The sequence below is a fragment of the Ictalurus furcatus genome, chromosome 9 (assembly GCF_023375685.1).
Source record: "Ictalurus furcatus strain D&B chromosome 9, Billie_1.0, whole genome shotgun sequence".
Lineage (NCBI taxonomy): Eukaryota > Metazoa > Chordata > Actinopteri > Siluriformes > Ictaluridae > Ictalurus > Ictalurus furcatus.
This window is the reverse complement of record NC_071263.1, coordinates 3,411,302-3,555,480: the sequence shown is the minus strand read 5'-3', so window position 1 is coordinate 3,555,480 and position 144,179 is coordinate 3,411,302. Positions and strand designations below refer to the sequence as shown.

Genomic DNA, 144,179 nt, shown 5'->3' with positions numbered 1-144,179 from the left:
ATCAGTAAAGACAAACATGTTATTTCCCGAGTCGAGAAGCAATGAAATGTTTATTGTTAATTATCATTTTGATTCGAATTATAATTACAGACTGGAGGTAAACGCAGGAGTTTATGCAGACCGCTTCATTTTCTGAGTGATTGCGACCCGCATCGGTCTAATCAACGCCTTTGTTTAATTAGTAGTCGGATATTAATTTGATTCCCAGTAAGGTTCATTATTAATAAAAGTTAAATTCCTGTAATTTGAGCTATTTAGAGGCTTTAAGTGGACGTCGTCATCGTTCCACGGCTGCTCAGCGAGCGTGTGGATTTCTCCGATCCGTTTGTATCGGTGTGTTAATTCACAGCACTTTAACACAGCGACACGACCGGATGATTAGTCACATCGCCGCTTCGGTTTACAGCAGAACCTATCAAGAGGACGACGTTAAATGCAAAATAAAAGCAAAACGTCTGGAATTTGGTTCTTTTGATGATTAAAGGAGAACCTTGTTTGTTATTTTTCTAAATTTTTAGTTTTAGAAAATTTTATGGTTTTAAAAAACGGTGTATGAGATTCAAGTGATGTTCCCAGAGCCTTAGGTTGTTAGAACACCATTTTAGCAGAACCGTTCCTTCTTCCAGTGTTCTCAGATCAAGAAGATTCAAAAAGCTTGCCCTAATGTTCTCGCTGCCCCAATGTTCCACATGTTCCATGTTCCCAGAGCCCCAAGTTGCAAGGACACTATTTTAGTAGAACCCTTCCTTCTTCCAGTGTTCTCAGACCAAGAACATTCGAGATTGCCTTAATGTTCTCGCTGGCCCAATGTTCTCATTGTCCTATGTTCCACATGTTCCCAGAGCCCCAAGTTGTTAGGACACTATTTTAGTAGAACTGTTCTTTCTTCCAGTGTTCTCAGATCAAGAAGATTCAAAAAGCTTGCCCTAATGTTCTCGCTGCCCCAATGTTCCACGTTCCCAGAGCCCCAAGTTGTTAGGACACTATTTTAGTTAAACCGTTCTTTCTTCCAGTGTTCTCAGATCAAGAAGATTCAAGATTGCCTTAATGATGTTCTCGCTGGCCCAATGTTCTCATTGTCCTATGTTCCACATGTTCCATATTCCACAGGTTCCATGTTCCCAGAGCCCTACATTGTTAGCACACTATTTTAGTAGAACTGTTCTTTCTTCCAGTGTTCTCAGACCAAGAACATTCAAGATTGCCTTAATGATGTTCTCGCTGGCCCAATGTTCTCATTGCCCTATGTTCCACATGTTCCATATTCCCAGAGCCCCAAGTTGCTAGGACACTATTTTAGTAGAACTGTTCTTTCTTCCAGTGTTCTCAGATCAAGAAGATTGCCCTAATGTTCTAGCTGCTCCAGTGTTCTCATTGTCCCATGTTCCACATGTTCCATGTTCTCAGAGCCCTACTTTCTCTATTGTACTAGAATCATTTCATTCCCCAAGGTACAATCTATATAAACGTAACAGTGGTCCCATCCCAATCAGTTAGAAACCTTCACCCCATCCTCTAGTTCCTTTAACTCTTAGGTTCTGTTGCATTACCCTGAAGGATCTTGTTCTAACCAGTGTGTCTTTTATATTTTTATACATTTATTAATTTCCTCCTGATTTGAAACGGCTGCAGACATCATTAAATCCTTCCTTTGTTTTCCTTTTATTGATTCAGAATTTAACAATCTGTCCAAATTGCCCATATTTCCGTCTCGCTCCGTTTCTCTCGCCCGCAAGGCTGACCGCGGACGCACTGAGAACGGAGAGAAATTCAATATCTTAACATTTTAAAATAAAATCGAGTGAACGAGCGGTGCTTCGTCTTTTGTTTTTACTGTCGGTCAGATAACGCCGCTCGCTCTTAACACTCTGTTAGCGAACACCCGCTAATCCAAGAACATCATCCTCAAGCCATATTAAACAAACATCTTGGCTTTTACTGGATAACACAGAGAACTGTTGCTTGTTTTTTTTCATGCTCGACGTCCACATCGACTGAACCTCGTGATCTTTGTGTTATCTCTCATTTCCTGTTAATAGCCTCGCTTTGTCTCCTCAGGGGTCATTACTGTGTGTATCAATAACGTTAGACCAGAAGTAAATCAATGTGTTTTAAATGGCTCTTTGAAGTGAATCCTACAGATTGATTGGCAACCAAGAACTCATTGAAAGTTCTTCTTCTCACATCTACACTACAAGCCTCGTAGCATGCGGAGCGTTTCTAGGTGGCGGGACGAAGCGAATCAGTTCACCTAAACATGTTCAAAAAATGCTTAAGCACAAAAGAGTCACAGTGCTAACATGACAGAGGCACAAAGTTGAGGAGATGGTGGAGCTCGTAATGGAAGAAAAGCTCCATCTGCTCCTCTGACGTTGCCAACCGAACAACGGTTGCCAGATGACCAAGCTGATTTAATCAACTCATTTCACTCCATGATCGCTGTTAAACCACGCATGGCCAGAGATTTTGCTGTAATTTCTGGAACTTAGGTGTAATGTCTGAAAATCGGTTCTTCAGTTCTGCAGCTCAGTGATGCGAGAAAGTAAATCTGATGTTTTGGCTTTTAGCAAGAAGCATGTTCATTAGGCAAATCACTGTCTCCTTCTCCAGGCCTGGAGACCTCTTACCTCATGGTCTGAATAGAAGTACGGAAATTATTTTTCTACCAGAAAGACTCATTCCTGTTCTTTCCATCCCTTATTTCACTCCAAGCCCTAACCATTCTTCAATTCTTCATATTTACCAACAATCACAGAGATGGAGAGAAGATAGATTTTTTACGTTCGCTTTGATTACTCTCCCTAATACACACACACACACACACACACACGTAAATTCTGTTTCCCCACCCAAGTTGTTTAGCTACTTACTCTGTCTGTGCTCCACATGGTGTTCTGGTTTCGGTACCTAGTTCTTGGTTTGCTCGGGTTTATGAATCTTTGTCTACATTTTATTTAAAAAAAGAAAACCCTGCATTTCCACCTGCCTCCTTGTTGTTCAAACTACATGTTTAACGGTTTTATTTATTTATTTATTTATTTATTTATTTTTACTAGATGTGCATGTTGCAACATATTCAGCTAAATTGGTCAATAACTGCTTAATATTAGTGAGTGAGTGACGTTCGGGTTCTAGTTTAGTATTTAGGGACGGATTAAGAGTCTTAGGGATAACCCTAATGCTAAACCAGAACAATTCTAACTCCTAAAAAGCTTCAACCCTAAAAGGGGCGGGCACACTACACTTTTCGTTCCGTTGACTTCCAATCATATGCATGCTGGAGACCGGAAACGCAAACTCATGCGAAAAAGTTTCGCATTTCGCTGCATTCCAAAGTTCAAGTTTGGTGAACTCTGACCTGCGAATTCGTATCACACGAAGACGTGCGACATCTTCAGAAAATCCAAGATGGAGGTAGCACTGATTATAGCGACGTGCCGTCCTGTTTTATACAACAGCTTTAAAAGAAAAGAAAAATCAACATCAAAAGTGAAGTGCCCTGGATTGCAGTGTCACTGCATACAGGAACAGATGGTAGATTTTAACACTGAAACAAAAATGAAAAATAAATTTTTAAGCCAGCACCTTGGCCTGTGATGTCATATCCGGTTGCCGCCCATATTCACAGCAGTCTCCGAAGAAATTTCACTAACTCCAATACTTAACACAGAGATTTAAGATTAATCCTACGAGAGCACCAATTCCAAACTGCAAACTCAAACCCTAAATCTTAAATCCTAATCCCAAAAGGTCAACCCTAAACCTAACATTAATCTCCAAACCTAAACCCTAGGTCATTAAATAATCTCTGACTCTAAAACTCGGCCTTAAACCATAAATTACAACCCGAAGCTCAAAGATTAAGTTATATCTACTGAATGGAAATGCTAATCCCCAGCGCTGAACTCCAAACCTTCACTCTAATTCTTAAAATTCAACTTCAAGCCTGAACATCTAATCCTGAACCTTAACTTTAAACCTCAAATAGTAATCTACCTCAATCCTAAACTCTAAAATCGAATTCCTAAACTTTATAATAGTGCATGTGTGCTCGTCATGACACGCCTCCAAAAGCCTACATGCTAAACCTAAACACTGTTTTAAAGTGTTTAAATCTAACCTTGTTCTGTCATCCTAATTTCCGTGACCTCTGTATCACCCTCAAGTTAAACGCCAAATTATAACCTTGAACCCTAATTTCTAAACGCTGAACCTCTAGAACTACACTCTAAACCCTAAACTATAACTATACAGTTATAACTAACTCCTGAACTCTTTTGGACTCTTAACCATAAGAATAAAACATTAAACCCTAAATTCCAGTCCTAAACTCCGTTTCATCCCATCATACCTCATCTCACTTTGCTGCACTCTAAAATTACTGAGCATTTCTTCGTTTATCCCTTCTTTTTTCTCTCTCCACTGCGGTCTTCCCACTGAGATTTATATTGCTGATGCTAATGAGCAAATAAAACCCGCTGCATAAAACTTCTTCATGCCCCACTTAGAGAGAAACATGTTTAAACTGAGCCAGGTGTCCGGTATATAAAGTTTCCCCACTGCTTGAAGAGGCTTTTAGCCTCGAACGTGTTATGCAGTTAAAACTATCTCCAAAAGTACTTTATAATATCGCAAGCCTTTATTTATTTATTATTTTTATTTTAATCTAAATATATCTTCTAATGGTTTCATCAGCAGGCCGGCTTTTCCTGTATTTACCGTAACGGACGCAAGAAAAAGGCTGAGAAACATTGAGTGGGTTTAACATGTGCTCGTAAACCAGATGAACAGGTAAGGGGTGTAAACATCAGGAGAAATACCCAGTATACAGTACATGCTAAAGCGGCTAATGCGGTTTTGCTAATAGCATATCGGCTATTAGCAACTAAAAACCATACTATTAGACTGATCGTTCTTTGTCGTATGTGAATTATTAACAGGTTAACATCGTAACGCATACATACATTAGCGGTGATTGCTTATCTGATATAGAAATGCGTTTATGCTAGTTATTTATGCTAATTCTTTATGCTAGTTGTGCTCTAGCTACTATTTCCAGTACATGACACGCCCAGACCCACGAACATGTATCTAGTAATGCTTTCAGCGAGAAGTAGCCTATCTTCTTATCCTAAAACGGCAAGATAACGTTCTGTACAAACGTTCTGAAAACGTCTCGTGAGAACGCTAATCGAACTCTAACATTCTTATAAAAGTTTTGCGTCAGGTTTTTACGTTCCCAGACATTTTAGAGTAGGAAAACATGATTCAAACACATACAAAATGTTTTGTCTTGACGTTCTGAAACGGTTTTTAACTTTATTAGAACGCACACAGCTTCACCACTTTTTTTCCTCCACTGTTGAAGCTCTTTACAAATTCAGTGCAAAATGTGAGGCAGTCGTGTCGCGTTACAAATGTTTGGAGTTCACGAAAAACACCTCTAGCGTCAGCGTGTTAGCCATATCGCTCATATGCTCAGGACAGGACAGGGATATGGCATCCTGAACTAACGATCACTAACGATACTACCAGGAGATATGCTCTAGCCATGTACTGGCTGTGTTTAAAAAAAATATTCTTGAGCGAAGTCCACAATAGAAGAAATGAAGAAATAACAAAATGAAGAAGATTTTTAAAAATGTTGTGTTCGTGTTTTTGATTTAGTCATTTAGAACTCGCAGGCATCTTGGTGACGAAGCATCAATGGACTTTCATTGCCCTCAGTCACGGATTTTCCCTCCATTACCCAGCTACATTATGACAAAAATATTCATTCAAATCAGAATAAATTTCTGGTTCCTCAGAAGGGGTTTTTTCCAAAAGGAAAACAGGGCAACATCAGATTTTTCTTCAGAGGTGCAAACACACGTAAAGGGGGGGGTTTACCCGAAGTCGGAATTATAAAAATAAGTAAATAAATACGTTCTCAGGCCTCGATAACATCCTCAAAACATTTTTATGAAATGCTGCGGTGAGCATGCGCTTCCTTTGTCGTCACGTAACAAAATGTGTGGCCTTGATGACATCCTCAAAACATCCTCTGAATGTCGCGGTTAAACCCTTACATCTTATTTAACCTTATAAGAACATTATTTGAAACGAGACAACATCCTTTAAAACATTCTTTGAACGTTAGATTAAAAACGTTTCGTTTAAAACGTTAATAGAACTGGTAGGTAACGTTAGCCAAAGCTGTGAGAACGTTCCGTGCTAGCTGGGAAGATAGAGTCATTCGTTTTGTGTTCAATATAATGCAGTCAACACTACATTTAAAAAGATACACACCCCATGCTATGCCTTTATTTAATTCACATACTGTTAGCATGTGCGAAGAAGCTAATGCTAACTGATCGCTATTAGCAACAGCTACTCTGATAGCTTTTTAATGAACACAGTAACACGTACTAAATGATCTGTGATCTGTGCATATTTGATATAGAACATGATTGATGCTAGTTATATACACACTGTATGCTAGTTATTTATGCTAGTTGTGCTGTAACTCTATCGTCATTTCACTTGTGTGGGTTTCAAGCGTCCTAAAGCTGTTCTTCGCCAGCTCATACGTACTGACAAATGAGCGTTCGGTTCCAAAGTGTCTATTCATGGTGTTTTAGAAACTTTATACGTATTAATGAAATCTTTTTCAGCCTATACTCTTTGTGATTCCCTCTCGGCGATATTGATACAAATTCCTATTTAATTCCACTTTCAGAAACTTCCAGAGAGAGAGTGAGAAAGAAAGAAAGAAAGAGAGGAATTAATTTGGCGCTTGGCACGCTGCTTAAACCCCAAAACATTCATGCAACCGCAAAACCAATTAAGCCGAGCTTCTAATGACTGGATCTATTAAGGATCTGTAATGATTGAATGAATTCCCTTCGTTCAGCTAAACGAATGCCTCTTATTTACCAAAGACTAAATCCTTTTTCATTTCTTTTTTGTTTTGTTTTTCTTTTCTCCAAAGCACTTAAAGGATGAGTAGATGGCTAATGGAGGATGGCGTCTTCCGAGTATTTTGGGGTTTTTTTTTGCTTTAATCTTCGGGGAACTAAATAAATAACTACGTAACTAACCATTTTACATAAATGAACTCCTCGAATGCTTGGCAAATAGCAATTTTTTATTTTCTTTTGGAAAAAAAAAAATATATTTCTAAATGCAGTGTTGCAGTGCATTATGAATGATTTCCTGCCTTCCTGTGACAGCAGCTCGTATGTTTAAAACGTCAAATGGGACGATGGAACCCATTACAACAAATAAAAGAAAGTAGCCAAGCATTAAGTTTTTGTCTGATAAACAATCAGTCTTCACCCAAAGATATATATATCCAAAAGCAAATCAGCTCTCGCTCGGTCCCGGACCGGGACCCTACATGAAAACTGAGGAAAAACGATGACTGATTAATTCGCTTTTCAGAACGTGCGCTCCATTTTATTTCAGCTGATCTATTCCACAGCGCTGCTGGATTCTGGATTGTGATTGTTCAGAAGGTGTCGATTCATTTTCTAGAGCTGCGGTTCGGACAGCACTGCAAGTTTACGTTAATATTAATGCGCTCGTTCGAATACGGTTACCGCTTCTATCGTAACAACCCATTCACCGGGACGTGTAGAGTAGACGTTCCACTGATGATAAACGGATTAAAAAGCGCCGATATGGTGACGTTTTCTTCCCAAGAAGGAGATGTAACGTTAAGTTTTCTGACACCTTCAGGACAGAGTTCTCCCAGGTTACTCTCTCTGCACAGCTTCATGTAGCGTCCATGTGGGTTTCCTCCTGGTTCTCCAGTTTCCACCCGCTATCCAAAAACGTGCCAGTAGGTGGAGTTACGCTAAACTGATTGTAAACGCTGCCGTGGATGTATTCCAGTGTTCCCTGAACAGGATCCCGAGTGTGTCCCGACATCTCCTGCATCCTCATGCGTTTTCTAAATAGAGAGTGAAAATCATGGAAGGTCGGCCCATGTGTCAGGTTTTATTTTCCATAAAACCAGCACATTAATTCAGAATGGACCGAGCGAGAGAATAAAATGTGTAGGAGGCAGATGAGTAAACTGTTTCAGGTGTTTGGGTTTTTTTTGTAAACCATCTGTTTTGGCCGTGAAAGTTAGAATATTCTTCACCGTTTACCCATCTGCCCCGGCGTGGATCAAAGCCAGAGACGTCCATGTTGCAAATTGACAACAACGCACCAAAAAAAAAATAATAATAAAAAAATCTATTTTAGCGCCCATTTACTCTCGGTGCATCTGCGACATGTTTCCTGCGGTCCCTCACAATTAGCCCCAAAGCGCTCGTCCCTTCTGCCGTGATCCGATTTAGCATATGCTGCTAAAGTTTGAGGCAGAGAGAATAGAAATATGTCCAAAAGACTGAGATCGCTCCGTTTATTTATTTATTTATTTTAGTCCAGACTGTAGAGCAGAAGAAAAGGTCTGAGCTGAGGACCTACTGTTCAAACTGCAATAAAAGTCTGGCAGGGTTTCACATCACGGCGTTGCTGGGATTAAAAAATAATAATAAAGTTGACAGGAAGCACGACGGCGCTAATCAGGAAGTCCAGACCAAATTCGTAACCAGGGAAACTGGAAATCTGGACAGACCTTTTTTTTTTTTCCCCTCTTCAGGCTTTTTCACTGGATGCTTTATGTCTGTGGAATACTAATCACATTTATTCTATCTCTCTCCTGGTGTGTGTGTGTGTGTGTGTGTGTGTGTGTGTGTGTGTGTGTGTGTGTGTGTGTGTGAGAGAGAGAGAGAGAGAGAGAGAGATGGATTGCATTCAACATAAAGCTCAACTGACCAGCTAGTTTGAAAACGTCAGCTATTCAAAGTTTCAAATAACACCTCACTTTTTTAAAAAGCACTTAAAAATGGACAAAAGCTCATCCGGCACTGATTACGGTCTAGTATAATTAATGAGGTGAATAATCCCGGATGATGAAAAGGAATGGAGGGATTAGGAAGCGAGAACGTCAGAGATGGAAGTGGAAACGTGCATAACTCCAGGCGGGATTTCTTCTCGCCGTATAGAACATCCTCGATTTTTTTTTCCCCCACCACCGTGTGATTAAATATCATCAAGCAGGTGCAGCAGAACTGCAATGTGACACACACACACCTGATAATGGCGCCCATAAACCCCAGCGTGAGGACGTTTTATCTGTGATGATTGCTCCGGTGTGTGTAGGAGCCCTGGGGACGGATCGTGGATGTCAGCAGGACGTCAGATGACTTTCCTGACCTTCATCATCCTCCCATCATCTTCTCTTCTCATCTGAAACCCCTCGAGTAATGGATGTCAACAACTCACACACACACACACACACACACACACACACACACACACCAGTGCACATCTATAGATGAAGAATCCTTCATTTTCTAAACGGTGTGTACAAAAACGATTAAGGTTTATGCTCGTAGCTTCAGGTGCATTCTCAGTCCATGATTTACAGTTCGTCGGTAAAAAGGAGGTTAAAAAAATAAAAAATAAATAAATAATACGAGCAAATAAAATGAGCAAAATAAGTTGTGGGTTTAAGACTTAATATCACTTTAGTAAAGCTAGTTTTATATTAAAATGAGGCAAAAAAAAAACCTACGAAATGTTAATTTTTGTTGTTTCGTATGTGAAAATTGGAGCGTGTGAAACCCTACAGTTAATTAGAAACGCGCTCAATCGAAATCCTCGTTCTGAACGTTACAATCCTTCCAGTTCTCTTTACTTAGTAAAATACTTTACAAGCTAAAAAGATGTCAAGTAAAGTTGGTAAAATACAGCCTGTAACGAGAGCCAAGGAGGACATACTCGTATCGTACTCGAACGTAAACGTACTGAACCCGAACTGCAGAAATAATCTCCCGCTTTAGGCCGCGTCAACGTTAATCCGGATTAATATGAAAACGGATCTTTCTCCTCTACGTTTTTGGAGGTCTTGTCCAGCGAACACTGAGCTATCCAGTTGGGACGGCGTTTGTGGAAAAGTTTTAAAAACGTCGTTTTCGCTTTGTGGTGTGGACGGAGATATTCAAAAACGTATTTTTAAATCACGTGACGCAGTCATGTGTCCCATTGAACTCAAAACAAACAAGATGGTGGACAACGTTGTACTGCAGTTGTTGTGCCCGATATCCAGTTTGATAGCGGTGTTTAAGATAAAAGAGACTTAGTAGAGTCTTCAGAAAATGCAGTTTAGAGATCTAGCCGGATTAACGTGGATGAAGACTTAATGGGACTTTTCATTCAGTGATATCGTAAGATAAGGTAAGGACACTAACCCCGCCCTTCACCCCGCCCCCAACCTTCAACTTCACAACTTTTCATGAGACATGCGTTGTACAAATTTTCTAAGATTACTACTACGACTATTACTACTACTGCTCCTACCATTACTACTGCTACTATTACTACTACCACCACCACCACCACCACCACTACCGCTACTGTACTACTATGAAAACTACTACTACCACCAATACTACTCCTACCATTACTACTTCTATTGTAGTACTACAAAAACTACTACTCCTACCATTACTACTGCTACTATTACTACTACCACCACCACCACCACCACTACCGCTACTGTACTACTATGAAAACTACTACTACCACCAATACTACTCCTACCATTACTACTTCTATTGTAGTACTACAAAAACTACTACTTCTACTGTACTACTACAAAAACTACTACTACCACCACCATTACTACTTCTACTGTACTACTACAAAAACTACTACTACCACCACCATTACTACTCCTACCATTATTACCGCTACTATTACCACCATTAATACTTCTACTGTACTACTACTGCTCCTTCCATTACTACTATGACGATTACTACTGCTACTATTCCTACCATTACTACTACTACCACCACCACGACCACCACTTCTACTGTACTACTACCACCATTACTATGACTGCTACTATTACTACTACTTCTAATACTATTCCAACCATTACTATTCCTACTTGTACTACTACTACTGCCATTACTACTCATTTTGCAGGATTGATGTTTATCCCAATAAAAATGTACGATACAAACACAATTGAACGAAACAAATACGAATGCGTATAGAACAGACAACAGTCCGGATAACAAAAAAAAGTTTCATTTGTATATCATCTGAAACACTTCTACTGTACAACTCCACCTTTAAACTTTAGGCCACGCCTCCTTCCCGAGTCTGACGCTGGTATGGCGTGACACCGAATTGTCCCGAAGCTACGATTGTGACCCCGTTTGAGATTCAGACACGCAGTTATTCATCACGATGCTAATCCTGTGGCTTTAAATATCCATCACTCCTTAGCTACATGAACTTCGAAGCACACTTCCTGGATGGCTCGCTGACTACCTTTAGAGAAAGCAGAACTCTGTGTTGGTTAAAACTATTCACTTTTTCTTTCTCACCATGAAAACGCTCGCAATTAGACGGCGTTACCTTTTCGGAGTTTTTGATCTGGAGGCGATTCATTAAGAGTGTCTGGTTCGGTGTTCCTCTTATTTCAACATTCGCTTCATTTAAACAAACAGATACGCTCTCTTGTCCAGACTAATTAGATGGAAAGTAAATCTCCTCTACGGAGGATCAGTTTCAAACCAATTATTCTTTTCGCTCCCTCGTTCATTTCGGCTCTCGGCGGCGGATTATTTTACCGTCTCAGGTTCTGGGCCACGTTACAAGGGCAGCAAACACCGGATCAGCATTTTAACAGCTCTCACCTAGAGAGAGGCGGTGAGCGGGATATTAAGTAGTTTGAGAATTAATTCAGTATCAGGATGAAGGAAGTTCCTGTAATGTTTCATCTGAAGGACGTCTTATAAAGTAACAGGATGTGTGAAGTCGAGAAGTTTGGAAGACGTCGAGCTTGAATTTGGTGTACGCGTGTTAGCATGCCAGCTACACTGTTCGTGTGTGTGTGTTTACGTATTTCATAAAATCACATGTTACAATCCTTTTGGTTTATATCTAAAAACAAGTTCAACTCAGGCTTATTCAGATATTAATTTAAAACTGTAACTACAAGTTGGATTAAATAAACTTCAGTATCCAAGTAAGAATTATTACGCATTCAAAATACCATTCTATTCATCTGTTTATTTTCTAGCTGATGTATCTTCTTATATTTTGCGATATTTGGGTAATTATTGCGTTGCTCATTTTATAGCATTTTTTAAAAAAAAATATTCTTTCACACAGTTTTATTTGTAAAAAAAAAAAAAAAAAAAAAAAAAATTATACATAAATTAATAAACAACTGTCCTACTGAAAAGGGTATTTGACTTACAAGATCATTTAAAGGAGAGTACTACGGCTGCTGATTTATAGCCTTTATCTAGTTCAGCGCTGTATAAGAGAAAATTAATAAAATCAATTATTATTATTATAATAAACACGTATATAAATAACTACTCCCCTGACCTCACAGTAAGATTCCTCTGAAAGGTATCCTTCTAAAACGCTATTTATATCCTTTAATACATTTATACGACATGCCGAGCCTCCGACTTTATTTTCTATTCCACAAAGACAACCGTCCTGCAGCGTGTGTCTATTTGACTGGCTTTAAATTGCCGTCTCAGCCGTGTCCGGGGCGATTTTAATGCTTGTTTAGTTTAATAAAACTCAGGTTCTCCGCTCTGAGGGAATGTTTGCTGAAGGCGAGGCACTTTATTCCGCCCGCTCTGCACATACAGCAGCAACCCGCTGAGACGAGCGAAATGTTAATGACTAGAACTTGCATTATTCTCATGTCATGAGATTGCAGACGCAGGCATAGACAGCTAGAACCGTGACGCCGGGCCTTCGTAAGACGTTCATAAGCAGCGCATAAAATACCGGAGGAGACAACGCTGAACGATGTCCGAGAGGGTTTGTGTCAAACCTTGTAAAGGTGACGTCAATGCTCAGGGAAGATTCGAGAGCACTCTTACAAATAAAAGGTTCCAATTAGAACCAGAAATGGCTTTTCAGCCTGATACCATAGGGAGAACCCTTTTAAGTTGCATAAAGAACCTTTTACTCTCAAGTTCTTGAGAGAACCATCCATTTAATCTATCGAACCATCTATCTAATCACAAATGGTTCTTCATAGAAGAAGAAAAAAATAAGCTAAAAGAAATAACACTTACTTAGTGCTTTAAGGAACCAAAGTAAGGTTCTTAAGAGCGGTACCAGGAGAACCTTTTCCAGTCCCACAAAGCATGATACCTTGAACCAATACACTGCTCTGAAGAACCTACAATGAAACAAAGAACTTATTTAATCTCCAAAGAACCATACAGCTCAACTCAAGCACCCGATACAATGAAAAATGGCTCTTGACCAGAAGAAAGATCTTTACAAATCCTGAACCCCTGAAGAACCTTTATTTTTAAGAGTGAATGATGAAGTAGACTGATAGAAAAAAGGTTCACCAGGTTCCTTTGTACAGTTAAGATGGAGAACACATTCCACAAAGGTTCTAGATTTTTAGTAACATTTCTTTACCAAAATCTGTTTTATGCCATTAACAAGTGTAAACATTGTTAATACATTGTCTTTATATGAAATAAAGAACATTAAACGTAACAGTAAACGCATATTGCTACTGTAATGACAATCCCTTAGGACAATGCTAGCATGTTTAACATCCTCCATAGCCAGTAACTAACATTACCGTGCTAACTTAATAGCTTTACTATTTCAGTGTAGTGAATAGTTAATAATGAGATGTCTGAATTTCTGGGATATTGTCTAGATCCAGCAAACAACGTAGCACCTAATTAATGAACATAATTCATTTTATTTAGTCTTTAAATTACTGTAATGACAACTCTTCTGTGCAACACTAACATGCTAGCTACATTTAGTACCCAATTTTATGGCACTATAAGCTAAGTAACTATGTTCAGCTAGCATAGTCATTCTAATGCTAGCTAGCTGTTTTTAATTGCAGAAAAATGCAAAAGCCACATCTCGAAAGATTTGTCTGCTAACACATAGGACAACTTATTTATGGTGCTATCAGCCAGTTAGCTATTTAGCCACCCATTTTAACTCCAGCTACTTTATAGCAAGATATACTTGCTACTTTATAGCAAGATAATACAAGCTAGCTAGATTTACTGAACAGCTACTCAAGTAATGATTAAAAACTTAGCGCTGGAATACAGGGGTTACGCGAGTTGAGTTTAATAACATTTCGTCAGCTCGGAACTAAATGAGAAAACGAGACATTTATTCATACCTCAGAGCTGTGTGAAATGTTTTCTTGGAGGAACGGACCTGCGTGTTTGGAGTGGTTGGTAATAAATATGTTGTTTCTCATGCCCGTGAACGATCACGAAAAATCGCAGTAAATTAAAGGACATGATTAATATTTTTTGTAGGTCACCGAAAGCCAGAAAGACTGAGAAGAGAAGTTCAAGCAGCAGGTCGAGCTGTAATAAATGTCCATCTTCCATCATTTCCTCCTCCTCGCCCTCATTATTAATGCTGACGGAGCGGATTGGAGAGTCGGCTGGAGAAGGAATACACTGCGTGCTGAACCTCGACCAACTTTTTGGCAAATCTGAACGCTTAAATGGTGAGACTAAGCATGTAAAATGAGAAATTGTCATTTCGGATAACACTGCAGAGCCAAACATGGAATTACTGCATGTTAAGATCTTAACATATACAAAAAAAAATCTAAAATCATAGCCATAAATGTTTCTCAGAGTTGGACAGGAAGTCTAGTTACTGTTCTGACTCCGGAGACTCCTTCCATCAATGTTAAATAAAACATTCCATAGAAAACATAATATTTTTTTAAGTCCGTATATGTGGAGAGTCCGCTGTACCACGTAAAAGCGATATCGTATCAGAACGAGCGCATTTATATAAACCTGTGATTTGGTGATATAGAAAAAGAAATAAAATCAGTGTGGTGTGTAATATCAATTGAAAAAAAAAAAAAAAAGACAATCCTGATATTAAAAGGATTAAGCTTAAAGGGATTCCTATATAGATTTATCACACCAAAACAACAACAACAAAAAACCCATGGTAAATTGATTGCTTTAAAAAGGTTCATCATCCAACATTATTCCTTAAAACGATTTCCTTCCAAAGGGCTCAGTCAGATTATGATTAGGAAAGCACAAATCCCAAATGTACCTTTAAAATCATCACAGAAAAATAAAAACAGGAACAAGACAGAGGGGACATGGTAAGTCCTTAACAACCCGTGTTCTTCCCACACAATAGTATATCCAGGAGAACGCTGACGACCAGAAACGGCAGCGCTACGAGTCCGCCTACACTTCAACTCCCCGTGAACTCGATAACATCATGTTTATAGGTTTTAAACTCCTCTCAAATGGACGATTCGGATTATACAGGTTTGGGTGTATTCGTTTCATGATGCTAAGCAACTGGGAAAATCACTAGTAGCTTACTCAGTGAAGCTAACAGTTTATCTAGCTAGGATGAGTTTTATGCAAACAATGTAAAGGGAGACCAACACTGGAAATCAGAGAGAAACGTCAGGAATGTCAACATTTCTCTCAAATGTGCTGGTAAATTACAGAAGAAAAGGTCCCCGTACAACTACAATTACATTGTGATTACACTTCGCATCAAGCGCTAATTTCCGAGCGCTCCACCGTACAAGAAATGAGACGGAAACATCCAGAACATCAACATTTCTCTCAGATCTGTTGGTAAATTGTTAAAAATAATTTAAAAAAAAAAAAGACAGAATCTTTGTGACTAAAGTTACATTGTAATTACACTTAGCATTAAGCGCTAACTTCTGAGAGTTCGGTCATACCGAAAATGAGGCAGAAACTTCCAGAATATCAACATGGACTAGTGCTCCATGTGATCATATTCATTTTTTTTTTTTTTTTTTTTAAAAGAACACTGATGAAGTCCACTAAAACACACTGTCCTTTAGCTGTAAAGCTAATATTCATTTCACCTTCTTATTTTCCACATACACTATTACAGGTTATTACAGATGCTGAACGGTAGCAGCGGTGCTCCTGAATCTCGATGTACTCAGTAAAAGTAGAACACAACCAGTGGTTTACCCGCATCGTTTTCTTTCTTTCTTTTTTTTTTTCCTTCACCCTGACTGAACTGCACTTCCTTCTAAAAGCAAGGCTACAAATAAAGCATATTGAAAATAAGATCGACTGTCTTGCTGCGCCACTGCTGCAGTAATTACACCCACTTCAAGTGTTTCTTTTATCCACCGTTTCAAGAATCACTCTCTGATCCGAGGCACTGCCATGAGGCTAATGGACACCATTATAGATACAGTGTAATTTAAATGTAGACAAAGGCAAATTATGATTTGATTGAATTCTTTATTGGTCGTTTTATTGGTTACTGCTCGACAGGCATTATCCTGTTACTTATTAACGTTTTGATTTCTTTATATTTGAAGGCATTTTCACTTTATAGTATTTCCTTAGATTTCCTTTATTATACTCTTTACATATAATAAAAGCTAGCATGTTGATTTGCATGCAAAGTTTGTATTTATGGCTTCTGATTAAAACGAATCAAATTTATTGTTATGCGAGTGGATTTTAAAATTTTATTATTATGGGGGGGAAAAAAAAAAGAAAAAAAAAAAAAAGTAATACATTTGTAAGCAATGATAACCGGATGTTTTGTGAGCAAATAATAAATAAATAAATAAAATTGCCCACAGGTGCTAGGTTCATAAACACTGCCAACTCTGCTCTGTTCGCAGAAATTTATTTCCAAATCCCCAGTATATCGTGTCTTCATCTCGGAGATGATCCGTATAAACAATACTGATTGAAACGGAGTCCCAGAGTCCCTTTCTTCCACTCAGGAATCCTCCTGATGGCAGGTGTTAAAAATTCAGGTAATAAAGGTCAGGACACAGAGTCTTCATATTTATTGAGTGCTGACAGAAGATCAATACGACGGTCCAGTGGAACCGAGTGTGATACAACACTTCCAAAAGCAGTTTATTCATGTGCACAGGGAAAAAGAGGGAAAAGTAGAAGAAGAACGATGCATTTCTGGACCGCTCGCAGGACCACAGGTCCTTTCTAACGCCGAGACATGAACGGTTATTCTCCCGTTAAACATAATCCGACTTAAATCCATCATTCTAAAAATAGCCGGGATAAAAATAACAAGATTCGAGTCAGCGTGAGTGCAAACATGACGACATTGTTGGACTGTTGACTCCAGGGCTAGGCGGTCATTTGAGATAACGTTACAGAGAATTTTTTAGCTAGCTACAAGTAACTAGAAGTATTAGTTATGTAGCAACCCAAAATGAGGCAAATTAATGTTAAGTATATTTATAATTATACAATCTACTCTTTAAAATACTCATTTGTTACAAAAAAAGGTAACTTTCCTCTTTAGGTAATGTTAGCTAGCATACTTTTTTGGTCAGCAGGCTAACACTGCAAACTACAAAAAGGTTTTTGTCTACACAATTGAAATTATAGAAGTATAATTTCAAAAGTTCCACCGAAAAATGTGAACTAAAACTTACATTTCCTGCAATTCCAGTCGAGTTCTTTTACTCCAGAGTTTTTCTGGTTGACGTCTCGACATGCGCAGTGGAAAATTACAGAAAATGAGTTTTAACAGAACAACGTTCCTGTTCCCTTTCAGGTCCGCATCCCCGACATACTGCATCATGCCGAGTCTCAATTCGCCTACTTACAGTATACTATGTGCTAAAAGTATGTACTCTTTTTGCGAAGAAAAAAGTACATACTTTTGAGTGTGTAGCAAAACTCTTCACAATCCTTTGCACAAGGAGTTGTAGGCAACAATAGCTGGGGGGGAAGGGAAAAAGATCCACGGATCCACACTGGAAGTAGTAGAACATCCGGGTACCATTGGGATACTCGTTTCAACATACTATGAATCGAGACACACCCGTTCTAATCTCATACTGTTCAGGACCGACAGCAGGTGAATTGAGACACAGCACATCTCTCAGAATCTTTGAGACTTTGATTTTGTACAAAGACTGATTAATTGTAGCTGTAAATTACCACACTGTGGTCTGTTAGAGAAAACTTTCGTTTTTTTTTTTTTTTAAATCACGGTTCCACTTCTAGTAAAAATAATCAGCTGTGTGATTTTGACCTGAATAGAACAGGCTACTAATTGGTTCCTCATGGTCATTACGAGTCTCAATCTCTTTCTCTCACCCTGTCTGTCTATCTCTCTGTGTCTCTCTCTCCTTCAGTGCATGTGCGGTGGAGGAGTTAGCGTGGTGTGTGGAGCACGTGAGAGCAGTTTTGGCGTCTCGTCAAAGTTTTCTGCGAGTTTGTCTTTTTGCTCATCTTTCATTTATATTATTGACTAAGTTATGTGAGCATCGGTGGCAGGTGAAAGTTGAGAACGGGTGAGAGTGAGTGGGCGTCAGGTGTGTGCCGGAGAATGGAGAAGAGGCGGAGGAGGTTCTGCTAGTGGCTGGAGAGCAAATCGGGTGTGAGAACATCTACTCTACCTCCTGAATGAACAAAGCGGTGGTGGTCTTCCTAAAAAAGGAAAAGATTGGCAGTACCACACCAAAATCCAGAGCTGAAAAAGGTCAGTGAGGAACACAATACCACCACCGAAACAAACAGCACCCAGTGATAACACCGACACCCGTGCCGATGCCAACACTAAAACGAACACCGAAGATTAATTGCAAACCCCATACCGCTTTGGGCGATAGAGCTAGCAGTGACCCCGGCCCTCATGTCCACACTGAGGATGATCATAACTCCCTACAACAACAGCAGAAGAACCCACAGGCACTGAACACCACTAATGAAAACAATAAACCTGAGCTGGAAACAACGAGAGGAGATGGACAAGGTGCTAAAATAGTCCAAACAAACAGCCACAGCACAATGTTGTGACACAGGAGAACCAGGGCCCAGAGTGCAGCGCAGAAGCTACAGGAGAAGAACCGCTCACAGACATGGAGGAGATAGAGGTCAACTCAGATCAACCAAATACCTTTAACCTTTCAGAACAACTTTACACCACAGAACAGATAAACCGGGTTTTTAGAACGGACTAAAGGAAAGAGGAAAATTTTACTGGCAAACTTCTTCCTGGACAAAAATAAATAAAATGTATCAAATCTGCACAACACACAACAAAAAAAAGAAAACCTGAACGTACCGTCACCACGGAGACGGTTCAGACTGAGAAAATGGACATCAGCTGTAAGAAAGGCTTTACAATAAAACAGCACTGTGGACTTTTATACTGATTTACAGTAAGACTGAAGGGGTTTGATGGGGTTCTTTTTTTTTTTTTTTTTTTTTAACTGTAAATATACCACACTGATGCATTAGAGGAGGCTTAAAAGTCTGTGTGTGTGTGTTCTCAGCGGCGCAGAAATAAAAGTCTCAGCAGAAGAACCGTGTGTTCTGATTGGCCGACCCCTCGATGAGCACTTCCTGGGCATGGAGCCAGGCCGATATAAACCCTGCGGCCACTGAACAGACTTTGTCCTAATGACTGGAGGTGAAACGATTACAGAGGGACGACAGCAGGAGGCAGCTGATGTTCCTTCCGAGTTCCCTGACGAGGGTTAGCGTTAGTGTGGACGGTTCCATGAGAGCAACAACATTCAATTCACTTCCGTTCTACTCAGTTCATTTCACTGTAACTCCATTTCATTTCGAGCTTTATTGGCACGACGGCGTTTCATTACAGTACAGCTCGGTGCTCCAGAAGTTATGGAGCTTCTGTAATGATGATGGTTTTTATCTCTTGATCTTAGAGGTCAAAAGTTGGTTGGCATGAACGTATACATATTGGTTTTCTGCCATTTATATTATTGGGTGTAGGGGTTTAATAAGCAGCTTTCTGTTTTTTCTCGTCATTACACCATCATTGTATTTCAAGTAAACAAATCTTGTCTTGTTTTCTTCTTCTTTCTCTTTTCACTGCAGTGTTTATTTCAGCGTGTCGGTGTTGAGCACTGATTGTGTGTGTGTGTGTGTGTGTGTGTGTGTGTGTGTGTGTGTGTGTATATATATGTAGTGATTTCCTGCCCCATTTGTGGTGTAAGACTCATTCACAGTGCACAATATGGAGGAGAAATCGATAAACCCCACGCTCTCAGAGCAAACTAAACACTCATGCATGTGTTCCTGCTGTGAGACTGGAATGCTGTGGAGAATTCATTGTGAGGTTTTTTTTTCCTCCTTCTTTCTGCTTGTTCAGGATTGTGTGTTAACTGTGTAGTGCGACGGCACTCGCGTCGTTTGCTCGTGTGCTTGTTAGCGAAACCGATCGGCACTCGTGGCTTATTTATTTGTTTGCAAAATGTGATTTGCGTGTTTGTTTAAATTCGTCTCCACGGGAGAAAACGAACCTCCGAGCTCCTAGCGACGACTCAGTGGGGAACTGCGTAATTCAGCGTTCAGAACAGAACATTCAGAACATTTGCTGTTACACACACACACACACACACACACACACACACACACACACACACACATACTTCATCTGTGATGTAGGGAGAAGAAAAACAAGTCAGACTAAAGTCTAATAAAGAAAAACAAGAAAAATGGGGGGGGGGGGGACCCCAACCAATTCCAGAATCAAAATATCGGGGGGGAAAAAAAAAAAAAAAAACCTTAAAATAAATAAAAACACTAAATTAAAATAAATAAACAAATAAATAGAAGAGTAACACATTAAGACCAAAAAAAAAAAAAAAAATCCAGAATGAATAAAACCTTAAATATGTATATTATACATGCTTATAAAACAAACAAAAAAATTATATTTAACAAATTTATTAAATAAGTTATACACTGTTTTCATGTTAGTTAATTTAATATTTGTGATCTTTTCAATTTATATATTTGCTATATATTATTTCAGTTAAAAATCAATAAACAAAATTCTATAGGCTAGAGAAATTTGCATTTTTACATGAATTTTAATAATAATAAATTTTTTCCCCCCAAAAGATTGAAAGCAGGATTGAAAAAAAAAAAAAAAAAAAAAAAAAAGGTATATAAAAAAAAAAGAAAGTGTGAATACGAATAAAACACCTGTAGGCCTCCGATTTTAATAATTCTTTTAAATACATATTTTTATATCATGTTTTTGAAACGTATTGTGTGTTCATATAGAAAGTTTCATGTTTCAGAAATCGGTATTATTAATTTTCTAATTTGAGTGAAAATGTAAACAGGTCACTGCTCCACTTTACATTTCAGGTGATTTATTTGAGCTTCAGTGTGTGTGTTTATTAAATCCATACATCACACTGCCGATGTGTCGCTGTTCATCAGCGCTGTTATTCTTCCATCACAACACACACACACACACACACACACACACACACTGTCTCACTTTTCCCTAAAACATTGACACTAGCTGTGTGTGATGAAACGGTTCCTCATCTGAAGATCCAGAATTTAAAATGCATTTCTGAGAAACGTCTATAAAAAATAAATAAATAAAAATTTTAAAATTCCATCTTGAAGATATCCATCATCCGTTCCCCAGTGTACTTTTCCTAGGCGGCCGTGTCCTAAATGATTTTCCCAGGACAGGAGATTCCTCCTCAGCTAAGGTTCGAAAAGGGTCTTCTCTCTCCTTCCTTATGAAGAGAGATGGTTTCATCACGGCCATTTATCTTCCGTTCTTTCCCCAGGTTCTCGACGTTAGCGGTGAGAAAGTGTGTTCTCAACCTCCGCTCAAATGGGTCACTCAGCCCTGACGCTGGTACTGTACGAGCTATTTTTAAAAAGAAACAAAGGCCTTTTTCCAGATCCATCAGACTTTTCCCTTTCTACCTCACAGAAAAAAGAAGCACTTTTTAAAAAAAAAAAAAAAAAACCCCCCCACACACACCACCCAATAAACTCATGCATTCTTAAAAATGAACAAAAGTAAAGCCTTCAGTTCCTCCTTTGGGTCTAGGTGCTGAATTAGTAAAAGGGGCTTGAACACGGAAATATCCTGAGTCTCTGGACACGTCTCAGCATCTTGAGGTCAAAAAAGTCGGAATACAAAGTGAATCTGAGGAGAAACTAAACTCGGTGTTTAGCCTTTTCCCCTTAAAAACCAGTGGCTTTTGATATCTAGAGCTTTTCCTTAAGAAGTGTTTATAAACTTTCTGTATAAAACCACATCCAAATTCGGTTAAAATGTAGCTAAGAACGTTATGCTATGTGGGCGGTGTCCATACGTTCCCCAGGCTTTAGGTTTCCAATGTCCCATGTTTTCAGGGCCCATTGTTCCAAGGACCTTATATTCTAAGGCCTAATATTCCCACTGCTTTATGTTTCCAGAGCCCTAGGTTACTTGGACACTATGATTGAGGACATTATGTTACTAGGAACTTTTGTTTATAGGACCCTTGTTCATAACTTCCTATATTCGTAGGGTTCCATGCTGAAAAGGTCGTATTTCTCAAGACCCCTACATCATGGTCTCGTGTTCCCAGAATCTTATTTTCCCAGGGATTTATATCCTTTAGGACCCATGTTTCTGGTACTCTATGTTTACAAGGCTCTACTGTATGTTGCAGGGTTCTATGCCCCTAGGGCCTTATGTTCACAAGTTGTACATTTCCAAGACCCTATGTTTCTAGGGCTCTATATTTCCAGTGGGGTATGTTCACAAGGTCCTATAGTCAACCTGTGTTTCAGGGGACCTATTTTTCCAGGGACCTGCAATATGTTCCCAGTGATCCATGTTCCCACCACCATATGTTAATATTCGAGGACCCTATGTTTTTAAGGCTCTATATTTCAAGGGCTCTAGGTTTCTAGGATCATATTTTGCCAAGGCTATATGTTCCTAGGTGTCTAAAATTCACAAGTTCCTACGTTTCAAGGACTTTAAATTCCTACAATTTAGCGTTTCACAATTGTTTAATTTGGTCTGCAATATCCAAATCACTTAATGAGACCTCATTATTTTCATATTTAAATTTTCATTGCCATTAAAGTCCACAATTCGATTCTGTAGTTTAGAACAATGCTTAGAAAGCAATCTAGCTGAATTATGAAGCATAAGCACACTTCTCCACACTCAAGAGTGCATGTTTGAGCGTTTACCTCAATACCTGGCACGAAGCTCAGGGGAAAAACACGGCACCCTGGCGAGAAGGGCTTCAAATTGAATACTGTTTTTAAATGCAGTACACGGCCGGGTTTCAATACAAGGTCAACAAGAACAACCTCACATTATCAAAAAAAGTGGAAAGGGTATAACTCTGACTGAAACTGAGGTGTTCTCATCAAAACAACTGGCCTGTAGCCGACAAAAAAAAAAAAAAAGGAAAAAAGTTTATAACCGTGAGAGAGCTGCTAGCTCTGCTAGTTATGTGTTCATAAGGCATTATACATATTGTCAATCATTCAAAAAAAAAAAATTCCTAGCTTTATGAATTATAGGGACTGTTCATAACACATCACCAATACTAGGAAACGCAGCCACATTTTGAATCCTGCATTGTGAGACCCGTCTTATTTGTGTGTAGTTCGTTAATCATACCAGAGACATTATCAGGAAACTGTACTACAGAACTTAAATACACAAACAAACAAACAAAAAAAAATTCATGTTTTACCAAAAATGTAGTGCTTTTGATCTATACACACATGCGGTATAGATTTGGGAGTGATACCATACTACAAATCTTTATGACTTCCACACAAAACCTTTTTTTAATAGGACCTTTGTTTCTGGTACCCTATGTTTACAAGGCCCTATACTTCTACAAAACCATACTACAAAATGTTACAGCTTTCACAAACCCATAATACAAAGCTGCCCAAAATATTTACTGTTTTACATCTATAACTATAGCATAGTTTTGGGATTGCAATCATACGACAAAACGTGACATCTAAGAAGTTTACATCTTTACAACTTCCTAATTTGTTTTTTGTTTGTTTGTTTTTTGTAAATTTGGTGCTTTTAATCTATATATAACTAAAAAATAGATTTGGGAGTGATACCATAATACAAAACTTTACGACTGCTACACAAAACCTTTGTTTATAGGACCTTTGTTTCTGGTACTCTATGTTTACAAGGCCCGATGATGCAGGGTTCTGTGATCTTCCGTCGATAAGTTTGTACATTTCCGTCATATGTTCCTAGGGCTCTATGTTTCCAGGACCCTATGTTCAATGCTACAAAACTTTACGACAACTTTTACACAACCATAATACAAAATGTTACAGCTTCTACAAACCGATACTATAAAGCAATATAATTTCTACAAAACCATGCTACAAAGCTTTACAAAAATGTACAGTTTTAAATCTATAACTATGGCAAAGTTTTGGGATTGCTACCATACAGCAAAACTTGACATCTAATAAGTTTACATTTTTACAACTTCTTATTTATTTATTTATTTATTTATTTACTTACTTATTTGTAAATTTGATGCTTTTAATATATATAGAACTAAAGAATAGTTTTGGGATTGATACCATGCTACAATACTTTATAACCTTACATAACGACAAAAAATTTAAATGACAGTTTAATTTGAGATGATTTTTTTTTTCTTTAAATTAAATCTTTCATAACAACGGAAGATGAATAATTCTCTTTAAAATGTTACAACAGAAAAATCTCCATTTTTGTCAATTATTTTAATTTTTGTGTGCATGTTTACATTGTTCAACATGCAATCCAGCAAGGTCATTAGCTACTCTGGGACGACTTTGATTTTCTACATAAAGTCGATTATTTTCCACGTTTTGGTAAAAATGTATAGCTTCAGTAGGTCAGTGTTGATCTGTTGAACATTAAAAAGTCAGTTCTGTTAAAAAATAAATAAATAAATAAAAGTTCTCACTGGGGAACATTGGAGAAAGATGGAATGGCGTTATAACTGTGGTGGAAAAAAAAAATCAAATCTGCTGGGGTGAAATGTGACAGAAAAACATGAAACGCTTACAAAAAGAACACCTCATGGCAGATTTAATCAGAACACACAGTTCAGAGACATGACACAAAAGTCTGACAATCTTGTAACGCCGTGGCCTTTTCTTCTCAGTGTTTTTGAAGAAATGAAAAATTGCACTCGGTTCATGAAGAAATGGCACCGGGGACACTTTAAAACGTGTAGCTCGGTTTACTTAAATCGTTTAACACTTTGTATTCTCTTAAACTTATTAAATTTTTTTTTGTGCCAGTGTCAGCGGTCGCACCGTGTGTAATCTCCATCCGTAAGTGCTTCCTGTGCCCTCACACACTCCTCTTCCCTCTTAACTAGTTGTGTGATGAATGTGTGTCTTGTGGCTGAGCCAAAGTGCAATCTATCTCACTCCAGGAGTTCAAATGCCAGCGGTTTAGAAGAAAAGTTTCTGCACGAGTAAACACCACTTTATGACCCAGTTTATCTGTAGATGAGGTGAAATAATTTGTGTGTAAATCTACAATACGAAACATTTCTGCCGTGTGAGTGAGAGTCCAGCAGCAAGAACTGCTTTTATATTGTATCTTACTATTATTGGTCATTTGAGATCTTATGCGTGTTCATACATTCAAAAAACAAACAAGAACAAAAAACACAAGGGCATTGTATGGTTATCTACCCAGCGAATATTAGCTAACTTATTATTATTCGCTAACAATTACCCAGTGATGCCGGGCTTTAACTCCAGATCAAACTTCACGAAATAAACTTAAATCTATGTATTTCTTTAAGATTCAAGACGAAGTTATTTTGCTGCTTCATGATTTTAGCGACTTGTTTTATAGTAAAGTTGATATATAAAACCGTAATAAAATGTTACACATTTATAACAAATGTGATCGATGTTCGAGTGCTACAGTAAAGTGCTTTCAGATACAGTAGTAGAGATGTTTCTCCGAGTTTCATGCGAGTGGTGAACGAAAGTGTAAAACACATTTAAAAGGTTGTTTTGGTTTAAGTTCAAAGAAAAAAACTAAAAGTTACAGCTTCTACAAACCTGTACAATAACACATTACAGCTTCTACGTAACCATACGACAAAGCTTTACAAACCTGTACCACATTACAGCTTCTACATAACCATACGACAAAGCTTTACAAAAGAACTTTACAAACCTGTACGACAAAACATTACAGCTTCTAGATAACCATATGACAAAGCTTTACAAAATATTACCACAAAATTCTATAACGACAGTATAAGATTTTTGTTTAAAACTTCCTTATTTGTCGAAACTACAGAAATGAAGGGAATTTGAAATATAGATCCTCCATCAAACTGTTTTAAGCACTATAAAGTACAGGTCCACGTTTCTGAGCGCATCATATTTTCACAGAAATTTCAATAACACACACATCAGTGTTTGGAGAGGTCTCGGTGGTTTTTTTGTACAGAGTGTGTATAAATGAGATGCTCGGTGCTGAGAGGGCGCTCCTCAGGATTAGCTCACTTTATCTCCCACAAACAGCCACAGAGTCCTTCCCGTTGGTCAAGCAGCTCGAGGCAACTTTTAAGATTAATGTCTTTTTGGGCCAAACTAGTCAGGGTGAAAATGTATTACAGTGCACTTTGTGCTGTTATACTCTCTGTTGTTTTGCTTTTTAACACCTTCCACCATGTGCAGCTTTGCATCCTGACCTTCTTACAGAGTCTCACAGAACAAGACCGGGGGAATAAATATGTTTTTATTACAAAATAAACACAGATGCAGTCAAGTGGAAAAGTGTGAGTGTATAGTAACTGGGTTTTTTTTTTTTTTTTTTTTTTTTTTTTTAAATCAGTAGTAAAACAATTTAATAACACAATCTGTGTGTGCGTGCGTGCGTGTGTGTGTGTGCGTGTGTGTGTGTTGGGATGTAATAGGAAAATAATGGTATCACTCTGAACTTGATTGTTTTCCTATAACAGCACATACTGAGGTGTTTTATTCCTCTTACACTACAGCAATTTGGCAAAGATTTAGAATTTAAATTTATTACAGAACACATCATACTTTTTATCCATTTGTTGTTACATGTAATGTTGTGCATCACCCAATAATCGAGTTAGTTCCTCTTCTAACTAATGATATAGCAGCTATAAAAAGTCTTGCCAGAACCAGCCTCTCTTTTTCTTTAATCTTATTAAAAAATTTTAAATAAATAAATAAATAAATAAATAAGTTTAAACCCTTAAAACTTAACGTGACCGCTTTACCGCTGACAGTTACAAAGTGCTGACACTGGAGACTCCTTCCATAAACGCTAAGCAAACGTCTCCTTATACATATTTTTAATGTGGAGTGTCCGCAGTGTACAAGAAATTCTTGTGGCGAACTCGTATAATCCCAGTTCGCAAATGTTGCGTTATAAGAAACACAAGGTCATGTCTGGAGTGTGTTATGAGAACCGCGTTAGAGCTGTTTGAGATGGCAATTTCCAATATGTACACTGCATTAGTGAGGCATATGGATGTGTTCATGCTCTACAGATTTTATCACCATCCATTTAAACACACACACACACACACACACACACACACACACACACACACCCCCCATCTCCATTGAGTCATTATTATTCCAAGAAAATGGAAAAACAACAACATGTTCAAGCTTAACAGTGTAGACACTAACATTATTATATTATTATTATTATTATTATTATTATTATTATTATTATTATTAATAATAATAATAATAAATTTGATTTAAGTTTACATTTCCTGTTGCACTAATTGATAACGTCAGCGGTGTGAACCTTGCTCACAGATCTCTCATCATTACAGCATCTTCATCTTAGAATTAAATGAAGAACGCCAGTACATCACACAGTCTTTCCGAATCAGCCGAGATGTCCAGGAAGCTAAGGAGGTGATGAGCAACAGGTGAGCGAGTGCAATTAATAAACTAGAAATTTCGACTGGCTTGGCTGAGGGGTATTCTGATGGCTCTTGAACTATAGGCTTTCCCCATTAAATAAGAAACATTATATAGTTAAATAGTCTATCTTAAAACAAACAAAAAAAAAAAAAAATCGTTCATGTAAACTTCACCTCCTCATAACAGATAACTGAACTTTTGTGTTGCGCTGTTGCTCTTTCTCTTGTCAGTATCTGGTCCAGGAATGCAGCCGGGATGAATTAGGAGGAGGAGCAGGAGGAGGAGGAGAGCGCTTGTACTGATTGAGAGAAGAAGCTCAGGGACTCGAGCGCTCCTGTAGTTTACACGCATCACATGATATAAAAAGGTAGAAATCTAGAGAGTAGATATGCTAATCATCATCATCATCATCATCCCTACTGTATTCGGTCAGTCTGTTCGTGAAGAACAATAATTGAGAAATGCATTTAGCCGGAAAGTTTGAACGCAGTTAATTAAACACGAACCTCATGAGTTCGAGTCCAAGTATCGAAGCAGCTATTGGTCCTTGTCCTCTCGTTATTTGAAGGACACCTCTGGGAGACGCTGCTGTCGGTCACCTCATAAGTCTGGGTGACATTTCAAGTAGTGATTGTTCCGTCTCAAGGCCCCGTTTTCATTATGGACTCGGCCATGTTTTATAGGCTACATAATTCCTGGGCCTTACGCTGGCTCAGGGTTTCATAATAAATGTCCATCAGATTTTCAGGAGATGCACTCCTGGACAAGCGCACTGCTCTACATGCAGGAGATTTTTTGTTTGTTTTTTTACCTCAGATACACCGAGTTTCCATCTGAATGGAAATGGAAAGGAAATAGGGACTGCGTTTCAGTTAAGGATCGTCGGCAGTTTCGTTGAATATGTCAAAAGATAGCACCGCTAGAAAAAGCGCCAACCTATAATACAATAATCAGGGTGAGAAATCCGAAGGCCCCCTCTGTAGGGGTGAACAGATTAGGTTACAACAACATGCGTGATAATTATTTGTAGCTCTGCTAGCATTAGCCATATGGAATAAAAACACTGTGATGCTGTAACAGTTAAATGTACTGATATCACCCTGAGCTTGATTATTTTCCTATAACAGCACATCCACAAGTGTTTTATTCCTCTTATACCACAGCAATGTGTCAACAATTACAATGTTTTATTTACAGACAACTTCACATCATCGTGTACACATTTTTACAAATCTGTTTACGTGTACAGCAGATGCTCCATGTCCCTGTGAATGAACTGTTGCTATAGAAACAATAATGTATTCCAATGAGCTAGAGTTAGGGAAAATTCAAGTCAACCAATCACAATCCAGAATTCTGAACCTTTGGTGGCCCTAAGCAACATCCTACTTGCCCCCTGCACTCTTACAGCGCCCCCTGCTGGCTCATAGACCAAGAAACCCACCCACATGCCCCCCCACACCTGAGAGGCTTATAGCTAAAAATACATTTAAAAAAAAAAAAAAGAAAGAAAGAAAAAACCCAGTTTAGTTCTCACGCCTGTGAACCTCCTCTCACTGATGCACAGATCTGTTGCACGCACTGATGTTCCAGTTTAAATTCTCTCTGGACTGCCACGGTCACGTCTCTTGGTCCTCTTGATTTGCCGTAATAATGCAATCGTTCACCGGAGTCGGCAGCGAAGAGACTGAGAGAAGTGTCCGTCAGTAATAACCTCAACAGCTACTTCTTCTGAACAGCCAACATCACTGCATGCATTCTAATCAGATCGGAGATTCATCCTGGCATTCCCCCTCCCCCCTCCCCCCTCCAATTTCTCACCTTTTCTTTTGGCATTAAATCGACAGCCACTAAGCTAAAAGGTCAACCATTAAACAATCCAGGCTCGACAGCTCTGTCTGTTCCTTCACGTCTCCCATAAAAAATAAAAAAAATAAAAACACACACTGACGGCTCACTCGCCAACACAAATCCACAATGATAGCTTTACAACCACGCATAAAAGATGATGCAAAGCCCTGATTCCTATCCAATTCGCTCATTTCCTTATTTATCGCCTGCATTTCGCATTTAACCTCCTGACGTTTCTTCTCCTCTCCGACACATTAGAGCTGAGAAATAACACCAACCAATAACACCACCCTGTCCTCAGTTTATTTGCTGAACGATAGACATGGGAATCTCATGAACAAAAGATTTGCTAACCTTAATGCTAATCCAATAAATAACAAATGAACAAAATCTCAAAAAAAAGTAAAAGGACAGAAAGAGTCACCGACTCAAACCCTAGCACTCTTAACAAGAGACGAGCCAATCGAGACATTCACTGACTCAGACTTTGACCCGCTGGAAAAAAGAATGAATCTCATCCACGATGAAAAAGACTGACTCAAAACACTGATCCACCGAACGAGAGAGGAGCAAATCTTGGTCAAGTCCGAAAGATTTGTTGACTCGCTGAACCGAAGAAAAAAAAAGAAAAAAAAAAAAAAAAAAAAAAAAAAAGAGGAAATCTCAGTCATGACCTTACGATTCACTGACTCAAACACTGAGATTTGCTTCTCCCTTGTTAAGCATGCCAGTCACGACTGAAAGATTCAGAGGAACAACTGCTGCCCTAAACACCAAGCCAGAGAATGACAACATAGTGAATCTCAGTTACAAACTAAATGATTCACTGACTCCACCTTTGACCCAGTAAACTGGAGAAGAAGGAATCACGCTTATGACCAAAAGATTTGCGACTCCTTCAGGGACTCGTTGAACGTGAGAGGAGAAAAAGTGTTTGGTCGAGTGTTTTTAATGCCAAGCGCAGTCCAAAAAAACCTGCGAAACATGTGAAAGATAATGTGGGTCTCATTTTCCCCAAAAGCATTCCAAAGATCATATTAACTTGCAGAGAGAGCGAGCATTCAAAGTGATGCTGCCAAACAACTTGTCATGTAATAGCTGCTGTAATCAGCTTCGTGACTTTCGTCGAGTGTTTTCACTGCGAAGATGACGCAAAACACACACCTCAAGATCGCCTACAGAGTCAAAGAGCATCTTAAGAGGTTATTCTTCATGATGCACGAGAATCATCTTGTCAGAGGGACCACAGGTACACGTACGTTAATAAGAACAATTATGGGATGTACCGATGGTCTCATATTTTGTAAAAATTGGCAATTTTTTAAACACTCATCTGTATGAGAACAAACCGAAACGGGCCCAGACTCGATCCTTGGTGGATACCTGAGTATTCTTTTCGAACCCTTAAAGTTCTGCAGAATTAGATGAATTAAAAATGAAAGCTAAGCTATGAAACTCCTCAGTTAAAAGGTGTTCTAGATGCCACCTTGCTGTGAAACATCTTTGCAGAACGAGCCAAAGCTACACAGGTTTTCTAACACCACCATACCACAATTAGCACAATTACACTTCTAACACCTCATCATTAACGTATCAGTGGCTGTCAGCCCGTCCCACTCCAACCCCATTGTGTGAAACCTCGTAACAGATTACAGCAAATAAACTACTAATTAGCTTCCAGCATGCGCCAAGAACCAAGCTCATCTATAATAATCATAGCTTTTAGAAATCTTTATTTATCTTTATTTAAGTCGCTATATTTATCTGTTGGGCTTGAAACAAGATCTACTTTTCTCACCTATTATTAGGAACATACGATACTGTAAAAATTCTGAACTACAGTACACATGGACAAGCTTGTCCACAGTCTGGACAGATAACAACTGGTCCCCATACTCCATTCGTCCATCTCTTTTTTTTTTTTTTTTTTGCAAAATAAGCCATTAGCATCAAGTCCTCCCTCATTGACTCAATAGTAGCTCTTCAACCACCACCATTGCTGTTCTTTGTATATTTCTTCTGCATTTGACGTCCTGATGCCTGCAAAATGTCTTACAAGAGATGTACCGTGCGAGATTCTTTTTCTAATTTGTCCTTTTGAAAATGTAAAATGTACGGTCACCTCTACAATGCCATTGTGGCACATTAATTCACCCTGTTTGACGTCACAGATGAGACATTATTCGCATGTCGGGGGGGAAGACACGTGCACAAAGAAAATTTGTTAAACTTTTTACTTTGTTAAACTTTTTTTGGTGGGATTAGTTAGACTTTCTGCAGGAATGGGCATTATTTGTCAAAGCTTTAAAGGGGAAAGCAGGATTGGCCGGAATTCCTTCGGGGGTGGACGGGATCGGTCAAACTTATGGCGGGAGTGGGCGGGATCGGTCAAACTTATGGCGGGAGTGGGCGGGATCGGTCAAACTTATGGCGGGAGTGGGCGGGATCGGTCAAACTTATGGCGGGAGTGGGCGGGATCGGTCAAACTACCTGTGGGAGTGGGCGGGATCGGTCAAACTTATGGCGGGAGTGGGCGGGATCGGTCAAACTTATGGCGGGAGTGGGCGGGATCGGTCAAACTACCTGTGGGAGTGGGCGGGATCGGTCAAACTTATGGTGGGAGTGGGCGGGATCGGTCAAACTACCTGTGGGAGTGGGCGGGATCGGTCAAACTTATGGTGGGAGTGGGCGGGATCGGTCAAACTACCTGTGGGAGTGGGCGGGATCGGTCAAACATCTGGCTGGAACAAGCACTTCACTGGATCAATATTTTCTCTCCATAAACATGCCAGTACCCCTTGCTGTAGAACCTGAAGTGGAGGGGGCAGAATCAGACCTGATCCAACTCCTGAAGCAGACTTCAACTAAAAGTCCAGGGGGAGGAGACATCTCAGAGGGTGGATAAGTGTGTCGTTCCAGGATGTAGACCATCTCTTGGGTTAGAGTTATAGGAGAACTTGGATAAGATCCCACTCAACCCTCGAGTAAGCAATTCATCAGCCTACACGGATTTATTTTGTACTTGTTTAAAAGTAATAGAGAGACTCTAAAAGTGACTTTAAGCTCCTATAAACGTGTCACAGTGTTACACTCCTGATCTGAACAGAAGCTTTTGCTGCACTGCAGGTTTTCCTGGCGTGAAGGAACAGAACACAATGAACCATTCCTCAGCCGATATTGTCTCGTCCTCCCCTGAGCTTTTCACAGACGGAGTCATCCATCAAAAGACAATCAGATAAGATTATCAATTACTGCAGGGTCAAAAAGCGAGAGTCGCATTCCATTCTCCATTGTCCCACCGAAAACAAAAGCGGCTGATGAGGGACTCTCAGGTCTCTGGAGGACTCATTATTTCATTAAGGACAGAGTCCAGCGACACTTCATATAACACCACGTTTGGGAGATTTCTCTCTATTAGTGGTGTTGCGGGTGGAGACAGGGGAAATATTCAGAGTTTCTAAGCTGCTCAGTAGTGGGGGGGGGAATAAAAAAGTTAGCAACGGTGGCCATTAAGACTGTTAATGATACGTGCATTTTCTTTCTTTTTTTTGGCCAAAAACAAAAGTTGCTTCTTCTGTTCATGGCTGAGTCCTAAATGACCCCCTAATCACTGCTCTTCATCACACCACCTCGTCATTGATTAATTTTCTAACACAGCATCACACACAGTGGGTTATACGTAATGTAATAATAGTTGACTGAGTCAGAGTCATTTGTCAGAGTCAAATGAACGAATCAATATGACCATGAAAAATTGACTAGATTTTTTCTTTTTCAAAATTTAGACAACACAATATTTCACTGAGTAATTAAAAGTGCATGTACACTAATCATCCCAATAACCTTTGCCTCTCACACCATTGCGCCTCATTTTCTTTTCCTTTTCTTTTTTTTTTCTAAACCCAGGCAAAGCCCGAGCGTTCATGGTGTTTGGCTTTCATTACGAGAGCACCATTTGACTTCATTAGCGACTCTAAACGTCTGTGTGCAAAAATAAATGCCCTTCATTTAAGCGAGATACAAACTGCGACTCCTACGGAGCAGCGTTCCGCTTATTTTGGGACGAAATACGCTCAATTAAACAGACACAACGGACAAATCGGAAACAAATCTATGCGATTTACAGGGTTTCTACAGCGGCGGGGTGAACGAAGGTGCAATAACAATCTTTCCTCTTTCTCGGGTTACTCAGTGCTGCTGCGGTGTTAAAAACAGGAGTGAAATATAAAAGTTTATATATATATATATATATATATATATATATATATATATATATATATATATATATATATATATATATATATATATATATATATATATATATATATAAAAAATGTTCACTTCAGTCTCGCTGAAGTTTCCAACAAGTGAAAATGTTAACAAAAGCCAAACATGTCAGAGCGGACAGCGGTGTGGGGGCGAGAAAAATCTTAATGTCGGCAAAAATGTCAGCACTCAAACTGAGAACGGACACAGAGGGGGACAATCCTGGTGTGCCATTAGCCTTCCAACTCATTCAGCAGGAGGTGACAGTATAACACACACACACACACACACCCCTCCTGTGACTGTACTAAGAGCAGATCAGAGGGTGAGTCAGTGGGCTTGTTCCCCCCCACACTAATAGTGTGGAGCTTGTCAAATTACATATTTATTTCAGCACAGAATTGTATCCACAGCTGGAAAATTGGGAACGTGACGATATATCAGATATCGGCGATATACATCACGACAGATCAAGTTACACCATGATCAGGAAATAAATTCGATATTTAGAGAATGTGACATGTCCTGTGAAATATACTCATTATTAACGTGCGAGCCCGATACAGTTCTGCACAGAAAAGTGTGATGAGAAGTGTGATCATCATGTTCATACAAGCAATAAACTATGAAATGAAAAACATTTCCAGTCTTGTGGGGGAAATCCTTAAAGGTAACATTTAAAACGCAAACAGTGATTAAAAGGTGCGAGTTCGTGATTGGGGGAAGCAGGAAGCGGCGAGACAGTTCTGATGCAGTGTGGTGTGCAACATTTCTCCCGAGGAGCTCGGTATGTCAGCGCTGTGCTGATGTGGCATAACATGTGCTTTAAACTCCCTACTGAAGGTCAATGCACTCGCTATCACACCCCATATTAAACATCACACACTGCAGTTCACCACAACACACACACAAAAAAAAAAAAAAAAAAAAAAAAAAAAAAAAAGCCACACAACACTACTACACGTCACCACCCGGAGGCGCTGCTAAAAAATCCGAAGACATGAATAATTTCTGTATCATTCATTTAGCTTACATTTCTTATCATGAGTTGATTATAGCTCAAATCTCAGATTATTCAGCCCGATTTTAGACGCTTTGTACTCATTTCAAGCGTTACATCTTATTCTTATTATTTGGTTCGTTGTCATCTCATAAGAGGAAATATTGGATAAATTTGACTTTCATTTTTTTCTTTTTTCCATTTTTTGAGATGGGTTAAGATGTTCTCTCTTCAGGCATATCTATCTTATATTTCTCATACTGTGAAAACATACAAGTACACCAGTAGAGATCAGTCATAACATCAAAACCACTAACCGTTGATTAGAAAGTTCATTCTGGTTCTGTTGGAAAGAAGTGAGAACACACAGAGCACCACAGCTTGCTGCGTAGCAGTCAGAGTGCCCATGCTGACCCCTGTCCACCACCGAACGCTCCTACAATGGGACCGTGAGCATCAGAACTGGACCATGGAGCAATGGAAGAAGGTGGCCTGGTCTGATGGATCACGTTTTCTTTTACATCACGTGAACGTGAGTGTGCGTCGCTTACCTGGTGAAGAGACAGCACCAGGATGCACTATGGGAAGAAGGCGAGTCGGCGGAGGCAGTGTGATGCTCTGGGCAATGTTCTGCTGGGAAACCTTGTGTCCTGGCATTCATGTGGATGTTATTTTGACACGTACCACCTACCTAAACATTTCTGCAGACCGAGTACACACCTTCCTGGTAATGGTATTCCTTAATATCAGGGGCCTCTTTCAGCAGGATAATGCTCCCTGATACACTGCAAAAATTGTTCAGGAACGGTTTGAGGAACATGACAAAAAGCTCAAGGTGTTGAGTCGGAATACAAATACCCCAGATCTCAATCCGATCGAGCGTCTGTAGGATGTACTGGACAAACAAGTCCGATCCACAGAGGCCCCACCTCGCAACTTACAGGACATAAAGGATCTGCTGTAAACATCTTGGTGCCAGATACCACAGCACACTTTCAGAGGTCTTGTGAAGTCCATGCAGCGACGGATCAGAGCTGTTTTGGTGGGAGAGGTGAACCTACACAATATTATGCAGGTGGTTTTAATGTAATGGCTGTTCAGTGTATTTCCCCCCCACCCCCACTTTCAGTAAGCAATTTATTTATTTTTTGATGCTATACATACATCTATTTTTTTAAGCACCAGCAGAGGACATCTTCACCCAAACCTGCAAACCTGAGAAAGCTCATTTTTGGCAAGAATATCAGTAAGAAATGGCGAATCTGAGCCAAGTCGATGCAGCACACACCGAGGACTGAGGAGAGCGAGTGTAAACATTTTGAAAAGGTCCATTCAAGAGCACATTGGAGTTTCGGATACGGCGATGAATAACAGTGTTTATTCGCTGTGGATGAGACCTCCGGGTAATTTCTCTCACAACACTGACATAATATCCATTGCTGTAAGATAAACTGAAGTGCATATACGGCAAGAGTAAATAAATACACAATTAAGGAAGTAAAGAGGTGTGTAGTGAGAGGCGTGGAAGTCGATATGTACATTATAAACATCAGTAATGTATCCGTAGTTAAATATAGACAGTTAAAATATATAGGGGGAGGAAAAAAAAAAAGACTCGACACATACTAGACATAAAATCATCCATCCATCCATCCATCCATCCATCCATCTTCAACCACTTACTCCTTTTCAGGGTCGCGGGGGAACCTGGAGCCTATCCCAGGAAGCATTGGGCACAAGGCGGGGTACACCCTGGACAGGATGCCAGTCCATCGCAAAGCACAATCACATACACACTCATACACCCATTCATACACTATGGACACTTTAGACACGCCAGTCAGCCTACCGTGCATGTCTTTGGACAGGGGGAGGAAACCGGAGTACCCGGAGGAAACCCCCGCAGCACGGGGAGAACATGCAAACTCCACACACACATGGCCCCGGCAGGAATCGAACCCCAGACCCTGGAGGCGTGAGGCCAACGTGCTAACCACTAAGCCACCGTGCACCCCCAGACATAAATTTTCTTTGGGTTTTTTTGTTGTTGTAAAGATCATGTTGTGTACAAACAAAGCCATAAAAAAAAAGGCTGTCTAAGTGTGATTTCTCTCAAGATTTGATGAAGTTGTTGGATAGATCATTTTTGTAGCAAAGCATAACTAAAGTTCAGTTTGTATGTAAATCAGACAGCGGAGGTCAACAATGTCATCGTCGTAACAGTAGAGTGTTTACACGCTGTACAGACAACACAAAGACGTGCAAATTGGAAATAACGACATGCAAACGAACGTGAAGGCGATTACTTCCTCAGCGATGTTAGCGTTAGATCGGTGGAGTGAAGAGACGATGATGAGGCTCATGTTTTGATTTGTACTTCAGGTGGTGAGAAAGACTCCCCCAGTCCAAAGACATGCACGGTAGGCTGATTGGCATGTCCAAAGTGTCCGTAGTGTATGAATGGGCGTGTGAATGTGTATGCGTTTGTGTGCCCTGCGATGGACTGGCACCCTGTCCAGGGTGTACCCCGCCTTGTGCCCGATGCTCCCTGGGATAGTCTCCAGGTTTCCCCGTGACCCTGAAAAGGAGTAAGTGGTAGAAGATGGATGGATGGATGGTGGTGAGAGAGAGACTGGCGTGGACAATGTCGATAATCGAAGTGAGAACTTGCGATTCTTTAAAATCCATCAGTAGATTAGGTTATGAATGTAGATGTAGGATTGGTGTCTTTCAGTGGAATTCGCTGGAATGGAATCATTAAATGAGACCCCCCCTTTACGGCGAAATGCTAGAAATTCTGGTTGAGATAAAAAATGGAAACGCTTTTCAGTCCAAGAAATTCTGTAATTTTCACAATGACATGTAGGAAATATTGACTTTTCACTACAGTAGTGAAGGGTTTTCTCAAGCCACCACACAAATATATGGGCTGGACAACCACACCTCCATGGCTTAATCATGACACTCCATGTGACCTCCCCCCCTCCCACACACACACACACAAAAAGAAAAAAGAAAACCACCATGGCCATCAGCGTGCAGTCTGCACTTGTCACAAGACCCTTGTCACTCTTATTAATCTTTATATCATCTTTATTTCCTCACTGCATGAAGTATAAAAATATATTTTCTTGGGTGTAAATGCAAAATATGCATTAAAAAAGGTAGTAATTTCACTCACACACACTTATATCATTTGTTAATGCTCTTCTGCCCCCTGCTGGTGGGATTCTTCGTGTTTGATTGGTCTTTTATGAGCCGCACTCAAGCACGCATGTCCAAGTCTAAAATGTCAGGGTGAATTTATGTACCCATCAGAAAAAAGACGAGCGTTAGCCAGATTAGATTAGCATTGATTGCACCGTGGTGTGGAGCGCTTGATTGTGCTCCAGTTGTATGCCATGACTCATTCACCGACCTAGCTGAGGGTTTTAAACACTACTTCTGCTCAGATAAACACAAACGCATTGATATAAAATGCAGTCTGTCACTAACTGACAGCTCACGGGGGGCCACGAGTCACCCAAGTCTTAAAATAAGGCTTGCCACCGCGAGTCACATTTCTGTAATATCTATTACTACTATACAATTACAATTAGCAAATTAGATTTAACTCATGTTGCTGTAAATAGATTTTCATATAGTTACATATTTAGCTACCGCCACCCTATTGCCTACCCTTATTGTGATCATGGCTCCCCTCCTTGCCACCCCGTTCTTAAAAATACATACACTGCTGCCCATGTCTTTACTTCGACTCGTCCTGAACGTCTACCATGTTCACCACAGCTAATAAAGCGAAAAGTAAAGCAAAAGCTCCTGAACCTCAGGCAGCTACCCGAATCGGATTATTATCTGTGAACAGACGGAAGGAGCGCCGTTTATCACGCTGAAATAGATCTCTACAGAGCGCCTGAGACAGACCGAGAAAGAGCGATGTGGTTAATAAAAAGCAGAGCTCAAACACATTTCTGCTGTTCCACACCGACACGTGGTTTCTCTTATATGAATCAGATTTCTTTTTTTTAACCGTTGTAAACAAAACAGGATTTGGTAAAAATGTTCTGTTCTTTTATCGTTTGTGTTGCTACTCTGAACCCACAAATCTTTTCAAACGGTACAACGTTGTTTGCAATTTTTTAAAACTTTGCAGTTGCTTCACTGTAACTGACTGCCTTCACACCCCTTCACTGTGACTGACAGATACAGAGGCCATACCACCCTCTCACTGTAAATAGCACAGAGACCACACCCCCTTCACTATGAATGACAGATACAGATGCTGCACCACCCTCTCACTGTAAATAACAGATACAGAGGCCACACCCCCTTCATTGTGCCAAACAGGCTACACCCTCTTCACTGTGAATGACAGATACAGAGGCCACAGCCCTCTCATTGTAAATGACAGGAGCAAAGGCCACACCCCCTTCACTGGGGATAACATACAAAGGCCACACCTTCACTTCACTTCTTAGGTAACACATAAGGTGTAAAAGTGTACAATGATGCATTAGCTGATAGCAACACACTGCTAAGTAAATGACTATTATAATGATCCAGCAGCATGCTATTAGCACTAATGCTAACACATTACTGAAAATGAGCATGCTAACTCAGGATTTCACTGAAAACGATAATGAATTCCATTATCTGCATCTCCACAAAAGGAGATATCCAAGACAGACACACACACACAGTTAGTTAGCATGGTCTTTAGCAGGGACATGGAGCTCCACTGCTAGTGTTTTCAATCCCAGTTCTCTCTTATAAATGTCGCTCAGGCAGAAGCGGCAAATCAAATGACCTGCGTTACTGAGAGACGCCTCGAGAGAGAAATCCAATAAGGCCCTGCTCCATAAGCACAAGCGCAAACAGCACAGATCTCCAACCTTCCACAACACCCTTTATGACAGCATTGTGTTTTAGAAGTGCTCTTTAGAAACAGTGCTTCATCTCAAACAATCTGGAAAAACTTTTATACATTATACGGGTCTGAGATGACGCTAAGCTACAGGCTGTAAACAGTACATAAGTGAGCGAATCTCCAGAGCTAATATCAGCAACCCTAACGAGGCCCTCGGCTCTAAGAAAATGTCCAAAGTACGTTTCCTTCACGTTGTGTTTTTATTCAAGAGATGAAACGGTGGAGCATTATTACCTGCATGGCGCACGTGATTTCAGTCACATGTGTCAGGTATTAACGTAACAGACACAGCTATTGTAGGAAATACATTCCGGTTAATAATGTAACAAATATTTCGGTTATTAACATAAAATTGAGATTAGTTATTAAGAGTAACGGATTTCGGTTAACATACCGGTTAGTCAAAGTAACAGATTTCATTCTTTATGGTAACCAAAACTGCATTTATTAATGCTAACAAATTTCAGTTATTCACTAACCTAAATTGTGGTTATTTGCAATAACATTTCGGTTATTAACCGAAATAGATTTCAGATAATACATCCATCTTTTATACCACTTATCCTTCACGGTCACTGGGAACCTGGAACCTATCCCAGGGAGCATGGGGCACAAGGTGGGGTACACCCTGGACAGGGTGCCAGTCCATCGCAGGGCGTACACACACACACCCCAGACACTTTGGACATGCCAGTCAGCCTACCATGCATGTCTTTGGACTGGGGGAGGAAACCGGAGTACCAGGAGGAAACCCCCACAGCACAGGGAGAACAGACAAACTCCACACACACCAGGCTATTAACAGTAAGAGGAATTTTGATTAGTGCTGTAATAGAGCGAGCCTTAGCCGCTATTACAGTTACGCATTTTTTAACAAGACCTGCACAAACATTTCTTTGAAAATGGTGCGCTTACAGGCTCATACAATAAAATTCCATGTAAATGGATATTGATAGAATTTAACAAGAAATGTGTGTCATTTATCCTCAAAACGCTCATTATTTATCTAGTTAGTAAACAGTTTAGATTAAATTGAACTGATCAGATCCTCAGCTGAACAGAGTTAAGAGTTTTTCTAAAGAGGTAAGATGTTAGTGTGCGTGTGTTGCTAGTTTAATGGCTTTAATGTGTTGTACATCTTTTCCAGAGAATAAAAAAAAAAGGAAAACCTGAGATCTGTAATGAGTTAAATTGTGACAGACAGACAGCGTGATAGAAATAAAGTCCTCCACCTCATACGTGCCAGTTTACATGCGAATCTGAAACCGAGGTTCTGTGCTGAAAAGCATACAGAGTCTGTGACAGAAATCTGAGCAGACAGGAAGTGCACTAGAACCCACACTCTATAATAGACAGCCATTTGAGCTCCAGCAGCCATCCAGTCAGCAGATTGGTCTCTCGCTGGGGGTCAAGGGGAAGTCGGCCAGCTCAGTTTATTGTGCCACAAAACATCCTGACAGAAATGGTCCTTAAACACATCAGACTCAGGTGTTATGACTAAATTTGGCTGGGTCAAAAATCTCAATCGATCAGCACTACCCCTAAACCCTTCTCCTGCTGAGAGACTTCATAAATCTCAGCCCTGTTCCCTTTTTTTTTTTTTTTTTTTAAATAAAAATAAATAAATAAATAAATAAATAAATAAATAAATAAATAAAGGAAAGAAAAACCTTCACACGGACTCGTTAAGGAGGAAATGGAGTTGTGATTTTGTGGTGCGTGTCCTGCTCCTGTGGGGCCTCTGAGGGAGCGAGCTTTAGTGGGTCTTAAAGGTGAATCAGGACAGGTCTGGCGCCAGCCTTTCGAAAGAGGGCTTTTACTCACACGAGCTCGGCCGCTCGAGCGAGAGACACGCTGATGTATTACCCGAGGTGCGATGGAGATCTCCAGCAAGGCAAAAAGAAAAGCTCCCTGTGCCACCATCACTTCAATTACCATTCAACATCCACTCAGATTTTCCCCACTTAAGCCCTTCTCTTAAGTCCACTCAGAGTCCAGCGACACCTCCTGCTGACTCACTACATCTCCATTCAAATCCCTCAGCGCAGTTAAACGTTGCTGGATATTTATTGAATTTATTTATTCATTTCGAACCTATAACTCGTACTGCTTTGTACTTTCCCTTAGAGAGATAAGATGGATAATAATGTACTTGATACAGTGATGAGGTACTTTTTTTTGTTTAAATTATTATTCTTTTTAGAATGTAATGTTAAATGTCAGAATAAAGCAAGTTTTCATAAGAGTGTTATATTTCTTTTTTCCCGTTTAGTCTTTAAATGAATGTTTTTTTGTTATTTAATTACATTAATATATTCAAATATTGTGCTGAAAATAATATTAACAACCAACAAGTATAAAAACCTCACACCAGGTCAGATTTTTACTTTAATAGGCTACTTTATTACATTTTTATCTAAAATTAATAAGAACTAAGAAGTTAGTACCACAATGACGCTTTTTTATTTTTATTAATATGGCAGGATTTTGTGATTTACATCATATAATATTTTAGTTTTTATGCAAGTTATAATTTGCTTAGTTGCATTCTATATTCAGTTAAATTCTTCCTTTGTTATTGATTTATCCATTTTAAATTATTTTTATTAGGCTACTACTTTGTACATTATTACCATCATTATTATAATATTGGTTATACATTTTTATATTTAATTATAAACGTATATTAATGTGAAATATGGTGATTATTGTTCATTATTTATTGTAATATTGTTATATTTCCTTAAACAAAATTATAACCCTGTGTTATATAAATAAATAGATATTCCTTTTTAAAACGACCTTTAAAATTATGACCGAGTAGCTCACAACAGCTGACCTCTCACAGGACTAACAAAAACACGGTGTGAAACTGAGAAAAATCACTAAACTCAGCACAAATATTTGAATATAAACGTAGTTAAGGTGTTTCAGTGTCACGAACAGGATAAAAGAAAATCACTAAAATAATAAGAACTGGTCAGTTTATCATTCGGACACAACTTTGACATTGGTATTAGAACCTTAATCACTATCGGCCATCGTGTAATCTCGTTCATCTCATCTGACTCAGTGTAAACTCTCCTCCTGCAGGAAACAGCCACTTACCCCAAGTGCAGCGTCATGTTTCCACATCATACATAATGCACGCTGCTCTCGGCTTTAAGAGCCCAATAATACTGTATCAGATGAACAGCAGATGCAAAGTGAGGAAAACAAGGCCCAGATCTATCGTGATTAGGGCTTAAAGAGGAGAACACACATACACACGGCTGAGTGTGAACAAGGCCTTGCATTCACCAGATTTTCCCAATTTAGTCAGTGCCACTTCTCACCCTCCTCACTACCTCACCTTCATCACATGACACCTGCCCTTTTTTGAAAGCTTAAAGAACCCTTAAAGAACCCATGAAAACTTTTTTTTATTATTCCGTACCCGATTGGTACAAACTTATTGCTCACTAATTTTCCTCCCTTAAAAGGTTCTAGGTTTAACCCTACAACAAACTTCCCTATTCCTATCCACAAAGGATTCCTTCAAGAACACTTCTTGGAAGCTAATTATCCAGAAGAACCCTTCAAGAACCCAAAAAGAACCATTCCCCCCCTAAGAGAGTGTATATACTGTATGAACTGGATAAGTGTGCAGTATAAAAGTCAAATTATAGACCTTAGAAACACTTTGTTTATTGGTAGGTCATCCTCCTAAAAGGGTTCTACCTGGAATTCGATCTGATCGGGAGACACGCTGTTGTAGAATTCTACTGTGCACAGAAAAGTTTACAACTCCAAAACATTCTTCACTTGTTCCTCCTGGGGGGGGGGGGGGGGGGGGGGGGGGGCAATATGTATTCCTATACACAAAAGGTTCCAAGTAGAACCCTTTTTTTTTTTATTTTTGTCCCTTAATATCCAGAACCTGTCAGGAGTGTAATATTTAGCTAGCTTGGTACACCTAAGCTTCTAGTTGGAACCCTTTCTGATAGTATTACTTTACGCAGGTTTTGAACTTTAAAGGGTTCTTCTGGGGGAATCCTTAAAAAGGTTCAACCCTACAACAAGTAAGACACTTTTTGGAAGCTAAGAATCTTTAGTTATCTAAAGAACAAATCAAGGAACCCATAAGGAACACTTTTTCCTTCCAAGAGTGTGTGTATTAAATGTGTGGTACAAACTCCAAATTATTGTTCATTATTTTCTTTACAATACTTTTCACACTTAGATTTTTGGTACTTGGTCCAGAAAAGGGTCCTGTAAGGGTTCCTTGGAGAGTTAAGAGTTCTTAGTTTTCATAAAATGGGTTCCATAACAAAAAAAAAAAAAAAAAAAAAAAAAAAAAAAATTATTTACATAGTCTTAACCAAAGAATGAGCACGAAATTGAAAACAGGAAAAAAGAAACGAGGCACTTGGGAAATTGGACACAGAGAACTAGGGCTAGAGCCAAACAAAGAACTGGTGTACACATTAGGATAACAAACCAATGATGGGACAGAGGCAGCAAGGCACAAAGCAGAACACAAACAAAAGCATCTACTTTACATTCAAGCTTTAGAAGTTCCCCCAAAGGAACAACCAAAGATCTTTTAAAAGTCTACATGGAATTTGAAATCATTACAGTAACCGGAGCCTGTACTGGGAAAACCAGACAGCCACCAGTCCACTTACTGGAATATTTTTAGAAGGATGAGAGGAAACTGGAAAACCCTAAGAAACCCGTACAGACACAGAGACACAGGAGCGATCAGAGAAGCCTGGAGCTGTGTGGATTAGAACTTTAATTATTTAATCCCCAGACCAAGTTAAATTTAATTGTAAATGTTTTGTTTCATTATTAATTTACTTTATGTTTGTACTCCATTTCAGTTTATTCCCCCGCCCCCCGTTCTCTGCGCTGTTGTAAACGACAGTTCTGCCATGAATACGTCTCACAGGAATTAAGTACATAAATGAAAATGCTTAATCAGAAGCGTTTTAATACTTTCCCTGTGCAGTCATCCTGCTCAACACGTCCGAGTGTGTGTGTGTGTGATTAGCTGCCATGACGCTGTAACCCATAGTGTGGAGACATTCGAGAGTCATTGTTCCCGAGAAACTCGACTCCTGTGATACACCTTGCGTGAGGTGAGGCGTCCTTCTATTCTTTTCTTCTGTAAAGCAGATGGACGGATGACAGTTTGCCCTCTTCACAGGTCACGCTGGCTGCTTTTTAATCTTCCGTTCAAATCTGAACATCACCTACAACGCCAAGAGACTACAGCGAGAGCTGGATTCGCAGCGATTCATTTGGATTCATTTCGAGATTGACTTAAACGATTCATTTCATTCGTATGTTCTAGAGAGTGTCGACTGATTCCACTCGTTCAGTGTTTTATCAGCTTCCTTCACTCTCGAGGCTTCTGAAACCGCATTAAAAAGTACCCTCACACACACACACACACACACACACACACACACACACACACACACACAGTGACTTAGCATCTTTAAAAAAAAATGCTTGTTTAGCTTTAATTTAACGTTACAGAAGGAGTCTCCAGTGTCGGCACGTTGTAACACTCAGAGGTAAAGCTGTAACTTTTTACGTTTCCTGACGTCTTCAGGACAGAGGAGTTTACGCTTTGCACAATGTTACACAATATTAAATTTAACTACTAATAGATAGGTGCATGTCCTTCTTTAATTAATAAAAAAATTATTCATCCTTGGCAAATTGCTGCGGTGTAAGAGGAATAAAACACATAACGTTATAGGAAAATAACCAACTTCGGGGTGGAAACAGTAACTCCGCCTCTTCAACCCACCACACTGTTGATTATTTTACTTTAACAATAAAAATGCAAAAATAAGTGTAAATAGTTCCTTGTAACATTTAGCCAGATGCTTTATTTAGTAAACATATTTTGACTGTATTTGTCTTTTTTGAGCCCCTGAATGAGTCATGATCATTTTATTGCTATAAAACATTTTACTACTACTACTACATGATGTGGTTATGCAAAATCAGACAATTCCAGATCAATATACAGGAACGTAAACTTGAACCAAGAACCTACAAAAGGTCACGCTCGTATTTGTCGCTTCCTTCCCGAGCCTCAAAAACAACGACAGACTCGCCGTGAAACACAGTAACTTCCCAATCGAACCGCAAATGTTTTCTTCCGTCATGAGAAACTGGACACTCCGCAGCGTGTAAAACAAAGCGTGTAGCACCACTTGACCTTGGATGAGCGATAAATAAAGCATGAAATGCAAGCGCACTACCTGTTCCATTATGCATAATCAAGTCCCCTAATGGTCCCGTCTGTAAACATAATCGGCACGAACCGTCCATGTGCGACACCAGATACCGCTCCGGCTTAAGATCGAGCAGCACACACTCGCTGCTGTAAACAAAACGACAAAACACACGCACGCACAGAACAGCAGTAATCTGACGTCTTGCTAATATGAGCAAGTTGACTGAAGACCAAAACCTGATAAATCACAGGAGTCACAATACAACGAAAACGGTTGTGATTAGAGTTCGGTCGTTTTATGAAAACGGATTAGCAATGAGCGCTTTTAAACAAGGAGTTAGGAAGCTCGGTCTTTGGCCTATATGAAGTTCTCACACGCCATAACTGTATCTCACACTTCTAGAGGATTCTGATTCTCATTTGTATAAAACATAAATAACTTTTTTTTAATAATTTTTTTTTTAAAAAGATTCATTCCCAAATGATTCTGAGTCACTAAGGTGAACAAATCTCTATTGTTCAGGTTTCTTTCAGATTTTACACTAGTGCACGTTGTTTTGATCTGTCCATTTTGTTCAACATCAAACCAATTGCGAAAATCTAAACTGATTCACATTTCTTGAGTCAGTGAATCGTTTCAGTCACGACCGAGATTCACTCCTCTTTCAGTCAGCAGATCAGTGATTGAATCAGAGATTATTTCCTCATTACTTTCTCAAATGTGAGGTGTATTCACAGATCTTGTACATAATATAAAATGTTATCTGTTGGTGTAAACATCTATGAATCGTGCGAGTCATATTTGAATGCATGCTGAACTTCATTCACACCACTCAAATCAACGAATCGTTTCAGTCACGACCGAGATTCACTCGTCTTGATTTCGGAAAATTAGCTGAATCAGTTTAACGAGTCCATTTGCCAAAAAAATAAATAAATAAAAATCGATTTTAAATCATGTGACTTGAGTCACTCTAGCTAGCGTGAGTTATATAGCCGTGTATGTAGTCCAGGTCCAAGAGTTCAATTTACAGTGAGGCGAGGACAGTGAAGTTGTAATGAACAGATGTAATCACACACACACACACACACACACACACACACACACACACACTTCAAAAATACCACAATCTCTTCCAGCTCATTAGTGATTTTGTAAGAGACCTCAGTGAAAAGATGGAGTGCAGATAAAGGCCTGTTGTCAAAGTCAGGAGCTTTCAGCGAGCCTGTGATTTCACTCAGCCAAGTCCAATTAAAACTGACTCCATTCTGCCTCCTCTCCATTAATACTGCATCAGTGCAACATGCTCAGCAGCATCACCACAACAGCCTCGGATAGGAAACATTTATACTCATGCAACAGTGCTAAGGAAACTGGTGCTACGTGGAATCAAACAGCTAGACAGTCAGAGAGACACGTAGAGCAATAGACAGACAGGTAGAGATACAGAGAGAGAAAGCCAGACAAGCATGTAGAGCGACAGAAACACAGGTAAATAGATAGACATACATGTAGACAAAGATAAGGAGTAGGTGATGGAGTGTGACAGACAGACACTCATACTGTTGTTGAATGTGAGCACGCAGACTTCACAGAAAAGTCTTCGTGTGTGCAACGGTGAAGTAATAATAATAATAATATTAATATTAATAATAATAATAATAATAATAATAATAATAATAATAAGAGTGCAGCTCAGAGCAAAGGTCTAACAGAGTCTCAGCATGTGCGGAATTCAGCTCATGGAACAACAGCGCCCTCTCACGGTTATGTGAGGTACAGCATGCTTAACTTTATAGTTCTCTCTTAATAACGCATCCTACATTTCCTTGCCAATCTCATGCACTCATTAGATTTACTTCCTCCTGGGTTCAGTCCTGTAACGGGAGCTTAAAGGAGCAGTATCTATAATTTCCCAATAAAAAATAACTTCAGACATCTCAGCTGATTAACTACAATGGGGTAGGGGGTTGAGAGAGAGAGAGAGAGAGAGAGGAGAAAGTATTGCTGGTTTTGGATTACTGCATTACGCATAGCTTGATTTAAAAACACTAATGCAAACAATCTCTCGTCTAGCCCCCCCCCCCCCTTCGAAGTCTTTCAATTGAGCGGGGGGAAGCGCGTGCATGCTTGTATGTGCGTTAAGAAAAGGAAAAAAATAATAAAATAAATCACACGTCTAAGATAAAAATTTTATTTCAGACTCTGAAAGTAATTGTTCCTGACTGTGTTGCTGTATTTGCATGATTAATTATTGCTGAATTGAATAAAATCCAGCATTAAAACGCATTAGCACTTATGTGAGAGCCGTTTGAGAATCAGGGGGCGTGGTCTGAGCGACAGCGGAATTCCTTTGATCGCGCCGCTGGGGGAAGTTCCTCAACGAGCTGCTGTTCTCATGACAACGCGTCACGTACACAGCACACAGATGGAGCAGAGTCGCAAAACTTCCTCCAGCCTTCACCATCACATTCAGTAACTTATATACACTTGTATACACACACACACACACACACGTCATGGCCGCGTGTTTAGTGCCAGACTTCCCAGCTGTGAACATTGCACTGGAACATCTGGGCGAATTAGGTAAGATCATTAATAATAAATAAATTAATTAATAATTATTTACACTTATGCTTACACTGCTGTGAGTCAATAACATCAAGGAAGTCATTTAAGGTTCACTGCATGTAAAATTTCAGCTTTAAAATTGAGACAATGTTTTTGCTCATTATTAGTGTAGTGCTGCTTCAAGACAAATAAAAGAAGAAAAAGATCAAATGCACTGAACAACATCTGCTCACGTTTGAAAAATAATTATTCAAGTGACGATCACTATATATAGCCTATGTGAAAAAATAACCGTGTAAAAAAAATAATAATAAAAAAAAAAAATCACACCAAAAAAAAAAGCACTAAATATGAAAAAGTGTGAACGTAAAACCTGTAGAAATCACGTGAAAACAATTATATATAAACGTGTATAAAATTAACGTAAAAAAAAAAAAGTGTGAAATCATTATGTGGAAAAACAACATGAATAAATAATAGTTGTGCATCAAAAATCACCTGTGAAAATTAAAAATACATACAATTAACTTAAACTTAACAATAAATTGTGTGTGTGGGGGGGGGGGGGTATGTGGAGGGAAAAAAAACAAAAAACAAAAAAAACCCATTCCCTACATGTTTTTTTTTTGTTTTGTTGTTTTTTTAAAAAAAAAAAGCCTATGTAACAATCACATGTGAAAGTTAACAAATTATGGCCTACATGCGCAAAAAAAACAAAGAAAATGAAAAATGAATCGTGTAAAAAATCACATAAAAATGCAACGTCTAAAAACACAACATGCAAATATATGAAAACCACACGTTTAAATTTCACGCACGAAGTTCACATGACTTTTCTGTAAACCCCACTAACACAAAAAAGCCTGTAATATTGAAGTGAAACCACTAAATTAGTCTCGGCCTATTGGAGAACATCCACCAACGGAGGGGATTAGTTAGAGAGAGAAAGAAAAGAAAAACACACCACAAAAACATCCAAGAGGCCAAGAGTATCTCTGAAGGAGCTGGAGACAGGACTGTTTGCCAGAGTCTCCCTGGTGGTCTAGAGGCTAGGATTCAGTGTGATCTGGCCCGGGTTCGATGATTCTTTCAGAAGAATTGGGATACTGATCAGAAGTTCATTAATTCAAATCCCAGGAACAGCAAGACAGCTCTGTTGGCCACTGAAATGTGTCGCTTGTATAGGTTTATGATGAGAGCTGACTCCATTCTGGCAAGCTCTCTATGAAGCTACTCAAATCTACATCGGTGACTTCTCGTTTATTGTATGACAGAGCAGTGATTCGAAAGGTATTTCAAACAGACTACACGCTGAGAGCACCATACATAAATAGGCAACATGATGCATGGTGTTTGGTCTTTTGAGCATTTATGAGTGAAAAACCCATAAACCTAGAAAGAAACTGGGTCTTTGTTGACAACTATAATATCTAGATTGTGCATGTACATGGATCACTGACAATCAACGACAGGTAAATCAAACACCTACTTGTGAGAAGCAATGCCTTGTTGCTTGGTCTTGAATGGGGTCCACTGAATGCTGCTCCAAAACACCTCTCCATGCTCCAAACACTGCTCCAAACACTGCTCCAAACACTGCTCCAAACACTGCTCCAAACACCTCTTCAAAATGGCAGCAATGCAATCAATTCACCATCTAAATAGCTATATCTATACTTATATATGCTAAACCAGGAAGTTAACAGGAAGTTGTAAGTCTACAAGGAAATTCTTCAGGTGACCTCTGCTGGCGTGGAGGTGTAATGTCCTCGGTATGTGTAATATAATCCAAATGAATTCCACTTCTGATCATCTGAAAGATGAATTTATGCTTCTGTTTATTAACTTGCGTTCCTTTCTGTTCAAGCAGTTCCTAGCTTCATTAATCTAAACAGTTTAAAGACAGACAAAAAAAAACATAATAGTGTGTTTTGAGAGAGTACAATACAACAGTACATCCATATAATGCAGAAATGTCACAGGATTTCCCTCAGTCATGTAAAAACAACAAGCATACTTCTTTGTTTTGACAAAAATGCATGTGTGATGTCACAGCCCTGATGCAGATGTCTATCTGCTAGATGTCTCACTTTTGAATGAGTCTCTGTCTCGCCGATGCTAATCTCGTGCACACAGTCAGGTCCGGGATCATGTGTCACACGGCATTAAAATTCTGAGCATATTTGCGTTCCAGAAACTCATTTTCACCTGAATTGCTTGAGGCTTATCTGAGCTGATGGTGTGTTTGTTTGTACCTTTCAGATAAGCAGCTGAAAGCAGAGGGAGTGTCGTTCAGTCAAGAAGCCAGCCATCACCTGAGCAAGATAGCAGATGCCATTAAAGAACTGGTAAAACAAATAAATAATTAAATAAATGAATGCATAAATGAATGAACATCATCACCTTGTTCTCGGTGTGACTGCTTTGTCATCGAACGTTTGGTCATGAAACCTTCATTAGTGAAACTTGGAGAAAAGATTCAGCGAAATCCAATAATGTGTAGGTTCAAATGGGTCTGCGTCCCTTTAATGGGAGCAAGAAATTGACAAGTAAATAGCTGTACTGTATATTTTTGTGTTCTTATAGGCCATGATTAAAGGGATAGTTCAACTACAAAGTACACAATTTCCTCTTTACATCAGATGTACTCGAGATGTACAAGATGTATCCGGTGTCTGAAGTTAGCTTCTTTAGTTTTTCCCTGGATCTACCAGGCTAACGTAGCTAACAAGTAATGCAAGCTTATGGCTACCAGTTTAGCATCCTCTCAATCATCACGTAGTGCCTCCTTAGTGTTTCAGACAGACCATATCACCCACTGTTTCCTATAAACATGAACAAAACGTTCTTGCAGAGATAAAAACAGTCTAATCCGAGGCACTAGGAAAGGGCCGTGGCCTAAAGTTTGAAGGCTGGAATGTATGTTATAAGTAATTCAGATCAAATTCTTATCGAAGTTCGTATTTCATGTGTAGAAGTCAATTTTGCACGACGCTATTAACTTCCACTTCTTTGTTCGCAAACCTAAAGAAGCAAACTTCAGTCACTAAACGTGTCTCCACTGATTGACTCGCTTTATTTAACGTCAGCTTAATCGTTCAGGAGGCATCCAGGAAAGCCGTGCATGAGGAACTCGAGGTGGAAACGATCGAAACGGGAAAACTGCGCCATCAGCTCCTGAGCCAGCACGATGATATCCTTGCTGAAATATCAGGTAAACGTGCGGGATCGGAACGTCGTCTCGATCGAATAGTTATCCGCGTGGTTGACATTGTGTGTACTGTGTGTATCGAGATCAAGTCCCCTGTGTGTTTTACAAACAAATAAAACTAGGCGGGTTTGTCGATTTCTAGCCGCCGTGGCCGCTGCTAGAGATGCGAACACGGCCGAGATGAATCAGCTCCAGCTGGAGATGGCGAACGTCGTGCGGGAGATCGAGTCGATGGAGAAGAGACGGAAACTTCTGGAGGAAGAAAACGTCCTTCTTTTGTGAGGATTGTCAGCAATGACACGTTAGCATGGAATACAATTATTACTAGCAGTTACATCTCAGTGCTGTTGAATTCTCGAATCTGATTGGTCAGAAGGTTTACGGTGGATTCATTTTCCGTAACTGTAGCATTTGTCAAAACTAGCCACACTCCAGTAATGTGAACGTGACCTGTGACTAGTTTAAAGGTTATTTTTATATAATACATTCAATAAAGACAAAGAACGTGCACATGGGGAGGGAAAATGGCTGCCAGTGACACAATAAGACTTAACCATGACCTTCCTGGGTGGGGTTCACTTAGAAAAAAGAGGTTCTTAGGAGTTCTTTTTAGGGGAGTTTTTGTCAAAAAAAAAAGGGTTCCTTAAGGTTCTGGGTTTTTTTTTTTGTTGTTGTTGTTGTTTTTTGGATGGTTCTAGCTTTCTAAAGGATTTCTACTTAGAACTTGTACTAATGCATGAAAAGGGATTCCTTAGGGGTTCTCCTGGTAAAAATAATTCAGCTTATAAAATTCATTTCTCAGGGGTTCTTTGGATGGTTAACAATTTAATTAAAAAAAAAAAAGGTTCCTTATGGGTTCCTTTGGTGGTGAATTGTTTACAAAAATGGATTCCTTAAGTGTGCTTTTTTATGCTCTTATGTAGTTCATTAAAAAAAAAAAAAAAAAGGTTTCATAAGAGGTGTTTACGGATGGTTATGTAAACAACTGGGGAAGAAAATGTTAGGGTTCACCTTCTCCAGTTTGGTAGCTGTTGAATGATAGAGAAGAACCAGTTACTGTATTGGGTGGGAATTGGCAAGTGGCCAAATTAGGGATAAAAATTGGGGGAAATGCACACATTCCCAGATGATTATAAACGCCTTGCTTTTCAAATACATTCGCAGAAATGTAGGGTCTTCAAGTCCATCTCTATTGTCCCATCAAGTGTGTTTCAGAATTGTACAAGCAGTACAGCCAATCAGCTGCTTGTGTGCGTAACTGGACGGTTTGTGAGTTCAAATCCCAACACAGTCGGATGTAAAGCTAAAGTCAGACCCCTGAGTAAGACCCTTAACAATCACCTGCTCGGTTGTGTACTTCGATCACTTAAGTCCGCTTCATATAAACGTTCGTCTGCTAAACGAATAAACGTCAGTAAATATTTCCGTAGACCAGAGCACCAGCTTCTGAGCGCCAGCTACACCGAGCTCACTGAGCAGCTCAACAGCCAGCTGTCAGAGAAAGCCGATACACAGATTATGCTGAATGAAACGAGGAACGAGATCCAGTCTACGAAGGAGAAGATTGCTCGAGTGCACTCAACCAGGAAAGATCTGCAGGACAACCTGACCAGGGAGAGGAAGCAGTTTGAAGAAACAAAGAAAATGCTCAAGAAAGAGGTACTAAAAAGGGTATTCTGATTAGTCAGAAGGTGTTGATTCATTTTCTATAACAGCAGCTGTTTTTTTTTTTGTTTGTTTGTTTTGTAGATTGACGAGACGATGAACGCCATTCAGGAGCAGACGAAGACGAACGCTGAGCTGCACAAAGAGCTGAACATGGCTTTAGCTGAGCTCATGAAGAAAGAGGAGAAAGTTGACGGGCTTTCAAATGTAAACTCCTGTTCTACTAAATCTCAGTGCAATATGCAATTTAAGCACGTTTCCACTACAGGAACTTTTTCAGGAACCACTGCATTTAAAAACAAGCACTCGACTTTAAACGGGAAAGAAACAAATAATTGATACAAAAACGGCCAAGGAGAAGATAGTGAGGGTTGAAATAAATCTAATAGGAGTTTAGAATATCGGCAGTATATTGCTGCATGATTAGTCCTCACGTTAATCACTGGTTTTAATGAACAAAATTCATTCCACACTCATTATTCATTAGAGCGTAGAATAGCACTTGATCCAGCACTTATTGTTTTGCATGTTAATAGTTATATATTGTGCACCGACACTTACTCGTGTGCACGACTTAATGAAAACACAAGGTACTAAATCCAGGTTAAATCCACTTAAATCCAAGGTTAGAATCTTGTATAACTGCCTCTGTTTTAGAAAAAAAAGTCTTTATTTACATCGGAGTTTTGAATACTGATGTGCACAATTTCGGTATTAAATCTTCCCTGCATGTGGAACTCTCAAATTGTCATTTCTTTTAAATATGGACAACCCAAATATCTTTTCTCTGTTATATCATAGCATTCCTGTTGACGTTTATTTTAAACGGCTGGAAATCAGATCTGCCTTCCGGCTGAGTAAAGCTCAGTCGGTGCCCTCTTTAGGGAGCTATTCATTATGTTTCAAGTGTTCTAATTAAACCTTACTTGTGTTTTTAGCAAATCTCACTGTTGGAGAGAAGTACGGTCAGACTGAAGACATCACAACGGAAACACGAAGAACAGATCGAGGACACGATCGAAAAATCAGACGAGCTCACAAAGCAGAAGTAAGCTAGTTAATGTAGCTTCAGCTTTGATTCCTTGCTGTTTAATTAATTATTTTTATTTTTTTTTAACGACCTGACTTTTTGCCTTATCGACAGAAAGCTCCGTGAGAAAGAGCTACGAGAGCTGAGAGAGGAATTGAACCTGCAGCTGCTCAAGCTTCAGGAGAACATCGGAACGGTAAGAAATGTGCTGAGCAAACTTTTAAAACATCTCCCTCCCCCCCACTCCAGAAAAGAATCAAAGCACTAAATCCCGTCTCTCAGATGTGAGCTTTAAGGCATCGATTTGCCGCCTGGGCTAGATCTCGCTGAGCCGAGTCTTCACACTGAGCTTTTGAAAAACAAACCTTCAAAGGTGCGTCGTGTAGAGATGACCTTTAGCAGAGAAGAGGATCGGACTGGACTCAGATCCGCTACGGCTCACACCGAGGGAATGGATGCCTGAGCTGGTTAAAGGATAACCGCGGCAAATTGGACTCGGATAAACCTTCTGACGATCTGTTCAGATCGAGATTAGCCGGGTTGATATTTTTGTTCAAAGTAGAACTGGATTAACAATTTGTTCCCAAGATGAACCTGAAACATACGTTTGAAAAGCCATGTTTAAGAGGTTGATGTGTGAATTGCTGTTATCGTTGATTATTTTCTAATATCAGGACGTCACAAAGTGATAACACAGCGATAACGACAACACATTGTACTTTTTATCCATTTATTGTTCTGTTTAAATATCGAGGAACGTCTGTGAAACAAGTTATTTCATTATTCTCTCCTGAAGACTTGTTGAAGATTTATTATTAATACATTTGGGTTAAAGGGTTGGGTTGTTGTTTTTTTTTCAGGTGGAACGAGAGATAGAAGAAGAACAGAAGGAGAACAGCGTTCGTCTCGAGGCCATCTCTAAGCTTTCATCCATCTTCAGAGCTCAGAGGAAAAAGGAAGACGATGCTTTGGCGGATCAGAGCAACCTGAGCAGAGAGTAAATATCATTTCACAAGTTTCACACTTCATATACGTGCTTATCTAATTCAATTCATGAACTTTACACCACAGCGATGTAGAGTTCTGGATTGTGATTGGTCAGAAGGTGTTGAAGAATTTTCTAGAACAGCAGCTCTCTCTGACCGTAGCGCAGCTGCAAATCACAGCTTTATTTATAATTAACGCGCTTGTTCTAATACGTTATAATTTCTATAGCAACACCTCGTTCACAGGGACGTGTTAAAAAACGTGTAATCATGTATTCATGGAAGGAGTCTCCAGTGTCAGCATTTTGTAACAGTCAGAGGTAAAGACGTGGTATTCTTTATTTAAGTTTCCCGACATCTTCAGGACAGAGGAGGTTACTCTTTGCGGTTTCTAAGTAGCGTGTAAAAGAGAAAGAGGTAAGTGGTAGAAGAGGAATGAAAGAGATGCAGGCTTTCGGACTTTCCAGCCCATTTTTCCTTTTATTTTCTTTCAGACTGGAAAAATCGAAGCAGAGGCTGGATGAGCGCTTCGCCTCGATCGGCAAATATAAACTTCAAATCAAAGAGATGGAGGAAGAGATGAAAGAGCTTCATGAAGCCAACAAGTACGACTCGGTTCAGTAGCTTTATGTACAGTACGCTCTGGTGTACGGTATCACATGGTGATTCTTGGCCAGCTCCGATGTGAGCACATATCTCTTCCTGTTTTCACAATCAGCTAATATTATAATAAAGTTGTATATTACTTCACACTCCTGGTGACATTTTAGTAGGTTTAGTGATTGGTGCTAAATGGTATTGCAGATAATTAGTTATACAGAGTCTTTTTTGTAATAATTTACCAACATATCTGTGGGAAGTGTTGTTATTCTTGATGTTTCTGTCTCATTTCCGGGATGGTAGGACCCTCAGAAGTTAGCATTTGATGCTAAGTGTAATTATAATGTCATTTTAGTCATACGGTGTCTTTTTCCAGCAATGTACCAACACATCTGAGGGAAATGTTAATATTTGTAATGTTTCTGTCTTATTTCCGGTATGGTGGAACCCTCAGAAGTTAGCATTTGATGCTAAGTGTAATTATAGTGTAATTTTAGTCATACAGTGTCTTTTTTTTTGAGCAATTTACCAACACATCTGAGAGAAATGTTGATATTTGGAATGTTTCTGTCTCATTTCCGGGATGGTAGAACCCTCAGAAGTTAGCATTTGATGCTAAGTGTAATTATAATGTCATTTTAGTCATACAGTGTCTTTTTCCAGCAATGTACCAACACATCTGAGGGAAATGTTAATATTTGTAATGTTTCTGTCTCATTTGCAGTTACCATGCCTTTACACAGTTTATATAATAGATGTCAAAGCTATGTACTAGCTAGCTAAACCATTAACCTTGTTCCAAGTCAAACAGCAACAAAATTCTCACAACAACCTAGCATAAGCTCTTGCTGTGTTTGACTTCCCATGTTGAAAGTGTATACAGTGTGTGATAGGTTAGTAGAGACATAAATAAAGATGGGTGTAAGTGCAGTAATGGTAGTCAGTGGTGATATTGATGGATCTTAAACATTATTTTTGGTTTTGTTTCTCTCAGAATCAGTGTGGAGATGTTTCAGAAGAACCTGGTGGTGCTCGAGGGGCAGCTGGCCAAAGTGAAGAAGAACAGGTTCATCTTAATTTAATCACTGATCAATGAAAGCCTCCAGAAACAGAATGTATTAATGTTTTATTTTATTTATTTCAGGGCAGCGTTTGAGGTCGAGAGAGAAGAACTCTGTCTGCAGATGGAAACTCTTAAAGAGCAGCACGAAGACAATGTGAGAAAACTCTGTTCAGCCATCTCGTTAGACAAGACAAGATACAGCGAGTTAGCTGAGGAGGTTAGCAACTGGCATTAAAGGAATATGTTATTATTTTTTGGAGTGTGTGTGTGTGCGTGTGATTACCATGAGCAATCATTTCAGCACATTTTTCCCTGCAGTGACAAAAGAACAGAAAACTCAATTATAATAGAAGTCTAAGGGCAGTTGTTGAATTTTGACAAAAAACTATTCAAATAACACTGGCTGCTTTACAATTTCCTGGTTTTGTTGTACCATCACGAAATCTTCCCTCTGAAAAGGTTGTCCTTGAGCTTCATTTATTAACAGCTGATGAAGATTTCATGATAGCTTTCTAAAATATGTGTTTTACATAAAAGCTTCTTGTTCAACATCTGCCCTTAGACTTAAAAAAAATTGTTGGTTCTTTTTCTCAGAGCAGGGAAATGTGTCAAAATTCTTGTCCATGGTAATCACACACACACACACAGTAGTTCGAGATCATATAGAACATTTCTGTAGTACTCCTTTAATCATATTTATTGTGTTTCGTAGAAGAAGAAACTCAAAGAACACGAAGTCATGAGCTATTTAATCGAGGAACTAACACACCGGATCTCCAGAGTGGAAGAGGCGCGTAAACAGACGGAAATCAAGTACAATGATGAAATACAGCAACTCAACGTAAGACACATCTTATGTGTTGTGCAAAAGTTTTGGTGCCCTAATTTTGATACTCAGAAATGTTCAATTTCATTATTTCTGAAGGCATCTTCTTGTTACAGGATTTCTTCAGATGTCTCTAAGACTCCTGCACAGTACTGTAAAAACATCGCAAACTTATTATGTAAAATTTGTATCCCTTTCAATTGCTTTAAATTTTAACCCTTTAAACTCCCAAGAGCTCTATAATGTTCCTATTCGGGGGTTTTTTTTTATGTGTAGGAAATTATTGAAGCTTCTTAACCCGTGGCTTATTATTCATTTTAAAGGACATTAGTCGATATATCCAGTAAAATATCAAAGGCACGTTCGTCAAAAATCAAAGGCAAATTTATTTATATGGTGAGGAATGACAAACAGTGTCAAATTATAAATGCTGTGCTGCGGCTCACGATTGTTCAAGATGTGGAACATGCAAATTTATGCAAATGTATTCAAATGCACTGCATTGAATATCAATGGTTATACCTACTGGATCTTCAGAAGCCCCTTACACACTTGCACACACACACACCTAAATAAAGCATGCGCTTTATGTTTTTCTGAAAGGTGGAGGCTGAGTCAATCTCTCAAGCTCGACTGGATGAAGAAAAGGAGCTGAAGGATCAGGAGACAGTGCTGTCAAAGGCCGAGGCTCAGTTTGACGCTGATCAATCTCGACATCGAACCCTCAAACAACAAACAACCGGTACACACACACACGTCACATTAATACAGCCGGCTCCAAATATCAGAATTGTCTCATAGCAAAGACTTCAAAAACCACTTTTGTTGACAAAAAATAGAAAGATAGCACATAACACATAGTGAAGTGTCCTGTGTAGTCATTGATAGGGTGCAGATTTCTGTGTTTATGGAACATTTATGGAAGGAGTCTCCAGGGGCAGCGCTTTGTAACAGTCAGAGGTAAAGCTGTAGCTTGGTAAAGTCTTGGAAGTTCCACGTCAAAACTTGAAACTAGGAATTGGGGCGGGGGTGGGTGGGGGAATAATTCCATCGGAAATATTGAAAAAAGCCACAGCAAAATCGAGCGTTTTTGGTCGCACCAATCACAAAAAACTCTGCAAAATCCTGTACAGATTGATTCGGATTTGGTAATGAAGTAAAAACTGGTAACGCAGTCTGACTTTTGGAATTCAGCTGCATTTCAGAACTGCACAAATACCTAATATGATCATCGTCTTTACTGCTCTCTCAATGTTTTATTTCCTTCTTACTTATTAGAGCTGAAGGCCAGAAAATATCATCTGGAGCTTTCGATACAAGAGGTGAAAGAGCGAACAGCAGCGATGCTACAGCCAAAGGTAAAACAGAGCGACTGTTACTGTACCTAAAATCAAATCACCTCAACATATCATAACTGATCTGTGTATAGTTGGATTTAATGTTGTGGATTGTTCATGAAACAGTTCCTGTCATCACTTCCGTTACGGCAGATATAAACAATCGTTCCCTCACTTTTTTTTTCCTTGTTTCACTGTCCAAGTTAAAAAATTTTTAAAGACCCAACTTGTTACACGTTACTGAGAAACAAACTCCTTGGTCCTGAAGATATCAGAAAACTTACAGCTTTACCTCTGGCTGTTACAAAGTGCTGACGTTGGAGACTCCTTCCATTCATGTTACATAAGTTACAGAAAATATCACCAAAAAAAAATCTGAATTTTTTTATTTTTACAGCAACTATACGGTGTTTCCTAATAAACAAACTGACATTAGCGTCATTTATGTCTATAATATCGTCGCAGGAAGATCTGAAGAAGGATCTGCAGACTTTACGTGAGAACCACATGGAGCTCCTGCGCTCTCACGCCCAGCAGATCAGCGCCACAGAGAGGAGCGTTTATGAGAACGGACTGATGCTGGAGCAAGCGAACATGGAAAACAGTCGCCTACATCTGGTGGGTCAGTCGGTAATTAGCCGCTCTTTACATTAAACGCTGTCGGATCACTTACAGCAAGTCTGATGAACAATAACGGCGGTTATGGTTGCAGCGTATTGAACAAATGAAGGAGGACATCATTAACGCAAGGAAAGAGAAAGAGAAGCACACACAGGAAACGGGCTGGATGAAAGAGGAAGTGCAGTCCATCTACAGTGAGTCTACATGATTTGTTCCATTTTACTATGTTTGCGTATATACAGTATGTCCATTTTTACTCACGGTCTTTATAACCCAGCAAAATTACCCCTCAAACTGAACTCTATCACGTTCTTCATAACATTTTCTTAAGCCAACAATCCGTCTCTTATTTCTACAGGAAGTTTAGTGGAAGCCTGGATCAGAGATAAACTGGCTACAGAGGTACGTTTCCTACAGCAGCACGTCGCGTGGTGTTTAATTCCTCTTACACAACAGCAACTTGCTAACGATTACATTTCTTAATTTATTATAGAACATCATTTTTATCTGTTTATAGTTATTTAACGCAAGTCTACATTAAAGCAGCTACAAACACTCGTTCCCTCACCAGCCTCTCTTTTTTACCTCTCTCATAGTTACAAAGTGCTGACACTGGAGACTCCTTTCATTTAAAAAAAAAAAAAAAAAAAAAAATGTTCACAAATTACTCAACACCTTCTGATGGATCAGATTTGAATTAGAATTAAACACCACTGTGGGATAAGAATTGCAGTACTTGATAAATATATTTGTACAATACATTTGTTACACGTGTGTGTGTGCACGCGAGTTATAAAAATTAAATTAAAAAACACAAATGAAATAATAATTCTCCCTCATACTGTAGGAATCTGTAGAAAAAGACCAGAAGGTTTTGGAAGCCATGCAGACATTCATGCTGCAGGTCCAGGAAAGGAAGGAGCACATCGGAAGCATCAACGGCAGGCTGGAGGCGGAGCTAAAGGCCATGAGCACACTGCTAGAAATGACTAAACCTAAACAGAAACCAATGTAAAGGAAATCAAACAGATTTCAAAAGAATGTTAATGTCTTTATTGCACTTACATTTCACCTCACTGACAGCAGAGAGCTCTAAAAACGAACTTTAAAGTTGCTAAAAACTTGTTTTTTCCCCGCTCCGTAACAGGACAAGCTGAAAGAGAAAATATAAGCAGCAACAGCAGGTAATATATTTGATGAATGTTCCACAGAACAACTAGGAACGTAACTATAAATGGATAAAACTTGCAATTGTCAGCAAATTGCTGTGGTGTAAAAGGAATAAAGCACCTTGTGACGATCGTGATGTTTATTTATGAAACATGAGAAAAACGGAAACAGTCATATCTTACTGATGACGTGTAAAACTCACTAATAGTGCTGTATATTATTTATTTTATTTTTTTTTATCTATTTAATATTGCACCATTAACCAGTATGAACTGTTTCTTTTCTGAACGGTTACATGCAAGATTCAGAGACATTTATTTCTCAACCAGACCCAAAAAGCTGGTCTTCATTTTTATATTTATATATCCTAAACATGCTACAAAGAAATGTCTACATATATAGATATAGAGATAGAGATATCTCACACATACATCAGGTGATATCCACCATTTACCCAGCAAACACATTTATAATTCTCAAGTTTGGCACAGAGTAGTTTGCAATAAGAGACAAATAACAGGATAAATAATGAGTATATTTCACAGACCAGCTGCAATAAAGACAACAGAGAGACAGTGGGGAAAGGAGAGAAGAAGAAAAAAAAAAAAAAAACGAAAAAAGATAGAAAAAAAAAAACGAACAACACACATCCATCAGTACAACTGTACAAATTTACAAAAGTAAGAAAATGTACCTTTCGGTTATAATTTACAGCTCAGACGCAAAGCATCGCGGAAACAAGGACTGAGATAGTTATGGCTCATGACTGATTGTGTTTTTTATTATCTCCAGCATCAGTGCGCCGCTTTAAAGTCCAAATTGTTCTGATAAAACGTGCAAGCACTGATTTAAAGCATTCCTGCCATTTCTTTTAAACCATTTACAGTCTCGATGAATTATTCTTCAATGAGCAGGAAAACTAAAACGTGCGTTTAATTTCACTGAGGAAAAAAAAAATCATCCAAACCTCATTAAGCTCCGTAATGTCATTTCTAAATAAACGCTTATTTAAAATAGCAGCGAAATTCCAGATTGATCATTTTGTTCATTTGAATTCAACGTGGATCTTTTTGATCACTTCCTGCGAGGTGGACTAGAGGCACACGAAGGATTTTAAGCGAGACATACTTCTTTTTCAACATTAACCTCGTAGCTTGTGTATTGATAAGGTAATAACACACACACACACACACACACACAAACACACACACACACACACACACACACACACTTCAGTGCCTTAGTGTCCGTTTCCTCCTTCCGATAAAATGCGGTTGGGTTCGGTGAATCGGGCTGTGAGTAAATAAAAGAGTGCGGGTCCAGGCACGAGGGCCAACAGCGGCAAATCCTGCCCGAGTTTATCCAATCGGGAGATGGAGATGATGCCATAAGCGTGGAGTAGCCAATGGCTGAACAGCACCACCAGACGCTTCTTTTTGGCCACCAGGTTCTTAAAGGACTGCAGCGAGAGAGAGCGAGAGAGAGAGAGAGAGAGAGAGAGAGAGAGAGAGAGAGAGAGAGAGAGCGAGACTCAAATGAATGGACAAACAACTAAATAAATAAATTAAAATTATACATATTTTTAAATTGTTAAACCTAATGCATATACTGGTGTCAAAATTATTACTCAAATGTTAAGTTTATTTTATATAAAGACATTTTTTAATGACATATCAATAAACATATGTAACTGAGGGGCAAATTAATCATTTAAATGATTAAAAATAGTACAATGCAGCATTATTTATTTAATAAAGGCACTACTAACACAACCCTAAAGAACAGAAGTCTCAGTTTCACTGAAAAACATTCATTAAATGAAAAAATAAATAAATAAAATTCTGACTAACAGAGTTTATAAAGAAAATCATAGAATAAAGTAGCGATGACTGGCATTCAGGCTTTGAAACAATCCTATATAAATATATATATATATTTTAATTGATCTAATTCCTGAAATAAACTTGCATCGACTAAGAAATGCAAAATCATGTGAAGAAGAAATATTAAATCAAATATTGGATAAATAAATCAAAACAAATGCAATTTAAAGTTCATGCAGTTTTATAGACTGGTTCAAATCAATTTAAATATAAATCTTTGAGGTCATAATGTCAGCTGTAGTGCGTGTGTGTGTGTTTGAGGGTTCACCTGGATCTCCGAAGCGGACATGTACACAGCCAGCGTGACCAGCGACAGGACCAGAATGATGTAGGGAAACGCATAATCTGTTCTCAGACACACACACACACACACACACACCCACCAACTTTTACTCATGACTCATTTCCAATACTCATTGCTCATGTTCTGAGTCAGTGGGGGCGGAGCTTAACTTATACCCAGTCAGCTACATTCCAAAATTAATAAGATGACATCATTGCATATATTTTTTGGCTCAGAACACCATATTGCAAAGTTAGCCAGGTACAACGTTGGGCTAAGTGCATAGCTTAGCAGCTAGCGAATGTAGCGTGGCTAATATTGATCAAGTCAAATCTTTTAGAGTGAAATACAAGCTAAAATGTAAAGCTATGTAATTATTTTAAGCAGAACGTCAAGCCGAGGGGGGACAGAGAAAAAGGGACAGGTGGTCGAGTCACATGATCACACAGGAAAACCTGTCTAACGTCTATATTGTAAAAAATATAGTTTATCTATGGTTTTAAAAAGCAAGCAGCATCTGGGTAACAATGCCTTCTGGGTAATTTCTGCCCCTCGATTTTACAGTGATGTTGCCTCGATCCTCTCGATCGAACACTAATTTAAATATGCTCAGGCTGATTCGGTAATGAAACAGCGCTTCATGGTGAAGAGGAAGCATGGACGAGCGGGCGTGGTGGTGGTGGTGGTGTTGAACACTCACACAGGAGTCCTCCTCCGACCGCCTGCAGCACGGTGAGGATGGGGAAGAAGTACAGCGCAGCGTAGATGCTTTTGAAGCGATCAGTCTTCCCCAAACCGCACGCAATCTTCTTCACCAGCAGCGGCCGCAGCATCATCATGAACACCAGGCAGAAAGCGTAGTAGATCAGCACGATGGTGTAGCTGCAACACACACACAATACAATACAATTAACACCCTAACGTTGATTATTTTCCTATAACAGGACATCCCCAAGTGTTTTATTCCTCTTATACCGTAGCAATTTGACAAAGCTTACCATTTTTATTAGTTAAAGTACACATCGTACTTTTTCTCCATTTATTTTTTACACACCTCTGTGAATGAATGAGTTAGTTCCTGTTTACACTTACCTGATTTGATAGCACCTATCTCCAAGTTAATATGACAAAAAAATGTTTTTAACGGCAAGTTACAACAAAGCGCTGACGCTGGAGACTCCTTCCGTAAACATTTAATAAACGTCTTCTTACAGATCGACGATTGCACACACGTTTTATGTGGACGCTGTACACGTCCCTGTAAATGAGCTGTTACTATAGAAACGATAAATGTATTAGAACGAGCGTGCTCATTTTAAATAAACCTGTGATTTGCAGCTTTGACTTCCTGTCAGAGCTGCTGTTCTAGAAAATGAATCAACACCTTCTGACCAATCACAATCCAGAATTCAGCGCACTCACAAACTCACGAACTCACAGGGGGAAGACGGCCTCCTGGGTGCAGTGTAGTGTGGTGATGTAGTCGGGACTCGGGTTGTACAGCATGGTGTACCAGTCGGAGAGCATCTGGACCCCGCAGGAATGGATGGTCAGCTGGCCCACCGGCTCGTTCAGCAGCAGTGTGATCACCGCCGCCACGCCGCACTCACAAAGAGCAGTCACGTGCTGCAGCACCGCGCTCGAACTGCGCACAACAACGACATCAGCTTTAAAGAACACACAATCCATCTAATACTAACGTTTAATTATGCTTTTTATTCTATTATTATAATCTCATCATCTTTTTGTCTCCATTTATTTCCAGTTTCTCCCCTGTATAAGCCTTACAACCAATTTTACTATATAAATATCAGCAGTAAGAGTAATCAATATGCCATAAACATTGTATATTGTTCTGGTTACATCTGTTATAGTTCACTTAATAAACTTCAAAGCAATAAAATGATTCATAAAACGAACTAATACTTTTAAAAATGACGCCACAAATGCAGCATGAATTATTATTATTAGTATTTTTTTAATCAGTATATTCTCCTATTTGGATTTTAATTTGTTTTCCTCTTTTCACTTTTTACGATTACTATTTTTTTTTTTTTTTTTTTTAAATTGCAAACTCTTTAACAAACAAAATAGATAAAATGCTATATAGTTTTAAAGCTGAATTAGTTTTTTTTTATGTGCATCGTAGAATAGATTACTATGCCGGACTACCACAAAAAAATATTACTTTTTTAAAAAATAATTATTATTAAAAAATTCTGAAACAAGTCATTAAATGTCAAATTTGAATAATAATTTTTAAAGCATGATTATTCTCTTTTGTTTTGATTATTATCTGTATAAATTTCTATCCACAGGTTAAAAATACAAATACATAGAAAGAAAAACATCTACACAGTATTATTATTATAATTATTATTATTATTATTATTATTATTATAGTATATAGTCTTCATTTTTACAGCATCATGACTCGTGTGTAAATATGATTATGATGTGCCTCACACACACACACACACACACACAAACACACACATGTAAGAAAGGCTGCTGCTGTTGTTTGACCTTTTCTTGCCCGAGTACCACTCGATGAAGAACCAGTGCAGGACCAGCGGCAGCATGGCCATGAAGCCCAGGTACAGCCAGTCATAACGCTCCGGAAAACCCGTACACTTCTGACAGATCTTCTCCACGTTTGCTCTCTCACCTCGGGGACACACCTGTTCATGCAGGAGGAACACAACACACAGCACAGGTAGGAGTTTATAATGTGAAAATGTGCATCATTAAACAGTTTTTCAGTAGCGTACGCTGACTGTAATGCCCTCAGGAGATGTCCCGAGAGCTGCGATTTGATTTGTACATAGATGACGAGATGCCGCGAGATGACACGTGACCAAAAACACACCAAGAAATCACGTTTACTGTTAACCAGCCACTACTGAAGAGCAAGACACGCCCCAGGGGGCGGGACGTAGACATTCTAGGGAGCGCTTAACTGGACAAATGCAAGACTAGTGCAAATCGAGTCATCAAAAATGTTCGGAAGTGACAAACTCTTCACTTCAAAACAGAATATCTCAAACTATTTTTTCCCTAGATATGCTGTCATATTGCAGTTTTATGTCACATGGACAGAGAAAGAAAGTCAGTAATCTTACAGAGGCACCTGTTGAGCTCTCTGTCAGGTGTGCCATAGTAATCAATAATAATAATAATAATAATAATAATAATAATAATAATAATAATAACATTAAATAATCACTTACCCCACATTCTCCTTCAATTGTCCCATTGATGAGGGTTTTTCCACAGTAAAGGCCCGGGCAGGTGGAGATCATCGCCACAGCTGCATTCAAACACAACCATTCATAATCAATCATCCACATCCATCAGGGAGGCTAGTCAGCTAGCATGATGGCTAACTATCTGACTAGCTAGCTAGCTAGCTAACCTGACGCACAACAGGGTTTTTAAGAACCGCTGTTTATTTTATATCAAAAATAAAACTCTAAATCGACCTTTCTTCCCGCCCAGTTGTAGCAATAAATCCTAACGTTGTGTAGCTGAAATGATAAACCGTGCAATAAATTATATACGTGAATAGCTTAGACAGATATATCAAGCTAGCTAGCTAGCTTCGTTTTATTTTCCACCCGTATCCCGTGTTAGAAAAATCCCGCCCTTGCGCTGTGATTGGCTACTAATAATGGAACGCTGTCAAATTGCCCAACCAAAGAACTGATCGTGCATCCTTTACTGCGAACAACCAATCCCAGTGCAGAAGGAGGATTTTTCGAAATACGGATGTGGAAAATGTTAACTAGGTTGCCAGCTACCTATCCCAAACGTTTTTTATTTCTCACATGAAAATACCCTTCAAACCGTAGCTTGTTTCGTGGTAATTCGGGAGAATGGTTGCCATTTCAGTTTATACATACCCATTACATTAATGTAGGTCCACCGGCTGTTACACAGAAGACTGCTGAAACGCTAGCTTAGCTAACTACATCTGCCAACAAGTAGCTTAGCAACGCCGCGAGCTCAAACTTGAAAGATTCACTAAAGTCTCTGGTAGCGATGTGTCGTTCACGAAAGAGTCGGCTCTTTGAACTGGTCGGCTCTTTTGAAACTAGCATAAAGTATATGAGCCGGTTTCCACCTTTTTCATGGAAATATAAAGATTACATTAAAATTAATCAATTTAGATTTATTTTATTATTTCAGTTTTTTAAACAAACATAAAAAAAGATTAAACCTCGCACTACTGCACTAAATAGTAAGGCAGAAAGTAGTGTATAGTTTTAGTAGAGTAGTATGCTTCCTTGGACGTAGCCAATAAAAGCTCTGTTGTCATGGTAACACTTCTTACGTCACAGCTTTTAAGAAGAAGATATGGTTGCCATGCTGTTCCGGTTGATTCCCCTTTAAGTGAATATTGCGCTTCAAAATAACGTCTATGATGTGAGAAAAATAATATTATTTATTTGTTTGTTTGTGTTTCTTTCACATTATACATTACATTGGGTTCAATATTTTGAATGATTATTTATTATAAATATTTATTTTATTATGCATTATTATAATTGATTTTTTATATGAATATCTTTTTTCACATGTATATTAAACTCATCCATCACTTTTAACAAACTTTATATTTTATATAATTTTTAATTCACCCTTTAAATATTGGGACACTTTGTTATAATAATACTTTGGCTCAAAATTGCTCTCACATGATTATTATGAAGTAATTATTGTATTATTTATTTATTTATTTTATCTCGATGTGCCGTTTTTATTTAATCTAATTATATTTTCGACATTATGAATTGTAAACCCGTATTATAAAATACTTTTTTTTTTTAAATACAGAAATATTTTCATTTAGATATTTTTTCTTCTGTTTCTGGGTGACATTAAATGTTTTTTTCTTTCTTTTTAAATGGTAAATTTAAGCACAATTAAACTCTAAACAAATATCTAATGATACCCAACTTCATCTAACCTCACATTAATTAGAGTCAATTATGTTTAATGCATTAAGAAACCCCACAATATTATGATTATGATTAAAATATAATCAATTCTGCAGCTGTACTCTGGATAGTGTTTTTATTACATCACCGATAAACTCTGGAATAATGTAGCAGAGACATGCATTTGTTTAAATCTGGCTAATTCATGTTGATTTGGTCCTTTAACTAATTAAATATACAATTTATGTACATACAGAGTGAATAAAACATGTAGCTTATATAATTAAATACTTTAATATCCTATTGAATTTAGCATTTAACTTTTTTGTACAAAAAAACTAAAATAAAAATAACTTAAATATAAAGCACTGAGATTTCCACAAATAAAAAGTGCTATTTAACTTTGCACTGTAATAATTTGTAATAATTATTAGCACTGTTATTATAATAGTTTGGCTGTTAAATGGTTCACCAATCTGGCAACCCCGAGCAGAGTCAGAGGAGGGGTGCTGCACAATGTCCATCTCAACATGCACAAATAAGACCGTGCTTCTGCTGCTGCTTCATCAGAGCAAAGAAAAAGAAGAAAATGAGCGTGCAGAAGGTGAAGCTCTGTTTGAGAAGACCTCAGGGGTTCCTCAGGGGTGGATGTGTGGCTCGTGGATCTTTCTCATTTATTTATTTTTAATCCAGTGTCTCCTTTCTTAGGCTGAGACTCAGCACATCATTGTGAAAGGGATGAGTCCTCTCCGGCCGTGTGGCTGCTCCTCGATCGTGTCCAATGGATGTGAGTGGCAGCAACATGACCACAGCGGTGGACAACATGTCGACTTCGGCTCTGATCTGGGAAACAGGGACGGCGAGTTCTCTGGCTCCTCGGATCACAGCTGTAAACAGCACATCTGGAGCAACTCCGCTGGAGGTCTCAGAGGGAAGCTCAGTGCTGCGCGGCATAGCCGTGGCCGCTCAGGCTCTCCTCCTGCTGGCCATCTTTCTGCTCTCCAGCTTGGGAAACTCAGCCGTGGTGGTCGTGATCATCAAGCACCGACAGCTCAGGACGGTCACCAACGCGTTCATCATGTCCCTCTCGCTGTCCGACTTCCTCACGGCCGTGCTCTGCCTGCCTTTCTCCTTCATCATGCTGTTCAGTAAGGACGGCACGTGGATGTTCGGTGAGCGCTTCTGCATCGCCAACGGATTCTTCAACACCTGCTTCGGGATCATCTCAACCCTCACCATGACGCTCATCTCCTTCGACCGGTATTATGCTATTGTCAGGCAACCGCAGGAGAAGATCGGGAGGAAGAAGGCCATCCAGCTGCTGGTGGCTGTCTGGCTGTCAGCGGTGATCTTCTCTCTCCCGTGGTATCTCCTCGTACGCACGTCGGAACACCTCGTCATTCACAAGCGTGGATTTTACCACTGCATGTACGTTTTCCACTCGGGGACGTCCCGCATGGGCACGGTGTACAGCGTGTCCTTAATCGTCGTGTGCTACCTCCTTCCGTTTGCGCTTATGTGCTTCTGCCACTACAACATCTGCAAAACAGTGCGTCTCTCCGAGATCCGGGTGCGACCCGTCACCACGTATGCGCACCTGCTCCGGTTCTATAGCGAGATGAGAACGGCTACGACCGTGCTCATCATGATCGTCTTCATCATCTTCTGCTGGGGTCCGTACTGCCTCATGGGGATCGTCACGGCGATCGGAAACTACGCCTTCGATCCAGCCATGGACGCCGTGGCCGTGTGTATGGCGTGGGCCAACGGCGCCATCAACCCACTCATTTACGCAATGAGGAACCCCAACATCTCCATGCTGCTGGGTCGCAGCCGTGAGGAAGGATACAGGACTAGAAACGTCGCTGCGTATCTGTCTGCGCAGACTCGGACACGCAGACGAACAGCGTCACGCTCGCACGCGATACGAGAGCGCTACATAACGGGAACACGTGCTGGTGGAAACAGTCGAGTGTCGTCCTCGAGCCCGGCCAACGGTGGAGAAGTGGCCATGTGGGCGTGCAAGAACCCAGCCGTGTTTTTCTGCACAGATGCGCATGTCGACACGGCCACGGAGCTCGGACGCGAACCAAAACACGACACGGCGAATACCAGTCTCTGATTTGATATTTTGCCCCAACAGCTCGTGTTACTAGGTTTATAAACACGCAGAAGTAGCTGGACTGGCGTTATAAATGACATTTGCATCAATGTTTACGTAATTTGTGCCAAACTAAGTGCCAAACTAGACACCAGGGTGCGTCCGATCGCATCCCAACACTGTGGACGAATCAAGATGGAACATTTTGGCCTACAGCGCTTTAACATGGGGAGAGGCATGGGATGGTCTTAACACTTTTTACTTCTTCTTCTTGATTTTCTATTTTATTTACGTTTCTCTTCATTTAATGCCGCAGTCACACCTGAAATCTTGCAAGAAAAAAAAATCTACTGAATGTGACCAACTTATGTAACTAAACTTAATTAAAAAAGAAAAAAAAAAACATTTTACTTGTTAAACTTCTCTGAACAAAAGCTGGTGTGACTGAGATTTAATTCAAATACTTCCCTCAAAATCCACCATCAGTTTTTTTTTTTTTTACATGTCTGTTATGCAAATGAGACGTATCTATGTCTCTGTGCTGAATAAAAAATGAAGTTATGCGTCTGTGAAGGTGTAGAGAGAAATGAATTATTCGTTCAAATTGAATCCAGTCATATTAAACAGACCCGTATTTGTATTAGAGGTGCGCGGTGGCCAACAAAACCCTACTACATTTCACACTGCAGATTACGTCTTAGGACGTGAAAATCTCATGAATATAGCCAAATATATCTTATAGTCCTAATATTATATCTGATTATTAAAATTGCTTAAACGTGTCTTATTCTATGGGTAGAGATTATTTCTTCTTTTTAGAAAGAAATGCTTGTAATGATCTGCAAATAGAATAAGACATGTTTCAAGCTTGAAATATGTTCATGTCTAGAAATGGGCGCCATCATTTAATTTTTGTTTTACTGTAAAGATTTCAACAGTTGCTCAGCTTGCGTCTAATGAGACAGAAATTTCTGTGTAAGACGGAGAATTGAGTGTGGCCTTATCATATAGCTTGCACTTTAGGAATTTAAACTGTTACAGTGTTATGCCATAATAGTGTTACGCTATTGGAGTGTTACAGCGGTTATAGTGTTACACATTTACAGTGTAACACTATTACAGTGTTACAGTGTTACAGTGTTACAATGTTACACTATTACAGTGTTAAACTCTTATGCTGTTACATTGTAACACTATTACATTGTTACAGTGTAACACTATTACAGTGTTAGTGTTAAACTATTATGCTGTTACAGTGTTACAGAGTTAAACTATTATGCTGTTACACTGTTACAGTGTTAGTGTTAAACTATTATGCTGTTACATTGTTACAGTGTTAAACTATTATGCTTTTACATTGTTACACTATGACAGTGTTACAGTGTAACACTATTACAGTGTTACATTGTTACAGTGTAACACTATTACAGTGTTAGTGTTAAACTATTATGCTGTTACATTGTTACAGTGTTACAGAGTTAAACTATTATGCTGTTACATTGTTACAGTGTTACAGTGTTAAACTATTATGCTGTTACATTGTTCCGGTGTTACAGTGTTAAACTATTATGCTGTTACATTGTTACATTGTTACAGTGTTAAACTATTATGCTGTTACATTGTTACAGTGTTACAGTGTTAAACTATTATGATGTTACAGTGTTACATTGTTACTGTTACACTATTACAGTGTTACAATGTTACAGTGTTACACTCTTACTGTTTTACGCTGTTACAGTGTTACACTATTAAAGTGTTATGGTGTTACACTATTATGCTGTTAGTGTCACAGCATTTTAGTGTTAAACTTTTACAGTGTTATAGTGTTACAGTGTTACTCTACTACAACGTTATGGCGTTAAGGCGTTATGATGTTATGATTCTCCCCGTCTCCCTTCCTCATGTGAAAAAGCGAAGATTTCCTCATTGCACTAAGAAACAAAAGTATAAACGAGAGCTGAATTATTAGCGTATTCATATTTAACTGCGTTTCTTTGATCTTTTTTTATTTGCAAGACACACACACACTTGACATAATATACAAATCATTTGCAGAGGTTTTGTGCACACAAGCATGCACGCTGATCTAAAACAGATGGACACTGCTATTAAAAACATCATAAGGAAACTGTTTACACAATAAAGATGGCTTTTGATCCAGCAGAGTACAAACTGTGTTTATTAATCATCCATGTTCATATTTAATATGTCGGAAACATCAAAGCATGGGCATTTTGGATAAAAAAAATTCAATCAGCCAAAATATGTTGGTGCCGAAAATTTGCGTCCTTGGCTTTCTGCTTGAGCTATGAGCTGCAGATGAAAGTTCACAGGTACACATTTATACACTTAGTGGTTCTTCAGTTGTTCCTCTGGGGTGGGGGGTTGGGGGGGGGTGTTTTCAAAGTTAAATGAATTTAGAAGACTAAGAACTTAATTATCCAATGAACCCTTAAACAACTCCTTTTCTCTGCGAGTGCATCAAGTACCAAGAAGCTAATCATTCAAGTCCTGACAGGTTCTAGATATTAAGAAGAAAATAATGAAAAGTAATGAACACTTACCCAGTTACTACACACCCAGAAAAAAGGGGTTTCTTTGGTGTTGATTAGATAATTAAGGGTTCTACCTAGAACCCGCTCTGAAAGGAATACACTTTCTTGTATGGTTCTACCTAGAACCTTTAAGAGAGGAAAATAAGGAGCAATAATTCGGAATTATTGTTATTAACTTCTGTGGTATTAGTGTAACTGCACACTGATCATATCTGGGAACATTTCACTCTACAGGGCAATAATGTTAGTGGGTCCAAATAATGCTTTTATATATATATATTAAAAAAAAAAAATAGCTGATTTTATTTAATACAGCCAAAAACAGGAAGGATAACAAAAAAAAAACCCTGTCCTTTACATTAAAACCACTTTATTTAAAATTAAGAATCTAATTCAAGCTAAGCAAACAAGGGTTAAAGGGCTGAACAGCGTCACGTTAACATTCCTCTGATTTTACTTCAATACGCAAATCAAATGAGCCCATGGATTAGTTTTATTTTTATTGTATTTTATTTTTTTTCTGTAATCAATTTCACATTGTTTTTAAATAAAAAGGACACTGAGAAAACCCACATACAGATGTACAATTTTACACACACACACACACACACACACAAAAGCATTCAACAGTACCAACAACGCAATCCTAAATCATAAAATCGTGAACTCAAAACCAGAGTGGCATCTTATTAATAAGAGATTATTTACATTTGTACAGATATGAATACACAGTGCGATTACAGTGATATACACAATATACAGTTCATACGGTTTCGCTTTAAATGCAGAGTTTAATCACAGAAACACAGCGTTTGTTGTGTAGAACTTTTACAAAATGTTGCCTCTGAAAACGAAAATGTTTACCTATAAAATTTTTAATTTTGGAATAAATTAACATCAAGTGCATTAATATTATTGTTTTTTTTTTGGTGGTAAATCTTTTTCTTAACTTCTTTGTTAAGACAAAAGCAAATGTAACATTTTAAAACGATGTCGGTTCTGTTGAATTTTTTCACGTCTTCCGATCTTCTCTGAATTAATTTGTATTCATAAAGCTGTGTTTATGTGTATGCGTGTTCTATTCAGCAATCACACTGATAATCTAATGAAAGTCTAATACTTTTACAAATGTTTTGTGTAGAACTATTACAATAAAACGAACAAGCTAGAAAATAAACATAAATTATTATGGGTGAATGAATTGTCTCTGTAGATTTGGGCTTTTGTTAAATAAAGGAAAAGTCTGGCTGAGAACTTTGTCTTAACCTCAAAATTCACTGAGCTGGTGTACAGTGCTAAACTGGTGGCTATAAGCTTTCACTACATGTTAGCCTCATGGCTAATTCAAACTGGGAGCCAAGTTATAAACAGTTGTTCCCTCACCAGCCTGAGAAAGCTTCACCACATTCACAATTCTACACTGCCTTCGTTAAATAACAGCACATTTTATATCTGTTATTGGGCTTAAATGATGTGAGCAAAATTATTTGGCAAGAGGGAGAAGTTTAAAATTTAAAGTGGATTTCACGTTTTGTTGTTGCTGCTGTTGAAATATTCGTTAGTGAGTAAAGACTTCACATGTAAATGAAAACACTTCAAAACACCTGTTTCATCTTGGTGAAGTGTGTGTTAATGAGCTGACTGATATGATAAAACACACCTACACACTCGCTAATGTTTAATGAAATTTTAACCAGCGGGTGTTTGGGTCGCCATTTTGTGTTTGTTCAAAATCACTAATAAGCTGAACGCACACCAACAACGAGACATAACACATTTTGCCACACACAGATAAACCGAGTCAGTCCTTAGTTCAGATTTGAGTTCGTGTGCTTTTTTTTTCCCCCCAGCAAAAAAAATAAAAATAAATCATTATCCATGAAGTTAAAGATGAGAAGGTGCAGTACCTCCACTTCACCACCAGATGGCAGCGTCATCGCAGTTTCCATCCCTAACAGCAGGACGTCCTAGAAGAGTCATTTTTTTATAAGAAAATTCTAGAATATTTTGAGTTCGTTCTAGCAAAAAGCTTATTTATCGTTCATGTGGCACATTTACACATATGAGGCATGTATACTAACCACAATGCACATCAGATTTAACACTGAAAATCCAGCTGAAACGCTACGTATCATATCCATAACATATCCAGCATCCCCGTGTCTCCTGACAGGGTTTTTTTTTTTTTTTTTTTTTTACTGTTTAGGCTAATTTCTTACGCATGGCTAATTATCCGATTACTAGCAGGCCACAACAGTGCAAAGATATACAGTCTTTTTTTCTCTCTCGACTGCCGTGACTTGTTAGAATGAATTCTTCTCTTTTATTTAGCCTTAGCGCTGATTTTCCTCAGAGATTGAGTTTGGTGATCGGTCTCTCTCTGCTTGTCTCGAGGTTCTGAGTGGTTTGTCGTTTGCGGTTGCGTTTCATTTTGCTCATATCTTTGTCGAACACTTCTCCGGAGCGGAGGGCAGAGACGAGGTCGTCAAACTCGCCGTCCTCCTCACAGTTCTCCATCGCTTTACGAGCTTTTCGCTCCTTTTCCCTCTGCTCCTTCCGCTGAGAAACAAAGAGAGAGAGAGAGAGAGAGAGAGAGACAGAGAGAGAACAAGAGACAGAGTAGTATTATAAAGTCATTTCCAGAAAGCTTCACCTCTAATGTTAGCTAACTGGCTAAGCTAATCTGACAAGATCTCTCAGAAAAGCTCTAAATCAAGCCAAAGTATGTACAGAGAAACAGCGTTACTAATAATATTCAGAGGAAAGTATCTAAAGCATGCTCTAAACGTCACTTGAAGTCACCAGATGACGTTGTAGACTACTAGGTGGTGGTGATAGTGTTGTACCTGAGCCTCCAGGAGAGCCCTGCGCTCCTCCTCTTCCTTGCGTTTGCGCATGTTCTCATTGTCCTGTTTGGCTTCAGCGAACGCCTGCAGGAACTGATCGAAAATCCCGAAGAAATCGTCGGGTTGCGTCGAGCTGGGTTCCTCGCCGAACACCTTCACCACCTTCTGGAACTGAAGAAGAAGAAGAGGAGAATAGTGAAGATTTTGAGCAAAGCCCATGGTCAGATACTGCACCCTTGTTAATAACCCTGATTACTATTTAAACTATTACAGTGCCATGTTTCTGTTATGATGAACACGTACATCATGAAATACAAAGCTTACATACTAAGACTTAATGCTTTAAATTATTTACTATGTAGTAATATAGGAGATATTATTCGTGAAAGAAAATATGTATGTTATCTGCTATTAGCCCCACCCCTTTTTTTCTATGATGCTTGATTGGACAATTTAAAGGGAAATATGTTTGCAAGGATCATCAAGTTAAATGGAGTACTTAAAAACAAACAAACAAAAAAACCCTTTAAGACCAGTTAATATATATACATGACTATATACTACAATATAATAAATAAAAAAAAACCTTCAAATTATTCACAAATAAAGAAATATTATTATTCTATACTGAGTCATTCTTACATCATAAAGTTCTCCAGCCAATTCGGGTGAAGGAAAAAAAATATATTCCCCCCTTACTGTCATGTATCAGTGTGAACGTTAGCTTCATCATACTGCTAATCTGCTAACAGGCTAATAGCTAATACAAAGCCTGGTATATAACATGTAAATCAAACAACTGATTGGTGCGTTATGTAATTTGGGTTTAACTAGTCAGAAGAAGATGTATAGATATATAGGTGTAGATATATGGTGCTTCTGGTGAGTGTACAGTAGATAGCGAGTACAGTTGCTAATCTGCTAACAAAGCTAATATGAAGCCTGGCAGGTGACATACATCCAACAACCAATTTTTGCACTTTTTTTTCTCCACTCAGAATACATTTTAAGCTAAACTAAATTGTACGCATTTTGTAGTAAATTATATAAGCGATATATTTTGGCTGCCACACTCGTGGCTCTCGTCAGAACTAAAAACGCTGGATGTAGATGGATAGAATAAAGACCAACAACACAATCTTCCAGGTTTTTTCCTCCGAGTGTAAAATGTCTCTTAACCTCCATTTAAAAAAAAAAACACACCAGTTCTTTCTGTCTTTTTCTCTTTTTTCTCTGACACCCGCTAAAAAAACGCCATAAATCCAAATCTGCACACAAATCTGTTCCATGTGGCTCCTCAACCCGAGAGAGAAGAGTGTGCTTTGAAATGGATCTGTGTGTGTGTGTGACCCGGTTAAGTGTGTGTGTCTTGTGTAAGTCTGAGTGTTTTCAGCAGTTCTAGGAGGAACCCAATAAAGCCGAGTGTGAGCTCCGAGTTGAGATTTACATCCTACAGGCTGTATTTCAGACGCTTTAACGTCCATTCGAAAGCAGCGCGGTCACAGAAGAACGTTTCAAGTTCCACACGTGAGAGCCGTGAGAAAAACACGCACGTCACACACAATTACACGGAACATCTTCAAATCCCCAGTTCGTGACTAATGAGAGACAGACGGAGGATTCATACATACACATACACATCGCAGAACAATTTACTGTTACACTGTGATCTACACACGCTCAGGGAAAAAGGTCAAATCTAGAACCCCTACCTTCTCACGTATTTATCATCCATCCATAATCAGCTCATCATCCATTTTTCGCTACATTTATCCATCCATTTAACTAACCATTCATCCATCTTTCTATCTATCCATCAATACTTCCATCCATTCATCAGTCAGTCTAACAATCTAACAATCTTTCTTTCATCCATGCACCCATTCAACCTTCATCCTGTCAGTCGAACAATCGGTCATCCATCCATCTATCCATCTATCCATCCGTCCATCAATCATCCTGTCAGTCTAACAGTCTAATAATCCATCATTTATCCATCCATCTATCCATCCACCCATCCATCATCCTGTCAGTCTAACAGTCTAACAATCTAGCATTCATCCATCCATCATCCTGTCAGTCTAATAATCTATCATTTATCCATCCATCCATCATCCTGTCAGTCTAACAATCTATCATCCATCCATCATCCTGTGAGTCTAACAATCTATCATCCATCCATCATCCTGTCAGTCTAATAATCTATCATTTATCCATCCATCCATCATCCTGTGTCTAACAATCTATCATCCATCCATCCATCCATCATCCTGTCAGTCTAACAATCTATCATCCATCCACCCATGCATCATCCTGTCAGTCTAAAAATCTATCATCCATCCATCTATCCATCCATCATCCTGTCAGTCTAACAATCTATCATCCATCCATCCATCCATCATCCTGTCAGTCTAACAATCTATCATCCATCCATCCATCCATCCATCATCCTGTCAGTCTAACAATCTATCATCCATTCATCCATCCATTCATCCATCCATCCATCATCCTGTCAGTCTAACAATCTATCATCCATTCATCCATCCATTCATCCTGTCAGTCATCTAACCATCTATCTATCTATCATCTGTCGATTCTTGCATCACCCATTTATACATAATTCAACAACTATTAATCCATCTATCATCCACTCACACACACCATCCCTCTCTCCATCATTCCGTCAGCTCATTAGTGAGTTTTACCGTCTCCTTGGCGTCCTGTAGTGAATCTTCCACCTCAGAGAAGCTGAATCCTGCCACGGTGATGAACTGACTGACCACAGACACGAACTTATCACCTGAGTCTGGGGGACGACTCTTCTGGTACTCCAGCTCCTGCATACACACACACACACACACACACACACACACACACACACACACACACGCACACATAAGCTTTTTACTGTAATAAGCTATCATATTTATATAATCTGTTGTCACTTGGTATGTGTTTTTGTTCAGTTAAGTGATTACTTTGCATGTTTCTGTGATCACAGTTAAGATTGTAAACCAGGGTTTTTAGCAGAATTATTTGTTTAATTAATTTAATGAAAACATTTTTATACGTCTGTCCCTCGGTGTGTTACTCACCGCCTCCACGCTCTTCAGGCCGCTGCGCAGGCTGTTCATGTCTTTCTCCAGTTCTGTCATGCTAAAGGAATGAAATACAGCACACATCAAAAGTGTATGTGTACATGTACGTACATATGTGTGTGTGTGCGTGTGTGTGTGTGTGTTTGTGTTGTGAAAGCACCTACTTGACTTTAGCAGCCTCTGGGACATTCTGCAGGTCCTCATGAAACAGCGCCACCTTGGGATATTTCTGCTCCAGGAGCATTACCAAGTAATGCAGTAGCGTGATGTTCCTACACACACACACAAACACACACACACACACAAAGAGAGAGATCAGAGCTGAACCGTGATGATCTGGGAGGAAGAATGTCAGAAAATTTTTGTGTGCTGCGCTCCTCACTTGTCGGTGCTGGACCTGGTGTCGGGGATCTTATTGAGCGAGGACACTCTGAAGCCGTACGCGTTTCCCCTTTGACCTTTGTTCAGGTAGTTCCCGAGCGCAAGGACGACCTCCAGGAGCTGGCGCAGGTTTCGGCTCTGCAGCACCTCTGTAGACGCCTGACTGAGAGCTGAAAGAAAAAAACACCTCTCTCTCTCACATGGGAACTTTTACTTTAGAATTAAGTCAAATCTGACTGTTTTAATAAGTATTACTACAGCGCTGGCTGGTTTTAGTATAATTAAAAAAGTTATTATATAATGTATAATCTAAAAATAAATGATTCATTTAGTATTATATTTTAGCATAGTTTTATTAATAGTAATATTATTACTATATATTAATTTATACTTATTAAATTAAAAAAATTATTATTATTATTATTATTATTATTATTATTATTATTATTAAGAAGAAGAAGAATCTAGGTTAAAGACTTTACACAATATTTTGATCATTATTTAATCCTTTATCTCACTTATATATAACTGAGGTTATGGTTTAATTGAGTAACTAATTAGTAACTATAAATAATCACAATTATAATAATGAATCATTAAAAGCTGTGAGTAAATATTAATAAGCTGTAATTCTGCTGTAAGCCCCAGTACTCAAACACACCTTCGATTTTTGGCTTGATGTCTGCGACTCTTTCAGCAAACTTCTTTTTAAAGTAGAGCGACTGCAGTCTTTGCTGATAATGATTTATCCTGTGGGTTAGGACAGAAATGTGTTTAATAAATGAACCCAAATAACAAAATCACAAACAGGACAATATCTCACACGAGAAATAGAAGCTCGCTGAACGCAATCCTAAACATCCGCTGTGACCACATTGAGCAAATGGTCATCTAGTTTTAAGACTCGATTTTAAAGAGCAGAACTGTTCGAACGAAATGAGTCTTTTTACTGAAAGATTTATACCAGAATTATGCAAGAACGAAGCTGAATTCAGGATTCCGATGAGTCAGAAGGTGCTGCTGCAAATCACTGGTTTATATTAAATGTGCTCGTTTATATCAATACGTTATCGTTGCTATAGTAACAGCTCATTCACAGGGAGGTGTACAGTGGACGCTCCATATAAATTGTTTTGTTTTTTGAAACGTGTGCAATCAGCGATATGGTGATGTTTTCGGTAAGGAGATGCTTAATGAACATTTGTGGAAGGAGTCTCCAGTGTCAGCGCTTTGTAACAGCACCTGCTCATGTCGTAGAGGAAGCGGTCGGCTTTGGCCATCCTCTCCAGCTCGTGTTTGTGTTCTTCCAGGAGGTCAATGTCACTCTTTTCTGGGACGAACTTCAGCAACTGAGCAACCACACACACACACACACACACACACACACACACACACACACACACACACGCACAAATTAAAATGAATCAAATTAAATTTGCTAGTACATAGCATGTATTCATTTGATATATCACTTCTCATTTGCTTAAAGTAAGCTCAGAGGCATTGTGTGTCTGGCCCCTCCCACTTCTCTTCACCAGTGGTTGCTCCGCCTCTTGGGCCAACTCCCACAGATATGTTAATTGATGTAATTATGTTAAGGCACATGCTGATAAGTGCCATTGTTCTGTGTACTAACATATGATTACCAGTACAACATTACTTCCTGACCATCCATATCATACTGCTGTATCATCATACCCCTAACAGCTTTTCTCACAACATTAGAGACGGTTAAGAGTTAGAAGAGAGAGGGGCTTTTCTCCTTCATAGAGAAAACACACTCAATCTGATCAAAATGTGTAGACGCGAGTCTTTAAACTCCTGCTTTTCTTTCATTCTTTAATTCGAGTTCAGATTCAAGCAGCCCTGAGGTCAGACACCTAATCAATCCTCCCTGCTTTTATATGACCGAGTAATCACACGCCACGTGGTGTGTTTCGCTTTTAAACACGTCTTACTCTTGCATTATTGTCATTCCTTATTCACAATCATTCACAGACTTACAGAGGTAAACACCAAAGCTGATAAATAATGACATCTTTACTAAAGTTTGTGCTCATTTTATGCTCAGATATGTGTATAAATGCCACTACAAACAGTATATCAGTATCGGTTCACGTTAATCACCTGTTCCAGCATGTCTTTGGGAAGGTCCTCCTGCTCGTCCATGGTCATTATGGCCTTCTTAATCTCATCGTTGGATAGCTTTAACCTGCCGTACGATTTTTTTTTATTTGTTTTTAAACATTGATAAAAATGTTAATACAATATCACTGAGCATTAATGTGACATTTTTAACTCTCTCATTCTGTTCAAGCTCCAAGTGACTCAATTTAAATGTTGAATAAAAGGAGAATAATTAACATACTCTTTTTTTTTTCTAAACTTTATCAGTTTGATTCTTCCTTTTTTTTTTTTTACTTCAATCAAATACATAAGCACTTACTGTATAGAAACTAAATGTAAACTAAATATAAACCTTTGGAGCTTTGAGATATATGTATAAAATTCTATCAACGAAATAATTGTTTACTCATGAAAAAAAAAACAACTTTGATTTTATTTTATTATAATCAAAGCCAAGCTGTTAAGCCTTTCAGAGCTTTTTAAACCAAATAAATAAATAACGATATAAAATATAATATAATTACAAATATTAAACATATTAAAACATTATTAATATGATCATTAAATAATTACTATAAATACTAATTACTGTAGTGATTTATTTATATCATTATTATGTATGATATACCGTATATAATTTATTATATACCTTCATTATCTTGATTAAAAGTATAACCTTTTAATCTTTTTTTCACCTATCCTGAAATATGGATGGTGTATGAATAATAATGTGCTGAGCTCCAGACTCACCGTGACAGGAGGATGTTGCAGTTTTGTGCTCGGCGACCGTCGATAACCGACAGCTCCTTCACTTTCTTTGCAGCTGCGTCATCGCCAGACTCCTTCTGCAGAGAGACGTGGTTGCAGTTAAAGTAAATTTGTAAGCTGTGTAAAGTCAAAGATTGCGCAAACGGACTAACTGTGGCACCAAAACACTACGGAAGCACGATTATTCCATAAGAGTCAGAGTCAGAATCAGAGTCAGAGTCGATATCAGAGTCAGTTTTCCATCAATGTTGCATACACACACTTTTCTTGGGGTTGCTATAGCCTAGAGGGTTTTTTTTTTGTCTGTATTTAACACCTCATCTCAAATCATCGGTCTACACCAGAGGTCTTCAAACTGTGGGGATTGCAGGTGAGAGCAGTCTACTTTTTTCATGACAAAAACAGCAGATGAGCCAATCAGCCTTTGCGCAGATTTTTCAAAGTCTCCGATATTAACTGACGCACTCTGAAAGCTCCGCCCCCTTTCCCCCGTCTCGCACTAGTAAGGTTTATCTTGAAAGTTTTCTGTCATGGTGAATAGAGAATGCTTTCTTTCTAATAATGCGCCACTTAGCTAACATTAAACACACACACACACACATATTTTATATATATATATATATATATATATATATATATATATATACATATATATATATATATATATATATATATATATATATTGCAGTTAACACAATTATATAATCGTGAACTATATTTATTAAGAACACCTCAGAAAATTTTTACCTGAAAAAATAGTCAAAACTGTACATTTTGCCCCCAATTATTTCGTTAGCCTCGATAATTATAGAAACAAATTTGTGCCAAAAGTATTGAACGTAACTTTTCAAGAAGCGAACAAGAATATACAGTGAGAAAGAAGAAAAAAACGCTCTGAAAAATTTGACACGGTTTTCAAATAAACAGCGTTCTTTTTTTTTTCCAATAATCTTGGTTTATGAATGCGCTGCCAGAGTTTGTGTTTACGCTTTCAACCTTTACGTTTCTGGCGAACAGCGTGTGGGCGGGGCTTAACAGTTATTTACTCTCATTGGCTAGTGAGATTTGGATCGACAGCTCCAGTGTCTAGCTGAGGAGGAAGAGGAGGAGGAGGAGGATGATGACGGCTACGACACTAACGACACACTGTGCCGCTCCTGAGAGTTCATCTTGGTAATATTGTCGTATAATACTACCCAAACCTCAAATATTAATTATGAACTAATATACTGATTAAGTAGGTAAGTAATTTCCACTAAAAAGTACAAACAAAAAGTTACGCTCAGTACTTTTGGCACAAATTTAATTCCATTGATAATAAAAATAAAAAATAAAAAAACAGGATTGCTTAAAATCCAAACTGAAATATTCAATCTCTTAAACATATATACTTCAACTTAAACATACTGTATATCTTTAATAATATTTCAGATTAAACATTTTATCATTACCTGCTGGGAAAAAAATAAAAAAATCATAAAGTTCCAAAAGACAACAAACCAAACAGAAAATCAACCCTCAGTAAAGTACAACGTATTTAATATTTATAATTACAACACGAGGTATAATATTGTCTAAAATACTAATATAATGTCTAAATACTGATCCGAAATCTGGGATAAAATCAATATAAAAAAAGCTCCAAATCAGAACGAGTTGAACACAAACAACAACTCAAGGACATTATATTTATAAAATGTATAATCAATATGTTTTAATGTTTAAATAACATTAATATTTCATGTTTTTTCTCTCCACTGTTACTGACTACTCTCCAGTGACATACTGTGCGTGTGCGTGTGTGTGTGTGTGTGTGTGTGTCTTAAACACACCAGCTGTCTTGTATTACCTCGACAATAAGTCTCCCATATTGTGGCTAATAAAAACGAAATGACATGCCTCTATAAACCTGAGGCCATACACACACACACACACACACACACACGCGCATCTGGGTAACAGACTGGAATAACGTGAGTGTTTCTCCTAGCAGAGTTGTGTTTTTTATTTTACCGTTTTATTTTTATCAGAAACGTCTGCTGTTTGCATGGAAAATGAATGAGATAATTGCTAACAGAAATGTTAAAGCGGTCAGCACATGCACGCATCATGATGGTATTTTCAAGGCTGTAAAATAGTTCCAAGAGAATTCCAAGACAATTCAGAGATTGAGCTCCGTGACTTCAGTCGTACCTGCTGTCTCTGGTAGGCTGAAAACGTCTTCTCTATGTCCTCCAGGTCCAGAACTTTAAAAACTCTGATATCGTCCAGCTCCGTCCACAAGGTTCCTTCTAGCTTGTTCTACAGGACACAAACACAACAACACGTCCTGTGAGCACTGGGTTCTGGAAAGGTTCCACTGAAAGCAATATTATTATTATTATTAATAATAATAATAATAATAACAACAATAATAATAATAATAATAATAATACACTGGTTTAATTAATCAATTTTACATTTCTCCCAACGTCAAATACATCTAAAGCACATATTTCACATTCCTTCATTTCAGGAATGCTGTCAGGTGGAATTGATCAATTAAGTGGACCCTGAAGTCAGGTGTAAATTGAGCAGAGAGATTTTTTTTCTACCAAGGTTAATTAAGTTTTAAAATTAAAATGGATAAAAAGGAATCTATAAAGGCAAAGAGCCTTCCTGCAAAAGCTTAAAGGCAGTCGGAACCTGCAAACAAAATGGAAAGGAAAAAAGGAACAAAAGAATTTAGTTGGAAACTGTAAAAGTGTCAGTCTCGATATCAGAGTCAGTGTTGATATTAAAGGTAGTGTCAGTGTCGATATCAGAGTCAGTGTTGATATTAAAGGTAGTGTCATTGTCGATATCAGAGTCAGTGTTGATATTAAAGGTAGTGTCAGTGTCGATATCAGAGTCAGTGTTGATATTAAAGGTAGTGTCATTGTCAATATCAGAGTCAGTGCTGATGTTAAAGGTAGTGTCATTGTCGATATCAGAGTCAGTGTTGATATTAAAGGTAGTGTCATTGTCAATATCAGAATCAGTGTTGATATTAAAGGTAGTGTCATTGTCAATATCAGTGTCAGTGTTGATATTAAAGGTAGTGTCATTGTCAATATCAGAGTCAGTGTTGATATTAAAGGTAGTGTCAGTGTCGATATCAGAGTCAGTGTTGATATTAAAGGTAGTGTCATTGTCAATATCAGAGTCAGTGCTGATGTTAAAGGTAGTGTCATTGTCGATATCAGAGTCAGTGTTGATATTAAAGGTAGTGTCATTGTCAATATCAGTGTCAGTGTTGATATTAAAGGTAGTGTCATTGTCAATATCAGAATCAGTGTTGATATTAAAGGTAGTGTCAGTGTCGATATCAGAGTCAGTGTTGATATTAAAGGTAGTGTCAGTGTCGATATCAGAGTCAGTGTTGATATTAAAGGTAGTGTCATTGTCAATATCAGAGTCAGTGTTGATATTAAAGGTAGTGTCATTGTCGATATCAGAGTCAGTGTTGATATTAAAGGTAGTGTCATTGTCAATATCAGTGTCAGTGTTGATATTAAAGGTAGTGTCATTGTCAATATCAGAGTCAGTGTCAATATTAAAGGTAGTGTCATTGTCAATATTTGAGTCAGTGTTGATATTAAAGGTAGTGTCAGTGTCGATATCAGAGTCAGTGTTGATATTAAAGGTAGTGTCATTGTCAATATCAGAATCAGTGTTGATATTAAAGGTAGTGTCATTGTCAATATCAGTGTCAGTGTTGATATTAAAGGTAGTGTCATTGTCAATATCAGAATCAGTGTTGATATTAAAGGTAGTGTCAGTGTCGATATCAGAGTCAGTGTTGATATTAAAGGTAGTGTCAGTGTCGATATCAGAGTCAGTGTTGATATTAAAGGTAGTGTCATTGTCAATATCAGAGTCAGTGTCAATATTAAAGGTACTGTCATTGTCAATATTTGAGTCAGTGTCAATATCAGAGTCAGTGTCGATATCAGAATCAGAGTCAGTGTCGATATCGGAGTCAGTGTCAATATCAGTCAGAGTGGATATCAGAGTCAGTGTCAGTGTTGATTGAGACAGTGTCGATATCAGAGGCAGAGTCCGTATCGATATCAGAGTCAATGTCGATATCAGAGTCAGAGTCGATATCAGAGTCAGTGTCAGTGTTGATTGAGTCAGTGTCAATATCAGAGTCAGTGTCGATATTAGAATCAGAGTCAGTGTCAATATCAGTCAGCGTGGATATCAGAGTCAGTGTCAGTGCTAATTGAGACAGTGTCGATATCAGAGTCAGAGTCGATATCAGAGTCAGTGTCAGTGCTGATTGAGACAGTGTCGATATCAGAGTCAGTGTCGATATCAGAATCAGAGTCAGTGTCAATATCAGAGTCAGTGTCAATATCAGTGTCAGTGTCAGTGTTGATTAAGTCAGTGTCGATATCAGAGTCAGTGTTGATATCAGAATCAGAGTCATTGTCAATATCAGAGTCAGTGTCAATATTAAAGGTACTGTCATTGCCAATATTTGAGTCAGTGTCAATATCAGAGTCAGTGTCGATATCAGAATCAGAGTCAGTGTCGATATCGGAGTCAGTGTCAATATCAGTCAGAGTGGATATCAGAGTCAGTGTCAGTGTTGATTGAGACAGTGTCGATATCAGAGGCAGAGTCCATATCGATATCAGAGTCAATGTCGATATCAGAGTCAGAGTCGATATCAGAGTCAGTGTCAGTGTTGATTGAGTCAGTGTCAATATCAGAGTCAGTGTCGATATTAGAATCAGAGTCAGTGTCAATATCAGTCAGCGTGGATATCAGAGTCAGTGTCAGTGCTAATTGAGACAGTGTCGATATCAGAGTCAGAGTCGATATCAGAGTCAGTGTCAGTGCTGATTGAGACAGTGTCGATATCAGAGTCAGTGTCGATATCAGAATCAGAGTCAGTGTCAATATCAGAGTCAGTGTCAATATCAGTGTCAGTGTCAGTGTTGATTAAGTCAGAGTCCATATCAGAGTCAGTGTCGATATCAGAATCAGAGTCAGTGTCGATATCAGAGTCAGTGTCATATCAGTCAGAGTGGATATCAGAGTCAGTGTCAGTGTTGATTGAGTCAGTGTCGATATCAGAATCAGAGTCGATATCAGAGTCAGTGTCGATATCAGAGTCGGTGTTCATTGAGTCAGTGTCGATATCAGAATCAGTGTCAGTGTTGATATAAGTCAGCGTACACCATTGTGACTCACCTCATTAAGTTTGGCCCAGTTGAAGCTTTTAAGTGGATTCGAAGGTTGAGGAATGTCCTTCTTCTTCTGCGCTGATCCAGGAGAACCGAACAGAAGTCCAGAAAGAGGAGGAGGAGCTCCTGGAGGAGGAGGAGGAGGTGGAGGAGGAGGAATCCCACCTGGAGCAGGAGGAGGAGGAGGAGGAGGCGGAGCGAGACCTCCTGCTGAAGGTGAAGGAGCAGAGGGAGCACCAGGAGCTTCAGGAATGTGACCAGGGGCTCCAGGAACAACTGCCCTCTAGAGGAGAGGAACACATCGAGCAAGCATATTTAACGTGTGTTTTAATATGTATATATACATATTGTTGTTTTGGGGGGTTTTTTTGTGTGTGTGTGTGTGTGTGTGTGTTGTGCGTACAGTACTGAGCTCGTGAAGCTGAGCCATGAGTGAAGCCACTTGCTGTTTGGTGAGTTTATGTTCGTTGTTCTCCTTCTCCAGTTTCTCCTTCATCTTACTGAGCGTCTGCATCATCTCCTCTTTCTCCTGCGCCTTCACCTCACACTCTCGCTCCTTCTTCTCCAGCTTCTGCTGCACCTCGCTATGATCTGCACACAGACAATCCGTCATTTACTGACTGTCTGTGATGCACTTTTAACAGCATGCAGAAAAAAAGGATTCCTCAAGAGATATAGTTTGTACAGTTAGTCTCTGAAAGGAAACTCTCACGGTGCTGTTGACGAAAATTGACTAAAAGGGTGCCAATAGTTGTTGCACAACTATATTTAACAAAGTTTATATATATATATATATATATATATATATATATATATATATATATATATATATAAAACGGTGTTGTGTTTGCAACTGTTTGATGTCCATGACAGCAGCGTATTTGTATGATTTTTTTTAACAAAAGATCAAAAGGTTAAATAATAAAGACACATTTTCACAGCCTTCTTTGCTCATATTTACCAAGGTTGCCAATATTAGTAAAGGGCACTGTATTTGACTATTATTTAACTAATGCATCAAAAATTTTAAACCCTTTTTTTTTACCTTTGTAAAACAAAAACATTTAGTCAAATGCGCTTCTAAACTAAAATAAATCTGCAAAGTCTGTAATTTAAAATAATCTTTAACCTAAAATACGTAGAGCTATTTGATGGGAAGTTAAACAAACAAACAAACAAACAAACAAACAAACAAACAAATAAAGTATATTATTTAAAAGGAAAATATGTTTGGTTTTTAGATTATATGCTAGATAAATCCTCTGCTGTTTCCCCCACCGCAATCAAGACAAAATACAGATGTGTAAACACGATCCTTTGATGTGTGTAAACAGCTGCTTCAAAAGGGACCGAATCGATGCTCGGGACTTAGAAATCAGGGTCAGTGCACATCGGAGCGAAGGTCACAGCGGACGCGTATACGTTACCTTTCCTCATCTTTTCCGCCTGCTCTTTCCACTGTTTCACCTCATTCTCATTCACCAACCTGTCAGTGTTTACACAGAAGGAGAAAAGAGAAAAAAAAGAAAGAAAGAAAGAAAGAATAAAAGAAAGAAATATCTCAGCAAGTGAAAGAAAATTCGATTACAGATTATTTAGGTGAAACAAAAACGTTTATTAAGCATATTTCTAGAGATTCTATTTTTTTTATTCCTTTTTTATTGGTAACATTATACTTTTATCTAGAAAAATTATTTGCCAATTAAATAAATTTTTAAATAAATTGTTTTCTTTTGGGAAATAATGATGCTTTTTCTTTCTTGAAATTTGTAAAATAATTTGCCAACAAAACAAAAACAAAAAAACAATTTCAAGCTTTATATTATTTTTTTTCCCCTTTAAAAAAAAAAAATTAATGGTATTTTTCTATTGGCAAGTAATAATGATTCTTTCTAGAAACTAAAGCTTGACATTCTCTCAATTATTTGCCAATTAAACAAATTGAAATAACTGTTTTTAAACTTCAATTTGTCTTTTTCATTTGGTAGATAATTCAGTTTGCCCTTTGCTTTTTTGTTGTTTTTTTTAATTGTATTTGTTTTATTTGTTTGTTTGTTTTTTTTGTTTTTTTTTTTTACAAATAAATCCTTGATATTAGCAAAACTATTTGAAAGTAAAACAAAACAATTTCAAGCTTGAAATCATTTTTTTTTCTTACTGTTTTTAAATTAGTCAGTGCCTTTTGGCAAATAATGATCAAATTTGTCAAATTATTTGCCAATAAAACAAACAATTTCTAGCTTAAAATGCAGAAATGATAATATAATATAATAATAAATGATATTAGCTTAATACGATTATTAATGTCATTTTTGTGCAGTATATGAATTGATAAAACTTCAGGAAGAATAAGATGAAGGGCAGGAATACACTTGGACTCCGTGTTACTCACATTCTCACCACGTTCTTTACATTGAAGTTCTCCAGAGGCGCGACATCGGGGTCGTGACCTTTATCAGTCTGTAGGACAATCTGCTGGACGATTCGGTCAAGGAGGAGCCAGTAGTGCACCGTGTTCCCACTCCGCTTATCTGCAAAGAGAGAAATGACTCTCTTTATAATGATGACACATTTATTATTGTTATTATTATTATTGTTGTTATTATTATTGTTGTTGTTGTTTTTGTGATGATTGCTCACAGGGCATGTGGAGGCAGTGCTGGAGGATGGAGATAAAGTGTGGAAATGCCTCGGTGTGGTTGATCCTCTTACGGATGAGCTCAAACACCTGCGAGGCGCTCTTAGTGTCGATATGAACCTAAAGAGACCGAAGACATGATCCGTAACACGTGATCAGATCTTCGGAAAGAAAAAAAGTGAAAAATGATTCAGTCAAAAAGTAAACTTGCATTCTCAAAGCGCTTGGCCAACTCCAGCTCGTCTTCATTTCTCTTCATTTCGAAGTAGTCCAGATGCCTAGAAACACAAAAAAAAAAGTCGACTCGTCATTACACTGTCGTGGAAATACAGAAAAATACGGTTTTATTATCTGAGGTTCATGTATAAAAAAAAACAAAAAAAACAACTAATTTTCAGCTTTTATTATTACAGAAATATTTGTGTGTAAATATAGGTAAATTATTTTGGATTTGCAGACAGGAAACCCAGATCTCACCTGTCCAGCGTCTCGTTCTCATGGCTCCGGAGTTTGTCGATGACCGGTTGGATTCCCAGCATGAGGAACTCGTAACGTAAGTGAATCCTGAAGTCCAGACTCGACTGCAGGTGAAATATTCACTCTGATTTATTCTGATTTCTGTTTCACTTCCTGTATAACAAACACACACACACACACACACACACACACAGCCTCACCTCTCCAGCTCCCCGACTGAGCACAGCGTTAATGAAGAACATGATGGCCGTCTTCAGGTTCACCTCGTCTCTGTAACGGCCCGTACTCCTGTCCAACTCGTTCACCAGGGACTGAGAGAGGACGAGACGAGCACAAACACACTCGTGTTACAATCAGACCTCAATTTTTATTTATTTATTTATTTATTTATTAATTATTCATTAAACATCGGCCAGAACTCCGAAGTCATCAAACACGTTTAAAAACAATAATAATGAATGAAAGAAAATAAGAACAGATAAAAGGCGGGGGGAAAACAAAGCAAATAGTGAAGAAAGAAAGAAAGAAAGAAAGAAAGAAAGAAAGAATGATCAAAAAGAAAAGAAAAATAATTAAAAAGATTCAAAGAAAGAAAGAAAGAAAATATAGAAAAGGAAAAGAAAAAAGAAAAAGGAAGAAGACAGAAAGAAGAAGAAAAGAAATAGCAAAGAACAACAAAGCAACAAAAAGTAAAGCAAGAAAAGAAAAAGAGAAAATAGAAAAAACAGATAGTCAAGAAAGAAAGAAAAAGAAAAGAGAAGAGAAAAGAAGAAAGAAAGAATGCACAGCAATCAAATAAAAATATAAGCCTGATATAAGTCAGTGCACACATTATGATAGTGTATTAAAAAAATAGATTGCAGTTTATAACTTGTAATGATTTAAAAATAGAAAAAAGTTGTTTATTTAAATTGTTGATTTTCTGGTCCGGGGTATTTAGTGGTATGTGGTAAGCCAGTAAAACTCTCTCCTGGTGGTGTGCAGATTTACACAGTGAGTGATTTGGGACGCGGCCCAGCATCCTGCTCCGTGTCTCACCTGGAAGCGCGTCCTCTCGCTGGCGTATTTCTGGAAGTGCATCATGGCCTCCAGGACTTTGCGGTGGCCGCCGGGGACGAGACACACGGCACCCAGGATCTCCAGCACGGCCACTTTGGTGCGGATGTTCTCGGTGCCGAGGCTCTGAGCGATGATGTTGATGCCCTCGGGGTGAGTGAGGACGTGGGCGCGGCCCTGAGAGTTGTTCATCAGAGCCTTGAAGCAGCCGATCAGCGAGGTGTGGATCTCAGACTCGCTCGTATCGTACTCCATGTTCTTCAGGAAGTTCAGCAGACACGTCAGGCCGTCCTGATCGATGAAGCGGGTCACAAAACTGCAACGTGGAGAGCAGAGTCGATTTATTTACGAAAAACTCACCGTTTAACACGTTTACATCTAGAATACAGTAGCGTTTTACCGGCGTGCGCATGTTTCTTTCTTCTCATTTTATACCTCATCATACGTTACTGCAAAATACCACGTGTTCTAATGAGCACAGAAAGTGTGTCAGAAGAAAAGAGAGCATGCAAGAAAGAAAGAAAAAAAAGAGAAGAGAAAGAAAAAAAAGAAGAGAATAGAAAAAGAAAATTAGAAAGAAAGAAGAGAAGAGAAAGAAAAAGAAAGAATGAAAGAAGATAAAAGAAGAGAAGAGAAAAACAGAAATAAGAGAAGAGAGAAAGAAAGAAAGAACAAAGAAAGAAGAGAAAAAGAATGAAGGAAAGAAGAGAAGAGAAGACAAGAGAAAAAGAGAAAGAAAGAAAAAATACAAGGAAAGAAGAGAAAAAGAATGAAAGAAAGAAGAGAAAAGAAGAGAAAGAAGAAAGAAAGAAAGAAAAAACCAAGAAAGAAGAGAAAAAGAATGAAAGAAAGAAGAGATGAGAAAATGCAAGTAAGAAAAAAGAAATAGAGAAGAGAAAAGGAAAGAAAGAATAGAAGAGAGAAAGAAAAAAGAAAGAAGATAAAATAAAAAAGAAAGAAAGAAGATGAAAGAAAGAAAGGAAGAAAGAGAGAGAGAAGAGAAGAGAAAAAAGAAAGAAATGAAGAGAAGAGAAAGAAAAAAGAAAGAACGAAAGAAGATAAAAGAAGAGAAAAACATAGAAATAAGAAAAAAGAGAAACAAATAAAGAACAAAGAAAGAAGAGAAAAAGAATGAAAGAAAGAAGAGAAGAGATCAGAAAGAAAAAAGAAAGAAGAGAAAAGAAGACATAAGAAAAAGAGAAAAAGAAAAAATACAAAGAAAGACGAGAAAAAGAATGAAAGAAAGAAGAGAAAGAAAAAAGAAAGAACGAAAGAAGATAAGAGAAGAGAAAAACAAAGAAATAAGAAAATAGAAAGAAGAGAAAAAGAATGAAAGAAAGAAGAGATGCGATGAGAAAATGCAAGTAAAAAAAGAAAGAGAAAAGGAAAGAAAGAAGAGAAGAAAGAAAGAAAAAAGAAAGAACGAACAAAATAAATTCGATAAAATGAAAAAAGAAAGAAAGAAGAGAAGATGAAAGAAAGAAAGGAAGAAAGAGAGAAAAGAGAGAGAGAGAGAGAAGAGAAAATGAAAAAGAAAAGAAAGAAGAGAAGAGGGGAAAAAGAAAGAAAGGAAAAAAGAAATAAAGATAGAAAGAAGAGCAGAGAAGAGAGGAGAAGAGAAAAGTGTGTGTGTGTGTGTGTGTGTGTGTGTGTGTGTGTGTGTGCGCCTGTACCTCATGGGTTGTGTCCTCAACGCTGTCTTTAAACCCTGGATGGATTTGTTCCTCTCCTCTTCTTCCTCCTTCTCCAGAGCCAGGACCGTCTTCCTCTGAGCAGCAGCACCAGCGCACAGTAGTGTTTATTATATAACATTACATACACTCAATATCATTCATCCACAACACGTTAATACACACTGGACATGTGTTATAATCTCTGTGAGTCGGTTATCTGTCTAAAGCAGATGTTATATCATTTAAATATATATATATACACAATATGTTTTTTTAACCTAATGATCCTTCATTTACACACAGCTTTTATATAAACACTGTAAAATGAATGCTGAAAACAAATTTATGAACAAACTCCTGTGTGTGTGTGTGTGTGTGTGTGTGTGTCTCACAGCGGCCATGGAGTTAATCTGGTCGATGTAATAGTCGGGCCAACTCATCGCTCCTTTATTCTCCTCCTGTTCCTGAACGATCATCAGAAAGAAAACGCGTTTGATTGATAAACGTATTGATCATTTCTGTAAAACTGCTTTAATAACGAAAGCGAAAAAAACACAGGCCACTTACATCCACCTCCACACAGAGACATGATTCAGTCCACACATTAAACATACAGTCAGACAACTAATAACAAATACAGGAGCTTCAATCGCCTGTTCTAAAGTGCAATAAGCAATTAGTTAGAAGAAAGAAAGAAAGAAAAGAGAGAGGTGAAATAAAACTTTCCCGAATATTAATCTGCGTTTCAATTTAATTTGATATTCAACGTACGCGCGTCACGTGGAAACGTATGTCCCTTGGTCAGAAGGACGGGGCGGACATTTTTAATCCCGTTACACGTGTAGAGACATCAAAGCCACATGGCACTGAAATCAGTCCAAACTGTTAACAGACGGCGCGAAAGCTCTGCGTTTAATCCTCACACTGATTTTGATGTTGGAAAGAGAAGAAGCAGGTTTACATTTTCCCCACAGCGCCATTCAAACTTTCCAAATAAACCCGAGGATAAAATATTGGCCAGATCAAAAGATTAAACGCTTTGATCATTTAAATTGAACGAACAAAACCAAATAATAAAGTTTAAAAAAGAAAAAAAATAAATCCTCTTGACCTCATTTATAAGAATACACACGACGTTAGACTGTTATAACACCGAGTAAAGTGTTTATAATGTATATTGTGTATCGGATATACTCGGAGTTCTGGCTTGTCACGTAGGCCAGTAAAACACTTCTTTCACTCTTTATCTCTTTTCCTCACGCTCTCCCTTTCACCTCCTCTTTATATCAGTCTCTCGCGCCTTTCTTTCTTTCCTTTTTCTTCAGTGAACTATTTGTGTCGTTCTACCTTCTTCGTTTTAGTTAATTATCTTTTGCTCACTTTCTTCTCATTTCTTTTCTCTCTCCATATCTCTTGCACTTTCGCGCTCTTCCTTTGATCAGATCTCGCTCACGTTCCCATTCCTCATCTCTTTTCAGCTCCTGTTTTCCTTGTTCCTGACCTGCTTGTCTCTTTCAGTCAGTTTCCCCCCATTCGTACACTTTCACTTTCTTTCTCTCTCTCTCTCTCTCTCTCTCTCTCTCTCACTTTTTCACACAAAGCATGTAGTAGGAGACCTGTCACTCTTACCATCTTCTTGCTGCAGTATATCTGCCATTTTTTCTCAGCAGGGAGAGCGAACATGGCCGCTCTGTGTGTATCAGTGAGGTCCAGTTCATCCTGATGGAGGAAACACAAAAAACACCAACTCAATGAGTTAAATATATATATATTTAAAAAAAAAAAAAAAAAAAAACTAAACAAAATACAGAATATAAACATTGAAGACTCAAAGTAAACTCAAATAGTCGTGTGTTTACATTAGAGGTGTTCATTGGACTGTTTGGAGATATTTTAGATCACAAATTTACAAATTATTTATTTATTTATTGGTTTTATTTATCCGTCTTATTGAATGAAACGCCCTGGTTGAGGACGTGGGCGTGGCTAAATGTCAGCGTTGATATTCGAGTCAAATTTACAGATTATGTATTTATTTATTGGTTTTATTTATTCGTCTTATTGAATGAAACGACCTTGTTCAGGAAGTGGGCGTGGCTAAATGTCAGCGTTGATATTCGAGTCAAATTTACAGATTACAAACGAGTTAAGTTGATGATGATTATGCTCCAGTGATCCAAAAATAATGTTTCTGCAATGTTCTAAAAACCTTTGCTGCTGGTATTCTGACACACCGTTTCCAGCTAGACAAAAAATTTAAATAAAAAAATTTACGGAAATGCTTTAAAATTCGCACAAGAAAAAAAATGTTGCAGGAATGCTTAAAAGAAAACTTTCTGCAAACAAGAAAAACACCTGACAGTCTGAATGTTCTTGGAAATAAAGGTATCTGTTAAAGTAACTGCAAGGCTGAGAAAGTCTAAAATAGACACAAAGACACAGAGGCATGTACTGTACACGCTCCCAAACACCTGCACGTGCAAATCTGGTTGTGATGACGGCGTCATACTGAGGATGACACAGCTCTCTGCTTCACGTTGGTGTAAATTTATATACCATAATATTGTCACTGTTTGAAAGTTGAGACTCGATTTGAAACAAAACTGTCTAAAAACAGTACAAACTGAGTGTTTGACCGCCGAGTAATGTCCATTTCATTGCCATTTCTGACACAAAAGCATAGAATGTGTTATGTTATTCTTGCTATGATCTCAAACTAAATGAAAAAATTGTATGGAAATTCGAATCTCGACGCATTTCTCAACGCAGTTCGATTCATGCTATCATTCTTCCTTATTCATTGTGACCAGTGAGCATAGCGACACTGTAAAACATGACCAGCAGCTGAAGTTCAGCAACTCTACGGAAGAAAGAAACAACGCGCGAGTGGATTTTAAAACGAGGCAAACGGCTGCTTGTAAGTGAGAAGCAACAGATTTCTCCTAAACACGTTTAATAGTGTTTACTGAAAACTCACCAGAGATGCATTAGGCATGGAGAATAAATGATCAACACCCATTTTCACCCAAATGTGCCACAAAAGCAGAAATATCACAAGAAAATTTACTAATATTCACTAAATGTATTTTTTAAAATCCATTAGTATTTCATTAAAATCTATGGTTTGGTCTTTTAACTTTGTGAAGGCACTGTACACTAATAAGATTAAAGTTATTTTGCTCAGGATTTTGGTGTTTGCGGTACAAGTTAATTTGCTACTGAGGCTAATCAGGGTTGAGCCTGGCCAGTACCTGGATGGGAGACATCCACGGGAAAACTAAGGTTGCTGCGGGAAGTGGTATTAGTATAGCCAGCAGGGGGCGCTCACTCTGTGGTCTGGTTACAGAACGTAGTGACCATTGCAGAAAGGATAAATAAAGATCAAATCAAAACTGTATTTTTATAGCTGCCCGAGCCAGGCAGTGAAAAAGCAGAATTAGACGAATACACACCACCAGCTCGGAGAACATGGCGTCCAGCTCCTCGGCGGGAGGTAGGGGCAGCCTGGGCTCCATGGCGTGCACCATGTGATTGGTGTCGTGGCTGATCCTGTAGGTGATCTCAGGCTGCTCGCTTCTCTTAAAGCAGCACAGGATGGAGGTCCAGCCACGAGAAGACTGTTTAGTCGGAGTCATTGCTGCGTCACAATACAGCTACAGCCAGATGCTGGAGGTCAAACACACACAAGGTTAGGTCAACACTTTACTTGGGCTTTAACATACCCGTCAAGTTCACATCAGCAAGTCCGGATGTGTTATGACTGTCACCATACTCAAATACACTCCTATAGGAAATGTACACTCCAGTGGTCATGCTCAAGGGGCCACACACAAATATATTCCACTATACTGAAGTAAATATACTACCCAGAGGTCATATTCAAAGAATCTACATTATCCTACAGTTAATTTACACTCCAAGGGTCACACTGAAATACACTCTTCTGTGCCATAGTACAATAAATATACTACTCCGTGGTCATGTTCAAACACTACAGTACAGGACATTTACACACTAGAGACCATGATTAAATACACTACACTAACACTATATGAAGGCATGGATTAAACTAACAAAAACAGTTCATTCACCAGTCTGTCTGTTGATATAGAAGGAAGAATAAAAGTAAGTGACAAGCCAGATAGTTCTTCCTGAATAGTAGGAATGTTCTTGATTTGAGAATGAATGGACTATTGTTATTGTTTACACATCGGCGACAAGTGAAAACGTGCGAGTGTTTAAACAATCGAATGACTTTTCAATGTTTATATGAACTCCATGAGAAATTCTTCCTCTTCCATCCAAAGTAGGCGGGGCTTATATTGGGTCACTTGGTTTTACTTTCTATACGAGCTAGCATGCTACATATGCTATAGCCCTGCTGCTAGCTTGTCCCGTGTGAAAAATAGGTATATTATAGCTACACAGACGACACCCTGATTTACAGATGTACAGCCAGTCAAATGTTTGTACACCCCTGCTCATAGAAAGTTTACTATTTTCTACCATTTTAAAATAATAGTTAAGACATTAACACTATGAAATAACATATGGACCACACATATGGGTATCAACTGAGCTCTTCATCCTAAATTCTAAATAAAAACCTACTTATTGGAGGAAACAGTTTAACTGTAAGGAAAAAAAACGACTTATTAAAATGATTCAAACATGTACAGACCTGGGCCTTAACAATGTTTACAGATCTATTTACAGCTGTCTTAGGAACACATTTCAAGTTTTCACAGACCTTTTTCATAATAAAAATACATTATAATTATACAGTGGTTTATTCTTTAAATATCATAATTGCATATCAATCTTCAGTGATTGTTAAGGAAAAACTGGAAGCTTCAGAAGCTTCGTGCTGTGTGTGTAAGACACGGATCTGCTGCTGAAAGCCGATTCAGTCATTCCCAGATGGGCGAGACATGTCCTTGCTCACAAGGCTGGAACACAATGTCTCCACAAACAATAAAGCGCCAGGCCATGACCCAGAGAAGGTCAGTGAGTCAACTAAACACCACGCAGAAGATATCACACAAAAACAGCAATAATTATAACGGTTTCTCTCTGCATACAATAGACACACAGTACAGGTATTTCCCAGGAATGACATTTTCCGAAATTGTAACTGTGTCGCCCAAAACCCCAAACTACAGAAGCCTCATTGTTTTCATGTGGGAAACAAGTTACCTTACAAAGACCATCAGAAGTGAATGAAAGCAAACAGCACAGCGAGTGGTTTAAACAAAATGAACATTGACCAAACATGGACGTTTTGTATATTAAGAGGTGTGCCAAGAATGCCCAATAATAGACATGCACGTTATTCTCAGGTCCATCGCTGCTCCGTGGCACGGATCAGAACAGCAGATTAGAAATTATCCGCCTGTAAACAAGGCCACATTTCCATTTCTATTCACTCGTTCAGCTGGTACTTTTAGTCAGTGAGTGTTATAAATGAGACCGAACGTAAAGTGGAGAGCTGAGTCACTGAGGGTTAAAAGCCCAACAGCGCAATGCAGGAAGTTAAACAAAACCTGGAGCATCACAAAAGACTGATTTATGCACGTTGTTAACAACACGTACACCATGCAGGTAGGTGGGAATGCACCTGTAAATGTGTGTGTGTGTGTGTGTGTGTGTGTGTGTGTGTCTGGGCCCAGACATATCCCAGCATCCCACACCCAGCGCTTATAGGGTGTGTAGCATGTGTGTTTCTGTTTTCTATATGTTGTTTTCTTTACACCCCACCCTCATTCTGATTCACGTCTACTTACGACCTCACCTACACTAATACACAATCACACACACTCACACACTCTCACACACACACTGAATAGTGTCTGCTGAGTATGCTGTTGATCTGGTGGCAAACATCATAAACAAAAATTAATAGAAGGTCTTAATAGAAGGCATACATATTCGACTAGAATATCGACACTTATTTACACATTTAGCCACGCCCACTTCCTGAACCGGGGCGTTTCATTCAACAAGACGGACAAATGAAACCAATAAATAATAAATATATAAATAAATAAACAAATGTACTACAAAGAAACGTTCAAAAGTATGATTTTTAACTGATAGTGGCAATTTTTCGATTTTCACGGACATTCCACACCCTGAAATGTAACCGTAAATGGATAAAATGTACGGTACTTGATTAATAAAAACCTTTATCATTGGCAAACTGCTGTGATATAAGAGGAATAAAACACTTGGGGGCGTGCTGTTATAGGAAAAGAATCAACTTTGTAGTGGTAACAGTAACGCTGCTTCATCACAGCACCCAGTTGTTGATTATTTTCCTCTAACAGCACGTCCCCAAGTGTTTTATTCCAGACATCTGACATGAACAAAGACAGGATGTGAAGTGTTCGAATCAAAGTTTTGGTTTGATGTGATTTCCACAAGCACAACACAAAAACCTACGCAAGGTTACGCCTATGTCGGTCTCTCTCCCTCTCTCCGTCACACGCAGACACACACAAATTGACTTTATCTCCACCATCAGTGTATCTTTATTATGATTTTCATCGTATAACAGGTTGAGCAGCAACTCTCTGACCCTCATTCACATTATATCTCTCAGATCGCCAGTTTCATTCACATGCAGGTGTTTTTATGCTAATGAGACATTCCAGCTTTTCTTCACCTGGCCATAAAATCATTCAATAGTTTTGTTCAAAAAAACATTGTTGTAAAAAAAAACAAAAAAACAACCTTCATGTAAGGGCACCTTGTTAAAAGAGCTGGTGTTAGTTGTGATTAGTCCACATTTATAGCATAATTATTTCACTTATCTTGTTAAATAAATTTCGTTATAAATAATTTGCCTTTATCAGTTACACTTTTGTGAGAAAATGGCATGTATAATTGTTCTTTTAAAATAAATAATCATATTAATAAAATGCTCGAGTTTCGATAAAACCAATGAATTGTGAACACGAACATCATCATGATGAAATATTATTTCCTTATTGTTATTTTTACAAAACCGCCGATATCGAGCCGATACGATCCTGTATATGGGATCAGTGCCATCGCTAGTTCCTAAAATCCATTTCCACTTCATATTAGACATTGTCTGGGTGAGTAAGATTTTCCAGATGATATTATTCTCTGACAGTTAACACTGATGAGCTGGATCTGTTCACTGATTGGCTTTTCACATTTTTCCCCACACAGAGGAGAGAAAAAGCTTTTAACGTTAATTGTTAAATGAATTATGATTAACGCCTAATGATTAACGCTCGATGCTGACTCAATCAGTCACGCAAGCAGCTCTCGGTGTAGCGAAAGAGCAAAGCTGAATCACGTCTGATGACACACAAACAGGAACTGAATTCAGGTGAAACAGGAAGTTATCTATCATCTGTAAACAGTTCGGCCCTAAAGACAGAGACAGAAACATTACACATTTTAACTAGTTAATGTTTAAAAAAAAAAAACAACAACAACTCCCAAATCAGCTTTACACTGAGCTGCAGGGTTTATCTGGTTACAGTAACGGTACAGCTAATAGTGCAGAGTAGAGTAGAGACAGATAATTAGACAGAGAGACAGATTCATAGACATAGAGACAGGTAAATAGACAAAGACACATAAATAGACAGAGAGACAGATAATTACAGAGACAGATAAATAGACAGACACAGATAATTAGACAGACAGACAGATAATTAGACAGAGAGACAGATAATTAGACAGAGAGACAGGTTAATAAACAAAGAGACAGATTAATAAACAGAGAGACAGATTAATAGACAGAGAGACAGATGATTAATAGACAGGAGACAGATAATTAGACAGAGAGAGCTAATCAGACAGAGAGACAGATGATTAGACAGAGAGACAGATTAATAGACAGAGAGACAGATAATTAGACAGAGAGACAGGTTAATAAACAAAGAGACAGATTAATAAACAGAGAGACAGATAATTAGACAGAGAGACAGGTTAATAAACAAAGAGACAGATTAATAAACAGAGAGACAGATAATTAGACAGAGAGACAGGTTAATAAACAAAGAGACAGATTAATAAACAGAGAGACAGATAATTAGACAGAGAGACAGGTTAATAAACAAAGAGACAGATTAATAAACAGAGAGACAGATAATTAGACAGAGAGACCGATTAATAAACAAAGAGACAGGTTAATAGACAGAGAGAGCTAATCAGACAGAGAGACAGATGATTAGACAGAGAGACAGATTAATAGACAGAGAGACAGATAATTAGACAGAGAGACAGGTTAATAAACAAAGAGACAGATTAATAGACAGAGAGACAGATAATTAGACAGAGAGACAGGTTAATAAACAAAGAGACAGATTAATAAACAGAGAGACAGATAATTAGACAGAGAGACAGATTAATAGACAGAGAGGCAGACAAATAGACAGAGAGACAGATAATTAGACAGAGAGACAGATTAATAAACAAAGAGACAGGTTAATAGACAGAGAGAGCTAATTAGACAGAGAGACAGATGAGTAGACAGAGAGACAGATTAATAGACAGAGAGACAGATAATTAGACAGAGAGACAGGTTAATAAACAGAGAGAGATAATTAGACAGAGAGACAGGTTAATAAACAGAGAGACAGATTAATAGACAGACACACAGTCAGTGAAGAAGTGTGATGTGTACGTTCACTCTGAAAGATGGCGATTGTTCAGTGTGATGGAGTGTGATGGTGTGTATGAACAGATTAATGATCGGTTCTCTCTGAGCGGTTCTCTCTGAGCGGTTCTCTCTGAGCGGTTGTCTCTGAGCGGTTGTCTCTGAGCGGTTGTCTCTGAGCACAGCTCATGCAGGTTTATTTTTATCAGAGAAAATTCAGAACCATAAATCAGTGAAGTATGAGTTAATAACATGCCGATGCTCCTACTTTACAGTAACATTAATAAACGAATTTCTCGGATGTTACACGTGCTTATAGGACCAGTAACATTTCTGATTCTTGGGATGAAAACAAATGCTGAAAATGACTTTATGGCATTTAAAGGGAAATAAATGTGTAGACACACAAAGGTCAGTGAGGGCTTATGTTACACAACACAGTCAATAACAGATCAATGACACTGATTCTCACTCATACACACTCATACACACATAGGAAAATAATCAACTTCGACTTCGCTTCATCACACACCTATATGTCACTCAGTATTCTCCAATAACAGCATGACATGGAGTGTTTTATTCCTCTTCTACCACAGCAATTTACAGAATGACACGTCTTAATTTTTATCTGTTTACAGTTACATTAAATGTCTCTGAAACAAGTTCCTGTTCCCGCGTACGTTATCATTTATAGCAGCTATAAACAGACACCTCCTTCCATAAACGATAAATCAATATCAAACTTCTAACAGGAAACTTGGTCACAGTAATCTCGCTTCATCACACTGCCACGCCCCAAAGAGTTTCACTCTTTACTCATCATATATAAAGTTAATAAAAATCTTTCAGAAATGACCATGTGGATTAATTCACAAATTAGTTAACATGCTTTTAAAAAAAAACGAGAGAACATTGTAACATAAAGAAAATGTACAATTAAAAAAATAATAATAAATAGTCAAATCACATGAAGACATTATATATCAGATATTATTATGATTATTACATTATTTGCTTTTCCAAATATAATTAGGAATCGCTAACAATAATCAATTTGTATAAATAAATATTAGAAGCTATGGCACATCTGAATTATTTAATAATAATAATAATAATAATAATAATTATTATTATTATTATTATTATTATTATTATTATTATTATTATTATATGTTCTCTTCAGGTTACCATGGCGATATTGTCTGTTGTTGATTATTTTCTCAAAATGACATTACTTTTCCAAGTCCATGAGAATGTGTCCCAAACCACACACACTATTTATCATAAACACTATCACAAAACATCATGTCCTGTTTCGCTATCATCTGTGGACGTGTCGCAAATCACTGAGGTTTTTGGACTCCAGTAAAGAAAAAAAAAAGGCAAAAAAAACTGCTAAGAGGACACGTGGAGAGAGAGAAAGAGACAGAGAGAAAGAGACAGAGGGAGAGACAGACAGAGAGAGAGAGAGAGAGAGACAGAGACAGAGAGAGAGACAGAGAGAAAGAGACAGAGGGAGAGAGAGACAGAGAGAGAGAGACAGAGGGGTGCTGTCACACCCAGGCGAGAAATGTATACCGGTTTCATTCCATTCGGTGTGTGTGTGTGTGTGTGTGTGCGTGTGTGCGTACAGGAGTGCCCTTTTGCTTGAGTCACATTAACGAAACAAGAGGACAGTGATGGCAAGTACACACACACACACACACACACACACACACACAGAGAGAAAGAGAGAGAGAGAGCAAAGTACAAGTAGGCAAGTGGAAATAGAGTTTAATGCCCTTTCATAAAGTGAAGTCTGCTTCAAGGTTCCATAATAATAATAATAATAATAATAATAATAATAATAATAAGTGTGTTTACCTGTGCAGGTGTGTGTGAGTGTATGAAGGAGCAGCTCAAATCCTTCCCTGCTCTAAGTATGTAAACTCCTCGGCATCATCCCAATCCACACCGCACCCCCAATCCACCCTAAATCCTTAAGTCCAATAAAGTGTAGTGAACAAATCTAGAGCACTTCCACCAAGTTCACTTGCTTCACACAAGTCTCATAATCCAAAGGGGTTTGACACAAAGCGTGTCTCCTCTGTCTGTCTCTGCATTCTGAACACACACACAGACACACGCGCACACACAGATGTTCTGAGTCGTCCCGCTCTAGGTTTGCCCCGCCCACTCTCGCTCTGATTGGAGGAAGTAGTGTGAAACTCCACCCAAACGTGTAACAGCAAGATCTCTTCTCTGAGCTCCAGCATTATACAGTATATACATCACTTTTTAGTTAATATGGCTGTGTTAATCTGGCTTTGAGTCCCAGTGAAGAAGGCGTGGCCACAGCTAGTGTTCCTGTTTTCATTCCCAAGTGGATTGATTTCCTCTAACAGCACGTCCTGGAATGTTTTATTCATCTTACGTGACAGCAATTTGCCAACAATTTTTTTAAATTTATTAAAGAACAAGAACTCGTGGGGTTTTTTTCCCTCTCTCTATTTATAACTACACTGAGTGTTTGTGAAACAAAGCGGAGACTCTGACATTGGAGACTCCTTCCTTAAATGATAAATAAACGTCTCCTTACACAAATCAACGATTACACATGATTTTTTTTTTATTTGTTTATTATTATTCGGGCGTCTGCCGTTACTATAGAAACGTTAACATGTTAGAACGAGGGCATTAATATAAACCTGTGATTTGGAGCTGCACAACAGTCAGAGCTGCCGTTAATCAATGAAAATTAATCAACACCTTCTGACCAATCACAATCCAGAACTCAGGAGCATGTGGTGTAAACTTATGCTAATCCGTTACAAAAACCAATACAGTACATGCATGAAGATTATTCACAGACAATATCTTTTGCATACTTTGTACCATTTGGGATGTTTTTAAAAATGGCTGACGTTCTACTCAGTACACTGACCAGCCCTGAATTCGGGTCCAGCGATTGGGATGTAATTTGAGATATGTCCGTGAGGAAACGCTCCAAACTGCTTCCTTCTTTACTGTTTTTTTTTTTTTCGTTCCTGATACAAAATTAAAATAGTTTGATCAGATAAAGAGGAATGTCAGAGTATTTCAGGTTTTGAGCTGGTGATGAACGTCAAAAACAACAAAATGCAGACTTACGAGTTAAAAGCTTACACAATGGGAATGTGTGCAATCAGCGGAAGAACAATGGAGGGAGTTATGAAGCAGGTAAAGGCTCAGAGTGCTCATAAATCGCTTCCACAATATCGTGTGTTATACCACGGCGGCGTAAAATACTTGTCTCTGATTGGATGATCCAAGGCAATAGTCAAAAATGTAATCACGATTCGATATCCATCCATATCCGTGATACTTTTTTTGTAACCGTGACGATGGAAATGAAAACGATCTGAAGCCAGGTTGATACGTATGGCTCACGTCATGCTGTAATTACAGTCATTATGAGTTTCCAGCTCCAAAAGCATTCTGTGTCAAACTTGTTATTACCTCGAGACATTTTCAGAACTCGCCACTGGGTAGCTAAGAGTATAAATTTAGACGGAGACTCTTTTTATGCGTCTATCATATGCATTCCTTAGAATTTTCTATCATTAATCACATGAGAGTTTCACAATTTATTTGAAAAATGTAAAGCATTTCATTCTTTAGTTGAAGCTTGTCTGTAATTTGGTATCAAATACAAAAGGTTAAATTTATCATAAACCATGATGAGTTGAGCTGTAATTTGCTCTGTAATTTGGTATCAAATACAAAAGGTTAAATTTATCATAAACCATGATGAGTTGAGCAGTTATGACTAAGTATACAAAAGGCACTACGCTGTATATGAGTGAATTAAACACACACACACAGAGTTTCAATTCAGGACACACAGGAAGGAAAAGGAAATCCTGCAGTTTAAAACAGCAACAGACAAAAAGTCCCCCAATACGTACACAATAGATGACAAAAACGGCCATGTCCTCTGTGTATCAGTCCCAGTAAAGGAAGCGTGTCCTCTGTATGTCAGTCCAGTGAAAGAGGCGTGGCCCCTGTGTGTCAGTTCTAGTAAAAGAGACATGTCCTATGCATATTAGTCACAGTAAAAAAGGTACGGCCTCTGTGTCAGTCATAATGAAAGAAGTGTGGCCCCTTTACCCATCAGTCCCAGTAAAGGAGGCGTGTCCTCGGTGTGTTGGGCCCAGTAAAGGAGGCGTGTCCTCTTTGTATCAGTCCCAGTAAAGGAGGCGTGTCCTCCGTGTATCAGTCCCAGTAATGGAGGCGTGTCCTCTGTACCAGTCCCAGAAAAGGAGGTGTGTCCTCTGTGTATTAGCCCCAATAAAGGAGCCGTAAAGAGGCGTGTCCTCTGTGTGTCAGTCCCAGTAAAGGAGACGTGTCCTTTGTGTGTCCTCTGTGTGTCAGTCACAGTAATGGAGGCGTGTCCTCTGTACCAGTCCCAGTAAAGGAGGCATGTCCTCTGTGTACCAGTCCCAGTAAAGGAGGCGTGTCCTCTGTGTACCAGTCCCAGTAAAGGAGGCGTGTCCTCTGTGTATCAGTCCCAGTATAGGAGGTGTGAACTCTGTGTCAGTCTCAGTGAACAAGGAATGGCCTCAGTGCCTGTTAATGCTTCTTTTATTTATTTATTTTTCATTCTATTAACTTGTTCCATATTTATCTTATTCTACTCTTCAGTTTACTTTGTAACGGCGTCTGTCACGACAAATGCTTTGTGATTTACTCAGATAATAAAACTCGTTCTGATTTAGAGATCACTCCCTAATTTTTGACTCTTGTTATAAGTCTATTTTGAAGCCTGTGATTTCACTGAATTATTGTTGGAAGGGAGTGTGTGTGTGTGTGTGTGTGTGTGTGTGTGTGTGTGTGTGTGTGTGTTACATATGAAGAGTCAGCTACATATGTTCATAAAAAGTGCTAAAAATTACTACACAGTTCATCTGCCGTGGTCCCTCCAAGAGAAACATACCCCAGGTTAATAGTAGTGCTTCCACTTTAGGAACCTTTTTGGGAACCCAGGAACTTTGAGTTTTGACTTTTATGCAAAAAGGAATTACTAGGAAATACTGGAAGGGAACTTTCAAACAGTTCCAGAAGCATGTCAAAGTGACTTCAGGAACTACTTAGGAGAGCTCCAGAAACCCTAAGCTGAAGCAGAAGCCTTGAAGAGTTCAGGAACCTTCTGGCTGAGTTATTGAAGCCTTTCTGGTGATGTTCAAAAGCCTTAGGCGAGTAACTGTACATTTCAGTGGAGTTTGGTAACCATTTAAGAGAGTTCCAGAACCTTTGAGGAGATTTCCAGAACGCTGTCAAAAGAGGTCAGAAACTATTCCGGAGAGTTCATAAACCTTCAGAAGAATTCTGGAAGCTTTCCCTCAGAGTTCCAGAGACATATAAGGCTAGTTTCAAAAACTTTCAAGAGAGTTCAGGAACCATTTGGTAAGTTCCAGAACTTACTTCCATTAGAGTTCCAGCACGCTTTAAAAGAAGAGTTCCAGAAGTCTTTCAGGAGAGTTCAGGAACCATTTCACAAGCGTTTCAGCACCCTTTAAGAAGAGTTCCAGAAGTATTTCAGGAGAGTTCAGGAACATTTTCACAAGAGTTTCAGCACCCTTTAGGAGGAGTTCCAGAAGTCTTTCAGGAGAGTTCAAGGAACTGTTTCACAAGAGTATCAGCACCCTTTAGGAGGAGTTCCAGAAGTCTTTCAGGAGAGTTCAGGAACATTTTCACAAGAGTTTCAACACCCTTTAAGAAGAGTTCCAGAAGTCTTTCAGGAGAGTTCAGGAACATTTTCACAAAAGTTTCAACACCCTTTAGGAAGAGTTCCAGAAGTCTTTCAGGAGAGTTCAGGAACATTTTCACAAAAGTTTCAACACCCTTTAGGAAGAGTTCCAGAAGTCTTTCAGGAGAGTTCAGGAACCTTTTCACAAACGTTTCAACACCCTTTAGGAAGAGTTCCAAAAGTCTTTCAGCTTATAAACAGGCTAATTAACATTTTAATTCTGAATGTTGGAGCAGGAAACACACGGTAATCGGTCTGAACTAAAATAAAGGCCACGTGTTGAGTAACAAGGTGACTTGTTGCTCGAGGTGTAATGTTCGTTACAGCAGTGGGAGGCACGGCGTACACACACAGGAACTCCACCCTGACTGTCAGCTCTCGTTAACAACAATTATAGGACTTAATAAGAGACAGAATAAAACAAGCCACTCTGGTCTGGTTAGTAGAGCATTAAAACACAGCAGGAGAGACGGGGTGTCATTTTTCTGTCCTTTGTAACCTGATTAATAAGTTCTGGCTAACAGAATAAGACCAAGCACTGACAAATCTACTGGCTCTACACGAGGGTTGTATCAGTGTGTGTGTGAGGTGTGTGTATGTGTGCTCGCTGCTGACCTTGACAGAGTTAAACCCCAGCCTCCGGTCTGCTCAATCCATCAGTGAACTCCTGCTAAACCTGCAGCATTTCAGAGTTCAGCAGAGCTCAAATGAAACGCACCACATGTCTGTCCAAACGAGACCAAAGTGAAACACGAGACTGCTCTAAAATATGAAAAAGCACAGGTGGAAGCGTGAAGCCAAAAACATCGCACAGAAAAAGTGGAAGATAAGAAATACAAATTATTTTCATTGTGCTAATAATCAATGACGCAACATGTAAGGAATAATACAGATCAGGGTGTGCTGATCAGCACTCTGAGGAATGTTTTATTGCTTTTATACCACAGCAATTCGCCAAAAATTTCCATAACACGTTAGTACCTGTTATCACGTACGTTACAGCAGCTATAAACAGACGTCCGACATGGCAGCCTCCAGAACATTCCAGAAGATCGGCTGTGCAGTCAAGTTATTTTCATTACCTGTATTTGGTTTACGGTAAATATTTACAGTAAATATATTGCGTGATAAAGACTTCCATTAGTGTTTAGTTGCATTAGCCTTGATGCTCCAAACGTGTCATGGCCGATCAACGACATTCAGGATGAAGGGGAATGGTTTTGTGAATTTTGTTACGTTTGGGGAATAAAATAAACAATTGGTGATTCCATAATTCTCTTCAGTGGATGAACATTTCCATGAAAGTTTGAAAAACATGGCAGACAGTGCAGTCGCTCAGATCAGTGAAAATGATTAGACAATGATTATTTTGTTGAACGTCTACACAATTCTATGGAAATGTTCACACTTCCCTCTCTGAGAGATAATCCTGAATTTTTCAGGAACTGTAGTTTTACTGCACAGCTCTGAGAAAAAGGATCGTATGGAAATGTATTAACCAGTACTCTATGAGGAAATGACCTAACTGTCTATCCGAGTTCAGGATCAAATGTTCGATTTATGCAAATTGATAGCACTTTGTATCATTTGTATTATTTTTATTTACATAGCTTCTGTGTAATATATTAGCTAATCACATCTTTTCACTTGGAAATACGGCCGAGTTAGCTAGTTTACATTTGCTAGCATGAGTCATCATATTTGCCTTATAGACAGCTCCATGTTGAGGTTTTAAGCTAAACTAAGGAAGTTAAATGATGCGTTACAGATTTTGCAATGTGAAAACTCTTTTAAATGTCATGATATACTGTTTTTGTTTTTTTTGGACACATCTCAAATATCACTGTAGTGTAACCTTCAGGCAAAAACATGAAAAAGAAAGAGATGGTTATTCAGAAAAATAACGGGAATTTTCTATTTAAACTACAAGACTTTTCTCTACATGTTAATAGTAGTAATACGAATAACTGCGCCTACCAGATCTTTAAACTTGCCCAAATTAATTGAATTCAATTCACATTAAAAATAGGCTCAATTGAATTACGCTTTTATTCAACATCAGGATCAGTTTCCCAGCTGAACCAAGCAGAAAGTATATTGACAGTAGGGTTCAAATGTACAGTTGTTTTTATATAATCAATAATCTATTAAGTATATGTTCAGTTATTCGAGTAATGTAGTTGATCTCTCTCACACACACACACACCACACACACATTCAAAACGGACATTAGTCTGGAGGTTTACTGTAAGCACTGTACCAGTGTCTCTAATCTGACCTTATGTACTTCCTGGTAACATGCAAAGCATAACATATCTTACACACACACACACACACACACACACACACACAAAGTTCTATTTTTGAATGTAGTGTTGCTACTTGTAACACAAAACAAAAAATAAACCGGAACCCTCAACAGATTAAAAACAGATTAAACACACACACACAAACAAATATATATATATATATATATATATATATATATATATATATATATATATATATATATATATATATATATATATATTTGTTTGTGTGTGTGTGTTTGTTTATATATATACGTGTTTACGTGTGTGTTTATATATATATATATATATATATATATATATATATATATATATATATATATACACATACATACATACATATATAAACCACTTTATTTATTTATTTATTTAAATCTATATTATTGTAATGTATTGATATCAATTATGAAATATGCAGGAAAAACAAAGCTCTTTTCATTAGCACAATACAGAGGCCACGCCTCCTTCCTTCATTAGTATTGATAGAGGCAGAAGCCCCACCTTCTTTTATTCAGTAGTACTGATAGCTGTAGGAGCCACGCCTTCTTCCTGCATTAGCACTGATAGATGCAGGAGCCATGCCTCCTTCCTTCATTGGGAATGATGGATACAAAGGCCACAGCTCCTTCCTTTACTAGGACTGATGGACAAAGAGGCCACGCCTCCTTCTTCTTTCTGTAGCAGCTCAAGTTGTGTTGGATCCTAAATACAGTGGATTATGGGATTCTTGCTGTCTGTGTTTTCCGGTACAATTATAAAATGGCAAATCTCTCAAAATAGTGTACTTTATAGTCTATGATCTGTTATTAACCTGCTACGAGACATCTGGTATCAGCTGTGTGTGAAAGCGGTTTCACTATTTCCTCCTGGCATCCGGAACATTCCCCAAATGCAATGACGTCAAACTGGTGTGATCACAGCTCCCCCAACACACACACACCTGCACCAAAAACACACAACATCCAGTTGGAAACACCACACACACACTGAAAGCACCAGGAAATACAACAGAGTGCAAAAGTTTCTGCACTCTTACCAAGTAATTCAACTATATTTCTAAATGTGATATAAACGTTGACTTTTATTCCACTTTGTCTTTCTCTAAAGACTTTCAGGTCACTGGTTTCGGCTTCCCAAACTGCGTTACCTAATTACGTATAAAGTGTTTGAGATATTTTAATAATGCCAAACATGAGTGTCATGTTAAGCATCTGAAATCAAACAGCAGATGAGCTCAGAGATCAGACTCACCTGAGAACTGCGCTAATGGGTGTGGCCTAATATTCTAAGCGGAATGCTTGATTGATAGAACTCTCTCTGAGACGCCTGTGATAGACTCAAATGTAAAAATGTTTATCCAGTAAGCTTTATTAAATAAATTTTGAATAGACTTTTAATAAAATCTCTGTGTGGGTGGGGGAACAATTGATATCAGCCTTGTGATTGGTGAGAGTAAAGCATGTGCAAGTTTTATCCAACATTAGCTCCGCCCACTTTACCTCAAAAGGAGATGAGTTTTGACACACTGGAAAGTAGACTGAAATGTCACCATTTAGCCATACCGTTTTTCACAACGTGTACTTGACAATTGTGTATCACACATGTCTCTGGGATAGGAAATGTAGCGATACGTAAGGGAGGATGTAAAAGACATTTTCGCAAAGCGTTTCAGTGATTGGACGTCACTTCTGAAAACATGGCGGCTGAAGACATTAAGGTTACAAAACCATGAAAAAGAAATGCCTGACTTAGAGCAGGTGAAATGTGCATTTTAATAAGTCAATGATTTAATTCATTGGAGAAAAGCAAAACCAACCGTGTCGATCAAATCAAAGGGGGCGGAGCTAACCAAACATTCTCGGCATACTGAAAAAGGGTGTTTGCTAACATGTTCTGAGATAAGTACACATTCTTGCAGTTAACCGGGCTGTTGCGGTGAAACAGTACTTTTTCGGAGGGTAGATTATGTACACGTATACAATAGCACACTTGTCTTGAAACGCACATTTGACTCCGATAACATCATGAGATGTTACTCATGTCACTGTCTTTGGTTTAAACATCAGAAAGATGCTGAAAGCTCAAGCAGCGGTGTTTTAGTGATTAGTGACTGTAGCTTCCTTAAGCAAAAGTCTCAACCTTCAACTGCGTCGAATAAAAAGCCCATGAAATGAAAACAGTCGACGTGAATAATATTATCCTGCATTCGTTCTGCCTGTCCCCCAAAACAGATAAGGGGCGGAAAGCACGAGACGACCTTCACGCGGTTAAACATCAACTCTGTTCAGTTATCTGTGTTTTGGCTGTGACACAAATAACCACGTTTCCTCACACGGGTTCAGCGAATTGTGCTCAGAATAAACACGTTTCTAAAGAATGCCCGAGAAGCTCATCACTGACAACAAACAAAAAAAATCGCAACTGGACTGATTAAAGTTCATTTTTATGCACGTTGATATATTTCTGTACAATACGCAACTTTCAGAAGGAAAAAAGACTTTTGTGTTTTGATCTACGCATAAATTAACATATAATTAATTTGTTCAAAATGTAATATTGTGTAATTATTGCGTAAGGTTTTTCCAGCGGGATTCGTTTATGTGAAAAAGGAGGTTATTGAAGGGAATCATGCAGCATCGGAAGTGGGAAGTCTAAACTTGGAATCCCATAGTTTTGGAAAGTTTGAGCGACAAATTGAGGGAAAAAAACATGTCTGCCTGAGTGAAAGCATGTGTTTTGTTAGCAACAAGCTAGCCAGCTCACATTAGTCATCATGATGTATCTACTGTTTCAAAACAGTATAGTCAGTGTTACTGTTGTAGGTTTAGCCAAGTAATGTGTCTGTGTTGATTGATCTAAAGTAAATCCTCGGTTAAACTAGTGGAAGTTATATTTTCTTCACTGTTGACAGTCGGAAAATTCTGAGGTACAAGCTTCATCTTAATGCAGCAGCCAGGAATTCGGATTGCGTCCTCAATCCTTGTTCTGTCAAATTTACACACCTCCTGTCCTTCTTCACACACAGCATGGTGATGTCATGCCTCGCTCGCTCCGGTTTTAAGCTTCTGGCTCTGACATCAACGGGACATGAGATTCATAATACACAATCCAGACCACTGGCTCTCGCTGAACATTTCGTTCAACCAGGTTCGGATTTCAACACTTCCCCCGTCTTTTGGCTGTGCTCGGAGTCTGAAAATTGTTTCCGTCACCTTTCCCAAGTCCCAGGTTACAGATGATAACGATACGCAGAAACAGGGAGTCTGTTCAATGTACGGCACTTCTAAAGGTTTAGGCCCCCAGTGGTATCAGCGCTGAATAAATATTTTAAAGAGTGCAGGTCTGGTTTGTGTTATTGGTCCGAGCACTAATGGAGGAACGTGTTAGAAACTCAGGCGTCGGATAAAACCTTAGGGGGGTGAGGGGGGGAAAAACCAGCTCGGAGCAAATTGCATCACAAGGAGTTCAGGCAAAGTTCTTGTAGATTACATATGACTCACAGCACATCCTCGCCCTCACACCGCCCCGCTCCTGACTGCACTAATTGGAATTGGGATATGCAAGATTTGTCTGTTGCCATTGGCAAAAAGCAAAACACCTCCTCCCTCCAAAGCTGAATGAAAGAGTTTATGGTACAAAACCGATGGCCATGAATCAATAGATGAGCTAAGCACTAAACACTAACTCTCCTCTATCTCTGCTCAGAAAACAAGAACACACAAATGTCTGAGCTCTAACATGAATCATAATTCTTTAGCAAGACTCCATTACTCAATATGATAGCACACATTAAACACTGTGTGCTACAGTAGGTGTGTACAGTAGGTGTGTACGGGTGTCATCATTTCAATAAAACAGGACATTAAATAACATTTTCTATTGCTGGTGTCATGGCCTCATCAGAAACTTTTAAATCTCATCTCAAAAGCATCTTTTTAGCTAGAATGACTTCGCTAACATAATTAACGATTTTGGATGTTTATTTAATATACGGAGAAATATAACGATATATGTAAATAAGCATAAATATTAACGCAGTTAGTGTTCTTGTTAGGCAGTGGGAAGGTTTGGGCCGTTTCCAAAAATAAAAAGAATGAACACATTAATTGTGTTCAAAGGGACCCTGGAATCATAACGCAAATATAAGTATATATGTCGGTTGGACTTATGTTGGTAGATTAGAATTTAATTGTAAATAATAATAATAATAATAATAATAATAATAATAATAATAATAATAATGATAAATGAAAGAGAGAGAGAGAGAGAGAGAGAGAGAGAGAAAGAAAGAAAGAGCAGCAAGACAATAATATTAAGCATTTTATTTAGTAACTGATTATATTAGGTAAATCGGACATGTTCATTCTTTAATTATTATTATTTTTAACTATTATTTAATTGATATGCTATAGTCAGTCCATAACATTATGATGCTGAAAACAATTACTACTGATGATCAAACTAAAAGGACAAACACTATTTGAGTGATTTGAATCAGTATTGCAGTATTAGTATTGCAGCAGCGCCACCTGCTGACCGTGTTGGAGATGTAGGAAAAAAATTAAATAAACGATATATCATTAGACTTGCGTAGAGTTTTTCTTAATAACTAACCAACACATCTGAGGTAAATGTTGATATTCTTGATAGTTTTGCCTTGTTTCCATAGTCACTGTGCATTTATAGCAGCATTTTAAAAGCAATTTGTTAGCTAGCTAAACTGTTATGAAGTTTAGCTCAGCAGCCATTTTCCCAGTTGCCTAGTAACAAGTGTTATGGGAAATGTAGTCCTGCTGTTTGTATGAAAGTGGCACCATTGTGTAAGGTTATTTATTAACGAGGTACAGTATGAGAGCGTGTGATTCACGACCCGACATGTGCTCTAGGCACAACAGGAAAGGTGTGGTCATGCGATCATTTGCAGACGGTGCGCAGGTGCTGCAGCTGAGCGAGGTTAATGCTGCTTCCTCCGCACACGATGACGACCAGCGGGCCGAGCGGTTTGCGCAGACGACCTTCGTCCTGCAGCCGCTGTATCACGCCGCTGTACACTGCGGCCAGCGACGCTGCACACGCTAACTCCACAAGCACACGCTCTTCATCTTCACATGCGCAAACACACATACATACATACAAAAGAGCCAAGAAAGTTATTTTTCCTCACACATACATACATACATACATACATACATACATACATACATGATATTGAAGCTTGGTAATCTTGATCATTTTAGCTAGGTTAGAAGTTTGCTGTTGTCGCTAGGTAACTAACAACAGCTAATATACCTCACATGTTTTAGCTTTAGTTAAGTAGCTAATCTTAGCCAACTTAGCAAGTTTTTTACTTTCATAAGCAAACTATGTTTGCTAGTCCTATATTTGATTATTTGGGACAGAACACAATACACGTAGATTATTATAGGGCAAGACAAAAAAAATTAAATAAACATATATTACCAAGAAAGAGCTCCAATGCCTGTAGAGCCTGTCGATCGGTCACTAGCTCAGAGATGACGTTGGGTCTTTTGCTGTATTCGAACGCCTGACTGCACGCCGTCTTCGCTCCTAAACATTTCGCCTCGCTAATACATTAAATAAATCAACAGAAAGAACATAATTCAGACACACAAAAGACTCTCAATCTGAAGAAACTAACATTTCCAGCTAGTATGCTTCGATATCGCAGCTAGGTTTTCACTTTAACAGCAGGAAATTTTAGCTGTTGTTAGCTAAGCAACTAACAATGACAGCTAAAAGCTAACTACTTATCAGTTGTAACTTGACGTGTACAGTTAACTTTAACTATTAAATATGATTATCGCGATAACTAGCTTGAATACTATAGTAGCTATTGGACATTATCCACCATGTAGGTAACTACAATTTACAGCTAACTAATTTGGCTAACATTATCTAACTAACTAGCTATTATTAACACTAAGCTAACTTACAATAGGTAGGTAGCTAAAAATAATAGCTAATATCATAGCTAGCTAAATGATCTGTAATTTATTTCTCTCTTATCTAAGATTAATAAAACATCAGCATTGAATAATTTTCTTCTGCCGTCGCTCACACCTCCGTTCTTCCAGGTAGTTTCAGACTTGCAGGTGGTCGTGTGAGACTTAAAACCGTGTTTAGCATCGTTTTTTTACCTTGTAATGTCTGGTAAAGTGACTAAACGCCCGGCTTTTACAGCTGCATTGAAACAATCCGCTCCTACAGTCTCCATACAGAGGATTGGGACGTGACCCCAGCCGACTTCATCCAAGCCCTGAACGACTCCGCAGAAAAGTCCTCCGCCTCCGACGCACAGAACCACAGCACCCGGCTCACACGGCAATACCGCCTTCAGCTCGTGGACCAGACTGGAATGACCTTTCCTGAAAAAATGCAGGATTTTTCATCATAACTACTGTATGTCCGCCAGTGAGGTGCATTTTCTTTTTAAATATAGCGACTGCTGTGAATGATTAAGCACACAATATTGTTATCATGTTAAAACACTATCAATTTGTCATCAATGAGGCCCCTTAGAAGACACAGTCATCACACGAGATGACCAAAGTCGGCAACTTATGTTTAAAAGTTATGCTTTTATTTATGCTGGGAAAGTTCCTCATCTTCAGAATCGGGTTACGCACATGCCCGAGTTGTTTTTCTTAGCTTAAATCACCCGTGTGTAGTTCACGCATCCGAGGTGGCAAGATTATTTTAGATAGGAGGGGTCTTTCAACTGCGTCCACAGAGACACTAGTAATACTATTAATCATCATATATTTAGATTTAGAACAGAACCATTCCAGAGAACACCTCACCAGAGCAGAGGATGGTCAAATGGTGGCACCAAGGTGAGGTTTTCGCTTTCAGCCAGACGAACAGCCTCAGCGTTTGCTTCATCCCACACCTGCTCATATCACACACAGGAGGAGAGCATGCTGTAAATGTTGGCTGCGTCTCATATAGATACTATATTGGGACATTTGATAATTTCCTCACCTTACCCACGACTCGTACACTGGCGCCGTGATCCTGCAGTTTCTCCAACACCAGCTTGGGCGAGGATGAAGGCACTATGATGGTGGCCGGGATGTTGAGCTTGCGTGCTGCGTACGCTGTAGCCAAGCCTGCATTTCCACCTGCATTCAGCATTCACAGCATCAACACATAGTTACTCAACATGAAATAACTCAAATCCTTATTCATAGAAAATCTACAGGCTCTGGATGCTATCACAATCAGAGCTCTAAATGTACTTCTATTTTTTTTTAAAATAATAAATAAATAAATGTATTATTTCACTACCCTGAGCCCACCTGAAGAACAGATGACACCATTTGACTTTGAACCTGCAACCTTAAAAAAGAAAAAAATAAATAAATAAATAGTTTCGTCATGAAGTAATATTTTATTAGAAAAAACCTGTCATTAAATATTTAAAAATATATATAAAGACATCACTAAAGTTTATATATACAGTACGCTATAAATAAATGTTCTACTGTTTAAGTTCATTCTGAGTTCTTTTGATAAAACCTGTAGGAAAGTAAAGCACGGTGATTACGTCACTTTGATCCCGGAAGTAATTTCTCCTCATTCATTTAGCGTTTATATATTTTTAAACCTCACTTTTAAGGCATTTCTGGTGAGTCATGGATTCTTAAAAAGCGCTAAATTATACATTATGTCCACAATGTTCGATATTTTTGCTTATATTAACTTTTAGAATTAAATTTGGATACGTTTTCCCGCTCATTCCACTAATACTACAGCGCTGTAAAAAAAAAAAAAAAAGAAAGAAAAAAAAAACTACACTTCCCATGAACACCGCTGCCCTGCCCGGCTCAGTTAGGTTTATTTCACATTCATTTTATGTATTTAATTAATTTATTATTAATATTATATATTAATATTCTAAAAATGCTTAATTTTTTTTAGAATTAATATTCTAAAAATGCTTAATACTCTAAAAATGCTAACTGGTTGGGAAAGTGCTGCGTAGCCGTAATACCCGGATGAGCCAGCGGTATCCGATTGGTTTAGGAACAATGTAACTTCCGTGTTTTTGTTATACAGGAAGACTAAATGGACTACAAAAAATATCTAAGAAAGAAAATGCAGATATGAACTTAAAGCCGGGTGATCGTAAACAGTTTCTAAATTCCGTTCATTTTATTATAATAGGAATTTAACAAGCAGGTAATCGATGGCGTTGTTGCACTCGTCTATTTGGCTAAAAAAACCCCAAAAAACTAATACATTACAATACATTAATGGACGTTCCTGTGCATACCGGCGGAGGGGTGTGTTAATTTCTGCTCACCTGTTGAATCAGGTGTCCGATCCCTCTGATTTTAAACGACCCGGAAGGTTGGGAGCTTTCCATCTTCAAATAAACGGGGAAGCCGAGCCGCTTGGACATGCCAATGCTCTCAATAAGAGGAGAGTTAATGTGAAATCCCTGCACGTCCGACATGATGATGATGATGATGGGTAGACAGACAAAGTACCTGCAATGCACAATACAGAATAATGGCAAATCTAGTTGCACTTCCTGCCGAGAAAAAAAAACAACAGCAGCTTAAAGGAACATGCCATGCGGGTCCAAACTGGTTTTATTCAGGCTTATACTGGGCTCTACTGGTTTATCTGGTCCAAACTTTACTTGCTTGCAACTATCATGCATGATGCTCGAAAACAGACCTGACCATCTACACTGTTTCCTCCCCCCAGCTCAGAGCTCAATCTGCCATGCAGCTTTGCTGGATTTAAGATTAACTCACGATTTTAATGTTAATAAAATAGTTTTCTTGCCTACCTTCAAGCAGGTGCAGTGCAATCAGAGTATAAAACTGCAGCTCACAGAGAGACTTAATATCACAGCTGCTTTCTCACGGTCCAAAGGTTGTTTATCAGTGACTAACTGATTACCCTAGTAAATGCACGATCAGCAATAAGAGACACACACCATTAATACTCTGACATTAAAGCTGCAGTCAGTGTTTTTTTTTTTTTTATCTAAGAAATCTAACGATTGTCGACATCTTCAATCAAATATCTGTACAGAATAGAAAGTCAGATCTCTGTGTAATTACATAAAGTGTAACGTAGAGCAAGAGAAGTCCTTTTTTTCAATTGGATTAAACTCCCAAATCGGAGTATAAAACTCAAACTCGGTCCACTTCTGTTCATTCCTTACGTGTATTTTCTCTTCATGTGTGATTTAAACGAGTCCGTCAATTCGAACCTCGACCGAAATGCTCAAATGTGGGATGTGATGCTCAAAATCAGGTCATTTCTTACAATTAAAACACAATTAATCACGTCATAGAATTAACTGCATACTAAAATTATTTGAAAAATAATTATTATATTATACAAAATAAACAACCCGTCATTCTGATGGTTCCCAATGTGAGAACGTCTTTATTGTGCACATTTACATGGCATGTAGCATGAATGATGTTGCAGATTCAGAATCAGGCCTGTTACACTGCATTATTATTATTATTATTGTTATCATTATTATTCGCTCCCAAATACCCATACACAAGAACCCTTAAAGCATTTCATCGCGTCTGCGTTATAAAGAGCTTTTAAAAACAAGGAGGAGATCAATACAGCATACGAAACAATTCAGGCTAAATGACATTTTATTAACACCAAACGTAGACAATCTACCGAGACGCAGTCGGTGTCTGGGATTTGCTTCATTCGTTTTTTTCACTTGAGCTACAAGGCCATCAGTTTAACTGCATATGTAAAGGATTCGTTCTGCTATTTTTAAAAACAGAACAATGACTTTTGTGGAGCGCGTGCGATGATATGCAAAACTGGAGGCTCATTAGCCTCGTGGCCGAACACGTCTCAGCTGTTTGTGTACATTTGGCTTTAACGTAGAAATGCAGGTGTGCGCGGCTTTTATTTTTCCTCCTGGATGGAAAACGCAGACTTATACCATTTTTCACGACTTGACTTCCACCATCACTTATTTAACATACTACTTTTCATCTCTTATACCGCTCTTCAACATTTCCTCTGCGCTCTCATTTCAACATCTCTGCCTCTCTGCACTTTCTAGCTCCTTCCTTCCTTTCGTTCAGTAGACAACGATCCATCCTTGAGTCTTTCCTTTGTCCAACAAAAATGCACAAATCTCTCTTCCTCAGCTGTCTCAGAATGTCCTCACTCTCACGTCCCACAAACACACAATAGTACAAAAGGAAACGGGAAAACCGGTGCGTTTTCACCCGACAGACATGTGGGCAAAAGGGAACAGGATTTAAAAAAAAAAAAAGATCCAAATAAGATCCATTTTGCAGGCTGAAAACGGAGCGCTGATCACCAAATCTCTTCTGGCAGATAAATAAATCCAAGCTTCAGTCTCAGTTTCTAGCTGCCACACTCCTCTTATCTTTAGTGGCACTAAAAGATGAAAATGGGGGCAAAATGTTCAGCTGGGGCTCCTGTCCATCAGGGGGCGCTACGCCAGGGACCGCTGTCGAGGTTTAATCCTCGGGTACAACTACAGAAAAAAATAGAGAAAATAAATAAAAATTTATTCTAATATCCTTGGTACAGCAACAGGCACAGTATCAGTCCCAATAAAGGAGGTGTGGCCTCTGTGTGTCAGTCCCAGTAAAGGAGGTGTGGCCTCTATGTGTCAGTCCCAGTAAAGGTGTGGCCTCTGTGTATCAGTCCCAGTAAAGGAGGTGTAGCCTCTGTGCATAAGTTCCAGTAAAGGAGGTGAGGCTTCTGTGTCAGGTCCAGTAAAGGAGGTGTGGCTTCTGTGTCAGGTCCAGTAAAGAAGGTGTGGCCTCTGTGTCAGTCCCAGTAAAGAAGGTGTGGCCTCTGTGTCAGTCCCAGTAAAGGAGGTGTAGCCTCTGTGTCAGTTCCAGTAAAGGAGGTATGGCCTCTGTGTCAGGTCCAGTAAAGGAGGTGTGGCTTCTGTGTCAGTCCCAGTAATGGAGGTGTGGCTTCTATGTCAGACCCAGTAAAGGAGGTGTAGCCTCTGTGTCAGGTCCAGTAATGGAGGTGTGGCCTCTGTGTGTCAGTCCCAGTAAAGGGGGTGTGGCCTCTGTGTGTCAGTCCCAGTAAAGGGGGTGTGGCCGTTATGTCTGTCAGTCACAGTGAAGGAGGTGTGGCCTCTGTGTCAATTGCAATAAAGAAGGCGTGGCCTCTGTGTTAGGTCCAATGAAGGAGGTGTGGAATTTGTGCGTGTCAATTTCAGTGAAGGAGGTGTGGCCTTTGTATCCGTCAGTCACAGTGAAGGAGGTGTGCCTGTGTGTCCATCAATTGCAATAAAGAAGGCATGGCCTCTGTGTCAGGTCCAATGAAGGAGGTGTGGCCTATGTATCTGTCCACAGTGAAGGAGGTGTGGCCTATGTATCTGTCCACAGTGAAGGAGGTGTGGAATTTGTGCGTGTCAATTTCAGTGAAGGAGGCGTGGCCTTTGTGTCAGTCAGTCTCAGCGATGGTTTACATTAAATATTTATTCTCAGGTGGACTTTTCGTGCTTACCCCAAGCAGATTCCGTGGAACGTAGCCCTCCTTGTCATTAAGTCTGGCCCACCACCACTCAGTCTCACTCTCGTCTCTGCGCTTCAGCACCGTTAAAGCGTCTCCATCACGGAACGAGAGCTCGTCTGGACTCTGAGCTTCATAATCCCACAGAGCGTAAACTGTCCCCTTATTCATCACCCCCAACTTCTCCTGCACACCTGAGAGAGAACCAGAGGGTTTAACAGCCTGAGGGCACAGATTTTATTTCATCACTTCATCCCTATTATTCAATTCAATTTCAGAAAATTTCTGGAAAGAATGAAAGTATTCACCTAAGATGCATGTTTTTTTTGTTTGTTTTTTTTAAAGAAATCGAGAACTCTAATTACTATAACAAACCTGACTTGATAAAACAAATTCGGATTCTAAATGGAGAACTTTCCGTGTAAAATCCTCGTTTTTTGTCTCACCGTAGAGAAACTGCGAGCACTGCACGTAGCCGTTCTCCATCTCCTCACACTTATCTGCCGCCGTCTCCACATCACTGATAGTGGTGGCAAAGATGGCCGCCCCTGACTCCACCAGGAGCTTACACAAATGTACGCTGTTACACGAGGCGGCGCAGTGCAGCGGCGTCCTGTCACGTGCAAAGAGATTCATTTACTACTACATTTGAATTTACTCGAATAACATATAGGTTCGTTTGCGTCGTAGTTTGTACCATCCGTCGCTGTCCGCTGCGTTGATGTTCACGCCGAAATCCAGCAGGAACTTCACGATGTGATAATGACCAGCGCACACAGCGTTGTGCAGCGGCGTGATGCCTTCATCATTCGGAGTGCTGGGGTTCTCCACCTGAAATAAAACCCAAGAGGCTTGTTGGGGTTGTTACTCTTACCACCCTGAAGTTTTACTATAACAAGTATGTTTTTTTCCTCTATACCACAGCAATTTGCCAACAATGACAATCTGTATACACTATTTATTCATTTAAAGCTACATTTAATGTTCGCGAAACAAGTTACTTCCTGTTCTTATTTGCATTATAGCAGCTATAAACAGTCATTCCTTCACCAGCCTCTCTTTTTTTTTCTATCTTGACGTTAATGAGAAGAATAAAAAACCGCAGCTCGTCACGTTACTGAGAAACTGCAAAGTGAAAAGATGTCAGACAACTTAAAGTTACTGTACATGTAAATCTTAAATAAACATCCTCTTACAGAAAGCTTCACAGATTTTTAGTCCGTCTGTACGCTGTACAATGAGCTGTTACTATAGAAACGATAACATATTGATACAAACGAGCGCATTAATATACACCTGTGATTTGCTGTTATAGTAAATTAATCAGCAGCTTCGCTTCTGACCAATCACAATCCAGAAGTCAACAGCGCTGTGGTACTAACTTATTTTAACTCCCAAAGAAACTACTGGTTACTGGGAACACCAACCATTTGTAATTATGTCGAGTTTGAAGTCATCAGATTTGTGACGCGAGTCCACATCACAGCGTCTCTCATCATTTTAATATTATTATTATTAGTAGTAGTAGTAGTAGTAATTGTTGTATTTTAAGGCTGTTGTGTACCTCATATATGATCCTTTGCACCAGGTCAAACTCGCCCTCCAGGGACGCGTCCAGGAGCAGCGCCAGAGGGTTAAACTTCACTCTGAGACCGTGACCCGTCCTCTCAGACCCAGGCTTTTTCAGGTTCGTCCTCTTCACCTAGCATTCGATCAGAAATAAGAACATGAGATTTATTCCCGGAATGAAAAAGCAGCTTAATAACATTCACGCTTTTATCCAAAGAATAAGTCTCTTTTTCTGTGCAGGGATTTGAACTTACACACGTTAGTCTTGAATTGATTCACTTCAATTCAATTCAGTTTTATTTGTGTAGCACTAGAAATTAATTCTTCTGATTCGTGATAGAAAAAACACTTGGTGTGTCGCGTCTGGCGTTTATTTACTCATTTGCTTTTGTTTTGTTGATCCAAACCTCCAGAATCTCCACATAGCATAACATTTCTCCAGTTCTACAGCTCTGTTCGTCGCTCCAGTTTGCAGTTCAGTTTAGAAGTAAAAGCAAATCGACAAAAATGCCTGAAACACAACAGCATACTTGATTCGTTTCTTACAGCGGAGTCGATTCAGACTCGAATCACTTTCTCACCGAGTTCCCTGAGTTCAAGCGAGCGACCGCGTCACTCAGACGCTCTCGGACCCGAGCGCGATTGCCGTTTTCTCACCTGCATAAAGAACCGCGCTACAGGACAGAACACACTAAGGTTCTGTTCAAACAGAATAAAACTCTGCGTATGTGAAAGCACCTGGAATGTTTGTGTCCCTAGCGATATTATTCTCGTAATGCCCTGGTGTGACGCTCACCGTATTCTGCTCCGCGTCTTCCTTCTCCTCTGGCGTGGACTGTACGTGTTCGTCTAACGATGACCGATTGTTGTTATGACTGTCCTCGGGACCTTCTTTAGGATCGGTGGTGTCTGTAGTCTCCGTAATTTCTGTACGATTAGCCGTTTGAGCCGGTCGATTCTCGTTAGAGTCGGATGCGGGTGATGGTGATGGTGCGGGCTCTGAAACAGGCGGTGGCATTGGCGCTATGGCGGCTTTTTTAGTTGCAGCCATTACATTTCCATTAACGGAATCAGAAACATCGCCTGCTAAATTAAGGGCGGTGTCTGGTTGGAAGAATGGTGTGACCGTTTCCATGCCTCCAGCGAGCGTGTTGAAGCGCTGGTAGAGAAGTTTCTGGATGTTCGGACCGTTCGGACCCTCAGGCTCGGTGATGGAGCTTCGCTTTTTAAGAGGACGAGGAGCGTTGGCGAGCTTCCTCCTCAGCACCTCCAGGTCGATGTCGCTCTGGTAGCGCAGGGGCGAGTGAGCCGGGGTGAGCTTGGTGGGGCTCAGGGGCCGAGGGATGTTCTCCACGCTGGGTTGAGGACTGTGGGTGATCTCGGGTTCGGACTCGCGCTCCGAATCGTCTCTGGAGGATTGATGCTGGAAGGGAACAGGGGACGAGGAGATTGAGCTCGGCAGCAATGGCTTTCCATAGACTGAAAACAAAAAAAGGAAGCAGCATGAAGAAAATAAACATTCTGTTTAACAAGGTTGTGGTGTTTATGTATGTATGTATGTATCTATCTATTTATCTATCTATCTAATTTAATTAATTAACTAAATAATAATGTGTGAAGCTTCCCAAGTTGCCTTTTCTTTGAACTTACCTGCTTTGACTGCAGCTCTGGTGCTGCTGCTTTGGTAGTTTTTGGCCGTTGGCTGCTGCAGGTAAACGTGATAGATAGAGCTGGAGTTCATTGTAGCAGGACCTTTCCGGGGTGACTGAGGTCGTGACCCCCGGTCCGTATAAAACGGTCGAACCGCTGCAGCCAGAGGGGCATCATTACTTCTCTCGCTCTGGGGTAAGACGGGCGAGCCGGCCGAGGACGTAGGACTCGGAGGGACGGTGATCCTCTGCTGGATCTGCTGCGATGAGGAACCGGAGGATCTGTGCCAGGACAGAGTGCCTGGTGCTGAGCGGGGCAGAGAGTTAGTGGCACAGACGGTGGAGTGATGCCCCACGCTGGGGTACGTGCCATAGATTGGGGGCGGATGTTTGGACAAGGTTGTTATAGTGCCCAGTACTTTAGGAGATCCCTGTAGTGGAGGAGAGAGTATATCAGTGGAGGACAGAGTATATCATCATTTTCTTCTTCTTTTTTTTTTTTTTTTAATCACAGTTAGCTCCAGCTCCATAATTATTGGCACCCTTGGTAAAGATAAATAAAAGCGATTATTAAAAATAAATATTAAAATATAAGATTTGATTTTCAGACTGTGATTAAGTTAATTAACCACAAAGACATTTTTCATCACTGTTTTTAACCCATCTTTACTTAGGGTGTCATTAATAGGGTGATACTTTTATAAAAAATAAAACTTAGAATACATTTTCTTTAATTAAAAGATTTTTCACTAAAATGCTCATTATTTATCTTTCGCTTTATGTATCTGTTAGTTTTAAAGTTTAGCTCTTTTTACACTAACAATTACACATCTACAGGCTAGTCACAAATTATTAATAAAAACAAAATTTTTTTAGATTCAACTCTGTAATCGTTTCTAACATCTCACCCCTCAGAGGCAGCTGGGAAAACTCCGCCCCTTACTGATGCTTTACGCCGTACGGATCTTACAGTAATTTCATTACAAAAAGTAATCTATGTGACACGAACGATCACAAAAGCACAAATAAATACAATAATAAATAAATAAATAAATACATTTACATAAATACATTAATAAATACTAAGAATTGAAATAAATACTAAAACATATTATACATAAATAATTAAATAAAAATTAAATATTAATGTTAAGTTAAAAAAAAAAAGCACTGTAAATAATTAATGCCATTAAACAAATAGTTCTCTATTTGCAAATATTATTTAATGACTACACGGAAAACAATACGCTAAATAATTAAATAAAGTGTAATAATTTCGTGAGTAAGGAGAGAAAGTGTGGAATCGTCCACCATGAATTCTTAACGTTTAGCTTAAAAACGAACTAAACTTATACTTCATTATAACGTATACTAAGAGTTAAGGATTATTAACGTAAATAAAGAAAGAATTAAACATAACTGCGTAACTCGGTGTCATACAGAGTTCAACGTCTCACCTTTTCACCGGCAGCCATTTTTCCCGGGTTCTGCCTCGTGTCCTTCCAGTCCGGGGCTTTGAGAGAGGCCATGTTCCAATTTGCATCGTTTGCTGTAAGGTAGGATGGAGCGAGAGGGGAGGAATGAGGTATAAACAGAAATGGTCAAAATGTTCAGAGACACAACACACCTAAGACTAAACACTCGACGCTTAAGACTCCGCTAATCACGGCTTGGCGTGGAGTGTATTTGTGGAGCGTCCTCTTCCCAGATCAGGCTAAAGAGATTACAATGGCGCTCTGTTTATGTGTGTGTGTGTGTGTGTGCGCGTGTTTGTGTGTGTATTGACAAAGAGTGACACTTTCCCATTGACCCGGGGTCATCTCTTTCGATTTTGGCCTGAGCATCATCTCTATGATACAAAATAATATTCAAAAACAGTACGTTCTTTACAGAAGTTGTAACGTTGTGATCCGTTTTAGACTACTAAAAATTCATTCGAAGCCAAGCAGGAAAGGTTAAACATGTCAGGCTGTGACTTCGAGGATTGAGAGGCTGCTGTAGGCTTAATTCAATGATGCAATTTGTTATAACCTGCTCAGGGCCTCCTACGAAAATAAATCGAGTTACATAACAGCAGCTGCAGCCTCCATTGAATTCAATGACCTTCTGAACTCCTGTGAAGTTTTTCTTTTTTTTCCCCCCAGCCAAGTCTCTCACACACTCTCAGACTGCATGTACTTCCTCTGTTTCTCTGAATAATACATAGAGCAGGGTTAAACCATTGTACATACACACCAAGAAACAGACCCTCAGATGTGTTCAGCTAAAAAGAGAGAAGTTTGTGCTTCATCTTTCCTGAAACGAGAACTGGATCAGCGTGAAAAGTCCACAGTAAAACGATCGTCTGTTTCCGGCATCCCGTTTTCAAACAGGACCGACATTAAAGCAAAAGCCAACCGAAAGGAGATGCTTTTTATCTTTTCACTTCTTTAAGAAGTAGGCCACTCTGTTCTTATCGTATTTTAATCCCGGAGCTGTTACTTGTCCTTGTAGAGGTGTATAATAAATATAGGACGTAACTGCAGCGTACTTCAGATACTAGAGATAGTGGATGGAGTAGAAGTTGTAGACTTGTAGAACGCAACGTTTCCAGAGAAACAGGACGTTTAATTCATCTGCCGTGGTTCTCAGGGTGGAGGAGGTCAAACCGTGTCGTTGTGGTTGTTGTTTTTATTGGGATGAAAGCTAGAACCCCTTAGGAATATCTTATAATAAATATGGTAAGGCTAGTTTGATGACAGGGCTGAAACTGGAAGAGTCCAGTCAGTTGGAAAGTTCCTCAATCACTGAACCAGGAACCATAGGTTCACCTCCTATAAGCACTTGGTTTGTCAGAAATGTCCTGTTTTTTCTGGAAATTTTTTGCGTTACTTTCTCCTACATCTTCAAGCTATACTACCTGCTACATCTACATACTGTATATTCCCAAAGAGTTGAAATTTTGCAGCCTTCAGCATCAATTGTATCTCTAATTGCGTACCTATCCTGAGGACCAATAGTTACTGTACCATGCTCTAAAATCTGCTCTTCCTGCCATACTGAATTACTCAGGCTTCTACTCCTGTGATCTTGAGAGCCACAGGTTGATGCTTCCGCCATCCTGAAGCCTACAAACTTCTTTTTTCCCACCAATGTGAGGTATTCATGCTCCTCTTGCTGTCATTTTTAGTACGACAAGTTCTTTCTCCTACCATAATAAGGACATTAAGCTCTTTCTCCTACCATCCTAAGGATCATAAACTCCTTTTTCTGCCATCATAAGGACCACAAGCTCCATCTACAGCCAATCTGAGGACCACATGCTCCTTCTACAGCCAATCTGAAGAGCGCAAGCTCAATCTACAGCCAATCTGAAGAGCGCAAGCTCCATCTACAGCCAGTCTGAAGAGCGCAAGCTCCATCTACAGCCAGTCTGAAGAGCGCAAGCTCCATCTACAGCCAGTCTGAAGAGCGCAAGCTCCATCTACAGCCAGTCTGAAGAGCGCAAGCTCCATCTACAGCCAGTCTGAAGAGCGCAAGCTCCATCTACAGCCAGTCAGAAGAGCGCAAGCTCCATCTACAGCCAGTCAGAAGAGGGCAAGCTCTTCCTTCTACAGGCGCTCTGAGGAGTTCTCAGGTACTTTACTATCCAGAGGCACTTAAGCTCCTACCCCTGCCATCCTACAAGCTAGTATTTCTGTATGTGCTGTTTTATTTAACAGTAAGTCAATCGAACGAGTATCTCAGATGTTTCTAGAAGGAACATCTTCAAGATTTTCAACTGAAAATCCTGTTGCCTCACCTGTATTCCTTCAGACGTTAAAAATTCTGTTTTATTTCTGAACTACCGTACAAAACACAGCAATAGCCGAAGAAAAACCCAAACTTTTTTCACTGACTACCACAGCTGTAAACTCACGGGTGGGATGGTCTCTGGGGTCAAGGGTCACCTCGCGGTTGACTACGACGTCTAGGTCTGAGACCTTCCACGGTCCCGCAGGCTTCCTCACTCTATCGACGTCTTAGGTTGTGCACACACACCGATCCAATCAAAAAACCCCATACACACACACACACACACACACACACATTGACGACGGACAGGGGAAACAAATACAGAGAATGGAGGAGGAAAGACATGACAGGATACAAAAGAAAACGTGTTAGAAAAAATGGCAAAAAAGGATGAATTCATAAAGTGTAAAGATGATTGTGGATGAGAGGATGGAGTGGAATTTTCTGGAACTTTCATATAGGACTAAGATAAAAGGTGTGTTACTGAAGTGTTACGTTAGAAGAATATGGTATAAATGACAGGAAGAGAAATTTGGAGAAACTGATTAAAAGGATCCATCGATCTGATATCAGTTTCATGATAAAATTCCCAATCTGCCCGAGGTCTAGAGTTTGCGCAAACTGCTGGAAAACTCTCCGCCTTCGCGTCTGTGATAGTTCAGAAAGATGTGCGTGGATCGTCGTCATAGCAACCGTCAGGACGTCAGTATCGGAGCATTCAAAGAAAGAGACTCACCTGATCTGGAGCGAGTGTGGCTGATTTGGGCAGGAACTGGGTGTGGTTTAAGCGGGTCGGGGGTCAAAGGGTAGCCTCCATCCTGCCTCCCAGTCACCGTGGGCACTTGGATGTAGGGAAACACGGCTGCGACGCGACCAGAGGTGATGGGAACAGACTGAGGGGATGAGGGAGCGCTCATCCGCCCTAACTGTAGAGGAGAGAGAGAGATTTACTTATTTAAAATCATATACTGAACAAAGGATTATTATTATGTTTTTTTTTGTTGAGGAAAGTCCTTAGAAGTATAGTAAGACGTATGTATGTGTGTCTGTGCGTGTGCGTGTAGCCAGAAATCTTATTTTAGTTCCACACCCCAAGTCAGGAATCTAAAATCATCCAAGACCTCCGACACACCCTAAACAGGACAGCTGCTCTTCTCCATCTGTGTGTGTGTTTAATAATACTAACCGTGTAAGTAAGAAAACTCTGTGTGTCATGCTGTTATAGTAAAATAATGAGTGACGTGTGATGTGGTGTGATGAAGCACATCCTCAAGTGTTTTATTCCTCTTATACCACAGCAATTTGTCAACAATTACAATATGTGATATATCAACGAAGGACACCTACTGTTTATCCATGTATAGGTACATATAATGTTGAACATCCACGAAATCCTCTTTTTTTTTCCTCTCGAAGTCGAAGGCAAAAAACAAAAACGCAGCTTGTCATGTTACCAAGAAACTCCTCTGTCCTGAAGATTTTGGAAGTTATAGCTTTACCTCTGAAACTGGAGACTCCTTCCGTAAATGCTAAATAAACGCATCCTTACGGAAACCTTTATCATATCAGTGATTACACACGTTCGTCTTTTTTTAAATTACGGTTATTACTAACATGTTTATGATTATCGTCATGGTTACAGAACAATGCAGTATGTGGGACAGTGATTTAGAACTGGGATTAGGTTTTTGGTAACACCGAGTGTCTGTCCGGTTTAACACACTGTAAGACACACCTCAGCTTTCTTCCTGTAGAGACGCTCTCTCAGCTCCTCGATGCGTCGGTCCATCATGCTCACCTCCAGGTTGCGTTTATTCAGCATGTCCTTGTGCTGCTGGAGTTTACTGTTCTGCTCCTGATTCAGCTTGTTCCTCATCTGAGGGGCCAAATAAATCAACATACACACACATGCACACAGACACACACACATCAGTCAAAGTGCTGTAGCAGCTGTCTGCAGCAGATTTGCAAATGTTTGCTAATACATTAGCATGCTTGTTAATGACTGACTGAGATTGCTATGGATCTGAGAGTCCAAACACACACAGTCCACTGAAAACAATCCACTGCGTTTCTGTCTGACTGAAACGGTTTATTTCATTTCAGATGTAACAATTCAATTCGTACGCTATTTTAATTCCACGTTAATTAGGCAAATTCATACACTTGTTAGATGCGATCAATGAAGTGATGTGTAAAACATCCATTCATACAACGTGAGATTTCATTTGTTAAAACTGTGTTAGAAGGTACGACCATATCACACCGATATTATCAATACTGCATTGGCTCCCAGTAAAATCTCGCATTAACTATAAAATACTTTTATTAACCTATAAAGCACTAAATGGTCTCGCGCCACAATATCTAAGCGACCTTTTGGTTTTATATAATCCGCCACGCCTACTTAGATCAAAAGATGCAGGCTATTTGACGGTACCTCGAATAGTGAAGGCTACAGCAGGGGGAAGAGCTTTCTCTTATAGAGCCCCACAGTTATGGAACAGTCTTCCTATTAGTGTTCGGGACTCAGACACAGTCTCAGTGTTTAAGTCTAGGCTTAAAACGTATTTGTTTACTCAAGCCTACCCTGACTAGATTCTGTTCTACTACTTCGCAGTCATAATTATCTTTTTTCTCCCTCTCTCCTTTCCCCGAGCCCCACACGAATTTATGGAGATACTAGAGATCCAGATCCTTTCTGCCTCTGGATGGAGCTCAAATCTTCTCTAATTCCAGACTGCTGGGACTACGGCTGCTCCTAAGGCCATACAGACTTCATATAAATCCATAATGAACTTTTTCACACTATCTGTTGTTACCCAGATGAGGATGGGTTCCCTTCTGAGTCGGGTTCCTCTCAAGGTTTCTTCCTCTTAAAACATCTTAGGGAGTTTTTCCTTGCCACCGTCGCCACTCAGTGGCTTGCTCAGTTGGGATAAATTCGCACCTTTAATATCTGTATACCATGTTGATATTTCTGTAAAGCTGCTTTGAGACAATGTCTATTGTAAAAAGCGCTATACAAATAAAATTGAATTGAATTGAATTGTTAGTTTTGATTAAAGAGAGGTGTCTGACATGTACAGCAGCCACGCCCCCTTTACTGGGACCAACAGACAGAGGCCATGACTCCTCAATGTGATCAATGAACTCAGAGGCCACACCTCCTCAGTGTGAGTAACGAGCACAGAGGCCATGCCTCCTTCACATGGAATGACAGGCACCAAGGCCACACCTCCTTCACTGAGATGGACAGACAGGCCACACCTCCTCAATGTGATTAATGAGCACAGAGGTCACACCTCCTTCACTTGGAATGACAGGCACTGAGGCCACACCTCCTTCACTGAGATGGACAGACACAGAGGCCACACCTCCTCAATGTGATTAACGAGCACAGAGGCCATGCCTCCTTCACTTGGAATGACCGGCACTGAGGCCACACCTCCTTCACTGAGATGGACAGACACAGAGGCCACACCTCCTCAATGTGATTAACGAGCACAGAGGCCATGCCTCCTTCACTTGGAATGACCGGCACTGAGGCCACACCTCCTTCACTGAGATGGACAGACACTTAGGCCACACCTCCACAATGTGATTAATGAGCACAGAGGCCACAACTCCTCAACGTGATTAACGAGCACAGAGGCCACACCTCCTTCACTTGGAATGACAAACACTGAGGCCACACCTCCTTCACGGAGATGGACAGACACTTAGGCCACACCTCCTCAACGTGATTAACGAGCACGAAGGCCATGCCTCCTTCACTTGGAATGGCAGACACAGGGGATACATCTCCTTCCTTGGTACTAACAGGTACAGAGTTCACACCCCCTTCACTAGATCTGACAAACATTGAAGCCACACCCCTTTGATTTGTTCTGACAGACACAAAGGCCACACCTTCACTGGACCTAACAGACTGTCCATGTTGACATTATTTAGACTAACAGGTGTAGAGAGTGAGTGCATGCTTGCGTGCGTGTGTGTGTACCTGCAGCTCCTGGTACAGTTTGTGGAGCTCCAGGGCGCTGCCCCCTGCAGGCTGTGACTCTGTAATGCGTTTGTTTCTCAGTTCCTCCAGCTGCTGTGTGAGCTGCTCCACCTTCATCACGGCCTGCTGCAGCTCCACCTGCTTCTCCTGGAACAGACTGCTCACATGCTCAATCTCTGCCGCTATACACGCGCACGCACACACACACACACACGCACACACGCACACACGCAAGCACAGATCAGAAAGTCTCAGTATTGTCCCACTACTCCTTTTACACCAAATTATAATGTGTCAGCAAGATGTGCTTGTTGTGTGAAGTTTGCTTTTGCACAAGACTAATGTAGCTAACAAGTAACGGAAGCTTATGGCTACCAGTTTAGCATTGTGCACTAAATGTTCAGTATCTCAAACAGCCTTGCCAATGTGGTTTTTCACCATGGATGGCACAAACAGCTTTAAAAACAGTCACAGCTACATCACTTCTCTTTCCCAGCACATAGTTTAGACCCAGGAAGGGGGCATGGCCTAAAGTTTGACGTTAGAAGTGATTTAATTTTCACTCCGAGAGTGAATTTTCACTCCGAGCTGAGTGACAATTCACATTTCAAACAGACTTCAAAGCGGAGCTTCATCATCACCACCTCCTGGTTTGTCCTACAATTCCATTCCCTAACTTTAGGAGGCAGGGTCTAAAGGGGCGGAGCGATACCGAACTGCACTGAGGAAAAAAGTGATTCCAAGATGGCGGCCCCCGGAACATTCCAGCTTTCCGCTACTGTACTGTGTGAGGTTTTTATTTGTGTTTTAACGAAGTGTTGTGATCGTACACAGGTTTCCGTTGATCAGCTTGCTGTAGTCCACTTGCCCCCTCATGGCACGGATCTTCTTCAGCTTGGCCTCCTGATTCTCCACTCTCTCCCTCAGCCTCTGCAGCTTCTCCGATTCGGGCGTGGCCGGGCCCTGATGTGGTTCCTGCTGCTTCAGATAGCGCAAACGCTGCTCCTGCACACACACACACACTTAAACTCTGCAACACTAGGGCTGTGGATGTCTCCTTCAAAACAATATAATGTCCAGTTCATTAAAAGAGGCGTGGCCTTTGTGTATGACAGAACCAGTGAAGGGGGCGTGGCCTCTGTCTCTCACAATGAAGGAGGCACATAATGAACAATGATGAAAACAGAGAATGTGTGTGTGTGTGTGTGTATATATATATATAAAATGGAGAGAGAATTTTTTTGCTGACTCATAGACTGGCCTAATCTAGAATAAACCGACACAAAGCAATGACACACACACACACACACACACACACATTAGAGAATGAACAAACCCATTTATATTACCACAGGGTCGCTACTGCAGCTCTCACCATGAACACATACGCTAATGCAGCAAGACGGATTCAAAATGAGCAGACAGACAGACAGACGCGCACACACACACACACACACACACATACATATATATATATATATATATATATATATATATATATATATATATATAATATATATGCATATATATACACACACACACACATTATATATATATATATATATATATATATATATATATATATATATATATATATATATACACACAAAAAAAAATACAACATTCTATCTTTCTTCACTTATATAAGAAAAAAAAGATCATTGTAAAGCTTTGTGTACTGTAGAACTCCATAAGTATTGGAACCTTTCAAGATAAATAAACAAAATCCACTACAGTCCGCTCCGAAAGTACTGGAATCGCAAGACTAGATCTTTTGTTTTCGCGTTACACTGAAGGCATTTGGGTTCGAGATCAAAAGATGACCATGAGACGATGGATCAGGATTTCAGCTTTCATTTCCTGATGCATTTTTTTACCTCATAATACAGGATTTAGTTTAAGATTTAGGATTTATCTGCACTATTTTCCTGTCGGTCCCATTTATCATTTAAACACACTGTAAAGTAATCGACTTAAATAAACAAAAAGATCCCATCCAGGTAGTTATTAGTCACTATTATTATTATTACTACTATGTCTCCTCAATTATTGTTAAAATCAGGCATTACAATGTTAAGAGATGAAGTTTGTGAAGGGAATATAAAAAGAAATGTCTCAGTTTTAATGAACAATCTTTTAAAAATGTAAAAGGTATGACCATATAATAACATCATATACACTATTATACACACAAAATACTTCTTAAAAAAAAAAAAAAAAAAAAAAAGACTGAAAATAATCATGCGCTTATTTACCTGATGATCGATAAATTCTTTCAACCGTAAACAAATCGTATCCATGAACGTTCTCGAGACTGACTGGTGGAGTTCTCAGATGAATCAAAGCTCATATGATCTCCTCCTCCTCCTCCTCCTTTCTTCAAACTTCAGGACATTTCCTTCACACACTTTTCATTCTGTACACTTCCTGGCAGCTGCAGATTTGTGCTGATGTAATTTCCTATGGCCATGGAGTGAGCCCTTTCCTGCTGTTGTTTGAGACTCAGAGCTTCACACGTATATCCACACACACACTGACCTAAACCCTACATATACACTCACACACACACACACACACACACACACACACACACACACACACACACACACACTGACCTAAACCCTGCACGAACACTCACACTGACCTAAACCCTGCATGTACACTCACACACACACACACACACACACACACACACACACACTGACCTAAACCCTACACGTACACTCACACACTAACGTCAGTGTCGACTCATGCCACAGTGTCAGAGTGACATACAGGACAGAAGAAATCTCTCACATTTCTAATACACTCTGTTTACAAACAAATCCATTTTTCTTAGCTTTTCAACCACAATTTATGAAAGTCCAGTGACATAAAATTCCTCATGACATCACGACTGAATGGCAATGAAAAAAAAAAAAAGTTACCTTTTAATCGTTAACCATTAATAATTTAAAGTGACTGTATCTTATTTCCATGAGGATATTCATCGTACCACTTTCGACAGACGAGAAGTCCGTTTTGAACCTGAAGCAAAGAATAAATCTTGAGACGGTTGCAAATTTTTGACCAAATTTATTCGTTGTTATCTTTCGCGGTTTTTGTATCGTTTTGAGCAACGGCACAAAAATTTCTTATTGAAACCAACCTAAATGTCGAGGCTATTTTTTTACTTAAAATGTCTCGTTGTGTTTCTTTTCTTAAAAAAAAAAAAAATGGTCGAAATGAGTAAAATTATCTGCTAATAAAAAAGTACAATTCCAAAGAAGACTCAAATAACCACTCTTTACAACCGCAGTGAACAGAAAAGCATCTCAGAACACACATCATCAAACCAAACCTGGGCTACAACAGCAGATAACTGGATCAGATTCCACTCCTGCAAGCCAGGAACCAGGATCTGAGACTACAGTGGGTACAGGCTCACTGAAACTGGACTGTTGACGACTAATAAAACATCTCCTGGTCTGTTGAATCTCGATTTCTGCTGCATTTCATGGATTTCAGCATGAATCCATGTAGATCTAACCTGCCTTGTAACAACACTTCAGGCTGGTGGTGGTGGTGTAACGGTGTGGAGAAAGCATCGTTTAAATGCCACGGCCTGTCTGAGTATTGTCGCTAACCATCTTATAATGGTTACTTCAAGCATGTCCCAAAGCCATCTCAAACTGGTTCCATGAACATAACCATGAGTTCACGGTACTGTACTTCAATGGTCTTCCAAGTCACCAGCTCTGAATCTAATAGAGAACACGATTGGGATGTGGTACAACGAGAGATTTTCAGGATGAATGCGCAGCTGACAAATCTGCAGTAAATATGTCCGGCAGTCATGTCAGCATGGACCAGTACTTCAAAGGAACTTTTCCAAAACCTTGTGGAATTCACTACTCTGTGACAAAAATGCTTTGCCCACATGGCTGATTGGACGAATCAAGCTCTAAAGACAGCTGAGACGGCGTCCTCATATCACATGTCCGGGTGTGCACATGTCCGAGACCATGTGTGCATGTCTGTCTGAGTTAAACATGGCTTCTTATCACACACACACACACACACACACACCCATTCTCACATGGCTCAACAGAGCCAAAACCTCCCTTTAAACTCCCAGTGTATTATTCACTATCTCATCTTATTCATTCAGCCGCATTCAGTCATTAAACAGTGCGCAGTGTGTAACTGAGGAAGTGTGGACTCGCCGCCGTCTCAGATCAAACAAACGCAGGGCACAATGATGTTCAGATGTGTGTGAGTCAGACGGGGAGTCAGACGGAGCAGAAACAGCAGTGTGTAGTGTAAAGGTGCTTACCTTTGCCATGAGCATCTGTTGCTGAGCCTCAATCTGCTGCTGCTGACGTACGGCCATCTCCTGAAGCTCAGACAGAGTCAGCTCCACACGCGGAGGCCCCATCTGCGTGCGTACGCACGCACACACACACACATCACCGGTGTGAGAGAATTGCAAGCAGAATATACCAAAAAGATATATTTACCTTTCAAAAAGGTAAGATGACAATCTTGAGGTTTGTATTAGGAAATAAAACCAACTTTCACTTAAAAAAAAAATAAAATAAAATAATTCCAGTGAAAGTTGCATGCCAAATTTGATAGTTTCTTAACATTATGAGCATCCATCCATCCATCCTTCTATCCACCATCCATCCATTGACCATACGTCTATTCCCCATCCCATCTCTGTTCCATCCATACATCTTTCCGTCCACCCACACATCCATTCACCCAGCATTCTGTCCATCTAACATCCATTCACCCAGCATTCTGTCCATCTAACATCCGTCCACCAAGCATTCTGTCCATCTAACATCCGTCCACCCAGCATTCTGTCCATATAACATCCGTCCACCAGCATTCTGTCCATCTAACCTCCAGCCACCCAGCATTCTGTCCATCTAACATCCATCCACCCAGCATTCTGTCCATCTAACATCTGTCCACCCAGCATTCTGTCCATCTAACCTCCGTCCACCCAGCATTCTGTCCATCTAACATCTGTCCACCCAGCATTCTGTCCATATAACATCCATCCACCCAGCATTCTGTCCATATAACATCCATCCACCCAGCATTCTGTCCATCTAACCTCCATCCACCCAGCATTCTGTCCATCTAACATCTGTCCACCCAGCATTCTGTCCATCTAACCTCCATCCACCCAGCATTCTGTCGATCTAACATCCAACCACCCAGCATTCTGGCCATCTAACCTCCATCCACCCAGCATTCTGTCCATTTAACATCCATCCACCCAGCATTCTGTCCATCTAACCTCCATCCACCCAGCATTCTGTCCATCTATCTGTCCACCCAGCATTCTGTCCATCTAACCTCCGTCCACCCAGCATTCTGTCCATCTAACATCTGTCCACCCAGCATTCTGTCCATCTAACCTCCATCCACCCAGCATTCTGTCCATCTATCTGTCCACCAGGCATTCTGTCCATCTAACCTCCGTCCACCCAGCATTCTGTCCATCTAACATCCAACCACCCAGCATTCTGGCCATCTAACCTCCATCCACCCAGCATTCTGTCCATCTAACATCTGTCCACCCAGCATTCTGTCCATCTAACATCCGTCCACCAGCATTCTGTCCATCTAACCTCCAACCACCAGCATTCTGTCCATCTAACCTCCAACCACCAGCATTCTGTCCATCTAACATCCATCCACCCAGCATTCTGTCCATCTAACATCCAACCACCCAGCATTCTGTCCATCTAACCTCCATCCACCCAGCATTCTGTCCATCTAACATCCAACCACCCAGCATTCTGGCCATCTAACCTCCGTCCACCCAGCATTTTGTCCATCTAACCTCCGTCCACCCAGCATTCTGTCCATCTAACCTCCGTCCACCCAGCATTCTGTCCATCTAACATCCATCCACCCAGCATTCTGTCCATCTAACCTCCATCCACCCAGCATTCTGTCCATCTAACCTCCATCCACCCAGCATTCTGTCCATCTAACATCCGTCCACCCAGCATTCTGTCCATCTAACATCCATCCACCAGCATTCTGTCCATCTAACATCCGTCCACCCAGCATTCTGGCCATCTAACATCCATCCACCCAGCATTCTGTCCATCTAACATCCATCCACCCAGCATTCTGTCCATCTAACATCCATCCACCCAGAATTCTGCCATCTAACATCTGTCCACCTAGCATTCTGTCCATCTAACCTCCATCCATACATCTCTCTATCTACCCACACATCCGTCCACACAGCATTCTGTCCATCTAACATCTATCCACCCAGCATTCTGTCCATTTAACAACATTAACGATCTGTTCACCCACCTTCTTTCCATTCATCTATCCAACAGAGTATTTCTGAATTCAGAATAACAGGATGACTTTCTGAATGACTCTTTTATGGTAATAGATAGATAGGTAGACAGATAGATAGATAGACAGCAGTAAAAAGAAATGAAAATGTCTAATGTCTATCTATCTATCTATAAGTATAAACGAGTCATTCAGAAAGAACTGATTCATTAATGAATCGTTCATCACTACATCGCCGACTTAGGGAAGATTTATCAGCCAGTAAATGATGTGCACTGCACTAGAGGTTACACTTACTAAGTGCACTAAGAATAAAGTCACTACAATATTCATTGCATCTGTCACGTTTAGTCGCTGCCGCTGTACTGCAGTGCAGATGTTAGCGTAAAACATCAAGGCAAAGGCCAGAAAAAAAGTCTGCAGTCACTAGGAAAAGCCTAGAGAAAGGGAACAGGAAGTCCTGCTTTTGTACACACACTCATACACACACACACATATTTAATCATAATCAGAATTGAAATTGCGTCCTGTACCTCCGCAGTATGGGTCACTGTGGTGCATTTAACACTCACTGGCTCTGTCCCAATTCTCTGAAATGCCTCAGTGAACAACTGCCTCATTTCCTAAATGATAAATCGGAGTCTTATGCAGCAAACCTGAGTCAGGGCTTTAGCGTAGAAACCGCGTTAACGTGTCTCAGAGTGAACATGTCTATCATTAAGGGGTCTTTATGCAGATACCAATGACTGATTTACATTTATTTAAAAAAAAAGCTTTTTACTCAACACTACAATCAGGCAAATCTGTGTGTAGTCACATGGTGCATTATTAACTATTAATGACTTACCAATGTTTAAAAAAAGGCATGTAGAATTCCTCCTATTTTAATACAAACTGGGTGGGGCTAATTTCGGGTCGCAAAAACTGCACTTTGCCCGAGATTATGAGTTACATTTTTCCGAAGTCTGAGCAACCCAGAAATAAAAAGTAACTACCGAATCAAAGTGAAAGCTAACCTGATGAGTGAAAGCTAAATTAGCGAGTAAAGTCTAAACTATTGAGTGCTAACTAGCAAAAGAAATCTTTCGAACCAAATCAAAGCTAGCCTAGTGAGTAAAGTCTAACCGAGAAGGTGGAAGACTAATGAAAGCTAAACTAGTAATTCAGTGCTCACTAGCAGTTGAAACCTTTTCCAGCTAGTGCAAGCTAAAGTGACCTGTGAAAGCTAACCAAGAGACTGAAAGCTCCACCCAGCCATATGTCCACCTATCCACCCTTTCATCCATCCATCAGTTCATCCACCTACTCTTCTATCATCTACCATCCACCTACTTCCACTCCTATCACCCACCCATCCATCCATCCATTTTCTATACCGCTTATCCTACAGGGTCACGGGGAACCTGGAGCCTATCCCAGGGAGCATGGGGCACAAGGCGGGGTACACCCTGGACAGGGTGCCAATATATCGCAGGGCAAAATCATATACACATTCCCACACCCATTCACACAACATTCATATGAACACTTTGGACAACAGCCTACCATGCATGTCTGTGGACTGGGGGAGGAAACCGGAGTACCCGGAAGAAACCCCCTGAACACACAGTGCAGCAGCGGGGGGAATAGAACCCTTAACTCTGGAGGTGTGCGGCGAAAGTGCTAACCACTAAGCCACTTAGTGGATGTGCGCCCCCCATCCAACCGTACATCAAATTTTCTATGCATCAACCGAGGAACCATTCACCATCCACACACCCTTCCTTCCAGCTACTATCCACATATCCATTATCCACCCAGCAATTTCCATCCGTCCATCCTTGCACCCACCCTCTAGTACCCATCCAACCAACCATCCATCCATCCATCCATCTATCCATCCACCCAATCCTTCATCCACTGCACCATCCATCCACCCCTTCAATCCATCCATTTACCATCCATATATCTGTCTACACCCACATCCATCCACCTGTCCATCTAACCATCTAACATCAATCCATCCATCCAACCACCTGTCCATCCATCCTCCCACCCACACAACTAGTTATCATCTGTCCACTTATCCATCTGTTCACCCACCTCCTTTCCATTCATCCATCCAGTAATCCATCCATCCAACAGCGTAGTTCTGAATTTAGAAAAACAGGGTGTCTTCATTTTTCATTCCTTTTCCACTATCTATCTATCTATCGATTACCATAAAAGAGTCATTCAGAAAGAACTGACTCATTAGTGAATCATTCATTACTAACATTACTACTAAGAAGATTTATCTGAAACACTCCGATTTACATTTTTCGCATTAAAACCGTGTTTCACATTAACATCCCTGAGGAAGTCCCACTCCACTGATGCAGATGTAGTAATGTTCAGTGCCTGACCCACACTCGCACTCATGCACACACACACACACACACACACACACACTCGCACATGCACACACACACGGAGCAGTGAGCAGCTCTGCAGGGTTTTTACCTGGGCAGAGTCCCAGCTTATCAGGCACGATCGCACCTCAATTTTACTGCATTGTCCTTCAGCTGTGAATTCCTGCACGGCTTCGATGTGCTTCCACTCCATCCTGACTGCCTCACAGGTGAGTCTTATCCCGTTTAAGATATATATGTGTGTGTGTGTGTGTGTTCGTGTGTGTCAGCGCACGTCCTCCAGTCCAGCGTAGAATCTCTGAGAATCTAACTAACACTTTAATGCTGTCACGTCACGGCCTGGCGTTCTTAATGAGGAGTGAAAATATGGCTCCGTTATCAGATAAACACTTCCACTGCGCAAGTTTTTCCCTCTCAGAGCTCATCTGACCCGCAAGCACTTCTCTCTCTCTCTCTCACTCACACTCTCTCCCAGTCTCTCTCTCTTACATACACACACACTCTCTTGTTTCTCTGCAGCACCCCCCCCCCTCCCTTCACGCTGCACCACAGCGCCACAGCTGTCTTGCACTTAAAGGCGAAGCTTTATCACGTCACATGCGTGAGAGTCTCTGCATAACGCAGGATTGTTTTTTTGTTTTTTTAACACGTCTCTTATCGACCGAGAGTCCCGGAAACGTGTCTCTAGCCTTCGACATGTGGGGCACGGAAAACAGGAAGTGTGAGATCTGTTTCCTGATCAAATGCATATATTGCTTGACGTGTACAAATCAATAATTCATCCATTTGAATGAACTCTCAGTGTCTTCCAATCAGAATGCAATTAGACAGCAATTTCAGAGCTCCTTATTTTGGCCAAAAAAGAAAACAGACCCCGATATATCCGTCTTCGTGTAAGGCAATTCCAAAAATCTGTTTACTGGACCAGAATTCCACAAAAGTTTTGCTGAACTGTAGCTTCGTGATGTTTAGAAGTCAATAACGTACAAACTTTAGGTTATTGCGAGTAATATTTTCTAGCTAGCTACTGCATCTACGTAGTAAAACAATACTTTTTTTTTTTTTTTACTAGTTTTACTGCACAGAATTTTTTCGACTGCTACAAAGTCTTACTTTTTATCTGTTTATGGTTACGTTTAATGTTCCACAAAACAAGTTAGTTCCTGTTCTAACTTGCGCTATAGCAGCTATAAACAATCGTTCCCTCACCAGCCGCTCTTTATTCTCCCTCTTGAAGTTTAAACGAGACAAAAAACCCGTCATGGTACCGAGAGACCGCAAAGAAGCGTAAACTCCTCGGTCCTGAGGATGTCGGAAAAGTTACTGACTGTTACAAAGCGCTGACACTGGAGACTCCTTCTGTGAACGTCTCCATACAGAAAACGTCACCGTATCACCGTATGATTACAGAATTAAAAAAAAAAATCCGTTCATGTGGAGCGTTCGTCGTACAAGTCCCTCCGAGTGAGCTGTTTCTATAGAAACGATAACGTATTAAAATGTATCCCATCATGTGATAGAATTTAAGAAGCCCTCCTTAAGGGGCGTGGCCATGTAGCTGGAAAGATATCCAATGCAGAATGAAACACAGCCGTAAAAATTTTTTTTAATTCAGCGCTCTGTATGTAAATGTGGCCCTGCCATGGGACGTGATTTACGATCCGATCGGGGTGCTTTACGTCCTGGAGAGAAAATAAAGACAGATCTGAACGAGAGCTGTACGGAGTGCGGAGGAGACGGTGGGAGGAAGTCGTTTTACGATCCTGTGGAGTCAATCAAAGCCATAATCATGCTGAGGTAGTTTTTTATTCTCAGCGTGTTTATGGCTTCCATCGCTGCCGTTTTCTCCCTACAGCTCTTCCATCATAACTCACTTTGTCCAAACACAACATTCACTCTGAGCATTAACATATAGGTGTATGTACTGTATACATATAGATTTTACACTTATTTAAGCATCTAATGTCAAAACAAAAGAAAAGTGGTGTCATGTGTAAGTAGTTTATTTACAACAAATACTTACTACGTTCTGAAAGGGCTTCCTGTTCACTTTATATGCTCACTACAAAGGGTAGAACATGATCCCCTACCTAGTGCACGTTACGCATGCTAAAACTCCGTTTCAGATCCAGCTCTTGAGAGTAATCACTTCGACAAAATGTTTGGTGGAAATATAACAATGTACAGGTGATGATTTAGACTTTCCTTTTTTATGGATTTCATTTGACAATTCATACATTCACAAGGAAGGAATGGGGAAAGAAATTTACACAGAAATGTCACAAAAATGAACACTGCACCACATAAACTTTGAACACACACCCTGACTACACGTCATGTACAGCTGTCTCTAAAAAAAAAAAAACACGAGGCACATCACATGGGTTATGATAACTCTGAGTGGAGAAGTTCACGTCATGTGAGACAGCGCACGTTACAGTCTAAATAATATTACTGCAGAAGTACAGGACTTAAACAGCGCAGTGTTCAGTGAAGCAGTGAGTCTTTTATAGCATCACAACAAACTACTGCACGTTTCTGCTATAAGCTCTGCGTAATGGAAAGAAGGGGGAAAATAGTGAGCGAGAAAGAAAAAAAGAGGGAAACAGCCTGTAGAAAACTCATAGAAGGAAGAAACATGGAAAAGAAGAAAACAAAAGATACAAAGAAAGAAACAGAAAGAAAGAAAGGAAAAAGAAAGAAAGAAAGAAAGAAAGAAACAAAGAAAGGTGAGGGGAAACCAACCCATAGAAAACTCAGAAGAAAGGAAGAGAAGAAAGGGAAAAAAGAAAGGGAGAGAGACAGAAAGAAAGACTGAATGAGTGAGGGAAATAATCAGATAGAAAACTTAGAAGAAAGGAAGAGAAGGAAAGGGGAAAACACAAGAAAACAAACACAAAGAAAGAAAGAAAGAAAGAAAGAAGAGAAAGAAAGGAAGGAAGGAAGATAGAAAGAAAGAAAGGAAGAAAGAAAGACGAAAAGAAAAGAAGAA

General features: G+C 39.3%; 6 protein-coding genes across 15 annotated transcripts in view; 2 read left to right on the top strand and 4 right to left on the bottom strand.

The window, feature by feature from the left end:
* Window positions 1-48,521: 48,521 nt before the first annotated feature.
* On the top strand, window positions 48,522-61,328 carry ccdc175 (coiled-coil domain containing 175). Of its 4 annotated transcripts, none has more exons than XM_053633456.1 (20): window positions 48,522-48,702; window positions 50,950-51,035; window positions 51,790-51,901; window positions 52,041-52,176; window positions 53,329-53,557; window positions 53,648-53,770; window positions 54,502-54,611; window positions 54,708-54,789; window positions 55,454-55,590; window positions 56,074-56,184; window positions 57,174-57,245; window positions 57,324-57,459; window positions 57,955-58,083; window positions 58,672-58,810; window positions 59,347-59,426; window positions 59,871-60,023; window positions 60,118-60,220; window positions 60,385-60,428; window positions 60,874-61,037; window positions 61,174-61,328. In XM_053633456.1, exons 1-20 carry the CDS (start codon window positions 48,636-48,638, stop codon window positions 61,181-61,183), a joined length of 2,223 nt encoding a protein of 740 aa, XP_053489431.1. In that variant the 5' UTR covers window positions 48,522-48,635; the 3' UTR covers window positions 61,184-61,328. The 4 variants fall into 4 exon arrangements, with proteins under 4 accessions (XP_053489431.1, XP_053489429.1, XP_053489428.1 ...); XM_053633454.1 differs by having other exon boundaries at window positions 59,871-60,035; XM_053633453.1 differs by having other exon boundaries at window positions 53,314-53,557.
* Window positions 61,329-61,713: 385 nt separating this feature from the next.
* jkamp (jnk1/mapk8 associated membrane protein) lies at window positions 61,714-67,648 on the bottom strand. Its single transcript, XM_053633458.1, has 7 exons — window positions 67,265-67,648; window positions 66,593-66,672; window positions 65,889-66,043; window positions 64,801-65,007; window positions 64,063-64,244; window positions 63,348-63,424; window positions 61,714-62,655 (listed from the first exon to the last, which is right to left on the bottom strand). The coding sequence occupies exons 1-7, from the start codon at window positions 67,266-67,268 to the stop codon at window positions 62,437-62,439; spliced, it is 924 nt and encodes a 307-aa protein (XP_053489433.1). The 5' UTR covers window positions 67,269-67,648; the 3' UTR covers window positions 61,714-62,436.
* A 1,456-nt stretch (window positions 67,649-69,104) lies between these two features.
* Window positions 69,105-70,502, top strand: LOC128612515 (G-protein coupled receptor 135). Its single transcript, XM_053632796.1, has one exon. It carries the CDS (start codon window positions 69,105-69,107, stop codon window positions 70,422-70,424), a length of 1,320 nt encoding a protein of 439 aa, XP_053488771.1. The 3' UTR covers window positions 70,425-70,502.
* Window positions 70,503-72,672: 2,170 nt separating this feature from the next.
* Window positions 72,673-104,294, bottom strand: daam1a (dishevelled associated activator of morphogenesis 1a). Its single transcript, XM_053632790.1, has 25 exons — window positions 103,743-104,294; window positions 96,691-96,904; window positions 94,868-94,957; window positions 93,631-93,702; window positions 93,239-93,333; window positions 91,548-91,881; window positions 90,710-90,820; window positions 90,510-90,613; window positions 90,244-90,310; window positions 90,035-90,152; window positions 89,787-89,925; window positions 88,822-88,880; window positions 87,798-87,985; window positions 87,402-87,677; window positions 84,372-84,479; window positions 82,161-82,255; window positions 81,411-81,495; window positions 80,526-80,632; window positions 79,945-80,033; window positions 79,285-79,453; window positions 79,067-79,174; window positions 78,900-78,960; window positions 78,510-78,641; window positions 75,805-75,975; window positions 72,673-75,517 (listed from the first exon to the last, which is right to left on the bottom strand). Exons 2-25 carry the CDS (start codon window positions 96,871-96,873, stop codon window positions 75,308-75,310), a joined length of 3,171 nt encoding a protein of 1,056 aa, XP_053488765.1. The 5' UTR covers window positions 96,874-96,904; window positions 103,743-104,294; the 3' UTR covers window positions 72,673-75,307.
* Window positions 104,295-114,224: 9,930 nt separating this feature from the next.
* Window positions 114,225-118,450, bottom strand: sdsl (serine dehydratase-like). 2 transcript variants are annotated; one of them, XM_053632378.1, is made up of 7 exons: window positions 118,282-118,450; window positions 117,275-117,314; window positions 116,958-117,097; window positions 116,777-116,865; window positions 116,114-116,341; window positions 115,416-115,540; window positions 114,225-115,057 (listed from the first exon to the last, which is right to left on the bottom strand). In XM_053632378.1, exons 1-7 carry the CDS (start codon window positions 118,432-118,434, stop codon window positions 114,870-114,872), a joined length of 963 nt encoding a protein of 320 aa, XP_053488353.1. In that variant the 5' UTR covers window positions 118,435-118,450; the 3' UTR covers window positions 114,225-114,869. The 2 variants fall into 2 exon arrangements, with proteins under 2 accessions (XP_053488353.1, XP_053488355.1); XM_053632380.1 differs by having other exon boundaries at window positions 117,441-118,418.
* A 1,931-nt stretch (window positions 118,451-120,381) lies between these two features.
* The window catches only part of ppp1r13ba (protein phosphatase 1, regulatory subunit 13Ba), a 39,198-nt gene continuing 15,400 nt past the window's right edge, over window positions 120,382-144,179 (bottom strand). For 2 of the 6 annotated variants that reach the window (XM_053632374.1, XM_053632372.1), the window contains exons 5-18: window positions 136,795-136,896; window positions 133,310-133,484; window positions 132,480-132,661; window positions 130,212-130,352; window positions 129,213-129,402; window positions 128,601-128,702; window positions 126,160-126,251; window positions 124,704-125,133; window positions 123,850-124,532; window positions 123,049-123,186; window positions 122,182-122,315; window positions 121,931-122,097; window positions 121,479-121,678; window positions 120,382-120,483 (exon numbers count right to left, since the gene is read on the bottom strand). In XM_053632374.1, coding sequence (XP_053488349.1) covers window positions 120,442-120,483; window positions 121,479-121,678; window positions 121,931-122,097; window positions 122,182-122,315; window positions 123,049-123,186; window positions 123,850-124,532; window positions 124,704-125,133; window positions 126,160-126,251; window positions 128,601-128,702; window positions 129,213-129,402; window positions 130,212-130,352; window positions 132,480-132,661; window positions 133,310-133,484; window positions 136,795-136,896 — 2,778 coding nt within the window. In that variant the 3' untranslated portion in view covers window positions 120,382-120,441. The other 4 variants (XM_053632376.1, XM_053632377.1, XM_053632373.1 and 1 more) reach the window with 4 other exon arrangements.

What these genes read in the sequence shown, in the direction of transcription:
- LOC128612515 (XM_053632796.1), top strand. Translation starts at nt 69,105, where the DNA reads ATGACCACAGCGGTGGACAACATGTCGACTTCGGCTCTGATCTGGGAA.
- jkamp (XM_053633458.1), bottom strand. An exon ending in CAATTGAAGGAGAATGTGGG is followed by an intron (nt 66,044 to 66,592) that starts GTAAGTGATTAT and finishes CTGCATGAACAG; the next exon opens with GTGTGTCCCCGAGGTGAGAG. An exon ending in TGTCCGCTTCGGAGATCCAG is followed by an intron (nt 62,656 to 63,347) that starts GTGAACCCTCAA and finishes CTCTCGCTGCAG; the next exon opens with TCCTTTAAGAACCTGGTGGC.
- ccdc175 (XM_053633453.1), top strand. Translation starts at nt 48,636, where the DNA reads ATGGCCGCGTGTTTAGTGCCAGACTTCCCAGCTGTGAACATTGCACTG. An exon ending in TTCAGGAGAACATCGGAACG is followed by an intron (nt 54,790 to 55,453) that starts GTAAGAAATGTG and finishes TTTTTTTTTCAG; the next exon opens with GTGGAACGAGAGATAGAAGA. An exon ending in GAGCTTCATGAAGCCAACAA is followed by an intron (nt 56,185 to 57,173) that starts GTACGACTCGGT and finishes TGTTTCTCTCAG; the next exon opens with AATCAGTGTGGAGATGTTTC.
- daam1a (XM_053632790.1), bottom strand. Translation starts at nt 96,873, where the DNA reads ATGACTCCGACTAAACAGTCTTCTCGTGGCTGGACCTCCATCCTGTGC. An exon ending in CCATGTTCTCCGAGCTGGTG is followed by an intron (nt 94,958 to 96,690) that starts GTGTGTATTCGT and finishes TTCCTCCATCAG; the next exon opens with GATGAACTGGACCTCACTGA. An exon ending in TACAGGACGCCAAGGAGACG is followed by an intron (nt 75,976 to 78,509) that starts GTAAAACTCACT and finishes CTTCTTCTTCAG; the next exon opens with TTCCAGAAGGTGGTGAAGGT.
- sdsl (XM_053632378.1), bottom strand. Translation starts at nt 118,434, where the DNA reads ATGTCGGACGTGCAGGGATTTCACATTAACTCTCCTCTTATTGAGAGC. An exon ending in GTGTACGAGTCGTGGGTAAG is followed by an intron (nt 116,866 to 116,957) that starts GTGAGGAAATTA and finishes TGATATGAGCAG; the next exon opens with GTGTGGGATGAAGCAAACGC. An exon ending in GGCATTGGAGCTCTTTCTTG is followed by an intron (nt 115,058 to 115,415) that starts GTAATATATGTT and finishes GCGCATGTGAAG; the next exon opens with ATGAAGAGCGTGTGCTTGTG.